Here is a 144,179-nt window from a genome sequence, read left to right as displayed (position 1 = left end):
GTTTTAGCTTAAAAATGTTGTGGTTCTACACTCTGTTGATATCAGACTGTTTGGTTATTCATTCACCTACCTGGCGTCACAAATAGGATCCCGATAAGACGTGATGTCAGAGAAATGCTCACTCATGAATGTGTAAAATTTGCAGTGGGTTAAAGGCATGTTTTATCATGTATGCATGAATGATCAAAGCAATTCAAAAAATTCACTGGTGTTTATCATTAAGACACCCACACCTTGGTCACCTAGTGATGAACTCCTACAGCAAGATGTCAAAAATCAAATAATTGCACAAAGGCACCAGATTTACAAAATGCCAGAGAGAACTTCCTCATATTCAAATCCAGAAAAAAAAAAATCCCAAAAAGTTCACAGAACAAGTTATAATTTGGCTGATGTTCTTATCTAAAATCGGTATTTATGTATTCTCCGTGAGAGCTGATGTTGTTGAGACCTTTAATATGTCAGCTGCTTAAGAAGCAGGACTGGTAACATAGGGGGGTGAGTATAATGTTGTCTGCATCTGTAAACATTTTTTCTGTATTAGGACCCAATGTTAAGCATGAAGATGTGTGTTTTCTCGATGTGTGTACCATTTTATAATTTGGTATTGTTGTATACTGTACTGACCCTGCACAATCAAGGTTTAATATAAGCAAAAAAAATACACATACATATACCATATACCCATCTAACCCAAGGTCTCCTCACTCTGTTTCCACCTTGCTGTTTCAATGCCAAACTACTACCTGTCTAGCTGTGCTTTCTCTCACTTCCTGTGGACAGAACATGTATTTGCATTTTAAGATGTGCTTATTCCATAAAAGATTCATGAGTCCAGACTGACTATTCACACAGATTTCAGGAGGACTTTGGCTCTCACACACAGTATTATAGTCCCAGACATTTTGTCCACATACTTTGTCTTTTAATAAGGGATGAGACCTAAATTGAAACCAGCGGATTCAGAGTTAGGGGCATAGAACTGTGGTAAAGAAAGAATATCTTTAGAATTGATCCAGAAAATGTTATACACCACTTTACCTTTTTTCTCCTCTATTGTGTAGAAGTGTATTATTTATGGGTACTCAAGGCAAGAGGAGAAAATACAACCCTATTCATTACCTGTAAAACTCAAAAAATGTCCCTGCCACGAAGCAGAAAAGTTACGAGACACCCCACAGTGTCGGAATGAACAGCAGACTGTTTTTCCCATGAAGCATTTTCACAGCACTGTATCTTATTTTATTGATTTACAATAAGACAAATCGTTAGACAACCAACATGACTTTTTGCTGCCTTCATGCCTCGTGTACTCAATAGGACAAACCTCTCATCAATCGAGAAGCTTGTCAAAAAATATCCTCATGTTCTCATTGAGTCTCACTTTACTAGATTATTTTCTAGAGATTATTTTTCCTCAACTCAGAAGATAACTTGTGCAGAGGGAAAAACAGGGAGGCATGAGCATTCTCTGAAGCACATGTCTGCAAACATGGCAGTGAACTTTAAAAGTAATTTATTCAGCAGACAGGAGCTGAGAAAGATTGATGTTCATATTTCATCCATCAATGGTTTTCATAATTCACCAGCTTGGTGGACGGGTGCTAGTCAGAGCTTGTCAAGTAAGCTATGGCAAGTACATTCTCAATTCAGCTGGCTTATTGATAATCAAATCTTGTCAGTGAGCATGTCTTGGGGTACATTATGATCAGAGCAAACGTTGGCGTCTAAGGACAGCTGAGGGAAAATGGCAGTGATGCCAACAATGCACTCAGTGACTCTTCTACAGTCTGATAGAAAACCTGAGCTCTCAAACTCCACAAGCTTTGACTGCCATGATGTCACAGCCTAGCAAAATGTCACTAATGATCAGTCCAAAGTGTAATTGAATATATAAATAAGTCAGTTAAATTATCCAATTTAATTACAAAATATCAAATTTCCCTCCAACATCTCCTATTTTAGCAGATGCTTATATGATTATGCGTTCTGAATGTTGTAAGGCGTTCTGATTCGTCATTGGCTAATAGTTGTACCTTAGTGGGCTGGACACAATGAAACACACAATCCATGTGGGTGTGTGATAGGACCTAAAGGTCAGTATGGACCACTGCATCTTCGGTAATGGTGGTAAACTATTTTAAGGTTCATCACAACTGAGTTTAGAATATGAGTTGTGATGCTTCACTTTAACAAACAATGAATGATAAACTGCACCTGGTTAATGGTAAATTTACTGTATATGAGATTATTTCGATGTATGTATGTTGTCTGGCTTCCATTATTTAGATCCCTATTATTTAGATTTTTGTATTGACTGGTTCAAGTAATGTATACATCAGCAACTGATGGCAAACTCAATATATGTACATACAAGTTCACGAGGACTAACTGAATGGACCAAAAAATTACTGACAGACCTCAAGTTGCTTGTGGGCTCCTGATATTGTTTGGTCAAGTCAAATGTATCAGTTATACAGTGCAATAGTGTATCTTGACATTTACTTTAAGCAGCTATATTGATATTTTACATATTAACATGTGGAAATAATGGGATAATATGAAGGGGGTCACACAAAGTAATGAACCTACAGACAATTATCAGCTGAATTTGCAGCTCCCTCTGCAAAAAGCTGATCTGCACACTACCTGTTCACCATCAAACAGCAAGCAGACAGTTAGAGGCTAACATAGTGGAGCATTTTAACAGGTATAGAATCAGATATTTCCCTCAGGAATTGGTGGAGATCAAAACAGGGGTAAAAGAGCGTGAATATTGAACTTGTGTTCATGCCTGCTTCAATGCTCTTCAGCATCTGGATGTATAAATAATCCACCGTTGGCTTAAGTTAGACATCGACATCAACTTGACATACAATTTTGCACATGGTTTTGCAGTCATAGTTCTTAGATGGCGACTCCCACCAACCCTGACATTTCGTCTACCACCACTGGCATGTTGACATTTTTGGGTCTGGATGAAATATTTCCACTATTGGATGGATTGTCATTGAATTTTGACGGACAGACATTTATGCCCTCCCCAGGATTACATGTAAATACCTGCAAAATAAATGACATGTCCATCAGCCTCAGCCTCAAATACTGCTAAGCTAATATGGTGAATGTAGTAAACATTATACAGTAAACATTGCTGCTAAACATTAGCATTTGGCATTGTTAACACACTGATGTGCATTTATTGTGCCAAAGCACAGCCTGTGTGGCTGTAGATGCTCAGTCCTGTTTTATTAACACAACCTTTTTGATGTATTCTGTAATAAAACGAATCTCAGCACATTTAGATATGCGTTTCTCAGTGTTATCAACAAGATGAAAATGAGAAATATTGCATGAAAACGGAAAAATGTTGTGTGGAAATTGAAGCTGAAATAAGAAAACACAAAACGTGATAACTCTACATGCCACATCAATTATTGAAATCACTTTTATTACCTATTTACTTATTTATGTATTCAATTCTACTTTTTGACTAATCAGCCTGCCTCGGGACCCCAGACGACCTACAGTGACCACTCATCCCTGTTATCACTTGAAGGTATAATTTTGGCTGAGATATCACTCAAAGTCAGAAATCAGCAATTTCAGGTGAATTATAAAACAATTATAATTCAGAAAACTAATCAAACTGGTTGTTTTCATGCTTTTTAATTTGCATCATTTAATACGCTCTTATTGAGATTCTGCAGACAGTCTTAACCTGTCAGCCATAAATAATTATATAAAAAACAATAATCAAAATGCAAGGAAGCTCAGGCCTGTCAGTTAATATTTAATGAGCAATATGCAGTTTGCGAAGAGGAAAATTGAATTACTGATGGAATTGTTTTTCCCCCTCTCTTAATTTCATAAAGGGCAAAGAAAGCAGTCAGTAAACTGCAGCAGGAGACAAGTGATCCTCAGCTAAACCCAGATGTTGTGGAAATGAAAAACTTTGCAGGGAAAGTTGTACTTTTTCATGCGACCCTGAGACAATCAGAGGTCAGCATCCAAATGCGAGCTGTCATTAATTTGGCACTGCCAACGCCAGCAATCTGGGTTTGAATTTCATCGGCAACAACAGCCTGTTTGTTACAACCAGCAGGTTTCCAGCTACCTGGGGATTCTCACTCATAAAGCCTCCTCAACGCAATTCTCCTTGACGTTACATGACTAATTGCTTCTGAAATGTTCTGCCTAGACGCTTGTTTTGATTTGTAACAGAGCAGATAAATTCTCTCTCCTCTGTAGGCTCAGACAGTGCACTACCTCTAGATGACCACGGCTGACGGCTTATCATGGCCCACAAGTTTTGTTTTCCTCATTGTTCACAGTTTTGACAGGGATGAATGTCTCAATAAGGCACAGAAGACAAATGATGACAAATCCAGAACATTGAATATTATGGAAACTGCCAAGTATTCTTCGGATTTCCTACTGAGGCCTTTTTATTTTTTGGTTACAGGCTTCATTTTATCTCTTGCTATATGTGTTTCTCTCTTTCTCTCTCTCTCTCTCTCTCATCAATAGATAGATAGATAGATAGATAGATAAAAAGTTGAGTCAAAATGTTGCGAACCACTGGTTTATTCTTTGCTTTTTATGAGCTTTTCATATATTTTTAACTGTACAGTCTTATAATGTAAATGCAAAGTAATTTAAGTAACTAAAACTGTTGGATAAATGTGCAGTAACCTTACCCTTAATGTAGTGGAGTAGATTTAAATACTCATCTTTAAAGGACCTGAAAATTTGTAAGAGTACAAATAATGTACAAATACATTCCATCACCAGCTTTACCTGCAATTATCTGTTTCCTGACTGGCATTTGAAAACAAAGTTTTCAAAAGGCAACTTTATCAAACTATCCTGTTGTTGAACACCAAAAGGGTCACAACCTACATGTTTGTTTACCAAATGAAAAAGAAGCTTTAACAGCCTTAATCTTCCGCAGGCTGAATGTAATAACAATGCAGTTTAGGCTGAAGGCATGATGGGTTCCAGCTGCTGCGTGATGGTGCTCCTTATGGACACAGAGCCTCTGTTATAATGCACCCAAGACCATTATGCATCAGACCTGTGAAAGAGGCCTACAGCAACTTCTCAAAGCTTAATTTGCACATTAATTCTTGCTGACAAGCGTACAGATAGCAAGCGTGAAATAGCTCAGAAAATTAACCTGGTGAATTTCTTAATAGGCCACTAAAAATATTACAAATTAATAGAACATTGCTGCTGTGTATTTGTACCTTTCGGGCATCCCAAACACTTTAGGACCGAGAGAATATCTGTGCAGGATTTGGGTGATTTTACTATGTGGGTAAATGCAGAAATGGGCCTACCTGTGTGTTTCTGTGACACGTTGGAGGATCACTTAAATTTGAAAAGTGAAAACTTGGCATAGAAGCTGTCTGTCTGACACATTTCATAGTTTAATTTAACCATGACCTCGACTAACCCTTAACCAAGTAGTTTTATCTTAATAATTGCAGAGGCAGATCAGAAAATGGAAGTATGTGTCATTTTTGTAACTGTAATTAGTGTGTTTAAGTGTTTTTGAAGACAACAAAAACAACCTGTTTGGTGGTTGAGGTGAAATGACTTGTTGAGTCTGATGGAACTAAAGTAATTAATTTTTTCTATTAATTTCCTTTGGTTTTTGATGCTCTTGTGGGCTAAACATTTCCCCATGTATCTGTGCTAAACACAGAGATGAAACTGATGTATTGTATCATTTGAGCCTGGTTTGTGCCAGTCACAGAAATTTTCCTTTAAACAAAGTTAAAAAGGAAGACTTACTCGGCAAATTGTTGCTTAATACTGGTGGTGCAGGTGGATTGACAGTGAGACTTTGTTTTCATAAAGGAAATTCTTGAATTGTGCATTTATTTGCCCCCATGCATTCAGGTTATAGATGGTTTCTAATAGATGGTTTCATTTCTGACTCAGCTACAAGTTTGAAAAATAAGTGAGTTCATTAAGCTCCAACAAATCTCTCATGGAATCTTCTTCCTTTTTTTAATTTACTTTTTTGAAATCTCAGTTCATCGATGTACAGTTATTTATAATGTTGTTGCTTAACAAATTAAACCTAAATGTAATTATAAAGGGTTTCACTGGATTCACATTTGAACTAACACGACAGACCCTCAGCGGCTCAGTCGCTTGTACTTTTGAGTCTTTGTCTGTTTTCATAGCTTAAACCAATGAAACACCGACCTGTAACCTGCAGCTGTATAATGTAATTACTGCTTCATAATTAAAGTGTAATGTGGTGTGTTTTCCCTTTTCTTTTTAAACTGCCACTAATTTATACACTGAGGCACAGATTGTAGAAAGAGCCATTGTATTAGCCATGCTCATTACGCCCACACATAGCTCATTCATAATTAAGCTGCATATCTTAATAGGCGCAGTTGAATTGTCTCACTTTACTTTGTGGATTTGTTATGGGAGGGGGGTGGAGGTTGAGTGGGTCTTCCTTCATATTTCAACAATATTTGCATGTTTGATGACTTTTAATAGCATGAACATGGATGAAGAATTAAGCTTTTAACAAAATGTCAAAAAATAAAGGACAAAGGCTGGAAGATTTCCAAAAAATGTGCGTGTCACAACATGACAAATCATTTTAATTATTCAAAATAAGAGTTGTCATGAAATCTTCCATCTGTGGGTTGAACATAGACTGCTGTTAAATAAATCAAGGTGTTGTCCTGCCTGGTGCTCTTGGTGCTGTGCAGCGCTCTAAAACAAAACCTCCATTGTAAATATGATATGTTTGAGACCTCCCCCTTTATTATCCACTGCTTAAAAATGTATCTTGTTTGTGCATCTACCTGCAAAGTCACACTAAGCGGGCTCTTCCTCAGCCTGACAGCTGAAGAATCATCAAAGCAGCAGTAGCCCTGTACATGAATACTATGAATGAAGTTGGGAATGGAGTAATAGTGTAGGAGGAGTGGAACAGCCTCTGGGCCTCATCCCGGCATTCATCTCTCTGCTATCAGTCTGAGGAAGTTGCCCTTCAAAGCTCTCTGTGGGTGAAGCTGAGAAGACATGCCGATAGATAAAGTAGGCAGCTCTATTGCGCCTGTCATCCGGCGCCCATCACCACGCGCTTCCTGTAGCAGCGATAAAGATGGATGAGGTTGCCACAGAAGAGCCCAGCCAGCCAAATCACAAGTCAAGAGTGACGCTGATGGAGAGCTTGTTGAAGAAGATAGGAGCGCCGTCTGTCTTATGTAGGTGTGCCTACTCCCCCTGTTCTCCATATGCCTCAGCAGATTGACATCAGTGCTTTGTTTGCAGCAGCTGTTTGATGCAAACGGGTTTAAATGTTGTGTGTGCTGGCAAATTGGCACTGTACACACCACTCAAAGTTGTCCCTTTTTGAAGATTTGTAGGTGCCAAAGGGTCATCTGTGCAAATAAGGTGAATCTACACAATCTCAATACCAGAAATGAGATGTACCTTTCTGCTGCAACTCCAATTTGAGGTGTAATTTCACAAACATCTTGCCTATTGTAGCTGTAACCAACCAGAGAATGTTCCTGGGTCGTTTTGAAAAAATGGTTTTGTTCCTTCAGACAGACATTGGTTTCAACTCATTTTGCGACAATATAATTCAAGTTACAGAGACAAAGCATCTGTGTGAAAATGGTAATCCTTCACAATGAATATCATGTCCGCTAATGTGTACTAAAACGTTACTGTGATACAACTGTGTTACAAGTTGCTGGTGTTGCAAATTTAATAAAAAGAAAAGAATATGGAGAAAAAAACATTTAATTTAATATTTTCTACGTATTGAAGATATTGGCATATGAGACTTGCGGCTCCACCCCAGTAGAATGGAGGTAAGTGGAATTTCATTTGTGGTGCTAAATGCACTGAAAAATTACACCTAAAAAAGCTCAGCTGAAATATTTTTCAATGATTAATGCTGACCTTTTAAACTTAAAATAGTTAATTTTATATGGCAAACCTGTCAGCCAACAGTTGCTTCTTTATGTATCCAATGGTTACAGAGCAACATCATCATTCATTTGGAGTCATATTTGTATTCACCTGATGAATGTAACTCCTTTTTTTTGGTCTCTCCCAACTCCAGTAAAATATCTGGCTAAATGCTCCACTATCTTCACCAGCTGGTCTCTAATTGTGTCTTTCTGCTGCTTTGTGCCGAGCATGGAGTGTACAGTGGGTTTTTAGAGCTTTATCTCTGAAAAGGCTGCAACAAAAACTGATGCTATGTGAGTGGTGAGAGTGAACAGTGAAGCTGCCGCTAAACAACGAGCTGAAACTCACTAAAGCTCTGTAAAGTCAAAGGGAGATGAATATTTAGGTGATAATTCTAGGGTTCAGTTTTGGAAAAAAGTGGTTTGACCAGAAAGTGATAAGAACACAATCTTCCACCTGTTAATTAAACATAGGTACATGTAACTAGTTACTCCCCAACACTGCTGAGATTTACAACTGGCAGTAATGTACTACTTAATCACAGTTAGATATTTAATATGAACTCCTTTAAAATCGCAATCACTTTATTTCCATGCTGCTTTTTTCATAAAAATAACATGGGCCTGAATTATACAACAAGCTAGTTTTAACCCAAAGCACCAACTGGACACAGACACAGGTTGGTTCTTTGAAATGGGCATTTATTGCTTGGACAGCTCTTATTTCTCTGATGTATCCATACCTCAGTCACACTGTCACCATCACGCCATAACGCATTGAGACCTATATTTGTGAATGAATAGAATAGAATAGAACAGAATAGAATAGAATAGAATAGAATAGAATAGAATAGCCTTTATTGTCATTGCAGTACAATGAAATTAGGGGCGCTGCTCCACTTGGTTCGAGAATTTTTTTTTTACAAAAATAGAATAAGAATAGAACAAGAAAAATATAATAAATGCAATACAACAATATACACAGTATATATGAATATATATGTACAAAATTCGACATGTCCGTAGAGAGGCTTCCGTGATGTCTGTATATCACATTTATGTACAGTATATTGCACTGGGTGATACATAGGTTATTGCACATTTAACAGAGTTGTTGCACATGGAAGAAACTGTTGTTTCTTTTTGCAGTTCAGTGTGGTGACAGCTCTTGGGAAGAAACTGTCCCTGAATCTGTTTGTCCTTGTTTTGAGGGACCTGTAGCGCCTGCCGGAGGGCAACAGGTCAAACAGATGGTGACCGGGGTGGGATGTGTCTTTGATGATGTTGCTAGCTCTGTTGTGGTAGCAATGTCCTCCAGGCTGGGCAGAGAGCAGCCGGTGATCTTTTGGGCGGTGTTGATCACCCTCTGCAGAGCTCTCCTGTCTGCTGCCGTGCAGGATGCTCCCCACGGTGGCTCGGTAGAAAGCTACCAGCGGTCTTCTTCACCACCGCCGTGATGTTAGCAGACCAGGAGAGGTCGTCTGCAATGTGCACCCCCAGGAACCTGAACGAGTGGACCTGTTCCATCTTCGTTAACAGTCTACAGTTGACATGAACACCAACATGGAGGAGTGAAACTGAACTCAAACTGCTAACGGTTACCATGACGTTATGTGTTATATATTTCTTATTAACAAACAAGTGAAATTATTCCTCTCACTTCACATCCACAATGACCCGAGCAGCTGTTTACTCTGAAATGAGGAGTAGAGTATGCTAATTGGATTTAGATGATTTATCCTGTTCGAAAGATAGATTTTATTTAAATGTTTTGTAGAAAATACAAATTGATCAACAATACTATGATAAAGTTGCCTTGGTGACAATGACCTTGTATATGTGGATGTCTGTTTGTATACAACATACCCCAGCCTAATAATGAGAATGCAACACTATTGATAAGCTGCTTTCTGTCCACAGAGCATCTGGACCGACCTTGTATTGTGGAGCAAACTAAATAAGACTGAATGATAATGATGTTTTTACTGGCCCCAGTGCCCACATTAGTTTCTATGAGCAGGTACTCACACAGGCAGGCCTGCGTTTACCTTCACTTTGTTAGCATTGTGCTAGTCATCTAACTGCTGTCTTGGAAGCTGTTTGTTCTCCTCACATAATGCACTGTCTGAGATACACTGTGGCACTCTGGAGCAGCAGAATTACAGACCAAGACATTGCTAATGTTTTTCTCCTGTGCAGACATGCATACAGTAGTATGCACATCCATTTAAGCACATGGTGACTTGATTTAAACCTGTTCAGATCAGATAGTAGTTCATCTGTTTGATCTTAATCTGTGATAACAAACAAAAACTGGATACTGAATATTTTAAGGTGATGAACATGTTAAGGCCACAGTTGTACAATGTATGGCACTGCTGCCTTTAAACAGGGCTGTGTTTGCTGTGTGTACATGACTGACCCACTGGTACAAGAGGAAACAATTCTGTTTGAGTTCACAAGGCAGAGTAATAGATGCTTTTTGCTTTTGTTATCTTGTTGTTCTTCTATATGGCTCAATGGGTTTCTCACTAGTTTAACACACTTGGATGGTAAGCAGGGCTCATCTGGTGGAGGGATTGAAGCCCTCCACCTGTTTGCTTTGACTTGTTTTGATGCTATGAAATGCTATGTACTTCACAGATTGCAGGAGGGAAATAAGTACCCCAAGGATAGATTTAATAAAAACATCCATGCTTTAATATATCAATGGGTACAGGGTTGCAGTACCAACCTTTGTTACTTCAGGTGTGTATTAAAAAGTGGAGCTATCAGGACTGTAGGAGCTGTATCAACTCTCACAAAGAGACCAATCATGTAGTACAGAGTTCTGCTGAATCCAAAGTAACAATGATTCTACCCCTCTTTATGGTTGTGCACCTTTATCAGCAGCAAAGAAGGCTCAGTGTTCAAGTCTGCAGCCTCTGAGTTCAAAATGAACATGAAAACCGAGATCAAATCCCCACTGCGATAAACACATAGGTGCTTTTTGCTTTGATTCTGGTATATTCCTGTCTGTTTGATAAACTAGTAGTGCAGGAGGACAGAATGGATATACTGGAGATGTGGAGTCATTTACCATGAATATATCAATATATCATGCATGTATGAGTCAAACCAACAACTTTTCTGTTTAACTAACCGGATTCTGAATGAGTTACCAGGGATCTTTGATCTTCTGTACATCAGCTGTCACACAGAGAATCATTTTATGTGAAGTTAAGTCCTTTAACAACAAGACCATAGCCTCTGTAACTCAAAGTTAAAATGGAGAGATCAAATTACTGCTGAACAAAACACAGAAATGCTTTTTCAAGTTCAAGTTCAAAAGACTTTATTGTCTTCCACAACATACACACAGTGCACGTATGAACGAGATTTCGTTGCATCTGTTCTCCAAAACAACATTTTCTTTAAATAAGAAATATAAAAATTATAAGAAGTATATCAATAAAATTTACATTTGCAGATAAATTATTGCACTTTAAAATCTGTACATAAACATTAGATTGTCGTGGGGCCTGAGTTCAGGAGTTTTATGGCATGGCCCGAGGCCAGCAGGGAGAGCAGGCCATGTTGGGGATGGGAGTTGTCCTTTATAATGTTGGTGGCCCTGGTGAGACAGCGACTGAGCCCGATGTCCTCAATGGAAAGAAGTGGCCCCCTCTATGATCTTTCCTCAGGTCCTTCCAGTCTGCAGCTGAACAGCTGCCGCACCAGACGGAGATGTAGTTGGTCATGACGCTCTCTATGGTGCTCCTGTAGAAGGTTTTGAGGATGGGAGGGCGGAGGTGGGCTCTTCTCATCCTGCACAAAAAGTGAAGGCGCTGTTGTGACTTCTTCACCAGGGCTGCTGTGTTTTGTGCCCAGGAGAGGCGGTTTTTGATTTGGTTTTATTGTAAAAATGTCTATATAGTAAAGGATCCATATACGAATGAGAATTCAGACAAAACTTGAACCAACAACTTTCTGACACTAAACCCTTATTTTCTGCTGGAGCCGTCAAGGTTTTCTGAGCTAACTCAGCTCTCACACAAAATAATTATATGGAAGTCAGACAGGAACATTATCTGCATCTGAACACTCATACACACATTAATTTAGCCTTAGGTATCGAAACTCTGCTGATTTTTTGTATGATATTCCTATAATTACATTGTCTGATCACTTTTAATAAACAAACTTTCAACTTCTCCAGCTCTGATCATTTAGTGTTTCTCCACAGCCAATCACACGATCCAGATGTTGTTGTTCAAAGTTCCATTTGTGTTGTCATGGTGACTGCAGCTGTATAAACTTACAGTGGATGGAGAAGGCAGTGCAGGGTGGAACTCTGCGCCTGTCCTGGTTCTGCCAGCTGACTGTGACAAGGAGCCACATTAATCAACCCCGTCCAGTAGACAAGGGGAGAGTCCAAAATTAACATGTCACCAAATTTAGCCCATTTCCCCCTCCGCAGGAATACCCTGTCCCAAATATCCCTCTCTGTCTCTGCAAAGAAGTGAAGAAATCCTTCCGTAATGTTAAAGGTTATGGTAATGTAAAAAATAAATTGTGTCTTGCAATAGAATTGTTTAACATAAAATATATTAGCATGTACTATTTTAGGAAGGTCACATTAGTCTACTATGAAAGGCTAATTAAACAGACATTAATCTAGTATAGCTCCTAGTTTGACTGGCTGATTGCTGCAGGCACAAGGCCCAGACACCTCTGCAGAAAAAAAACTCTTTTCACACAGGCAGACAGACAATGGAACTCACTGTATTGATTAGGTATTGATTCATGGTTCAAGACATGGAAAGATCTTCGCCCTGAGCACCATACTTTTTTTTGGGAGAGCACTGCAGCAAATCAGATAACATTGTTAGAGAGTGAGATGGAAGGATTACCCAGTTACGATGCAGCAGGGAGGGATTTTGCACTGGCGATGCTGTGATTTGGCTCTCATCTGCAGGCCCATGCTCTCATCCCACTGGCCGACACAAGATGTAATTTTGTCACGCCAGATTGAGCACCTCTCTGTCGACCCTATGGGCGGCCGGCACTCTGTTAGTTATGGTGACAGAGAGTGCAGCCATTCATCAGCCCAGGCGATTTCTTAAATGAGGACATATTGGCAGGTGCCCAAGCAGCATGAGACGGGATGAGGGCTTCACGTCGGCTGCAGCCAAGAGTGCTGAGGTGACAGCGGACATCTTCTCTGGCTTTAATGGGGGAAAGAGGCTCCCAATTGGTGGCCAAAGACATGAAGTTGGGAAATGTATGTTAGCTGAAATTTGCATTCACTGCATTGTCGCAATACTGCACGCTGAACGCATTTCAATTAGATACAAAAACAAGGCTCCGGAAAAGAGACACTGTACAAATACAAATGATAAACAAGGACCGTCATGTAGAAATATTTCATAGGCTGTCTGTTCAAATATGATAACAGGACATTTTTTCTGTATAAATCAATAAAGTTGCCCTGTTATCAATTATAATTCTTTTTGCTAAGGATGCAGTATAGCTGCAGTCAGACAAGCCCGCCTAGGCCACATAATGAAAGATGGGACAAGCTTACTGATTAATTTATAACAAAAGAGTCAACAAAGGAAAGAGCATTGTATATCACCTGGTGCAGACAAGATAAGCATGGGTTCTAAATTATATTTGTTGTGATACAAACATAGATGGATTACCTCTGTTCCCTAACAGTAAATTAAAATGCAGTATATTCACCTCAGCAGGCGCCTCCCACTGCTGCAAAACGTTTTTTTTTTTTTTTAATTTATTTGCTTATTTCTTTCTTTCTTTCTTTTTTCATCGCGGCAGGCAGCAGAATGGAATAATAAATCGCCCTCTTTGGTGGTTGGTTAAGACTCATTAAAAATCTCTATAAAGCTTTGGAACCAACCGAGACTGTGTACCATGTGAATAGCCTGCAAAATAAATATTATGTCTCAGCCATATTTTCTTGCAGGGATTTACATTAATAAGATAGTGGGTGTGCGGTAATCAGCTAATGGCAAGCCTGGCCAAGAAGGGCTAATAGCGGTGAGCTTTTCCTACAATTAGCAGGTGATTGCAGGCAACAGCTGAGACTTTGGATTTCTTAGGTGGAGGTTCAAGACTTTTGCTTAATGAGAACTGTTTTTGAGGATTGCTTTGTTTAAAATGGAATGCTTTCCCCAATTTGTAAGAAAGTGCAGCCCAAGACAGAGTTTGCAAACAGTACACCAGTGATCTCTGACATCTGTATTTCTCAGCAACAAAAACTCTATCGCAGCTAGAAACAACCGTCCTTCCTACAGCAAACAATCAGCCAACAAAGACTGGACTAAGTGCACCATGATCTCAAGTTTGTTTCAAGACTGTTAATTTCCAGACCTGTCACATAATTCTGGCCCATCCAGCCCTTTTAATACAGCAGTTAAACAAAGAAGAGAGACTGTGAGCAGAGGACCTGACCTCTATTGGGCTCCATGTAAGCCCTCGCAATAGAACAGCGTGTAAAAATAGCAGCCTCCTGGCTGCTGCGTTTCTCCAATATCTCTGCACTTACATGTTGTAGCTGGTGAGTGACGGAGAAGAAACAAATGTGAGATGGATTGAATGAATGAATTTATCTCCAGACAACCATGTTTCCCTAAGGATGAATCCTAATAAAGTTTTGGTGACCAAGATTGGGAGGGTTAGTTTTGAAATGTAATGAATACAGTTTACTAGTTACCCTGTTAAAAAATGTGAAAATATATGTAACTATTTTAATTACTTCATCAAAGTAATGTTACTTCACAACAGTTCTCAGCACTGGTTATTCAAAAGTTTTTTTTTATTTAAAAGTTCTTCAGTATAACTTGAATTAAAATTGTTGAACTTCCAGGACTGAAAGTGTTCTTGTCTGATGACCGGCATGGCAGACTTGGGTTACTTAGAGCAATGTGCACTGATTTGCAACTCTAAAATATTTGAGTGCATAGTGCCAAATGAATGGAGCTTGTCTAGACATAGAGCCATTTCCTTGTAAGCCATCCTCCCCTTAATGGTGTTGCTCTCAAATTTGTCCCAATGTCTTTACTGACCCACGTTGTACAGAAATATGCTGAAAGAAGGCATCCCTGCATGGTGAAAAGATTCTCAGTAAATGCAACTGAACACAATTACATTTATTCTGTAATTTGATTACATGTAACCAGTTACTCCCCAACACTGTTGGTGATCCTCTGACTTTTCCACTCGCACCATCATGACATTTTAGTGAAATTACCATCATCAAGTCAAAATACATTTTCTTTTCATAACTCTCCTCTTCACCACCATATGCTATCTTGCTGATAGAAGCCATATGGAACTTTTGTTTATGTATGCCTTCAAGCCTCTAGGCTAACGTGATCTTCTATGTGTGTGCTTATTTGCTTATAATGAGCCCCAGTGGCTACGCTGCCTGTAACACCTACACTTCTTGGTCAACAAGGATAAAGCAAAGCACATATAAATCAAACCAGGGCCTTCAAGTGTGCGAACAAGAACAGATCATCTTAAAAGAGTAAATAAATAAGAATGCATCTGTTTGGGTAGGACCTCCCCTCCTTTTTGTTAATCAAAGGATGTAGCAGCAGGCTAAGTTCATTACCTCCTGTCAGCAGGGAGGCAAACTAAAGCTAAGTTGAACATTTGAGAAGAAGGGAACCAAAGACCTTTTGGACCTGACCTCCTCACACCCCCACATTAATGCTGATCATGAAGTTTGCTTAAAAACCTTTGCAGGTATGTGGTCACGCTTTCGATTTAGTCATTAATACAATGAGCGCATAAGAGCGTGTCTTAATGTCACTCTGGGCCAACAGAGCTATAGATTATACAAATTTATTACCTGGGCATCTGTGTCACTTCTGCTCTGACTCAGTGATCTTTATTCCCCACAGTAATTGAGGGCAAGTCAGCGTCATCTAATGCCAGACCTCCAACTCACCAGAGTCAAAGCTGGAAGGGAATTAACCATTTAATAATTTATGTATGCAGAGCTAATGAATTTAAGTTCACACTAAAACTATGTTTTAGTCTGCATTATGTATTTCTATGTTATTCTGCAGCTCAGTCAAAAACGATACCATTAGTCAGAGTTGGGTTGCTGCAGAAGTTTTGACGACTGTTTTTGATGTTTCCAGTGATGAATGAAGAGACAAAGCAGGGTTAAGACATCAGGCCGACTGAGTCTTGCTCTTGCCCTCTCCTGAAGAGCCGTCTAGGACATTTCAAAGACTCTTTTTGTTTTGTTGTTATTTCCCATCTCTACACTCTTTTTTTGCAGTTCTTTATCTCCAGAGGGCCATAGAGAGGTGGCAGAGGTACAAGCTGCGGTGCCATACATCTGCCTCACATTAAAAGACAGGGAGACGTTGCCTTTCCTCCCCTAGCCCCTTTATGGTGGATTAATGATTTATTGCTCTGGCTTCTCTCTCTTCTCATCTTACTGGGGTGGGGGGTATAGAGAGGGGGGGGCAGTTTAACAAGCATGCTCATTTTCTCCCCCGGCCTTCAGATAGTCCTCACTCACAGAGAAATGTGCCATGGTGCCACTGTGTGCAGCACAGCTGTGACCCAGTTCAGAGACTTTTTCACCAGAACAGCCTCAGCGGGGAGCTGAGAAATCCAGCAAGAAAACCAAACCCGATGGGCACAGCTCCCACTGCACACCGCTCCAAAACCTCAGTCCTGCTCTTGTCTCTCTCTGTTGACAGGCCAACATGGAGAAGCTGCTGATATTCTTATCTGGTAGACAAAATAATGTAAAGATTTTATCAAAAAGGACTCTTAATTAGCACACACTGTAATGATGTTTGAGTTGGGTCATTAAAGGTTGCATGGGAATTACTAGCCCCAGATGTGAGACATGTTCCCTAAGCAAACTTCAGGAGAGAAATCTATTTTATTTTTTTTTTAAGCAGCAGGTTGCATCTTCAAAACAACCTTCGAGATTCCACCAATGCCCGTCTGCTCAGAATGATAGAGTGTTTGCCTCAGGGCAATAACATACATTAAAATACAAGATTTCAACAGAATGAACTATATGGTGCTGCAACAAGCCATAAGCAAAGGCAGCAGACTCAAATATGTCCAACAAAGATGAAGAGATGAATGATGTCTGCCCATTTAGCCAAGGGATTTCTGTTAGTTTCAACTGTTCAACTGTTACTGTTATTTTCCAGACCGTTCCCTCTGCCATATTAACTAATACTGCACATACTACATTTCTTCTCTGGGCACACATTTTACTTGTCATCTACTGTTGCTACAAACTCACATATCTATGTGCTAGTGTCAGATAAAAGCCAATTGTTCAGATAATGGCCTGCGGTGTAGATAGGGGAAAACAAGGGTCAATAAGCCTAATTTACATCTCCATCACACACATAAATTGATAAATCAAAACTTGTTCTTGATTTCACTCACAAGTGTAAATCACCAGCAGTGACTGAAATGTGGGTGATGTGTGTCAGTGTTCCAGCCAAACTGTATTTTGCGGGAATAAAAGCATAATACAGAAACAAAGCTTTAACAAGGAAAATGAGAACAGATCAGGAAACAAGCAGGCTTCATACTAAAATATGGATAGCTATACTATTTAAACAGAGGGAATTAGAAATAAAGGTCTGACTCTAATATAAGTCAGGCCTAAAGCCCTCCACAGCTGATGCAAATAAAGACACCAGTCAGTATTTGAGGAAATATGGTAACTCAGCTTTGTACAAGACCACTCATAATAAGTGAGTCTAAACAGCTTCAGTCATTGAAATAGTTCCACTCTCAATAAGCTGTGGTCTGTTTCCATGACATATATTATATGCATGTATACATATTTACAGTAAATATCCATATTTTACCACTAAAAACTGTTAACCTTGTCAACTCTTGAAGTGCCACAAAGGATCATTGTGGTTACCTCCAACTTTGGTCCCATTTGTCAGCAAGCTAGCAGGCAATCTGAAGGCTCATAGATGTCTGTATGGTGTAAAGTTAGGCCTCGGCCACAGGAACCAGACCAGAGGAAGTGATCTATGTGATTCGGTACAGGTGGTTTTATCATGTCATTTAGACAGCACTGTTTAATTGACCTAAAATCCTGATGTGTAAGACAAAGAAAAAAACGTTGCTCTTTGCTGGATTCCTAAATCCAAAATATGTACCTCTCCATTTCAGTCACAGTCCAAGATAATATTTTTTGTACCACTCTTCATCAAATTTGCTATGTAATTTATTTGGATGACTCAAAACATTTGTTTTAAAAATATTTCAGACCATGTTCTTGTGCATAATGTATGTATATGTAAAGATGAACTGGGTCTGTCTTGCTTTAAACTCTCACATTAAGTCATTATACTCATATTGCAGAATTATTACATTGTCTACTTTGGTGCCAATCGGACCCACATTTAAAACTTGTAACTTGCACATTTAAAGGATTGCACTACCCATGGGGTGTGCTCTCTGACTCCTTGCTAGCTCCCCTATCTTTATATGATATTTACTTTTAACTTTATTTTTTTATGTTTACTACTTGAGAGAAAAACTTCTCAGAGTGCACACAGACTTTTGCAGCCATTGTATTAAAGCTGCAGTAACCTTCAGGATGTTCTCGGTGATTATGGGTGCTTTGGTGCTGCACCAACATCATAGCCATAATCCCAAGGAAGAACTGGCTCCTGGCTATTTTTGCTGGAGGCAATAACAAACTCATAATCAATACAGTTTGAGTACACACCATTTATTTGCCTGCCAGGCGCTAAAGTATATGCATCTGCTACAGATATGGTGAATGTATCTCCGTCTGGCCTCTGCCACTAAACGTGCCAATTTACGCCTCAATATAATCTGTCTACAGTACCTTCACATATGCTTGCCATTTAAATTCTCTTTCATCACGCTATAACTGGTATTACTTGTAAGTGGCAACACTGCAATCATCTGCAGAGTAACAGGTGTCTCTTCAAAGGAATATAAGAGGAATAAGCAACATAACCTTCACATGAATTTGAAAACAGACTTTGTATAAAACATTTTTTATTTCTGTTTCTATGGTTATTACATTGGGGGTTTCATGTACTTGTGCACAAAAAATAGAATTCTGTCCATTTACAAATTTACTGATTATTATAAAATACTAAAGAAGGATTTTATAACAAGATATCATAGCCATCTTAATATTTTACTATCATAAGATCTAAATTAATTTGTTCTAAACGAACCACCTTCTATTCCTTTCCAAAGTGAGTCATTTTCATCTTCTGGATATTTCACTCTCTCTGTTTCTTCCTCTTTGCGCATACAGATGGGTTTTCCTTCACTAATTTATGGTCTGCAGTAGCAGAGTCTCTGAAATGGCTTTTTATTAACTCATTTTATTCACAACTCTGTCTATTCAATCTGAACAATAACCTTCAATCTTTACTGATTGCAACCACCATAGATCCAGGAAGCACCACAAGCAGTTAGACACGTTTTTATCCAAGTGTCCATTTTAACCACATGACCTAAAGAACCAAAACAACAATTAGAGAAGAGTCAGAGAAAAAAAAAACTCTAATTCTTTTCTTCTTCTCTTTCCCATTAATCACCTCCCGACCTCTTGGGTTGTTTGGTTTATTTTATCTGGACCAACGCAACATGTTTATTAATGAACCAAGAGTTGTAAGGATGAATTCATATGCCCTGACAGGTAACTAATTCACTCATTTTTGGCATGTTTCTGAATCATCATGTGCGCTGGACTGATAGCTACTGGGAGCTCACTTTTTCACTCACTGTTAAAGAAGGAACTGCAGAAATAAGTGGAGTAGACTCAGACCCACTGTCCACACCAGAATATGATGCGACATCTTTCACAACAGCCTAAACAGGCCAAACACACCAGAGCTCGTGTGTAGCTAATGAAACAGTTTTGGTATGGAGGCACCCTCAGCTTTATCCTGTGGTTGGGAGCCATTAATAATGAAGCAAAGTGTTTTTGCCAACCCTATCTGAGTTTTTTTGGTCTGTTAGCTGTGCTGAAACAAGCTGGTCAAACACAGAGGAAAAAATATGATCAACATATTGATAGACCTGTTTATGAGATTGTCACACGGAGCCAGCCCACCTGGGAACGATGCCATGAGCGCCGGATGTCCTGGTTAGGATTCTTGTTCAGTCGCTGCTCTTGGCTGCTGATCGTGTTGCCTGTGGCATTTTGATTGAATGTTTTCTATTCACACGCAGAACTCCTCTTAATGGCCCTTTTCATGTGACAGTGATCTATATGCAGGTAATTACAATTGGCTATGATGGATAGCGCTGTCCAATTGACCATGATTATCCTGAGATTTAACATGTTTCAGAAATCCCAAATGTCAAAAGCTATTACAAGGTCACAGGAAGAGTTGCTTCTGCATGATATACGGCTAACCAGAGTACGTGAGCTTCTCTTTATGTTAAAAATACTTTAGAATCCAGATCATGTGTTTGTGTAGAACAATGCTTCACGTGCCATGAAATCTGACAGTGTGCACCTTTTTATAAACCATGTGTGCTGTCGTTGTGATGATTAAATCTCTTAACATGGCTGTCACACTGTGGAGTGTGAAAATACACTCATTTGATGTTTAGTCAGACAGGTTTCACAGGCTTATCTGACTGACTGAAGCCTGCCAGAGGTGTAGCAGATGCTTTATGGACATGATGACAAAGCCAGTGGAGTCTTCAGTCAGTGTCTGTCCATTTCCTCCATTTTGGTAACTTCACAGAGTATTGCAGAATGCCTTTTTTGCTAGTGATTTAATTGTCTTGTCTGCATACACCTCTGTTGTGTGTTCTTTCGATTTAACCTCAGTCCCTTTTAGACCCTCAAGAGACATTTATCATGACTGTCATTGCAAGTAACAATTTGTTCTTAATTGACCTCCATTGTTAAATAAAGGTAATGTAGAATGTGAAAAAATTAAAAAATGGTCAAGGTTGTTTTCTGAAAGCTTGGCTGGGCCTGCGCCAGCCAGGCAGGAGGAAGCCAAAGAGTTTCCTGAACTAAGAGGACATCCGCCACAAAGACAAGGCCTTAAAGTCTAATTGGCCTGATTAGTGGGACTCCTAAGCCAGCACTTCTGATTAAGTGGAGTGAAGGAGGTGATAAAGGCCGACTGGCAGGTGGCGCTGGACCATTAAGTGGACAAAATGAAGCAAAGTTCACTCCAGGCTGGATGGGGATCCCGTCTTATATTTTGTCCTCTGTGAGCAGTGAGACGTGACCATATCAGTCATCATCTTATGTCAGCGCCAGCTCAATGAATCTTCCCACTGCAGCAATTCATAGATTGACACATGCGCTAAGTGTGAGCAAAAGCAAGGGCAGAGGCAGGAACATTTCTGCTTCAAGAGTTTCGCATTTTTCTCCTCCTCGTCTCATTCTTTTTTATTCTTCTGTGTTTATGCTGCTGGACCCAAATATTTTCCCCACACCTTGTGCAATATGCACAATTCAATATTTGCACTTACTGTATATGTGTGTGTGTGTATAATAATAATAAGCTGATTAGATTCCATTTTCCTTTGGAGACACACAAACAAGTTATAATTCAGTTTAAAAACAATAACTGGGGAAAAGAAAAAGCAAAGACACTCATGTAGCTCTGCAGGGCATGTGTTATAACTGAGTTTACAAACCACACAAAGAGTGGCTTTTCTTCCACTTCTGGTGACATATAACCATTTTGTGTTCGTTAGATTTGACAGATGTGCCTCAACATGTTCAACATCTTGAAAGAAGACACTCTAGAAGCCTTGACATTCTGCACAGTACACACACTGATACAGTCTACACAACAAGGTGTGTAGACATGCACACATTTAAACACAAGGGGTATATTTCTGTTAAACGCTCATGCATGAGCACAGTGTAATTTCAGGACCTAAGTCTTGATAAGAAATGAGGTCATTTGCGCTGGGAAAGGAGAAGGCATTGTGCGGCTGGAAAAAAAGTGAATACTATAACCGCAGAGAAAACTTAATGCTAATCCTTACACCTAACTGCATAAACTGACATGCTTCAGCAGTTGATTCAATGGTGGACATCATGTAAAATCACAAGACTGACCGCAAAGACTGATGTGACCTCAGCAAATAATCCATATTTGCATTTGTTCTTTTTTTTAATTTTAGCTTATTTGTTGAACATTGAATTCAATGTGTCAAACAGTATACAGAGCTGATACGAGATGACTAAGCTCCAATCTTGCCATTCCCACAGAGACAGCAGAGATGGGGGGGTGTGACGTTAAACTTTCTCACAGAAACAGGTGGATGTGGAGGTGGGACACGTATATCTGTTAAACAGAGTCAGAAAACACATATAACGAAAATGTAGTGTGATATTTGGAGTTTAAGCTCTGAAACTGTCCCTCCCTGCGAGAGTACACCAAGCTCAGTGCGGCAGAGAATGGGGACTGATGACAGCAAACTGAATCACAGCCGACTCGGATAGAATGGGGGCTTTTAAAACATGGAAGCTGGGAGTAACAATGATAAATAAATCTCACAAAATGTACGTTAACACCTGCAGCAATATTTCCAATAGCTTGGTAAAGTCGAGCAGTAATCTCCAGCATCTCAGTGTAGAGTAAAACCTCTGAGATGAGTTTCTTCAGTACTAAGCTCCTTGTTCCTTCACAATATTCTTTTACAAAGTCCTGAAGTGATAACATCGGCATGAGTATAACAGAGCAACAGCAGTTTAAATATACCACCTTATAGCGAAGAGTGTGTTATCTATACCGCATGTTACTTCAAGTGTAGTATGAATATGTTTGTACTGTTGTGCTAGTTGGCTTATCGTGTGATTCATGACTTGTTAATTGCTGACATCTGTGTACAAAGTAATTCTAACAATTTCTACCATTAACTTTTTGAAATGATTGGTGTCAGTATAATCAGGACTGGTATCAGCATCACGACTGCTGTTCAAGAAGACACATGTATTGGCAGTGAATTAAAACAAAACTACATTACCACACAAACTTGGAGGAATGAGACTCAATTTTAATTGAAGTTTTTGTTAATGTAAATATTTTAAAAGTTAGTCTTAATACTAATCCATTTTTCTTTCCTTTTTCTCATGACTGAACTGAAAAAAGCCCACAATCATTCTCTGCACAGTTGCTCTTTGAATGTCCTGTATTAAAGACAATAGTTAGAAAGAGATAGTGGGTATGAGGACATATTCAAACTGGCACGCCTGCCATCTTTACATGCCTGCATCTAACCTTACATCATGGCGAGACTATATCACAAAAAACAAGGTACACAGCTCCACAGTTTGTTTTGCAGGCTGAGTCTGATTACAATATCTCTGACTGAGGTCGAGGCAATGACTCCAGTCTCGTTTAGACTGAGCATCAGCCCTTCTTCTCTTGTTAACAAACACTGTCCACTAACCATGTGAGGAGGAAGAGGGCTGAAGAGATTCCTCCTCTCATAATAAACGTCAAGTCCTTATTGTCTCTAGGTTATTAAAAGTAAATGTTATATTGCCATTTTAATCACTTTTTGTTTGACCGCTTGTATCCGAGGAAATTTTCTTTGGACTTCTGGTTTGGTTACATGCAAAGCTCATGTTGCCAGAGCACAGGTCATGTATAGTGTCTCTGAATGGTTCTGTGGCCTGCCTCTACTCTGCATTATTAGGTTTTCATGCTAACTTATAGATTCAGTCTCTGAGGAGATTAGAACAACCTGCCATAAAATCCAGATTCACTGCACACATACCGAGAGGAAATGTCCAACTCAACAATGTGGGCAGTGGATTTTCCATTTCCTATTTTCTACCTCTGAACTGCAAATGCAAGTGAAAGATTATAGTTTAATTGGAAATATGTCATTTTTTTACCACCAAGAATGTGTGTGTTTATGAAACCCTCAGCATCTATTCCATCCTTAATAAACCACCGCTTCCTCTCAGTCTCTACCCAGTGACAGTTTCCAAAGCTGTGACATTTATATCCAAATGGTAATTGATTCAGTGGAAGCTGTTAGTATGCAGCTACAATTTAACAACTCTCCTCTTGGGGGAGGAGGAAGGATCAAGCCCTGGGAAGGAGATACAAGATATTTATTTATTTATTTTGCTGCTGTTGTTGTTGTTTTCTGTGTTTTAGGTAGCCCCCCTCTTGAGATGGAGGAGAAGATTAGAAAAAGAGAGGTGGCTTGTTTTCCACGTTTTGCTTCCTGACTCGACACACACACAGTTCGTGCGGTGGGATGCTGCTGAGGCTGTTATTGATTGGATGCCACTGACAGAATGGACTTTGTCACAGGCAGTACTCTCCACTCAGGCTGCAGGCTGTGTTTACTGGTGCGTCTTACCCGTGAAGTCGAGGCACCAACACCACCACGGACAACAACAACAACAACATGAGGGACCCGCTAGCTGCAGTAATCCTCCCCAGATACTGTCAGGCCTGCTGAACAGAAATAATGGCATCACATCCAGCGCGCTGACTGCATGCACGCCGAGCAAAATTCCCAGAGTTGTCACTCATGATTATTGCTCGTGAGCTCTGGCCATGGACCGTTACAATTATGACACACTTAAGGAGAACAAATGAAGCGATGATTGGCCATATAATGTGACCTCTAGCAACCGCCAACAGGGTTCATTGTGTGTCCTTACTGCGCAGTTTTCCTTCAACAGCTGCTAACACGGATGAAGGTAATCACTTCTCATGAAAGGCTCTATTAACAAAACACAGCACAAAACCAGAGCAGAAAAAGAGCAATCGCTGCTCCCAAGGATTATTCCGTTCATTAAAGCAATCCAGACTTCTCTTGAAAACAAACAATCGGCACAGTGTTCAATTTGAAGTTGGGCTGGAGCAGAGGTGAAATGAGTTTAGCAAGTAAACAAGACAAATGTACTGTGTTTTGCAGTTTACACCCTCTAATCTAGTCACTCCCCTGATCATTAGTGTTGCACAAGTGATGAAAAGGAGGAAATCATCGGCTCTCTCAGTAGTATGGCCTCTGTTTCCTGCGGCATCTTTCATTACACTCAATTTTCCCTGGGAATCATGCAAACCAGCATGATAAGGATGCACGGTCGTGACAAGAGGGTTTTCCTTTACAAATAATCTTTTTTATATTAATGTAGAGAGTAGCAAGGAGATGTATATCAGTTTCTCTTAAAGCATGGAGTGTTCACTCTTAAAACTGCACTTGATCCACCCACAAACTCTGACGGCCAGATGTCTTCTCATAAATACTTGTTTGTTCGTCACAAAACACCTGTGATGGTGTGATGCACACAGACACACACACACACACACACACACACAGTCTGCTTCTCGACTTTCTGTTTTGATATTTACTTTGCAATCACTGATCCCCTCTGAGTAAATCTCTGCAGTTTTTCACTCCTTCCCTCCTGCACTTTGGTTCTGTACCTCAAGTTCATACCCTGCTTTTATGCAACGTCTCAAAAATACATTTAAATGAACAAACATGCTGAAAGCTTTAATTTCCCATGACCCTACTTTGCATTCTTTAGGAATTCATTAAGTATTCTTCAAGGTGCGACTCATTCAGTTGCTTAGGTCCAAATTAAAAGTCTAAGTGTATCTATAATCCTCTTCTATGCATCACGGAGCACTGAGGTGTGTCGAATAGAAACAAATTACAGGAATCAACACACCAACAGGTCTCTCTGGCTGCTCAGCTTTGCCGATGAAAAGAAAGGGATTGGATTCTGAAACTTTTGTTTTATTTTCATGGCTGCTGCTGATGCCCTGTTATCTCAGACAGATTATCCTCAGAGAAGTTTATTCACACGTGCAAGCATTTGTGACTTTTAATTCAGTCTGGGTCCACATCATAACAGAGCAATTTAACCTCTAGCCCGCCACTGGTTCACCCACAGAATGCTATCACTATGTAGGACATCGACACACTTCTGGTATAGCTAATAAATATATTGATAGATTAGACATCTGTCGTTTGGTCATTTTCCTGAAACAAAAATAACCCATGCAGAAGGACTGAGAGAGGTAGTGAAACCTTTGATAATCCATTCAATAGGAAAATATCAGTGCCTAATAACATGTACTTAAACACTTATTCCAATTGTTTGTCTGTGGTTGGAATAAATGTATTCTTTCTGTGCATCTTTGCCCCATGTGGAGGTAATGGGGTCGTCTAATTCCTCTGTTGTATTTCTGGCAGATTAGATGCTTCACATTGGGTGGTATCACTTTGCTTGTGTCAAAAACGTATTCTGATTAAATGCGTGGGGAATACAAACGCACATGGTACTGGATTACTTTATTTAGCATCCATGCAAGCTGGAATCTTTGATCAGCAGGATTTCAATATTCAATATCATGATAAATGTCGTCCATGTAACTGCAGCTCTTGAGAGGGTGGAGGTGCACTATTCTTGGCAATGACGTCACACATTTTCACACTGCCTCCCTTGGAAGACGTTCACCGTGTCACGTTCAAACCCTGGCTCATTTCTCACCTCAGCAACTGATCAGTTACCGCTTAAATTGGGTGTCAACAACCGACTGTTAGTTTCAGAAAGTTAAGGTATGGAGGGAGGGGGTTTCTGTAGCTATTCCAGTGTCTGCCAAGCAGTTGGGCTGGCTTTATGCTGGGAGCTTAACTCCATTACCAACAGCTCCTTCAGACTTTAATCCTTTGAATCCTCTGATAAAGGACAGAATCTTGTATTTACAATTTATAACATTCTCATAATCTCACACATCTATGTTCTTTGCTCCCTTTCACTGTTGTCTTTCTATATTCTTTGTTGGGTTCATGTAAACAGATACAATAGGCAGCCCGTGGCCTCTCATGCCTCTGTAGCTCTGAGAGTGTGTTGCTTTGTACTTGTAATTTAGATGCCTTCTTCCAAATGGACCATTGTTTTCTTATGTATGCGACGTACTACGCATGGCTACATACTTGTTGCACTTTGTTTGCAGTCTTTTCTTTAAGTGGCTGTCGTCTGGTTTTCGCTTGCATTGCATAAATTGTTAATTTACCTGGCATTAAGTACACGGAGAAAACCTCAACATCAGTCCTCTCAAATTGACGTATTCCCAGCAGGATGTGAGGAGCACTCAACATGCAAAAAGTGGCAACAAGATTTTCATCATTTGAATAATATTTTGTAAATAATTCATCAGATCATCAGGACCTCTTCAACATGGGAATAAAAGTCTTGGTGACAGGTGAGTTTGCAGAGCAGAAAAAGCGCCCACGCCCTGCCATCACTTAAAATATTATCTATTAACAGCAATGTTTTGTTCTGCCTCGAGAGAGTCTTGTAATTAATAAATAATAGTTTGCAAGTGAAATTGTCAATCAGAAACTTTTCTTTGTTCTCAAACTGCTCTCAAAGATGTTTTTAGCTTCCTTTATGTAACCCCAAAGTAACAGAAAAGACATTATGAAATAAAGAAACAAATGAAATTATTGTGTAAAATAAATAAATGAACCAACGATTTGTGAAATAATTGAGGAAATTATTTAAATTATTATTTGATTAGTATGAAATGCTACTATATTTCATTATTTTTGTTCTAATACCAGTTTCATTGGACATAGAAATATGCTCATTTAAAAGTCTGTTTTTATTTCTTAATGCCAGCAGTACTCGTTAGCTCCTGTTGGAAAGAGTAACCACAAAGAAAGACTGTCTGTCTTTTTGATCTTCACACAGTCGTGTGTCTTTCTCCAGTGAACTACTTAAGGAACGCAGTTGAGTTAAGTCTGATTTAACCAGCTAATGGTAGCTGCTGCCACTCATGCTGTCACATAAGTGACTAACAAACAATCAAGCTCACAACCCTGTCCAGTTAGCTAGCTAGCTAGGTAGCATGTAAAGCCCTGTTAAAAACAGTGAAAGGAAAAAAGATATATTTTTCAAGCTCTAATCCTGTGTCCCTATGTTAATTGATAGTTTTGCTTTTTCTTTTCTCTGACTGTAAGACGTAAATATATTTTAGGGGCAGCTACATAAATGTATTCAGTCAAATGTGATTTGGGCCTCACGAGCTCTGCCAATCAGAGTCTATAAACCGTACTTGACTGTTAGCCAGTGTGGGTAGCGAGCAAAGCAACATTATACCATACTGAACTATATTCAAGAATCCACACCCACTTTTTTACAATCTAATAAAATGTCAATATTTGATTCAACTCTCTCCAGTTTATTTGAATAGCCTCTAGCCAAAAAGTTAGCCTAGTCCAATCCAGTTAAATGAAAAAAGGAGCCCAAATGGGCAGAACACAGGCCAATGTGGTATGAAATTACTTAAAAAGAAGAATATGATTGCATGTAAGGTGGGAAGATGGTGACAACACCACTGTAATGAAAAGTGATCTTGTGAAATGTGACAATATGATACAAAAATAAGATTAATTTGTCTTATGAAATTAAAACAGACCTTTTAAAATAGAAATAGAAATTATCATGAAAGGCGAATTAAATTCTGTGAGAATCTGAAAATAAAAAAATGCTAATAATTAGTCTACTTTTAATTCTTTTGTAAATGTTTTCACAAATTCTTTACATTTGTATATTTTACACAATGTCTTAATGTGACTATTTATTTCATAATAACTTATTTATTCATTTGATATTGGCCACATTTTGGCTCCATACATTTATGTTCCCTAGTTTAACTCTTTGTCTGGTGCTCTGGTTGTAATATGTTGGTTTGTATGCTGATAACTTCAGAATGGTGGATATCTCTGCAGTCCTGTGTGCTTGATGTAAAGTAAAGATTATTATGGGACCACTTTAATTCAAGAGGCACAGTATGGAGGATTCAACTGCTACAAGGTCGACAGGATACGAGCCGTGTGGCCCCTTTAGTGATGCACAGTCATACCAAAGTGATGTTAAGATTCATTGTGCATCGAGTGTTAAGCTTTTGAAACATGTTGAGACCGCCTGGCTCATTAACAAAGGCGATGGAGCGGACCCTTGAACAGGGCCGGTGTCAAAGGAGAGCAATTCCCCTCTGCACCAGAACTGGGGCAGACATTTTGGTTGGTGCTCTGAGCTAAGCCAAATCAAGACCCACATAAAATCCCTGATTGAAAGACAAAATATAGACCAACTAGATACTAGAGAGAGAATGTGGGGCAAATATCCGTGATACTAATCAACGTGACAATTACAAGGCGAGTGCTTTCAAGAGCCTTCCCACAGTGGTGTAAAGAGCTATATTAATTCCCTGTGTGATTGTTTTGTGCTGTTGGCATGAAAAGCCAACTTTTCGACATTCATTATTTCATTCTTCTGTGGAAATATGGTCTCATTATTCTTCAGCCAATGTCGACCCCGTCGTTACCTGTCAGCTCTTTTTGCTGAGGCCAGCTTTGCGCACTTGGAGCTGTTTAACACTAATGGACAATTCCTCTTCCCTTTGTGCTCAACATGCCATCTGATGTGCCATTTTGACTGACAGAGGAATGGAGGGCCAATTTGCAAATGCTGACTTCCGGAGCATCCAGTGTGGAAAGACATTCATCAAAAGCTTGGTGCCCTTTTTCTTGTCTCCTTGTCATATTATCTGTACAGCACTGTCAGGGGCACCGGGGAGTTGATCACACTTTATTTCTAAGGTTTGCATGAGTAGATCGCATGATTGGTGTAAGATATGGGTGTGCAATTAAGGTTCACTTCCTCTCCTGTCTGGGATTAGAGGCATGAGATAAAGTACAACTGAAGTCCAGAAGTAAATGTATAAATCAGCCAAGAATCATTATTGAAATGGATTTTGAATTCATCTGAATGGTGCAAAGAGTGCAGACACTTGTATTTTAACGAGTTACTCAAAACTCTATACTCTTTACTGTGTCTACAGTGAATTATATCAGTTAGTGGTTCCCAACTTTTTTAGGAAACACTGAAGCACAAAGTTCATCACAACTCCTAATCATAACTCCTAAGCCAAAAAGATAGCTGTCAACAACTTTATGAAGAAGAAAAATATTAGTTTTATGCTGTTGTTGCTCGTGTCTGCGAGCCAAAGACAATTTTCCACCCTGGTGGACAATAAAGATATCTATTCTATTCACTGCGGTCATCACTGATAACTCCATCATGGTCATCATTGACGTCGTGGTTGTCATCATCACTGTTAACATCATGACCATCATCTTTGACATCGTGGTCATTGTCACCACTGTTTAAAAGTAATAAAAGTCTGTATTACAGGCTTCTTAAGTCGTCATAGCACATTCTGGCACACTGACAAGTTATTTTCAACTCAAGGTCAAGTTACAAGCGTTTCCTGGTCTTTCAACCACATCATCAGCAAATGGAACCCATCTGACGGCAATGTGTGAAACTTCAATGTTCGTATGTGCGGGGCCTGTAAACTCTGTCTGACATCAGATATGATAATATAGTATTTCCTGTAGATTTATATATATCCTTGTTTATCAAAGTAATGGCAAACCCCTTATCTGTCAACTTATTTGAGGACAAGCCAAATTGTGGTTCAGGTCCCAAAGCTTCCAAAGATACCAAAAATACGGCAGGCTGAATTTGAGGCTAATGGGTCCAAAATTATGCACAAGACATCTAGAAAATGTTGGAATCATGTTAATTGGAATGGTGTCACCATAAAGGCTTTCGCTAAGTGAAAGCACCAAGTAGCTTCAACAAAAAGTGGAATGAGCAAACCTGGATACACACTGTTGCCCATAAAGTTGGAATAAAACGTTTTTTACCTCTTCTCATGAAATGAGGCTCGGTTAGCATGAAAGCGACATAAAAAAAACATCTTGTGGCCATTTCAGTCCCCAGTTGAACAGATTGCTGTGTAGTAATGTCGGACGTAAGGAGACATTTTTCCACCAGCATCACAACACCACAGGATTTCTTAATGTTGGCAATAATATTTATATCTATATACACCGTTGCCCATAAAGTTGGAATAAAATGTGTTTTACCTCTTCTCATGAAATGATTGTGACAATGTGATTTATTCTTGATAAATAAAGTGTATATCTTCTCAACTTTATTGATCAAACTCTTCCAAACATATCACTGTGAAACTTAAACCACAATGAACCTTTGCAAACTGTGGATTCAGGCTTTAACTAAATTGGGGGTATTGAACAATTATTCCAACTTTATGGGCAACAGTGTATATCACACTCCCAGACAGCATGGAATTGGAAATTAGATGGTTTTAACAACTGTAAAGCAAGTGAAGGGGAAATGATGTATGTACTACAGTATATACACTCTCACACACAGATTTAACTGTAACCTGAATTGTAAATTACATCTTAATGAATATGGCAGAGGACACTAAACCTCAACTAACCTCTCTAAAATGTTGTCATTTCTTATTCTACAGATTTAACCAGATAATTTACACAATTAAAGACCTAACTGGCAATTTCATGCAGTTGTTGGAATTTGCTTCGGGGAGCTCACAAAAAACAACCTTGAGAGATCACATGACTACACTGAGACATAAAACAAGTGTTGTGTGTCTTGGATTACTTGTGATAGAACCTAACAAGTCATGTATAGTGATGAAGAATACTTTGAGAAAGACTGTGGCTCTGTGGCTATTTAGGATCAGTGTAGTTAAGTGTTGCAGGGGGCTCCAATAGATATAATCACCTTGCCCCACTGGGGGATACATGAAACCTCTCTGCTATAAAGGTAATAACAGCAGACCTTGGTCAAACAGCATTCACCTTGATCAAATAACACCAAAGCTTGCTAAGACAAATAAATCTTGGCAGTGGTTTGAGTCTGCACACCAGATGGATGAGCTTTGACACGCCGGATAATAACTGAGTGAATGTGGAAAGTGGAGTTCAGGCAATGACAGCAAAGTATTTGAAAGTCAATTTAATATGATTTCCTTTCGCTGTCAAATCACCTGTCTGTGAACCTGTCTGTGTTTTAATGTGGTAGTTTTTCACCATCTGGTACAACCTGATTTCACCAGATTAAAACCCATTTAGGAATACATCACAATGAAAACGACTATACTTTATTGATATGGCCTTCCACCACCAGTCTTTCTCCTTGTAATGCCTTTGTGGAGATGGAGTTGCATCGATGAATTCATTGACCAATAAATTAATTGAACAACATTCTTGATGCTGATGAATCAAGTGGATGTGTTTAATGTGCGTTTATAAGAAACCCTGTCTGTGGAAACGTGTGATGGTAAAGATCCCTGAATCCTTGATTCCCTGAAGATGGAGGTGACATAAAATCATAGGTGGTTGATTTTTTTATTGTCAGCTTGAATTCTGCAGTCAAACTCAAGATTTGGAGAATAATTGTAAGAGTCAAGTGAAGTTTTTAGATGAAAGTTCAATATAAAGTTGAGTTTCAGAAAAAGTCAAACCCCTGAGGTATAAATTAGAATGAAGTTGAATTTTATTTTGCTTTTATTTTGTTTTACTTATTTTTTCTTTATTTTGCTTTACTTTACTTACTTTTTGAATAAAGGTTCGCAGGAAAAGTTAAAGAATTCAAAATCAATAAAATCGAATAAAAAGGTGATAAATCTTAGATGTGTGGATTCTGAGACAAACATTTAAATTTTTAGGAAAAGAAACGTGTGTGAATTTAGAAAATAAAGTTGGTATTTGTAGATAAACGTTTCAGAGAGCATACAATGTGGTAATATCACAGTCAAATCTACTTTATATAACCCTTTACATACATCCAGTCAGAGCTGGTTTTGCTTTAAAAGTCCGAATAAACATTTCCCAAATCCTCTCCACCTCGCCCCTGCACTCACATGCCATTTGATTTATGATTCTTAAGTAAACCAGCTCGGGCATGTTTTCACATTTGCCTGAACACGCGCGCACACACGCACCGTGCACACTGCAACACGGGACGTGACTGGTGACTTGTGAGTGGGTGCAGCTTGTGTGTGCACTGAGGCGTGAATGTACACCAACAGCAGCGCCTCGCCTCTTACACATAATTTCTAATACTGTTATCTTTCTGGGGGTTTTTTCTCCACCTACGCGAGTTATCGAGCGAAGCCCGGAGGCATCTGACCAAAGCAGGAGGTGGGGGTGTGGACGATTGATAATTAACTGAGGTACCTGAATCGGTGACGTGGTTGGGGTGGGGATGGGGGGTACGAGGGAGAGGGAGAGAGAGAGAGAGAGAGAGAGAGAGAGAGAGAGAGATGGTGGTGGAGGGAGGCGGGCCGGAGAGGAGAGAGAGGTCTTGCCTCTTGTCTTGCTGAGGCTCTTTGATTCAGTGGCAGTGGCTGAGACAACCCCGTTACCGGCCACCGTTACGGTAAGTCCACATCCTCTCCCTCTCTCTCTCTCTCTCTCTCTCTCTCTCTCTTTAAAACTGAGTCTTCAATTTAAATCTGTCACTCGAGAGAAAGATAGAAGTTAATGCTTCGTATCCACTCAGGAAGTCGGATGGAAGAAAGTTCATGCGTAAAATGAAGGCGAAGGAGGCGAAAAAAACGCTCAACAAGGGCACATTTTTATCTCTGTTCAACTCAGGAACACGGATTGTGTCCTTTTTCTAGCTAAATAACTTGTGTTTCAAGTGAAATTAAAACAGGAGGAAGGTTGAGCCCGTCTACTTTTAGGCGCTGAAGCGCTCCAGAGAGCCCAGAGGAAACTTGGGCGCTGTCCGCGGTGCTGAAAGTGCGCGCTGCGTTATAATCGCTCCAGTTATTGCCACTTATCCAAATTCTTCTTTCTAGAACGCAGGCGGCTTGGTAAAGTTTTTCGCGGATACATAAAGTCATATTTTCTCCGACTAAATTCCTCTGCACACGCTTCTCTCCTCCACAGTGCAGCTACGGGCTCCGATCACACTCAAGATCAACAGCTCATGGTGGAGAGAAGCCAGAGCTCCCTGGAGGACATCGTGCCGAAATCAGAGAGGGCATCTGGCCAAAGCGAACTTTTGTTTGAAGAACGGGCTCTCAGCTGCGTGACAACAGAGTCAGAAGATGAGTTGTTTGCCTGATGAGCGCAACATCTGCCAGTCAAAGTCCGTCAGTGAGAGCTTGGCACGTAAAGGAGTATCTGCGATGAAGAAACCCGCAAGAGGCTCCACTCGGTAAGAAGTGGAAGAGTGACACTCAGAGAGCCAGAACAGACAGAAGAGAGTGGAGGCCAAAGAACAAACACCAGCGCGTCCTCAAATGATGGGGATAAAGCACCTTCTGCTTCTTTTGATTTACTTAGACCCGCTGAATGTCCTGTGCGCCGCCACCACCAATAAAAAGAGCAAAACCCCGCCGAGGAGGAACTCAAAGGTGAAGGAGGTCAACGGCAGCACTACTGCGGTCCCGCTGGCCGCGGCCGTCCCGGGGAAGTTCACCCAGGTCGAGGCGCCCTCGGTCCAGCACGACACCTGCCTGGGCTACTACGACGTGAGCGGGCAGTACGACAAAGAGTTCTCCTGCAACAACACCGACCACCGCTTCTGTTGTGGCAGCTGCTTCCTGCGCTTCTGCTGCGCGGACCGCGGGAAGCGGCTGGAGCAGAAGAGCTGCACCAACTACAACACGCCGGACTGGATCAAAACCCAGCCCCCCTCCCCGGCGCCAACAGGTGATACGTACGACCCGGAGCTGGACCAGACCAACACCACGGTGTACATCACATGCGGGGTCGTAGCGCTCGTCATCGCCATTGGGATTTCTGCTAAAGTTGCCTATGATAAAGCCACCAAACCTCCTCAGGAAATGAATGTGCACAGGTAAGGTTACAATTTTTCATAGATGATGAGCCCTGAAACAGCTAGAAAAACACTATACAGAGTGTCCCTTTACATGATTTCACACTAAAAGGTGTGTCAGCCTGTGGACACACAGGATTTGTGGCTACAGCCACCCATACATTCCTGGAGCTGTGTTTCATGTGTGCTCACTGGTTACCGGCTTTTCATTTTAGTGTGTAAATGTGTTGAATTAATGTACCGTTTCCCCCCAAACTGATGATATATGCTGTGTTATGTGACAGTATGAAGTATTTTCAACTCTTTGGCTCAAAATGAGACTTGAACACGTCTGTAAAAACATAACCGTCATTCCCCCACAACAGCCTTACAGTGAAAATCCATCCTGACTTACACCAGCCAACATACTCACAGCCTCAATATCACAGGTTCAAACAAGCTCATGACCTTTAACACATGCCATTACTCTCCTCCCCAGAGCCTCCCTGTCAAAAAATGTCAAGATTGTATACCTTTCCATGGCACACATTCTGTGTCAGTCCCAGGACGGGGAGAGGGTGGTATTTTGTGTCCGTTCACCCCCAGAGGGATGAAGTAAATGCCACTGAAAGCCATTATGAGTGATCACGTTCACCCTGAGGGGAGTGGTCTCCTTTACAATGACAATATCTTTAAATCCTTAAGGCACCGATAGTGATCACTGAATTGCTCGGTTAGCATGAAAGCGACATAAAAAAAACATCCCGTGGCCATTTCAGTCCCCAGCTGAACAGATTGCTGTGTAGTAATGTCGGACGTAAGGAGACATTTTTCCACCAGCATCACAACACCACAGGATTTCTTAATGTTGGCAATAATATTTATATCTATATATATATTTTATGTGTGTGTGTAATCTTTGTCATACTAGTAACTGTTGTTGCATTTGTGTGCAGAAACAAACCTTCCAAAGATCCCCAACAGAGTCACACGACATCTCCTTTGGTGCCACAAATGATGGGCCCAGTTTGCCATTTAAAAGACTGCTGCTCTGCATGTTAGTGTAGAGAATGTCATATGCTACACATGGTGACGTCAGCTGAGTGGTTTTCAGCAAGTGCATCCAGATAACTTTCGTAAAAATGATTTCTCATAAACGTTTCACACTCATGACAATTTAAGTTAACATTCTGGAAAAGTTCACATAACGTGAGTTTTTTTATTTTTTTTAATAAATAATAATTCTCTTCAGGACTGTGTTGCTGTGGTTTGATCAGACTTGATCAATCATCTGGTCACATAAGAAATCAACTCCATAACTGTGAAATGATTTTGATTCAAATGGTGCTGAATTCTGATTGGTGCAGAGCTGCAACAGAGTCCCGCCCACTTCAAATAAGCAGGATAAGCTGATTGAGAAAATATCTCATCAGGACCTTTAAAGGTGGATGAATCCTAGATGATTCATTCGTGGTCTTGATTTGGTAGTTCTAGCTTTGCAAATATGAGCATTTGATGCTTTTCTTTGTCTTTCGTTATAGTAAACCGAATATCTTTGGGTTTTTGGACCCAAAGTAAGAAATTCAAAGAGGTCTGCTTGCTCTGTAGGAGTCTCTTATAGGCATTACTACCATTTTCTCACATCTTATAGAGCAAACGATTAATTTATAATAAAAATAACCTTTGGTTGCCTCTACCTATATTGCTTCTGGCTAAAAGTCAGGGTTAGTGTACCGTGTGGTAACCTGAAGCAAGGTAGGATTTTGTTTTTTTACTATTGTTTTTTTTAATTTATGAGGGACTGGCTCAGTGGTTGAAAGCATGTTTTCACCCTGTTCACTTGAGTTTCCTCCCACAGTTCAAAGGCATGCTTGCCAGGTGAGGGGGAACCCTGAAATTGAATGTCTGTCTTTCTATAGTATACAAGACTGGAATGTCTAGTCTGTCTTTTGTGTGATGCATGCTGGGATACTCCCCATTCCCAATGGCAGAGGTACTGAAAATGTATGGAATAGATTATAATTTGTTATTAACTGGGGTTAGGTCTAAGTCAAATTGTATGTGTTTCCACCAACTGATGAGGAAAATTGCTTAGTCGTTGCTCTTCTAAGAGTCACTTGAGTCACCTGCCATTAACCAGAGTCCATTTTAGACGGAGCAGAGGAGGACATCTTGCATTGATTTAATGATATGAAGATAATTGAGCATTGTTATGCCTTGGTCATTAAACTTTGGTGCCTGCTGCTTTGGAAATGTCGTGGGAGATTACTCAGCTTTCTTGCTCAGAGGAACACCATGACATGTTCTTGATAGAAAATAAAAATGTATAAATTCCAACAACTGAAAGGAGCTCTGTCAGTAGATCAGCTATAGATTGAATTAAATCTCCAGTGATCGCTTTAAGTGTTCCTTCAAAAGTTGGCACAGCCAGCTTTTAATATCCATATGGACTCATAAGGCTTCATGATACAATGTTTTATTTGAACCATCAGGCACAAAAAGAACAGCAAACCTCATGATGCAGCACTTTTTTCGTCTCTGGTTTAAGAACTAAAGAGATGAAGTTTATGTCGTCGTACTGCGCTTCTATCCTGGCCATGGGGCGTTCTCTCAAGTGGATCTGCTTAATGCCACCACTTCAATGTGAGCAGTGGCTATAAGAGTTTAAAGAGAGCTCGATTAAATAAGGAGGCACGGCTTGCTGGGTGCTCAATAGTGTTTTTTTTTCTTTTTATGATTTGTTTATTTTCACCAACCATTTGGCACATAGGGCTGTCGTAATGATGTCTGCTGGAATAGACCTCAGAGGCTGGCAGCAGACATTCATGCTGACAGCCGTGACCAAAAAGAAGTAGTGGAACATGAGATTAGCTATATATTTGGCAAGGGTCTGCTCCTAAAAAGTGGGAGCTTCTCTGTTAATTTCCGGTGCTTCTCTAATGTAATTTAGACTCTTACCTCTGTGACTGAGGGAGGACTGTGAGCAGAATACTGAGCTGTTGGCAGACCTTTGCTGTTTGGTCTGTGACCTTCACCGAAACAGAAGAAATGTCGAGTGAGAGCTAAAGCAAGTGATTTGAACAGGCTGTATTGATCACTTTCTGCAGAGCAAACTGAAATGCAATTTATGCCAGCTAGGTAGTGAGAATAATGCTTTGTTCTCCGATTACTGGACTGAGAAACTAAGTTAAAAGGCAAGACAACTGTAAATGGGCGAAAATAGAAGCAGAATAAGCGAAAGTTCAATGTAAAATAGTCACATAACAAGCCCAAAGTTTGTATAAGACGTCTGCTCTTAAGATTTGGAGCCACTATTATCAGCCGATTCCAGCTCATCACAGAAACGCTGGTATCAGCAAATATGTTGAACAATAAAGAACAACAGATTGCTCTCAGTTTCCCTGTTCTCCCACAACAACTAAAAAGTTGACCTTATCTTCAGTCAATAAATTTCATGAAAAGAACAAAATCCAAAATGTGTGAGTCTGTCTCTCTACTTTCCAATTCCCTGCCGTGTCAGTGGCCCTCAGGCTCAAGCCCACAGGCTTCTACTGAGAATGTGAATTTCTACAAACAAATGGGTCACAAATACACAGTTTCATTCTCAAATGGTATGTTTTTAAATTAATTATTTCATAAAACAGCAGGTGGTATTTACCACGTCAGAAAGAGGAAATTTCAGGACTATTTTCAGTGGCGCATTAATCCACATTTGATGCTCTAGTGACTATGTGGCTCAGCAGGGACAGTATATGTGGAATTCAGTGAAAATGACCCACAGCATGTGTGTTCATGATAATAAACATGCCAACCAGTGCAACCGCGTGGCACATTGATGTGATTTAATAGTTTTAGACAACAACAGAGCGCTATAGCACAGTGGAATAATGTACATCACGTTCTGGTCCCACATACAACATTTGTTAGAATACACTGTTGGTTTGTTTCTTTTCATGGGATTTGTTGACATATGGGATATCATCAACTTAATTCTAAAGGTACTCTCTGACTGAACCTTACATTGTCCTGCTCCTCCGTAAAACAGTTTAGCTATGGTGTTCCCCAATGGTCTATTCTAGGCCTCAGTTTACACATCTTCCCTTAGCTATCTTTATAAAGAAACCTCTTTGGTTCCAAGTTGATGATCTGTTTGCTGACTTTCAAGGCAATAAATGCTGCTGCTTATTCGTAGGTCAGGGTTCAAACAAATGGGTGACAAGGCCTTTGCAAAATCCTCCAGGCTCAGCCAAATTTAAGCAATCTTCATCAAAAAGGTTTTAGCTTAAAAATGTGAATTTGCTAATACATTGTTTTTAAACGCAAATACTAATATTGATATCAACCCCAAAAATACAGCATCAATCAGGCTTTATTAAGATAATTAAGACAGTTACAGCATTTCTGACAAATGCTTCTGAAATTTCCTAGTGACCTGATGACAGTCCAAAGTTTTCTGTACCTCTGAGGTTTTACGTCATTGGCCAAATGTTAGACTTTCTTAATAAAACATACATTAAAAGTTGGGTCCATTTCTGCAAACTACTGTAGCTCCTGCTGCACACGACATAGCAGCCAACTGGGACAATGCAAAATCAGGTCGCCTCTGTCTGCATAAAAGAAACGGCTAAAGTGTGCTCATCCTGGAAGGGAAATGCTATTAATATACTGTATATCTCCCAAAGTCACAGAGTTATGGAAAAGTGGACTGTGTGGCTGCTTTAGGTTGACATTGACACAGTTAGAATTGCCCTTTCATTTCCTTTAAGAAAACGCGGAGCTGGCACTCCATCAGAATGACATTGTGCCTCCAAAAGTCTGAAATGGTGTTGGTGAAATATTGCTTTTATTTTGTGGCTTCAAAGAACAGACACTGACTTAACTCTTAATAAATGGGCTTTGAGCTCGAGTCCAGCACACATAATAGTACTTGTCTACACCTTGTGTTCCGCACTATTGAAAATCAAACTCCCTAGTGACTCTAGGTGTAATTAGGATTTCCTTTCCGCATTGCTCCAGACCTCCATGATTCAAATTGGAGCTGTATGTAGATAAAATAGGAAGACCTTTAAGGTGATGGTGAGTAGAAAAGAGAAAATGTTGGCAGTTGTGAAAGAGAAGCATTTCAGTTTACACATTTCCTTCTCTTGTGTGATTTATTTTCAGAGCCCTGGCAGACATTCTGAGACAACAAGGACCAGTGCCAATATCTCAGTATGAACACGAAAACATTGCAGGGATTGATGGGTCGCCCAAAGACGAGACGCCGGTCAGAACCTCGAAGAATCATTACACACCTGTTCACGCCAAGGCATCAAACCATGGTAGGTAACACTGCTCTGCTTTTATACAGATCAATAGCCAAGACTGTGAAATACAGCATGTTGCAAAAACTTGCCGTATGTATAGATTTCACTACATGCCCTTTCAAAAACCCAATTCTATATTATTATGATGTTGTTAAGCTTAAATGTTGTAAAGAAAGAACTCTTTGCTCTCGTTAATCTGCCACAATATTCTTTGATTGACATCCACTGAAATAGATGGATGGGCCATAAATCTTAAGCTTTTCCCCTCAATCAAAGGAAACATATAAGGAAATATGTAGCGAATTAAATGCAAGGCCCTGGCTGAGTTCTCGTCTCCCTCATGCTGCGGTCCCATAAGCCTACTCAGCATTAGCTTTAAATTGAGATGCAAATTATCATCTTCTGCGGGAGACGCAAGCTTTTTGTCCAGAGATAATTCTGTCGTGCGATGCTGGTCCTCCTACTTTTATCCGGTCGGTCTCCAGATCCCTGCTCCAGAGATCAGCTCGTTTGCTAAGTGCCCTAGTATGGTGTCCCAGATTCAACAGTGTTATGTTTCAGTCTCGTGTCACCCTGCCTCCACCCTTCTCTCCACCACCTCCACCCAGCATGGAGGGAATGTGTCAGAGGAGAGCTGATGCAGACTGTTCTGAACTGCAGGATGGAAGCTGCTCTCTTCACTTTTTGCAGCAGAATGAGTATTTAACCGGTTTATGTGATTGAAATGTAACTGCCCAGCCGTTAGCAGGTGAAACTTAAAAGCTGTTGCATGGTCATAAACCCAGATGATCTTAAATGATCCATATCATGCATCAGCAGTGTTTAAAGAATCATTTCATATAAATTTTGTCCCTTTTCTACTTTCTATTAGTAACTCTTACAGCTCATGTTTTGACTCAACCTTTTTAATCAGCTGAGAGTATCTTCAATCTATCTACAAAAGAATAATCAAAGTGAAGGTCACTTCTATCATCACTCACTCGTTGTCCATAACTTTTAATACGGAATTAATTCAACACGCAATATAATATAATGATAATATTCATGAGATTCAAGACATTCAGAAAGTCGAGTAATCTGAGTTTATTAAGCAAAAGTTTGTTTGAAATAAGCAAAAGAAGGACCACTAGAGTCGGTCACCAGAGAAGTAAAAGCCACCAGTTCTGAACACCAAGATTGGATTGTCGGGAAAAATGAGCTACAGCGCCTCGGCCGAAAACCTCCATGACACCAAGTGCTCCAGGTTCACTATGTGATAACAAATTGGTGGTCACTTCATTACAAATTTGTGTGATAATCCTGCGTACACCACTAAAGCACATTATGAACTGTAACAATAGGAACCTTATGATAGGCACCTGCATAATTACTTGTTATTAAGGCCTGATCTTGTATGCTAGAAGGGCCCTGAGTTATAAGTTATCTAAAAGACTATTTTGCCAGAGTATATTGTGCTTACTAATGGAAAAAATGAGGGCATCAATGGGGGGGCTAAAGCTAATTTTTGCACCATGGCCAGCTTGTGTATTAATCTGGCTCTGAGCCCACCCTAAAGGAACTTCATTCACAGAAAACCCAAGAAAGAAGTGTGTCACCATACTGACAGTATTTTTTATTTCTTTGGCCAGTGTGACAGGAATGGAATGTGTCCGCATGAATTGTGCATTTGTTTTGTCATGCTGTAGCATTCATATCATCTGAACACTCTCCCTGAGATGTACAGTATGCAGTGGACCATGCATTCATTTTTCAATACCTAACATAGTGCACACTGTAGGCCACAGTGCGTCTGCTTGTAAGTGCAAACATGGAATAAAGATTATTCTTCTGTGTGATTCACAGAGCCCCACATTGTTATTTTGTTCATTATATGATAACGCCCACAGAAAAGATGTCTGAATTGTCCAACCCGTGTCATATCAGCCTCCTATTGTTGGCTGGGTGAACAGCACCAGGACGTCACATTGCTAGGGTGAATGCTTGTGAACAGAGAAGGCTTCAGAGAGTAGGGTGGAGGGTGTCCAAGCAGGGATGGAGGCACTCCGGGGAAGAAAATGAGTCAGATATTATGACAAATTTATGACAGCAGTGATGTGAATTTTTAAAAAAGAAGGAAAGGAGATATTGTGTCGATATTGTAAAATCTCACATTTATTAAGCAATTTCTGGGCATTACAAACCTTTAGCCCAAACTGTTGTTGGGCCACTCTTAGTTGCTTTCAGTGTTAGTACTAACGTTGTACACTTTGCACTAAAACATACTACTGCTGCAGTATATGAATCGGTGACTGCATCTGTGTGCACAGGAGTCTGTAATTGGGTATGCCATTTTTTGAGAGTGAAGACATTTTTGGATATTTCATTTGGTCTTCTTAGGAGAGCTAAAACTTGATTTTTACAGTTATAATTATTAGATATTTGAAGCTACAATATGCAGATAACCGCTCTGTTTTTATAGTTAAGTTCAGGTGAATTGATAAAAAACATTTTATTACATTTTATTTTAAAGGCCTTTTCTCTACATTATTGACATTATTAACTTGTTACGCTTTATTGAGTTGACTGCTTTCAACTGAGAAAAACAGACATGACTTTCACTGTTTACTTTGCCATTGTGGTCTTCAAAAAATAAAGGTTTTATATTTGAATAAAACATGTTTCCAGATAAAATTTCAAGTTAACATCCCTTTTTGAAAAGTGACCTAACTGGCAACAGTTCTTTTCTTATTCCTACAAATTCTCCTTTACACCAGTGTATGACCTCATGATGTTTCCCATTTAGGTCAAGGATAAGTGGTTGCAAAGAGAAAATGGTGCACCTCAGATTTATAAGATGGCCCTCATGGCGGCAGCGAACAAATACATTGATTCTTTGGTTTGAAACCATCTCCTGGGTCAGATCAGAGTTAATGGGTGGAAAAAATGAGGCAGATTTGAATAGACTCCTATAGAGCACTGGTTAAGCAACATAAAATAGAGTAAAATATACTGGAGCTGTCATACACAACATGTAGCTCATTTCCTCTTTTTAATCCTTTTAATCGTCCCTTCCTATATACTCTATAAGTGATTACAAAAAACTGCTAAATACAATTAAGCCAAAGAGAGCAATTTTATGGCATTTTTATCAAAAAGGAAAGTATTAGCACGAGGGGCAAAAATAAAAAAGAGGCTGCTGTCACGTAGCAGTGGTTGTTTTCTGGATCTGAACTCAAAACATCAGCTGTATGTAATGTGAACTCATCCCACCCTACGTACTAGAAAAGATATTATACCTAGAAGTGATGCTGATGAAATGTATCTTGGTGTGGATAGCACTTCTACAGAACTGTCCTAGAGTGACCATTATCTGTTCAATTTCCCAGAGTTCTTTTCTTTTCTCTCATTTTGTGATCTAAAGTTTCTATAGTGCTGTGAAAATGGGCGACAAATGTCTTCTATACTTTGCAGACAGAGAATGGAATCATCTCTGAAGGACCATCTGCAACTGGGCTCATTTTGAGTTTTAAAACACTGAAGAAGTTGACTATAAAACAACATGAGACCAACTTTGAAATGATATTTTCAAAGATTTACACCAATGTTGCTGATGATATGGGTCTGGATGTCTCTTTGTGTCTGTTTTTATTCAACCAGAAGTTATTATAAGCATTTACACCCTGTAAAATACCTCCATCGTTTTAATGGACATTGAGAATTTCACAATACATAGCCAAAAGTCTGTGGATACCTTACAATAACACCCATATGTGAATGTTGAACATAAGCATTATTCTGCTGCCATGACAGCCTCCTCTCCTTTGGGAAAACTTTTCACCAGATTTAGCTGCAGGGATTTGCTCCCATTCAGCCACAGGAGCATTAGTAAGGTCCAACACTGTTGTTGGGAGATAAGACCTGGCTCACAGTCGGCGTTCCAGTTCATCCCAGAGGTGTTGGATTCTGTCCTGGAAATAGCCCTGCACATAATCTCTGTAAAACCACAACTTGTCATTTTATACATCTTACAAGGTTTTTATTTGGATTAAACAATAAAAAAATAAACTGTGTGTGTGGGACAAATGGGGACCAGCCACAACCAGTCAAATAAGTTAAGTTACATTTGGAAAGTGTTATGTTTGACCCATCCATGCACCCCGGCCTCCACCCTACACAGGTTTGATACAACCATTCCATCTGCTAGATCTTGTGTCAACAGCAATAGTCATTTAAGATTTGTGGTTAACAAATGGCCCCCTTTGACATTAACTCCTACTCCGCATGACTGGAGTGCAGAAATGTGCACACTTGAGTCACTAATTTGATGACTGTTTACTTTCCCCTAAAGGCCAATTCAAATAATACCTTGTTAACTTCATTTTATGGGAACATTGGAGTTTTTATCTCTGAAATAAAGCACTTTGCCCTTCACGTATGATGAAAACCTTTATTAACGTGGTTATTCTCTAAAAGATTTTTTTTTTGTTATGCAGTGTAGATAAGACAATTTAGAGGTACATTTCCAGGTATAATAAGGGGCTATAGGTTTGTACTGCCACATGGGAGCAATTTATATCACAGTCAGCATCTCCAGCAGCCCGATTTCAGCTCCATGGTGCTGTCCTTGGAGAACACAGAGGATATGAATCATCAGTATTTCACCCTAGGAGACATCACATAGATATACTCTACTGTATCATCTGCATAGATACAGCACTGTGCTGTTAAAATCACAAGGTGCAAGGAAACGTGCTAATTCCTTTATTTGCAAACGCGCTGATTTCTTTTGAAGGTCCCAAATAAACAGATATGGTCAGAGTGTGTAAGTAATCACTTCATAGTCGTCCTCTGGGTTTGATAAAAAGAAACAAATGAGCTGTGGTGCTGAGGTGTGAGTGCCAAACTTCGGTGTGATGAAGACCAGGCCTAATGGTCCCAGGTGTTTCTTCTCATTATGATAATTTGAAATGCTGTTCGATCTCGGCTTCCTGAGGCCCAGAGGTCTGAGTGATGTTATTGACTTTGAAGTGGTTCCTTGGAGAAAGAAGCATTTAACTGTTTGCTAGTTAAGGTAGAGAGGCTCTAACTAAGAGAGAGAGAGAGAGTGGGGAGCAAAGGAGGAGAGTTTTGCTAAACCAATTTTACAGATGTTGGATTTTTTTTTGTTCTATTTCCTCTTTTTGTCAACACTACATTCTTTTATTTCTTCTTAAGACTTCCCTGTGATTGACAGGACAATTAAACGTTGTCAGGGTTCTAGCAGGCACCTTGTCTTGCTCCTTTGTGTTCAGGCTGCACTCTCAATTACAGCACTGGTTCCGAGCAGAGGTAACAGTGATGTGGTACAAATTGCAATACAGAGTGATCTTTTAACAGACGGAAATCTAAAGGGATGTATGCCTGAGGTGTGCTGGCATCCTGAAGGAAGGAGGCTTAAATCTATTCTAAAATCAAGTGCATCAAGCCCCAATAATCTTGCCTCTAAGGATCCAAAAGCACTGCAATTGTATTTTCCAATTAAATTTAATATTTCACTTACTGTGGAGAAAGAGAAGGCGTGTTTGAAAAATGGATGATGTGAAAACTCTGAAACCTGTAGATTGCATCTCTGGCGTCCTTGAGCGATACATATTGACGAGCTGATGATCTCCACTTGAGAGTCAGTTTTGTCAGTTATGCCATTTTGGCCCTGTTTAGTATTCTTGTCATCTGTGGCTACTCCTTTATTAAAGACGGGTAAAGAGTGGGGAATTGAGCACAGATAGTCTTCATATTAAGGCTCAGTAACAGCAACATTTTGAAATGGTGAAATGTTGCAGTGAATTCATTTCAATCGAATGGCCATGATCAGTGTATTTGCTCATTGGAGCAAAGTAAATCCATGTTTGCACTGAGTTCATCTTTGTGCCATTGATCAATAGAAAACGATCCCGACAGCGTTGACCTTTGAGAGAACGGAGAGCTGAACGCAAAGCCTCTCCTGGAGCAAAGGAAAGTTAAAAATAAGACTTCTTCTTCTTTGTCCAGCCTATTTCTCTTAGCCTTATCAAAGCTCAATTCAACATCAGTATGAATTTTTGACCATTTCCTCATACTTCATAAGTTCAGCTCCTTAGAAATAGGGTTCCTCTTGTCTCAGCCCAATACTAAATTAAAGCATTCTTAAAGCATTTTTTCATTTCATCTGTCTCTGAACAGCTAACCCTAACCCTGTTGCTATGGGGAAGACGCCAGTCAGCGTCAGCGTGAATCAGAGCAAGAGCAAATTCTAAATGTTTCACCGTTGAACACAACGTGGCACCCTAGTTGCTGAATTGCTGTCTCTAGATCAGATTATGGATTAATTGTCTCATTACATACCAACTTTACAAGCTTGCTGACTAACAGTTAACAAAAAAGCAAGCACAAAGAGCTATTTTCCCCTCTTTCTCATCATTTATTCGAGACAGTCTTATGAGCAAAGGGTGTAAATAAATAGCCTAGTACAAAGAAAGCAAAAAGAATAGTGGTGCTAGGTTCGCCAGCTACAGTAATTCACTAACTAGCCCAAGGCTGCTAACTTTTCAATTTAGTTTGGAGTAAGAGCCTGCACATTTTCTGAACAGGCCTTCTGTGATATTACCCACTGCAGGGGTCAGGGTCACCACTCTTCAAAAAAACATTCAAAATCCACAATTTTAAAACACTTATAGACGAAAAGCCAAGTCAATAAACATGGTCAATGATAAGTAGGTATGGTTGATCAGCATATCCCCAGACATCAGAGCCTAAATCAGGACACCAAACCTGACCAGGGTATCTGGGGATCTTCCCTCTGATAGGAACTACTGATAGGACTACAAAGGGAATCATACACGATGCAGTATTGCAGCATAATGACTGAGATGGCCTGTTTAGCTTGCCTGCCTGACTTAAACTAGCCTAAATGATTAGCTGCAAAGGAGCTCTCATTTGCATTGTTGTTTAGATGTAAGTTAAACTGTCAGAACTATTCATCAAATCAATGCAAGATAATGAATTGTTCCTTTGTGAAAGTTGTATTTGCAAAGACTATCAACACACTGAGTTTGTCTTCCCCTCTTGACATTGGACAATCAAACTACTATATTGTACTATTTGAAACAGGATGAAATCCTTACAGATGTATGGCTCTTGAGTTTATGTACAGAGCTGAATTGTATGAACTGTACAGTGTGAAGCCCATTTTCTTTACAGGGTTTGCATGGCTGTATATAGAGGCCTCCTTATGGCCGAAGCTTTGCTTTAACCGTAGTGCGTTTTGTAACAGCGAGCAGGCAGACAACGACAGCACATGGACAGACAAGCTGGAGAAAATGAGGTGTGGCGTGAGAGCATGTGAAAAGTGTCAGTTGTGTGAGTTTTTCAAGAAAGTTAGCAATCCTGAACTGGTCTTCTGAGTGGTCTGCGTTAAGGTCTAGTACTCGTACATAGATTACATTTGTTGTGCCGCTTTCTGGTGTGACCACAAAGCCCCAGTGCCTTCAAATATTTTGCTGAAATATTCAAAAATTCTTATTGTCTCACTAGGGCACTATGGGAAAGAAAACTTGCGTGGAGGACAAGACATGCACAACTTCATCTCCTCTGGGTTTGTGACACTTGGACGTGGCCACTTGAAAGGTAAAGTCCAGCCTCATTATCTGTTTTTCACATCACAGTACCCTGAAAAGCAACTTCAGAATAATCACATTTCACTCACAAAGCTTCTGTGTCATGCTGTCATTCTCTCTCTGCCAAATGAGTGCGCGCAAGTCTGTGACTTTTGTTTCAATTCAAGTTGGATGTTACAATACATAATGGCTTGAAGTGACATCTTGCCAAGTCCACACACACATTCATTATCTATGATTAAATCCACACTTCCCAATGACAAAGTAACGCTTCCACACTTGGTAGGCAGCCAGTGCAAGTGCAGCATGGCACAGTAGTAGATTTCCCCACTATTGTCTTCATTTGGAGTTTGAATAAATCAGAAGCAGTGCTGGAGTGAGAATGAGCTGTAAACAAGAGGCCTGTTGTTGTGTTTTTACAGCGCAGCACTCCATAGACGAATCGTGGCAGGGTGATCTGGACATCCCCATCTCCTACGGTACGTTTCTCCAAAATGTTCTGCTTTCTGCCAGAGAGACGGCCACACAACCTGCTTTCTGCTCACACCTGATAAGAAGAATCACTCACACTTCACACACACACAGACCAGTCAAGTGCCCTTGGTCGATAATCACGGTGCAGTCATTGGGTGCAGAGTGCCGGAGTCGTATTATTTCTTTCTTTCAGTTGGTGATTTTGTCAGCCACAATATTCCCAGTGGTGACTGTTTGACAGTGTGTTTGAATGAATGTGATGGCCGTTCAGTCAAGGTTTATTTATATGACTTCTATGGACAGGTGTGGGCGTCAGACATTAATATTGCTGCTGTCATTAACAGTGTGAGTCTAGAGAGCTGTTTAAATATTTTTTAGGTGTCTGCAAGGTAAGTGAAAGTTTAATTTAGACTCTCAACTTGAAGCGTGTTGCTCTAATTTAGAGTGACCATCTGATTGGGTTGAATTTATTGAGTGATGCATGGTGCTTTTGCGGTTATCATTAATCATAGTATGAGTTTGGTGTTGATGATATTTGAGCTCCTATAGTTCCTGTTCAGCCACGGTGACGGTGCTGCTTATGCTCATCACGGTAGAGGGTGCAGAGGTCCTCAGTAGGTTTGGAGTTAGAAAGCATTTTGTTGTATCTGGATGTAGATTTAACACCTTATTTTTTATATCAAAATCCCTAATTCACAACAATTAAACTAAACATTTTATATGACGTAATTTGAATGGATGTTTTCGACTCAAATCCACGTGATGTAATGATCTGATTATTTCATTAGAGAAGAAAATTAAAGAAAAAATGTCACACAGCATGTATATGACTGATTCTGTCAACTCTCTGCTTTCTGAAATGTGTGAATTGTGTAACTTTTCCAAGACATGTGGTTTGTTGCACACAAGTTGCTATACTGTTGCTGCTGTAAGTGACATAAATATCCAGAGAATACTTCGCCAAAAAGTGTTTCTCTGTAATAATTTGTTGTGGCAGGAGGTGTATTTTATGGAACCGATGACTGTAACCTGACAGCTTTATTTTCAAGTTGTTCTGTTTTATAGAGTGACGGTCGCTATGAGTAGGTTTTGCAGTGGAAATGGTTTTACTGGATTACAAAATATGTCTGGTGTTACTGAATAGGAAAAGATTTCTAAGCCTTCTAAGTCTTCAGCTTATGTCATTTTGTCTCAACTATCAACAATCTCTCCAGGCACACATAACTAGTAGGAGTAAACACAAGCAGCTCAGCTCATTATTTGCAGGTGAGAAGACACTATTTACACTCTAAGATACATATAACCATTCAACAGCATGTCAGTTACTATTTTCCCACTGTGTTGGAAAGTTTTCTAAAGCACATACCACAAAAAATGAAGAATATTTAGATATGTTTATACAGTATTCTATTTGTCTCGATAGATCTCAAGAACTAAACTGGAAACAGAGACTTTTAATGAGGCAAATCTGAGGACACCTATCTTCTTAAATGTACCTGCTTTGCTGCCGGTAATGACTTAACTGACATTCATTGTTGGTGACAGGTTAAAATGACTCAACCCTGGAACCAAATGATGACGACACACTGATGAAGGAACGTCTGTGTATTTTGTTCCCCTGTGCTGAAGATTGAAACTGAAAAAAACCCCAACAAAAACAAAAAACACTGTTTGTGTTTGTTGGAATAATTCCAAGAGTTGAACAACTTTTTAAACACAGTTTAGCATTTGGAAAGGCAGCAAGGAAAGTATTCAAAAAAATTAATAACTTTTGACACAACACCTGGAAGCAAACTCTCAATAGCAGGTTTGACAACAGCCCATCATCTTTCATGAACTGTAGGATGAATCACACTATTATTATTATTATCCATTATTATTATTTCACTTGGCAATGGAGAGAAGCAGAGAGAGATTTTATATTTGGGTTATAACGAATATTTGTAAGAATTAGCAGTTGTAGAAAAGTACCCTTGTACACAGTGGTACAAGTAAAAGTCCTTACAATACTTTACGTAAGTAAAAGTACAACAGTATTAGCATCAAAATACACTACTGGTAAAAGGTTTTGGAACACCCCAATTTTTCCAGTTTTTTATCAAAATTATGCAGTTTAATGTCTCATTGTACTCTGAAATGAAAGCATAGAACAAATAAACAATTGAAGTTAAAAAATAAATCATGGAATCAATTTACAAACCATAATGCATTCTAAACTTTTGACTCATCAAAGTAGCCACCTTTGGCAGATATAACGGCTGAACACACTCGTGGCATTCTTTCTACAATGGAAATCAAATATTCTCCAGAAGGTTCTTCCCAACTCTGTTGCAGAAGTTCCCATAAATGTGTAGCACTAGTAGTTTGCTTTGCTTTCACTCTTCTGTCCAGTTCATCCCAAACCAGCTCGATGGGGTTTAAGTCTGGAGGCTGTGCTGGCCACTCCATGTTTTCAAGCTTACCATCTTGTTCTTTTTTCTCTAGGTAGGTCTGGGATAGCTTGGACTTGTGTTTTGGGTCATTATCTTGCTGTAGGATGAACCCCTGACCAACTAGGAGCATACCAGAGGGTACTGTATGGCGCTGCAGAATGCTGTGGTAGCCGTTTTGGTTCAGGGTGCCTCTCACTCTGTACAAGTCACCGACCCTGGATCCAGCAAAACAGCCCCAGACCATCATGTTTCGTCCTCCGTTCCTCAGTGTTACACACTGAGGAACCATCCTTTCGCCTACTCGACAGCATACAAAAATCCTGCATGATGAACCGAAGATTTCAAACTTTGATTCATCAGTCCACAACACCTTCTTCCAGTCTTCAGTAGTCCACTGGCGGTGTTTCTTTTTCTTATTCTGACGTCTTAGCAATAGCTTTCTTGCTGCAACTCCACCTGTCAAACCTGCAGCTCGAAGTCTTCTCTTCACAGTTAAAACTGAGACTTGCTCACTACGACCACTATTAAGCTGTGCTTGAAGCTGTTGTCCTGTGAGCCGCTTATCACGCAAGCTGATTCTCAGAAACTTGTCTTCTGATTCTGTTGTGGCTTTGGGTCTGCCAGACCTCTCCCTGTCAGAGTTTCCCCTAGTTTCTGAGAGCCTTTTGATGGTGAAGGAAACTGTGCTCACTGACACCTTGACTTTCTTTGCAATTTCTCTGTAGGAAAGACCAACATTTTCATGTGTTATGATGGTCTGTCTCTCTTCCATTGTTAAGTGCCTTTTCCTTGCCATTTTCATAGCAACAATACAATGCTCACGAGGGTATGGTACCACAGTGTGTTCCAACACTACTTTTATGCAGACAGAGAGGGTTGTAAGTAATCAAGAAAAGTTGGGAACTGGTAGCACCAACTTTCAAGGCTTGATCAATCTCCATTGCTGCAGAACAGCTTTAAGTTGTTAACCCATTTCTTGTTCCCGGAAAAAGGCCTTTTTGTATAATTCTGAAATGTACATTATTTTTCAGTTTTGGGTAACCTTACCTTTTTTTAACCTCAGGCAGTTCACCACTTACCTTTTCAAGCTATTCATTGGACTTGCTTGAATTTCAATAAAAAACTGGAAAAATTGGGGTGTTCTAAAACTTTTGACCGGAAGTGTATACTAGATAAAGATAAAAAAGATAAAAGTACTCAGAATGCAGAATGGCCCAGAATAATACATGACTGGATTGTAATTATTAATGTATTAATGTTTTCTACCACTTTGAGGTTGCACTGGGGCTAATTTAAAATACTTTATACTGCTTGGTAGTTAAATTTTTAATACTACAAACAAACCAAAGTCAATGTTGTGATTACAGCTTGTATTAATTATTTGATTTAGCAATGTAACCAAAGCTTTAAAATAAATGTAGGGGAGTAAAATGCACAATATTTCTTTCTGAAATATAAAGGAGTAGAAGTATAACGAAGCATAAAATGGAAATACTCAAATACCCCAAATATGTAAATAAGTACAGTGCTTGAGTAAATGCATATAGTTACTTTCCACCACTGAAGACTAGATGGCTGTTTCAACAGCTTGTGCCAAAGACTAATATTTTAAAAATGTGTCTGAGGCAGCGACCCTCCCCTGACTATACCTGTCACCCTCATGCTGCACCTATTAGGTGACACGCTTTAGCGGCCTAATGGCGGTAGCTGTCACTTCAAAACAGAAGTCCTGTCAGCCTCCAAAGTACGTGTCTTAGTTTAACAGCTGGCTGTCGGCAGGCTCCATACACCCCTGTCCTCCCCCCCCAGACCTCCTGTCAGGAGGAAGCAGACTGACAGATGTGCACCGTGTCGCCCCTGACTGCATCCTGTCGCCCCTCCTCCAGCACTGCTGTACAAACACCTCATACCTCAGTTCAGAAGTAGATAACATCAACAGCAAACACATCTGCACAGGTCACCTGACTCACCTGCCCACTGGGCTCAGAACTCCTGAAGTACTGGACTGCTGTTAAGTACCGTTCTGAGGGACAGCAAGTCACTGCAAGAAAGATTGCACTTATTAAATCCAACAATATAATGCTTCCTCTCACGATCCTATTGTTTTCCATTGTTGTCTTGCCTTCCACCCTCCAGTCTTTATTTATTCCCTTCTTTTCTATTATTTTTTTCCCTTCTGTCTTTCCTTCCTTTTTCCTCTTTCTACATTCTTAATGTTTTTCTTCTGTTCTTTCGGTCTTTCCTTCCTTGCTTCATCCCTTTCTTTATTTCTTCCCTCCCTCACTTTCTTCCTCCATTTGCCTCCTTTGCTTCTTCCCTTTATTTGCATCATCCCTTCTTCCTTATATGCTTTTCATCATTTATCCCCTCGTCTCTTGCTTCTATCCATCCTGCTTTCCTTGCTTTCTTTCTTCTGTTCTAAAACTGGAGATACAAGCTTTTTACATCCAACAGCAAAACCCAACTACACTCTTAATAATCAGCACTTTTACATTTGCTACAGGAGAACATTTTACTGCTGATACATACACACATGATCATTAAATATTTGAATTCATGATTTTAATTGCCTGCTCTTATTTGCCTTTCAAATGTTGGATGCTTTAGACAAACAAAATAATCACAATAAATCCTTGAAAATCCAGTGTGTTCCAAGAAAAACCACGTCTGACCATGAACGGCTATGACCCTGAACTTGTGTGTGTGTGTGTGTGTGTGTGTGTGTGTGTGTGTGTGTGTGTCTAGTATTGCATTGTTTGCGTGGGAGCGTCGTAGTGAGAGGAACAGTACAAACAGTACAGATTTGAATGTACGTCACAGCTAACAAGCTGCTAAACAAAGCTCCAAGTAACACTGTCATTAATATTCATGCATCAGTGATATAACACGACACCCCAAGCTTTGTGAGTGTGGATCTGAACAGAAGCATGAGCACCGCTGGTCTACCTGCTCAAGTATTTGACTCATGTGGTAAAGTGACTGCGTTAGGCCGCTGCCAAGGCAATGAGAAATGAATTTATGTCTTATATCAGTGGGTGTTGGGGGAGAATATTGTGTTCAGTGGCCCTGTCTGTCCGTGTCTTTTCCCTCTGATGGATTGTCTGTATTGATGCATCCATTTAACAACTCTGACCACGGTGAGTTTATACTGATGGAAGGCAAGCAGCTGTCACACTGTGGACATTCAAACTGAATTAGATTCCTAAACCTGAATGAGAAACCTTCCATTCACCAAAAGTGCTTGAGATGTTTTATGTTTGAGATTCATGTTTGCTTCCTGATGTGGCATTAAAGGAGAATTCTTTTTCTCTACAAACCCCTGCATGTTAGTTTTCTCCATTTAAGGGATAATCCACTATGCAAATTCTCAATATGTTCTGCCTTCCCTTATACTATCTTTGGCACCCAGTCCAAAGTCCACTGGTTCCTAATGAAGACGTATATCTTTAAAAACAGCCTACAAATATATAGAGATATACATATGGCAGCAGGGCAGTGTATCTGTCAGAATGAATTACAGATACTTTATTCATTAACTTTTGTCTATTAGTCAAGTGTAGTAGAGCACAGTACTATACATGGTCTAAAACTTGATATCAGAAACCTCCATCTACAGCTGTTATTTGGTATTAATCCATTACATGTTTAGTCTCTAAATAAAAGTAAGAATGCCAAATAAAAAATGTCTGCCCTCACACTTCTCACTCCTCACACTTACACAGGTTGTGTGTAACAGCTGACCTCCTAGAGTAATGCCACTAATTACTAACCTCTTTCAGAGGTGAAGATGGAAATATTGTGATGTTGTTGGATATTGACCAGTAATGCATTACTTGTTGGGTATTTGCTTTGGCAAATGTGTTCGCACATTAGTCGATGCATATGATTTGTGTGTTCAGTCTATCTGGACATGAAAAGTAAAAATTGTTGCTTTCTTTTAACCATTAGTACAGTATAATTAGTACATTACCATGAGTTTTCTGCAACCTTAAGCAAGTAGTTTTAGCTGACACAACAGAAGCGAACCATCAGGTTAGAAAATGCTTATATGAATAATTTTTGTACAGATCATATGGGTCGTTGAAAAGTGTGTAAATGTATTAGACTTTCACAGTCCCCAAGGAGACATTTTCAAGTCCCCTCTTTTAGACATAGAGGTGATATTAGACAGGTCTCACAACTCTCTACTACACCACCCTATATTTACAAATACTTTGCTTAGAGAGAACTTTGATGAGCTTGTATTGTATAAGCTCACACTGATCCCCACCTCAGGTTAATTAAACCCAGTAAGGTATTCAGTTTACAATCCTCACATTTGAGAAGTTGGTGTGAGAAAATGTTCAACTTTTTTTGCTTGAAAAATAACAACATTTAAGTGATAGAAAAGTAGCTCTACTTTTCAGTTTTTGAAAACACATCATATACCCCCAAAAATGTCAGCAGTTAAACAATCCTGTTGTGCACAGCATTTAGTGAACAGCTCCCAGATATCTTGTGTACAAACATTCACCCCATCCTCAGGGCTTATTCATCTCTCTCCTTGCCTTCTCCGCCTGTGGCATCCACTGATGTGCATCCTGCTTAATTACTTTTTCATGAGTTGCTCCCTGTTTTCGTCCTCAGGGAATTGTCCCCCCCCCCTCATCCCAATCCACTTAAGGTGACCTTGTCTTATTGGGACGCACTGCTGCAGTACTCCCACCTTCCCGTGCTGTAATCCCTCCAGGCCTACAGTGTGTCTGCGCATGGGTATGTGCATGGCTGTGAAGCCGTGTGTGAGTGCAAATGGAGGGGAGTTGTAGTGTGCCAAGTAGGTATCACTTGCCCAGTTTGCCTCCATTACCGAGTCCTTATATGTCTCCGTCTTCAAAGCTGTTAGTGGCTCTGAACTTGAGCAGGCGGTAACTGAAAACTCTAAACTTGAGAATCATAGATCAATAAATCATGTAATGTGACATCATGAGCGCGCTGCACACTCATGTTTACCAACCTGACTTTAATGCTTTATATTGATTCAAAAACATCGAACAATGGTGAGTCAAGCTTTTCCTGGATCGAGTGCTCACCCATCTCTGCTGCTTAAAATCCACTCTAAAGTTTCAGTGCATCACTGTTCGCCCCTCTTTATAATTGTGCCCGTGCTTGCGTGGGTTCTTTCTGGATACTCCAGCTTCCTCCCACAGTCCAAAGGCATGCATGTTAGGTAAATTGACTCTAAACTGCCCGTAGGTTTGAATATGAGTGACTGAATGAATGACTGTCTCTACGTCAGCCCTGTAATTGACTGGTGATCTGTCCAAAGTGGAACCTGCTTCTAGCCCAATGTCAGCTGGGATTGGCTCCAGCCCACAAGGACCCTCTAATGTCCCAGTGGTATTGATAATGGATGGATGATTTGGTACACCTTCTTGCTGCTGTTATTGTCTTACTTAAATTTCACTAAGTTCTCTTTTAGTCTTTGTGTTAGTTATTGACACTTGCACCAAGCACCAACTGAGATGTAACTGTTGCAAATGATAGATAAAACCACCTCTTTCCCTTATCAACTATGGCCATCACATTACATTAATCCCATCTGTGCATTATTAGACAGGTATTCTGTACCTTTCACTGGATAAAGTTGATTGGTTGGGTGGCTAACGAATGTAGATTGACTTAAAGTGACACCTAGACAGAAACAGCCTGACTAGCTAATGAAGTTAAGGTTGTAGTCAAGAGCTGTGTCCCATTTAACAGCCCAGTATCCCCCAGGAATGTATCCATTTTGCACATCAAGGTTTGATTTGCACACCTGTGCCATTTGGACAAGCTTTTGGAACCAAGCAACTGCTCCTTTAATCCCATTGGGACATATTTAGTCTTAAATTACAAGGAAACTCTGAAATGTTCCACAACCAGTAACCGTTCCTGAAATAAGTCTGAGACAAAGGTACAGAGCTTAGTAAGGCAGGAAAGTCTACAAGCTCTGCTGTGTTCTGGACAATGATGCAGGTGTCATCTTCAACACATTTAGCCTTGATGTACCATTGATACTTACAAACCACAGCTGTTTTCTAGCCGCATCCATACAGCACAACATATAAAGTACCAAAGAGAATGGCAGAGGATGGTCGAAGCATGAATGGAGTCAAAATTGTAGCTTTAAGTCTTCAGACGATCAAAGTAGTCACAGGACTGAGATTCAAAGACAAGGCATCAGATAAAGCTGTACCCCTGCGGCTTCCTTTCACAAAGCTGTGGACTCTTCATTCTGGTGATTTGTGTGACAGTGGAAGCCCGTTTGGCTGGACACACATAAATCTAGTAAAGCTGGGCATTTTGACCAACCTATATACCTCTCAGCACTCAGATGTCACTACAGAAGAAGTGTTTTTGCACCACAGGAGGGGGGACTGAAATATTTATAAAGTTGTCAAGGTTTTACAGCAAAGGCATTTGTGCAAGTTGTTCACCAAGATTAAAAAGGAGCAAGTCACAACAAGGTTAAATCAGACACTTATTGTATTTTGTGCCACTGCACAAAATTAATGTATATTTATTCCAAACAGTAATTGGTGTATTTGCATAAAAATGATGGGCGACTGCAGAATTACACTTTCATATAAAATCCGGTTTTAAGAGAAGAACTCATTTGTCTCCAAGCAAAACTTGCTCCTCAGTTAGCACCCTCTTTGTGAAGAAAATCTTCACAAAGAGCTTTCCACAATGTTTTGTTTCCTCTGACAAACACTACACTAAATGAATAAATGAATCATGATGGGTAGACGAATGAAACAATCAATCGTGTTGGATCAGGGGCTGAATCAGGATCAAGTATAATCGAAAGCTGTGAGTTCATGTTGATGTAGGGCTTAAAGCTAATACTGGAGCAAAATCACACTATTAATTAGAATAGTTTTTTTTTCCAATATCAGTTTATGAAAATACAACAAAATGCAAAAACAAGAAAATGATGTTGAGTCAAATAAACTGTGTTTCACTTTTACATTACTTGTGGAATTCACTTGTCGACTGGCCATGCCAGTTCACACTATTCTCTGTTCTGCTGCCTGTCTACATACATGGCTCTGACTGGTCTTTATCAGGTCATTTTAAGTCAGCGCAGCGTTTGCCGAAGTGGTAATTTCCGCTTCTTTCTCAATGAGCGTGATTCGGAACAGCAGGGAGACAGTCCCCTCACAGCGCACAGATCTGCAACCGCCAAAAGCACAATATGAATTGATTCCTCTCCTTATCTTGCCTGTCCATTAAACAGGAGGCTAATGAACCTGATTAGGTAGGTTACATGAAATTCCCACTATGAGAATCCCACAAGCCTTCCTACCACATGGTCAAGAGAGAATATTGAGATTCATACAATACATCCTGACACACACATGCACAAACACAGACACACACACACACACGCAGATAGCCTCTTAACACCTCCTCTGATACAGCCTCTCCTCATGCATTATGTAGTACATGTTTGTATGCAGAACTCACATCTGAAGAGCAGACAGGATGGAGCATCAACCTGCGCTATCTCACATTAAAGCACCACTTACCTTCTCCAAAAATTCCCTATCTCAAATTGGAAATTGGAAATACATAGTCCTTCTTTTCCATTTTCACATCAAGGCTTCCACCTATCTGTCTGTGTCTATTTGTGTCAGGCATTCCAGAATATCTTTGAATATTCCTGTGAATTCAAATATCACATCGGGTTTAGTTTTATTTTCATTTAGGGGAATAAGATTTGACTCTGGACTGAACTGGAGAAATCTTCCAATATTTGATGTGGAAATGTATTTGTTAAATGTCCACATTGATCTACAAGATTCTTGTGTGTATTTGACTGAAGATATGATTTGCTAACACTGTATCATCTTCTTCTTCAGATTTTGAAGCTGTTACTTTGGTGGTGTTGCATTAGATTGCATTTTATCCTTGACTGAACCAGCATCTCTCTGACACAGTGTGATAAAACACTAAAAAAAAGTATGGGCAAAGCAGGGTCAGTTTTTTTATATTGCAAAGTTCATACACAAGGTCTTTTCAAACACACATTTAAAGAAATTGAAAACCTTTTAAAGAAACTTAAAAAAAGATCATGTGAGCACATACATCAATTCAGAGGCAATCCAGGTGATAAAATGAAAATAAAGACAATAAATGCAAAGAATGAAAAACATATTAACAAAAATAAATAACGTTCTTTGCAAAGAACGGTATTACTGTAGGGCATTTGTATTGAATTCTATTACGTAGCTGTCTTATCATATCAGGTTCGGCTGTTTTTAAATGGCTGCAAACAAAACAGGGCTACAAAGCAAAAGTAATCATATATAACAATTGATCTAAAATAGCACCCCATCAGTTTTGTATTGCAATTCCATTGTAGGAGGTGTTTCAATAAGACTCAAATGCAGGACTTAACACAAATAGTAAAAGCAAAGTTTACTGTTTATTGTTCAAATATTATGGTTACAGAAAAGGCACTGACCAGCAGGGCATAAGTCCAAAAAGTCAGGAGAAAGGTCAGGCTGGAAAAAAGAAGAGTAGAAAGCCACAGGAACACTACAGCTGGGATGGCACATAGACAATCTGGCAATGGTTGAAGGGCAGGTAAATAACAGACTGCTTGGGCAAGGTGGCACACTGGCTTGACACTTTCTGCCTAACAGTGAATGTTGAAAAACCTGTCTCAGTGTGTTTCTCAATCAGAACACTCTCACTCACAGACACTTTCAAAGTGAGGATAAGTGACCATGACCTAAAGACAGTATCTTGGAATTATTTTTGCCTCAAGGTTGGATAAACATAAAAGCCAGGTGCTCCAGTCCGTATGCTTAAGTGTCCTTGAGCAAGACAATGAGCCCCAAATTGATCCTGAAGCTGTGCTTCGGTGTGTAAGTCTGTGTGTGTGTGTGTGTGTGTGTGTGTGAATGATTAGCTTCCTCTTGATGTCAGATTGGCAGTTGCCATTTGTGCATGAATAGTGTGAATGTAGAGATGAAGTGCTTTGAGTGATCGAAAAGGTGGTATACAAGTACAGTCCATTTACCATTTAACAGAGCAAAAAGGGTGTAAGGTTAGTGAACAAATTGCTGTTAAATTCACAAATTTGCAGTAGAAAAGGACAGACTGGAAATGATGCATGAGGTCATGTCACCCTAAAAGACTGGATCCTCCATTTCCCATAATGTAACTCTTTGTTAGAGCCTTGCTGCTCAGTAAATGCCCATCTCTTTAAACCTCCATACTACCAGTTTGCAACAAATTTCTTTTGTTAAAAATGAGTCACCTTCAACTGAGAAAACAGATTATCTTCGTCTTTTAAACTTTCCTGCAGAGAACTTTGTACAACCATTTTACAAGCTATATAGTTTTCCTTATGGCTAGTAAATTAATCTTAACATGAAAAATCTAAAGAGCACCAGTGTTCATTGAATAAATCTATCACAGGTGCATTTCAGCGATAGACATTTTTTCCTCATCTAACCCTTATGGGACAATGGACTGTATGCTGAGTCCAATAAGCCTTAGTTCACCTGCTCAGCCACAGCAAAGACAGCAAACTTGTGAACGCGTTAGGCTCCACTCTCACATCCTCCCCTCTGAAGGCCGTGGGCTGTGCCACCGTGAAATACTATTACCACCATAACAAAGTTGTGAATTGAATGCGGCAGCAATGAGAAAGCACTATGACATGTGAAATCCTGTTAGGATGCAGATTAGTGTTATCTGCGCCGCACCTGTCAATATCTATTATGGGTGGAGGGCAAGGACAGGGCAGAGCTGGACATGGAAATGCTTCTGTCAGCACTGTGGCCACCAATACATAAAAGAGGACAGCTCACATTGGTATGCAAAGAATTAGCTCTGTTACAGGACGCAGACCAGCCTGAGGCAGCATTGTTTCTATCATAAGGAAAGTATTCTCCCTTTACAATGAGGAGGGATTGTATTCAAACCGAGAGACTGCCAGAGTGATAGAATAATTCAAGAAAAAAAGCTGACAGCCAAGGCTGAAAAGAAACCTTGGTGTGGCATGAAGAAGCTAAGCGTTTATGTGAAGGACAATGTCCTCATTTGGTAAACTAATGGGGCTCAGTTTTAGAATAACTGCACAACCAGAAGACTCAGGTTATCTGACTGCTAATCTGAGTAAAGAAAGATTACATATCCTTTATGGGTTGAGAGGGTTCTATTCCTTGGATGAAATTAATAATTTTCAAACCCATTAGATTACCTGAAAAATCCATTGTCACAAAGCTTGAAACAGCACAAGAAAATCTGACATTTTGGACAAACGTGGTTTACAGGAGAGCAACACAATGTAACTTGTAAGTATACAAGTACACATACGTATGTGCTCACACAGCTACAATCAGAATAGACTCATATAATACATGACACAAAGGACTTGATAAAGGTACAATGAGCTCATCAGAGACACAGAAACCTGGCGTACAAACAAATCGGCACCCAGGTGGATAGAGATGCGATTTTTGCTTCACGTCAAACCTCCCACTCTCTCCCACTCCTCTCCACACAGCGCTGCAGCTGCTCAAGTGCCAGATTGCGAGCGGCTTTCACCCTGGGCACAAATGGCTGGTAACTGTACAACTGTAAATCAGAAATTACAACTGCAACTCATCTGCAGGTTGACTACACCACCGGAGTCTTCTCCTCTAAATGCTTCATTAATCATGTTTTCTGTGAACGGGAAAAGCAGAGCGCTCCTCCACCAGCAGCCGCCCACCTGTTTTCTGCGACCCTTCAGGCAGACCTGCAATCGCATGCACACACACACACACGCACCAGGCTTCATTCATAAATCTACCTCTTGGATAAGGCACAGATGTGAAAGAGTCCTTGTCTGTACTAATATGAAAAATTCCGCATCCACACAGCACAATGCTGTGACAGTAAGAGATCGGGGATTGCTACTACGCAAATCTGTGGAGTAAGACAAAAAGGGTAAGAGCCGAGAGTGAGTAGCAGTGATAGCCTCTGATTAGCACCTTCCCTTGTGTGTTGTCCTGGAAAAGTAACCAGCACACACTGCCCTACCTGACAGAGTGGCAAAGACAGGGCGAGGAAAAGAAAAAAGAAGTGTAAGCCGAAGGGGGGCAGGTTGAATTCTGTGGTTTGGGTATTCTTATGGGGCCCTTTCAGCCCCGTAATGTGAAACATCTATCAGAGATGGTTTAACAAGCTGTGTGGCCACTTTTCTTTAGCGCTCATTAAGAGTCAACACCAGCTGGGTGCCTGCAGGAATGCATGATGGTTCATTATAATATTTACCCATTTTGTTCTCATTCATCATTGGGCTTAACGCGTTTTGTACAGCGCCATCAGCATTAGGTATCATTATAGGTGCATACCACTGAGTTTGGTGCCCCATAGTACGAAACACTCCTTGATTAAGACAACTTATTGGGCTCCTCTGGGTGCTTTAGTTTCTTTCCACGCAAATGCAGGTAAGGTGAGACTAGACAAGAGTCCAATCCAATATACTGGGACAAAGAGACCTAATAGGATAAGCAGTATAGAATGGATAGATGGGGTTTTGAGGTCATATGTGCAGTGTATTCCTAGCCATTGGTAATGGTATGCAAAGCAGAAGTGGAACCAGGTCACCCTTGAAACAAAATCTCAAGTCGAAGATTTGCAGTAAAGAAGGTCTAAAGACTACTCGTTTAATTGTCATCGGTTGTTTCTACGGAATCTAAGCATGGCAATTACGCTATGGCTAGGTTTAAGTCATTAAGTAAGTTTCTGGAAGGTCACTGTCATGCAACACTGATTCAGACAGGACACAAACTCCGGTCTTTGGCACACTTCCTGCTTTGTTATGAAATGTTGGCACAAATTTTGTGTTGCAGAATCTGCCAAAATATAACCCACTGGAACATTTCCCTTTACAAAAACTGACTAATAGCAACATGTAACAGGTACATATTAAATGGATATATGACACATTTGAATTTTGTAAGTGACCGCTTTTTGCAAGCTGTGTTCAGTAACAATTATTTTCACAGTTAAGGAAGCTAATCAGTGTTGGCAGTTCAATCTGATGAGGTCCAGCTGATCACAAGTTGAGGTCTCTATTTTATGTTCTTTCTCCTTTCTTGTATGCAGATTACTGATCACACATTTGCAGATCTTTCTGTCAGAGTACAACTGCTGATTCAAGTAAGCAGTTGAAGTCCAAAGGGTGTTTGGACAGTTCTAATGAGGTTTTCTTCAAGAGATTTGTCTTTCAACGAGTCATTTATTGCACTTTTGATGATAATTTTCATGAGGCTAAATTTGTACCTCATTCTGCCAGACCACATATTCTAGTGTTAATAAAATCTGTGGCTTGTTAGGTTTGATGACGCTGAAGGAGACTGATGGAGTGATGGATATTCAGGCGAGGAGTTAGTCCCCAAAAATGACCTGTTGTAAAGAATACCAGGCACTAGTTTCTGCTCTCAAAGCCATCAGCCACACAATCCTATCTTACCCTTTAACCTACTGCAAATTGGGTAAAGTCTGTACAGAACTTCAGTCTGAAAACCAAATAGCTGTAGATGCTTGAATGTGTTCGGATTCATGACAATGACTGTAAAGTATTGCTTCAAATTGTGGTTTGTTTAAATGCATATATTTAAACTTTGCATGCAGAAAAAGCTGTAAAACATAACATTTAGTTTGATGATAGAATGCACTGGTACTCCTTTTTGCTGAAAGGTGTCTGCAAATTTAATCGATCATTACAGTAGTACCTGCCCTCCACCTGCGGATGGTTGTTTAGTCAGATGGTGATACCCCTTGTGGATTCTGGTGAAGTCTTTCTTGTGTGAATACATTGGTCTATAGAAATAAAATGGTAAAGTGAGGTTAGAGTATTGTGTTGCTTTGGAGTGCTGATATTCCAATTCATGTGTGAAAATGTTTGAAATGTTCATATAGTCAGTATTAGACGAGGTAAGTCACTGTCCAAAGAACACATTATACATTTTACTCAGTCATGAGGAGCTAAATATGGCTTCAGGTCATGTCTGAAAAGCTTACTATTTTATTTATTTGCGCTGCATTGCAGACTACATCCAGTTGATATGAGTGATCTGCAGACTGTCGATTCTCTCTGTAATGAGCTTTATTTTCACATGAATTCTAAAATTTTCTGTTGAACGAGATAGAAAACAGACATCTTTATCGAGCTGTAATGATGCATGTGGCTGTCTCATCTCTCCCTTATCGCCATGATGTGAGCTTTAATATGCTGCAGAGCCGTGGTCCTATCAGATCAGATGTGGCTCTGGGCGAGTGGAGCCTTCATGGGTGGAGGGGATTGGGGCGAGGAGGAGGGGCTGAGCAGCTGCGGATCTGGGTGCATCATATTCTTCCCATTTCTCTCTAGTTCCAGACAGCAGGCCCTGGCGAAATGACTGTGGGTGCCGCCAACTGTGAAATTAATTGAACTTGTGATCCGAAGGGTAGAGACCAGCATCCGGCCCGAGGAGGCGAGTGTGCATCCGTGCTTACATTAGCCCATGACAAAGGAACAGCCAAGCCCAGAGGCGCTGACGGATCCGTGGTCAGTTTCCTCGACAAGATGTCTCCGGACGTGGCTTTCACTTGACTTGTGTGACATTGCAGAGTGTGTGTAAGACGTGCTGTCATGCTGCTGGGTCTTGTTAGAGGCAATATTTTGGATAGATATCAGATTTGTTCACAGATCCATCTTGTCAAGCTGATGATGGGCCTGTAGATAATGACAGATTTTCTGGGCAAGGATTATGCCTAGTTAACCAAGATTCAGAGAGGGTTTTAAGGGATAATCCAGGTTATTACAATTTGGTCCTTTCTTATTTTTGTATAGTGGCTTTGGCCATCATCTCTGTCTGTAATGATGAAAAACAAATGCATTGACATTGATGGAAAGAAGTCAGAGGGAGCAAGAAATAGAAGGAGAAAGTTGTAAACAAACCTCCAGGTCAGACAAATATTTCTGGAGGAAAAATCAAAGCTGAATGGCAACACTATCTTTGTGATATAAATATTCATACAGTTTATGACAGACTTCCTGCCTTGACATTAACCTACCATACTTGGTGTAGATTGTTGCAGTTTTCCTGTACAATGGTTTCACAAAAAAGTGCTTTAGATAATCTGGATTGACAAAAAAAGACCAAAATTGTAATAAAGCAGAAATTTACTATTTGAAACAAAAACTTATATAAGCCTGCTCACATGGTTTAATGTAGTCTTAAAACCACAATATGCTTCAAAATAATGTGATCACTGGATCCTTCAACAGCCGCTAAAACCCCACCTTCTGATCAGATTTGGAGAGGCTCCGGCACAAGATTTCCCCTTTGCACTTAATGTACGACCCACCTTGCCAAAAGCACTCTGAAGGCCTTAGATTTATCCTCGTCTTCATTAATGTGATCCGATTTCCAGATGAAGATCAGAGTTAGTCCAGGTCTAAATCAAGGATTAAAATAAATCCTCCTAGGAGGCAGGTTTAGCTTCAGATTAATTCTGTCTGCCAGTGGAGTCAACATGAATTATTTGGACTATTTTAATGAAGATTACAAAAAACATGAGCCAGATCACACATTCAAGGAAAACATCATGGAAATCACTGCTGGAGTGCAGACTTGTTGGTTGCTGTTTCTTTCGGTTATTTCTCCTTTAATTCCAATAAATGGAGGGATTTTTTAGTGAGAGTACAACACACACACACACACACACACAGCACTGACAAGCACAGGTGGAGAATTAATCTTGTTTAACTTCAGTTCAGGACTCCAGGGTCAGAAAGTAAAAAATCATTATGATATTTTGAAGGCCACTTTTTAACTCAAAGATTAACAATTAAAACAGCTTTTAAGTCTGGATTAACTATTAAAGCGTGATTTAACTTACTCCCAATAGTTATCATTGGCAGAGGGGTAAAGTAAATCAATGGAACCATGACAAGAATGCAGGTAAAGCAACATCGTCAGTGCTCTAGACTGTTGGCATCCATCTCTGTCTGATGAATCAGTTGCATTTCTCGAATTTTCCTTTTGGCCTGTGACTAGAGGCTGAGCTGAACAGACTGGAGGCTTTCAGAGACAAGAGGAGAGTAGGCCATTTCTATCAGTGTTCTGCTTTAAGCAGTTTGTGTCCCTGAAGTTTCCTAGCTCTGCCGTCCCCAGCCCCGTGAATACAATGCAATCTGCGCTGCCCCACATTAGATAAGTATCCTCCAGTTCTCATCCAGGTCACATTGCACCGCAGAGTGCAGCAGGGCTTCCAAGACTCTGCTGCTGCTTCTCAGGTGGAGGAAACACTGTGTACGTGACTATGAGCCTGTTGGTCAAAGTGTTTCAGGTCAGCGGAATCATACAGCAGCTCCAAAGAGTTCTGAATCCATTCGTTTGTCTACTAAATAATCAGGCTCCTTCCTGATTACTGTAAATGCAGTAAAGTACATTTTACCAAGCTGACAAACAAATTTTGTAAGAATTATTTCTCTGATGACATTTCCATCCTGCCAATCATAAAAATCAAGGACATTTTGGTGTTGTGATATTCCAGAATCAACATCATACGTACGAAACTAATCATATCTTAAGATTCTCTCTAATATTCATACAATAAAGCAAAGTTGTATACAGTCAACTGGGGCAAGTCCAAGTCAAGTTTTGAATCACTTCCAAGTCAAAGCAAAGACTCAAGTCTTTGGGTAAGTCTTAAGCCCTGTCCAATATGGTCCAAGTCAAGTCTCAAGTCCTAGAGGAAAAGTCACAAATCATGTCCAAACTAGCCTTGGGTCATGTCCAACAAAGTCAAGTCTCAAGTTATTTATCCCATCCAACCAAGTCCAAGTCAAGTCTTCATATGAACTGTGCTGTTCAGTTTTTTTTTTTCAGGATCCTGAATGCTAACCATTAAAGTGGCATTTGAACATTTTGCTCTTAAAGCTGGGCAATATTGATTCACCTTGCTGAGACCAGGCTTAATTGAAATACAAGCTTAATGTAAATATACAAGCTGTGAGGCTCTGAATGCCTTGTGAAGCTCTGAATGCCTAACCCTAACCCTAACCCTAACCCTAACCCTAACTGTATGAAATATCCTTTTTGGGATTCCACCAGGTCAAATCAGATCAGAACAGTTAAGTCTCAAGCACTCAGTTTGTGGCTTGAAAGTCTGACTTGATTTCAAGTTTCCAGTTTTCAGCTCCATGACTGAGAAACCCAAACTCTAAGAAAACTTTTATCATTATCTATATTATATTTATCTGGTCAATGTTGATACAACACATAAAGGATAGAACTAGAATTTAAGTATTGTATCAAAACAAAGAGGCTATAAGTCTCATGAAGCTAAAAAATATTTAAAATAAATACTTTTTTATTTTTAAAGGAGAGAAACAACACATTTGTGGCACAAAGATTGAGGAACTTAATGCATTTCACAGAGGTTTTTGAGATTCATGTTAAAAGCCACACATCTTCCATAGTTTGTTATCCAAAGCTAATTTAAAATCCCAATATAGATGTTGCATTGATCAAAGTCTTATACACTCTGGATCCAATCCTGTCGATCCTGTCCTTTCTTCAGCTGTGATAGGACACCATGTTGCTGCTTGCTTTTCAAGAATAAACTTCAGCATGACATTCATTTATTTATAGAAGTCAAAGTACAGTGATATTTAATTAGAACTCTGAATATGCGGTTCAAATATCACAACCTTTAAGAAAACAGCCTCCTTTGTTAAAACGCCATGGCTGCCTGCTTACCTTAATCAATTAAAACGTGTAAGCTTTTAAGCTCATTCCGCTTGATATGTGTGATATGCATGATAATGACCTCATTACTGGAGGCGTCGGCATTGTGTTAGGGAGATTGGATGCAAAACACTCTTTTATCATTTGTAATTTATCCTTCAGAGGGGCTGAGGAGAAGAAACAAATGGTGAGAGGAGACTGGGAGGCTGCGACAGAGAAACCAGACACTGTGCGAAATTGAAACCAGCCTGAGTCATTCCAGGCATGAGCACACATCCAACCATATGTGGCATTAGTACTATCTGCCTATTGTGTATGAAAAGTCACTTTTTCAAACGCATGTCCTCCCTCTACATACAGAACATGTCATCCACTACCTTTTGTTGGCAGATTCAAGTGCCAAAAAGGAAAAATGACCTTTTCATAACAGAGATCAGGCCTTGGACGTACTCCTTTTCAACCTGCGCCAATTCCTCAGACTTGTTTTGTCAAGTTCTTGTTCTGCTATCAAGGTTTCAGTGCCAGGTTCATCTGTTACTGGAAAATATTCCTGTTTTTATTTGGTAATACGATGGCTCTCTGGTCTGAGCAGAGCCTTGAACAAGGTACAGCTGAGAGTGCTTGGCTTATTTTCCGTCCAGAAATGTCCATCCACATTCAGCGCAGTAATGGGAAAAAATATATTTTGTGAAGACAGTGCTCTGTGTCATACAATTATCACTTGCTATGGGTTGTAATGAGGATGCCTTGTGTTGGGAGGCATTTTGCAGTTAAGTAATTCATGCTTTTTGTAATTTTTTCCGTGCCAACAGACAGTCTGAATGTCAAACAGGGGTGTGAAAAGCACCGAGAACAGAGTGAATTTGAAAACAAATGCAGCTCAATCCAGTCTTCTGTTATCCTAAAGAGCCAGTTAGTTTGGCCAACGTGTCCTTTAAAACCAGATTAACTCACATTTTCACAGACATGGAGAAGTATAACATTGAATTATGTGATCATCTGAAGAAAGATTAGTTACTCCAAGGCTAAATGAAGGCGCAAAAGTAAACCTCCAAGAGGCAGGTTTAAATTCAGATTAATGTCATTGGAGACACATGGATTATTTGGACAGTTTAATTTAAGAGCAACACACATTATCATTTTGATGACCCAGACTGCTTTCACATGTCAAAAACACACCAGAAATGAGCCAAAGAAGACATTTCACAGCTGGAGCTCAGGTTTGCATTTATCCTCTTCAAGTGATTTTACATTCAGATGGAGGATTAACATTTAGATGCATCTTTTTGAAATCAGCCAATTACTGCATATTTCGGAAGACATTAAATGGCACGTGGATTATATCTGTATATAAGACAAAATGTTAATTCTGAGCATATCTGCAAAAGATATATTCACATAACATTTTTCTGTTTAGTTGATTAAGGTTGGGAAGACATTGTGACATTTCATTTTCCAGTTTTTACTCAACACATTCCACCAAGCAGTGTGCTTTATGTGATCCATTCCAGCTTCCATTGGCAGCCTGAGGACAGCGCTGTGTGCAGGTACTCACGCTAATGAGGACCAACACAGGTGTTTGAAATTAATCTCGTTTAAGGTAGCTCAGAACTCCTTTTGTCAAGACAAGTTTATTTATACAGCCCAGAGCCACACTTTTTTCCCAGGGGGGTTTTACTGTCTGTACAACATATGACACTTTGCAGCGTTAATCAGGGGAAATGTGAGAACCCTCAGGAAGAGCAACACAGGAGAGCTCGATCTTCCAAAATTATGCAGAGTAGAAATAGTATGAGAGTTAAAGTGCACAAAAGTCAACAAGCGAGTATTCCAAACTTAGATGTTTCAGAAAGACTATGAAGACCAAACATTATACAAATATGATTAACGTCATGACACAAATCATTGGCTCATATTTAAATTCCTCTAAAGGGGCTGCTGACAAATGGAACATAACATTTACTTCACTCCTCACTGTCAGCCTTTATTGACAGCCAACGGGAAATGTGGTATGAGACAGATTTTTGGCACATCCCTGTGGACTCTTTGTATGTTGGGGATACAGATGGAAGCTGAAGTATAACCTCAGTGCTGACGTGTTAACAGCTGCCTTTGAAGCTCATCTAGTTTTCCCACTGAGATTGTTAGCAAGCTGCCACTCCACACAGCAGCAGTAACTCTTCCTCAGAGGTGTTTCCACCTGAACACAGCCCTTTAATCAACAACAGACTGACCCAAGAGACGTTTGCCCAAAATCTGACAAGCTGTTTGGCACCAGAACCATCTCTATTTAATGGGAGGCAAGCTATATTAACAGCTCATGCTAGGACTAGAGCTGACAACATGTTGAGGATTAATGGGGGTGATTTTGGTGTTTTTGACACAACGTGAAGTGTTTTTAGTGCCGTAATTTTGACTTCAATCTGTATCTCAGTTGAACCAAAGTCATTTCATGTTCATATCCCTGTTCTCGAAGCAGCAGCCTATTCATTTTTCACAGAGCCCCAATCAAAATTCAGCTGTCAATCAAGCACTGACACTAGATGATATGCCATTGAACTTTACTGGCATTTCTAAAAGTGCAGAGCAAAAATATTACTTTATTTCTGTCTGCATAATATGTCATAAAACAGCTGCTCAAATATTTATGATATCTAGCCGTTATGCCTTTTACGAGTGTATTTCTGCACTTTCAGAAAGAAACCACGTGATCGATCAGTTGATCAGATTGACCAGTTGACAGATTTCTGATGCTTTTTCCTACATTAATTTATGTAGCAGTCTTTATATTATTCCATACCATAAATTATATCTCTCAACTGAGATTTGTGTGTGTGGAACGTTTCACGACTTATTAAATCTTTAATGCTTTGTTTGCTGCACACTGCTTTTTTAATGAAATGTATGTGTTCAATATTTGACAGAGTAGAAAACTGCCATGGGAACCTTTTTGGTGCCACCATCAAAACATGTCATCATATGAGTAATCTGCACATTCAAAGCATGAGCAAAATATTGCAGATTGTGTAAAAACCGCAAAATCATCCTAAAAACTGCTGAAGTGCAACCTGCAAAGAAAGGGGTTTAAACTGTTCTCCAGTAAAGTTGAAGCAGACACTTCTTCCACTGTTAAGTCCGTTTTTGTTGTGGTTAGAGAATCTAAATGTTACCCTGACCTGAGTGCCGACATGCTCGACTGCTGTGCACAGATGGCGTTCCCTCTCTTGACACCATCAGGCATCCTTGTTGGCTTTTAAGACACTTTGTCTGTGTGAAGGTGGAAAGTTCCGCCTGCTCTTTCTGCTGCAGCCTGACTTGTTGAATGCAGATGAACACTGTGGCACCTTTATTAACCTCAGCTATTAAATTCTCTTCAGTCATGAGGCAGGGGGAGGGATATTGGGCTGATGAGGGACAGCACATTTGTTAATGAGGTTTTTAAAAGAAGCATAAAGTCTTGTGTGATTTTTACCAACTTGAGCAGGTGATCAGTAAGAACTTCAGTGAAAAGGTAAAGTTCACACTGGAATAATAATACTGCTGCTGTTGCTTCTAGCACTGCCCACTGATGCTGAACACTGATCTGGACCGTAGGTGGTGCACAGCAAAGACAACCATGTTAACAAGTCGATTTTGTCTAAGATCCTTGCCTTAAAACAATGCAGTGTGATAATTGCAGCTAATGTTGTTATATTATAATTTGCTTTTTTCAGGTATTTTCTAAATGTCTGCATTGATATTCTTGGAATACAAGTCTGGTTAAGGCAGTTTCCTGCACTGTAACTGAGGGAATTAAAATTGATTCTTGTTTTGATTGTTGTTTTTAGATTGGAAGTGTTTGGAACGTGCTAATAGTTTTTTTTTATCCCAAAGAGAGTTTTTAAGCCGAAGCTTTTAAAGGCTAGAAACCTTTAGCACCTGACGAGGTAATGACTGAGCTGCTGATTGACTCTCTCCACCCCACAATCCTCCATTTGTCCAAGGTAGTGATAAAATGTTTACACAGACACCAGATGAGATTATTAAAAAAGCAGCACAATAATACATTAAGGCTTTGATCCTCACAATCTTCAAAGTAGGATTACTTTACGTAACAAAGGGCTCTCTGCGGGAGATGATGGAGGTTTTGTGTTCCCGGCAGCCATGTGAAGAGGAGTTTCTCCTGTTTAACACCGCCTGCAGCACTCCATCATCAGACATGTTATTTGACTGCTTGTGTTTGTGATTATTACATTGGAAATAGTAATATGTGTGTGTGTGTATATATATTTCTATGTTTTTAGTATGTTTGCCTGTTTGTTAGCTTGAAATGACTCATAGATAGAGGAGGCCTAACAGAGGACTGCTTTCCTGTCATACCTGTCACTTTGTGTAAAATACTCAACACTTGAGTGAAAAGTGCCTGTGAAATGCAGTGGAGTAGAAGCATGAAGTAGCATGGTATTGTGTAGCCACAAGAAAACCAGGGATGCTGCCTTTGCCAAGCATGCACCAAAACTATAGAGCCCTCTACCTGCTGATATCAGGGAGGCCGGCTCACTAAATGCTAAAAACATATTTCTTTTCGCCTGCTAATTCCATTTGCGTTTTGCTTTGCACCATGCACAACTGCACTTCTTATAATGTTGTATTATAGAAAATCACCTTTTACTTACGTTGCTTCTGTAAATGATTAATTTAGACTTTTTTTTATTCCTGTTTAAAATATTCCATTCTATCTTTTGCATTTCATGTATTCTGTTCTATTGTAATGATTTTTATTTGTTTTGCTTTTATGTCTGCTTTGTGTAAAGCCCCAGATGTAATTTGCCTGCATGTATGAAAGGTCTTTCTTACTAATGGGTCCTACTACCAGTGCAGCCCTCTACTTCCCACCAAGTGTCATCCATGTTAAAAATGCTGCTCACTACCCTAACTTTTATTCAGATTTCTTCAGTGGAAAGCATTTTAAGAGTATCCTCTATATACTGCAACCCCATCCAATGAGACGCAGCTCCGTAAAAGGACTATTGCAAAGATTTACCAAGATGTACCATCAGGTATGAGTGCAGTGTTTATGAACTTTTAATCAAAGTGTGAGATCAGTTTTATCATCCGACTAATGCCAGACCATCCTACACCAGCCTCTTCGAATCTTCACACAGCATCGCCATCCTCCTGCTGGACGTGCATTTCGAACAAAGCTACCTACATTTTAATGAAATATAAAGGAGATTCTCTCTGGTAGTCTAGATTTGTGACACTTAATTAATTCAATGAAAAAGATTTTTTCAGAGGTTTACTTAACCCACACACATTTCACTCCAAAAGATTTACAGTAGTCCTTCGTAGGAGATGTTTCCGTGGAGGGAAATGCAATTAGCCGAGCAGTCAGGAGGGATCTCGAATGAAAAGTCTCATTTTTGATGAGTTCATTAGATTTCTGGGGAATGCTTTGCGACAGCAGAGGAACCCTTTGGCAAACAACTGGAGTACATGTTGCTTAACAAAACAAAACTGGCACCCAGTGATTAAAATATATTTGAAGAGGGATTAGAGAAGGTTGACAGATGCTCGGCTGGGTTTTGCAGGATCAGCAGAACACTTCATTTTGTATTAGTCTCACATGCGTGCAGAAAGAAAATTGTCACTACATGCAGCTTTTAACTGGCTCCTTCATTTCATTCCTTTACTGTTTGAAGATAAAACACTTGCTACTGTAATGTCACTGATCATTCAGATTTTGTTTACAGATAGCTTTGATGTTCTTGCGTCATGATTTAAATGAATTATAATTATCTTCTAACTAGCAATATTTTTACTCACCAGCTCGCAGCAATTAAAATGTCAGAGGGAGGAAAAAACGCTCAAGAACACAGACAGTACGACGCCGAGCAGATCAGAGACAGAGTAAGAGGAAATGAAATTCACTCTGAGAGGCGGCATATTTAACACTTGACCTCATTATGGAGAGCGGGCACAGAGGTGTGGCTCTGCTTTCTTGGCCTCTGCACTGACGATGTTCATTTCAGAAAATTACATGATCTTTAGTTGGGATTCATGGCCTACTTTCTGCTGTGATATCCAAACTGTCAAGATCAGACTGAAATAATGACTCAAGTAGCTCGCAACCCTCCACCTTCTCCTATACGAAATCTTTTGTTTTTTTTCCAGTATTATATTCTTTCCAATATCCAAACGTAACCACAACGGCAGGTTCTCGTTCAGAATCATAAACAATGAACTCACGGATCATCATGAAGGATTTATGCTTTAAAAGAAACAAGTATCTTTCCTTTCTTTATGAAAAATAATCAGCCACAATTCATTTAACTGACACTCTGAAGCTTTTACTAACTCAAATTAGACTACTGTGAGTCTGAACATTCAGCATGGCCAGATGTACCTGTTAGGGGGCCCAGGGGCAAACATTTGCTTTCACACCAGTGGTAATAGTACGTGGGCCCAACGTGTCGGTGTATGCTCAGTAGCTTTTGTGAAACCACAACCAGATCTGCTGCTACGGTTTTTTAAGATAAAATGCCAGTGTCTCTCTATATATAGATATGCAAATAAAAAAAAAATGATTTGAACTTTAGCAAATTAATTGAAGTCATTTTAAAATCTATATTTTAATGGTGTACTTTTTATTTCCACTGTAATTGCACTATTTTTGAGCTTTTACTTCATAATTCCGTTCAGTGTGCACTGAATGACAATAAAGTTTAATGTCTAAAGTTGCTTGAATTTAAACTTTAAAACTGCATTTATTGATAATGTTTGTTGCGTTCTAGCAGAGCTGCAAACACATTTGACATAATCGCCTTATTAAGTTATTATGGCTAACCTGTCAGCAAACATTTGTCTGCATAACATTTGTCTGCATACACATTCAACAGCCAAATAGCGATGTTAGCATTCATTTGGAGCTGTGCTGCTTCTTTGTCTGCACTTTGTTGCCGGGCAGATAGTGTACGTAGTGAACAGTGGGTTTTTTCACTGACAAAAGCTGCCTCCCGCTGGGAAATACCTCTAAAATATCTATCAACATTATGTGTACCATACGTGCACAAATATAATTATGAATGAGTACTGGCAACAAAAGAACTGTAGCCCACAAAATCTAATCTTCAAATCTTCAGCTTTATGCTTAACGAGAAGGGTTAGCATGCTGATCTGTAGTGGTAACCATGGCAACGTATCTTTTGTAAATAGTTGCCCGCAGTGGGGTTGGACTGGAGGGAGGTTAGATATAATGCACACACATGGCGTGATATGGACATAAGCCTCGTACTCTCGTTGCATGCTAATATCCGCCACGGCTGGAGACGCTTAGCAGGCCTGAGGCGTTCTCCCTCAGTCTGTTGACAAGCTTTCTGTCAGGAGTGGCTGTCAGATTCTTATGAAGCTGAAGGATTCAAGGGTAAAGAAAAAGGTTGGGAGGTCAGAATGGTCCCCTTAACGCTGCTGGAGAAAATAAATGCTTTAGGCTCAGGTAGTTTTAGGTTGTTTGTGGCTGGATTTCTTTGGTCAGGGGGAAAAAAATCAAAGCATACAGTGTGAATCGCTGCACAAGCTGGTGTCCTCTGGGGAGAGTCTGGCCAGCTGAAGGAGCTTAGTGTATGAAAAACATTCTCATTACCTCAGGGTTAAAGGGGTTGAAGTTGTATTGGCTCTAGTACATTTGATCCAATACACCTCTAAATCTCACACTCAGTTGCCAGACTCATGATAAGTGACCAATTTTCCAAAAGTGCGCTGATCCGAATTTGAATGCCAAACCAGGCCTGTGCTTCTACTTGAAGATGCTTTTAACTGTCCATAATCCATCTGGTGGCACCATCCCTACAAATGTGAGTGAAAATCATAGTATTTCCAGAGATCTCAGATATGTCACGCTGAATATCAGGGGAAAGGTTTAATTAGTGTTAGATATCAAATATCAAACTCTATGTATATACCGTCACACAGCTTCAGTGAAGAATAAGTTTATACCCAGTAATACTGTCAGACAGTGAGGAGGGACAAGCTGTCTATCACAGGGGGGTGTCAGAGTCAATAATGTACTGTGGGTCTCATTTAAGACTCAACTTCACCCCCTAACACTCCAGCTGGAGTTAAACTGACTACAACTTTTTTTTTGCCTATATTTGTTAACATTTTGTCAAATTAGCACCTTTAAAAGAATGCTGGATTATCTATTAGTAGTTCCTGTTTTCAGTGTATCCATCTATGGACAGACAACCATCATTAGATTACTCTGATACTGAAGGAACCTGAAAATAGTGATGATTCTCAGTTCTGGAGTTTTAAAGCGTCTTTTTTCCTGATTTCTAAGTGGATTTATGAGTGTTTTTTCATGACAGATATTGGATATAATAATATACCAGGAATATGTAAGTCGAAAAATATGTTAATCAAGTCTGTGTTGAGATTTGATTGAGTTATGACTTTGCATCCTGTTGTTAAGCAGTCAAATCAGCGGCCAAACAACAATAACTAACCTCCCGTTGTTTTTAGAACACTGACAGGCACCCATCTCTTCACCTCACACATCATCCTCGCTTCACTTCGCTCTCTCTCTCGCCTCAGTTTGAAAATGTCCGCTCCATCTTATCAAGACTATGGAGAATTTCAGTGAAGTAAAGTAAGCATACATTTGCAGGTTTCCAATACTTTAAGACAGCTCAGTTTGCCCACACCCTGGTGATTAACAGGTGCACTGTCATGGTTTGACTGGAGCATGTCTCAGCATGGTGTAAAAACTGGATGGATGCTCTCTTCACTCAGAACTAAAGTCACCAAAATTTCAAAGCTGTAACAATGTACCCCCCCGCCCAAGTTTCAAGAAAATTAATTAATTAATTAGGGAAATTTAGAGGGAAAATAAAAAGTTTAAGAAGTTAATTGAAGACGGAGCTAATACACTTATAACACTATTTGTTTTCCACTGGCTGAACAAGAATGCAGTTTTGGCAACAGTTCAGTTACTAGGCGAGAACAATTCCATTTTAAGTCTCCAATTAGTTGAATTGATTCCAAGCTCAGTCACCAGAGACAACTGGCATAAATAGAAAAGGAGGTGATTTTGTCTGTAATATTTGGGTCAATCGTGCCTCAACTCAGATATAAAACTCAATTTGAGCACAAAGGGATCTTTTTGTTGTATTATTGCTTAGCCTTTATTCTTTTCTTCTTCTTTAAGTAGTATTAAAGCTTTACCAGTATGACATGCAGTAGAGCATCAAGGTGAAGTGATAGAAAATAGCTGCTTTTGCATTGTATAATGCAGACCATTACCTGGGCCTATCAGAGCCACAGAGACTATCATGACTCACATTAGATTAGACCAGGCTTCCTTCATTGTTCCCCAGGGCCACATAAATCTTGTGGCAGTCACCAAATATTGACTGTAATGGTGACAAATGTGGTCTGCATAGTACAACACTTTACAGCTTATATTGTGCTCTCCTGTATAAGGCCAGTTCATTACTGGAATTCATTATATGTGCAGGACAGACTGGGTAATGCTGCAAGAATTGAAAGGCACCAATTTGCTTTTAACAATATGCAAGGCTCCCCTAATCCCTCGCTATAGACCTCATCAGTGAAACGGATGGCTGTGAATATGGAGCCCATGAATCTTTAACCACCGCCGCTCCATTCGGTTGTTTTAAAACACCCCAGTTGTAGAAGCTGCTTCGCTGGCAGTGCTAAAATTCAAAGTGGAGTTAATCCACCAAGTGCAGTACCTGCTTAGTCATCTGAGTCACTGTGCAGCAGGTGAGATGACATTTCTGTTTTGATCACTTGCAGGCCTTCAACACACTTTTTTTATTACCAGAACCTCCAGTTAGCAGGATCCTGCGGCGTCTCATATTGGTTTATGTAACTCGTGTCCCCTCCTCCATGGACAGGTTCGGCATGCAGCGTGCTACACCCTGAGCCTCGTGTGCTGCCCTAGTTAAAGCGGTATTTTAAGAGTTCCCACACGGGTTCATTTGCCCTCATCTTCTTCTGAAGTTCAGCCTTTTTCCCTCTGAAGCATCCTTTAGTATCAGACCAGGAAACCCAAGAACGGACCCCAAGATAATTGTTACACCGTTGTTACAGTGAATAAAACTGTGCATGTTAAAAGTTAAATGACAGGGGTTTCTGGTGTACTGTAGTAACTCTGACCCAACAAGTCACTGTGGTGGAATCTGATGGTCACAAGTACGTTAACATTAAATAAAATAGGGATAGAGACGTAGCCTTCTTCTGTAAATGAGGAGATGTTTATTGGCGATAATAAGGATCTGAATACAATCTGATACAGCCTCCTTTTAGAAGGGAACAGCTTGCATAACCCTCAAGCCCATTCATCATCATCTTCATTCCAGCCAGGTCATGTTGCCCCCATGTCTGAAAACAGTCGAGTAAACACACTTTTCCCTTGTGAACCGCTATGGTTGAAAACAGGTAATAGTGTGATCACCAAGTCTACGCCCTTATCTGAGCCAAGCATGACTACAAAACGAACACAACAGGAAGACATTGTTGGTTAAGAAAAATGATTCAGGTGTTTTCTCATCTGCCACCTCTGTGGTTAAGGTTTGATTGAGTTCAGGCAACTGAAACTACATTTGAAGGTTTAGGGAAGTAATGCTTAAGTAGAGCTTAGAGTCTACAACCACGCTAGCAGCTCTGTCAGGCTGTACCTAGTCACACTGATGCTTTGAGATAAATGCTTAGACAGCATGCTAAAATGCTCAAAATGATGCTGATGTTAATCAGGTATCATTTTAACCAAGTTCACCATCTTAGTTCACCATATTAGCGTGCTAATATTTGCTAATATGCGCAACACACAAAGCACAGCTGATGCTCATCTGAATGTCATTAGTTTTGCAGGTATCTGGTCATAAAGAAAGTTTTTGACTGAATAACATTTTAATGGTGCTAAAAAGTTAAAAGGGAAAAATGTGAAGGAATAAGTAAAGTAGTCATTACACTTCAACCTCTGGGAGACAAGAGAAATTAAATGACCAAATTTCATGGCAATCCGTCGACTAGTTAAGACATTTAACTTAAAGCCCAAATAACTTAAAACACCTTATGGTAACACCGCATGAAATTGAAAATCATCGTCTGAGGACCATGAATGTATGAAGCAAATGTCATTGCACTGTGATATCTAATATAATCTAATAGTTGTCAAAATATTTCAGAGCAAAATGGTGGACTGACAAACTGCCGTCTGTTGAGCCAAGTCACAAACCTGGCTAAAACGACTTGGTTAAGGTTGTGGGAGGATCATGGTCATGGCTGATGGCAGGAGATGGAATGCAAACTCCTGTGGCTGTGGCCATTTATAGTTAAAATGCCTTGACTCATTCACATTTACTTGTAAACTATAACTGACAGTCATGCTTCATCTCAATTACTGTCACTGAAAGATCTGAAGAGAATAAATGTACTTCATAGTATTCGTATTAGACAGATTCAAGAAAATGCTTCATAATAAAAGATAAAAGAACATAACATAAAAGGACATAGGGGAATTATAAAACAAATAAAAAGACCAAAAGCAGAATAGATAAAAAAAAAGTATAATAAAGTTAATTGCCAACAAGAAATATACTTTACCTCTAATAATCATAATTCAAATTACAATAAGTGTTGACTACAAAAAACAACCTGAAAGAACAAAACTGCCAAGATTAATGTGGGTGGGTGGGTGTCCATAGTCTAAAGTCATATGCATGAGTTTATTACCTTCTGACTGCATATTCTTTATTTCTGAATTATCTAGGGGGTCATTTTATACCAATACTAGACAGCTGACAGGGAACGACAGGGTAGAGAGAGATGACAAAAATCATCCAACCAAGGCCTCCGATGGGAAGAGTAGCGGGGGCATCAAGGCTCATGGTCTTAACCCCCATATCTCTCTTTCTGGTTTGCTCTATTATATGCACCATGGTGTCTGAAGGTGTAATAAACAGACACCTATTCACACAACACATTTTATACTGTGCACTGTGTAAAAAGTGATACATCTAGTACTATAGAAGAAAGCAGTGAAACATTGATTTAATGACGTGACCCAGCAGTGGCTCACAATTAATTTTTTTTCTCACATCATCATTTTTATCTTTTGATGTGCTTCAGATGAATGCAATTTCAATAATGCTCCACTCAAACAGCACTGGAGTCATTTTAATGGCTTTTCTCCGAGTTTTGGAGAAATTTAATTAGCCGGATATTATTTGAAACCATCTTTCCCGCTGTGCTACGTTATTTGCACTTCTCTCTATGACCTAATGTAGCGACATATGCTCCTCTCGCTGACTAGCTTCTTTCAGACGATGATCTTCAGTCTGGCTTCATTCATCAAACACTGCACACCGGAAATGAATTATGAATTTGAAATGTTTGTGCTTGATTGTTTTAATCTGCCAAGGTGATGATAGGTTTCTGACTGTGTCAGCAGTAAAGGAGGTGCCTGCAGTTCATAATGGGGCCTCATTACTTCATGTACGCCTGATCAGCATTTCTGGGAAGTTGGTGGAGACCTTTTGTAATTAAATTTAAATCTTCTCCTCCTTCAATTATTTGAGGAGCTTCGAACATGATGATGTGTCAACCAGATCATTCTAAAGTTAATCTACAATCTCTATCAACCTCTACAATACTAATTACAACATCTCTGACAGAGCCAACTGATATAAATATTTTAACAGTGTAGAGGAATAAATTAGCTATTTACTGTGCAGCAGACATCCAGCAACACCAGAAAGTTAAGAAAATAATCACAAATAATACCTAATAGTTTTTCATAAGCTTTTTGTCGTTCAATCTTGAGATTCTGGGGCCTCGTTTCACCAAGTCTGCAGCATGCTGAGATTATTCCCTCTTGCTGATTTTTACCTGTATCTCTTATCAAACCTAACACCACATGCAAGACGTCAGTAGGATTTACTACAGTTTGTGAGCAACAATCATTTGTGTCACCATCTGCCACCATTTGCAAGCTGCCTACAAGCAGTGTTGACAAACCAAGTATATTTGCCTCACATGTCAGGACATCAAGATGAGCTCGGACATATTGACAGGGTACTGTAATACTTGTACATGCTGCTGGTCAGTTATCAGATTTCCTCCTCACAACAACTTGTGAAAGTGTATTAATATGCACTTGAGTAACCAAATTCCTGTGAGCTTTCTGCAGTAATCTGGGTTTGGTAATCGAAGGATGGTGTTACAGTGCACATGCATGAGAGAGGCTTCAGACAGGGAAAGTCTCATACAGCAGCTCTACAGCGCTACATGACCATTACACATAACCTTGAATAAGATTAGTAACTACGTCGTTTTTTGAAGTCTAGCTGAAGGTTCAGATGAAACAGTGGCTGATGTGTAAGTTCAAATGGAGCCTGTCCCCTCACAGTGCTGTCAAAGCTGAGAAATAAAAGAAAAGAAAGAAGAAATAAAAAAACTTCAAGAAAGCATCATCTTGCATCACATATATCATGAATAATTCAATTAATTTACAGAACATGGCCAGAAGTATCTGTACACTGAAAAATCTCACATGTGATTGCTGAATGTATAATGTAATGTGGACCTGGCTTTGTGCATGTAGAAACAGGAGAGGTCTGTTGCAAGAACACTATTGTCTTAAATATCATTGTAGGCTGTAGCATTATGATAACAGATAACAGCCCCAGGCCAAATGTATATGAACAGGGGGTTTTATGCATACCCATGGCAATATAGAGCTATATTTTTATTTCTGAAATCAAACACTGTCCTGCTCACTTACAACACTTCCCTTCATTACTAAGCAGTTGAAAATGTAAGATGCTGGTAAGGATTCATTAGTATCAGATATTCTTATTTATGGTCTATATGTTTTGTTCTGTGTTGCAGCACATTGGTACCTTGTGTCCCATTTTTAAAACACAAGCTGGCTTATCCTCAGCTACTCTTTGCTATCCTCGAAAGCTCCACTTTTGACATCATGTTTCCTTGTCAGAAGCAACAGCCGGCACAGACAGGAGCCTGAATCACTACATGCATTCCAGTCATGCAATGCCCACTAGGATTTCATCTCCAAGCAGTCACAACCCCTGCAAACCCACAGACTGATGTGTCTGGCACCCGAAATGAACAGAAACAGCAAGAGGTGGAAAAACGAGCCACTCAGAGGGCTTGTTAGTGCATCACTCTGTCTTGAGAGAAGTGCCTGAATGTTGTTTGTTCCCCTAGACGTAGAGGTGTGTTTTTTAACTCCCTTGTACCTGAATTCCTCCAGACTTCTCATCTCTGGCTCAAATTAGGTTCAGTTTTTATTTAGTTTTCATCTATCAGGTCGTAGAAGTGCAATTTCTTATATTTTTTAATAAATATAAAGTGCTGTCTGCATGATCGTCAGTGTAATAGCCATAGGCCCATATTTTCAGTGAACACAAAGAAATCTTGCCTCAGTTAATGCAATCTCCTTCAGACTGAATGATGTATTTTAGGTTCAAGTTAAAAAAAAACACGCCTCTTCCTGGGTCTAATTAAAAAGTGAGATGTGTTTGGTTAGAGGGGGAGAAAGGAGTGAGAGACATGAAAGCAAAGATCAAAATGTGACTGGTGGTGGCTCACTGACAGCAGGAGTCTTGAGATGGAAGACAAGAGCAGGAACTTAATTTACTTATCACCATGTGAGACACTTGAAGACACATCGCAGCTCATAGCAAATCAAACTCACAAATTGTTGTTTGATTTCTCCTCTTCATCTCCAACTGTAAATGAATGCTCTAAGGTCTCCAAGTGTACATATTCTACATACGGAGGACTGAGAACCATAAGTAGATTCTTGCTTTTTTGTGCAACTTTAGTTTACTTTTGTGTGACTGTAAGTTGCCTGCAGGTTCCATGGTCTCATGCAGAAATAGCAGGGGACATCAAGAGGGTTTTTGGGGCTTAAAGTTTACCAATGACTCATCACATCAGGTGTTTAAATGGAAGGAAAAAGCATCTTTTCAAAGGTGAGAGGAGTGAAGGTAGCAGGACTTTGTAATGGTATTACAAATGTCATTATAGCAGGAGGTGTAAATGTTATTCACTCTGGCAAACAAGCTTTCACAGAGGGATTTGGTGTTTTTGTCGATTACACTATGTTGGAGCTACTAAAAGTGGACACTTTATTGACAAACCATAGTTTAAGGCAAGCAAATACAGAACAGTCTGCATTAAGTAATGTCTAGGTAAATAGCTGGACTTTAAAGGGAGTTATGTCAAAATATTTTGCTGAAATAATAGGTCGATCTCATGTATGTATGTATATATGTTTGTATATGTAAAGGTCAATGCATTAATCCGCCACTGAAAATAGTCCTCCTATCAAATGCACAACTTCCTCCTATAGGAGGAACACTATTGTCATATTTGTGTGGCTATGCAGTAGGCCTACACACACTCTTTTTACACCTGATTTACATCTCCAATAGAAACCAGTGTTATTTGGTTGTCTAAGATCCAGTAGGGGAAGTATTGAGGTGGATTGTTGGTTTGAGTCTTTTCCTGTCAACGGAGGTAGTATTATAAGACACTGTGGCAGACCGCTCTGCGCACTGCTACAGTCTTTCACTGAGCTGACTTGAAGCAGCACACAGACTGCACTGATTTTCACTGGGATTGTCTAATTTGTCTACAAATAAAAAAAATGTATGCCATCTGGATTAGAAAGATGCTATAATTAGATGATAAGTAAACAGGTAGTGGCTTTAACTCATATTACAAAAGCATGTACTAAATAAGATTGTGGTTTTTCGAAACATGTCTGCGCAGTTCACAAGCCAAGATCTAACCTTTACAGAACAGCTTTGTTTCACTCTTTCTTGCTGTTCATCATCTTCACCCCCTTTGATGTTGCCTAGGTCAGAAAATGTCTTGCATCCCTTGGAGGGTTGCATCCATCCTTTACTCTCACCTGTATTTCTCATTCTCTTTGTTTGGCAGTGTGGGATTTCTTCACCTGTGCATATGACAGACCACCTTTTCTACCCTTATCTGTTCACTGACCCTCTTTTGTACAAACCAGACAGCTCTTCAAAAGCTGTGATACAAAAGCCCGACAATCACTTCACTGTTTCATACACATTCATTTTCTTTCAGTCCTCTCTTTCATCTCCTGCCTCTCACCTGCTCCTTATCTCCCTTTGTTTCCTTTGCTTCCTTTTTGATTCAACTATTCAGATTTTGGAAGGAAAGTATTTTCTTGATTCCTTACGTAGTCCCCAGAACATTTTCTCACTTGTATATAAGTGTAAATAAATCCTCATCACCTCACTGTTAGGCTACAGGAAACAACACATCAGTAGATCAGGCTTCATTTCTCTCATATTGTCAACACCCACCGGCCTCAGTTAATATCATACTTCAAGCAGAAGATTATGGATGAGAAAAGGAACCCCAAAATAGCATTTTTACAAAGCAGACTTTCCAAGTTAAAGCAAGAGAGTTACCTATTCAGAGTGTGCTTCCCTGCTGTTGTATAATTAGTAGTCACTCCTGGAGTCAGGACTGTGGGGGGTGCTTTGAACTCCAGGTAGACAACCAACAACTGTGGACACACAGTGAGTACAAAAAGACCTCCCTGAGAAACAAGTCAATTAACTTGCTTCATAAAAAGACTGCAGTGTAGTTTCTTGTCACTATGAAGTATGTGCAAACACTGAGCATGGTGGGGAAAAAAGGCATGTAGGTCCGGGTGTAATGGTGTCATAATGGGAATTTCATTGGAGGGAAACTCTGGGACATTGAGGAGCAAATAATCGAAGTGCTGCACACACCTGACTGCTTGTGTTATTTGATGCCCAGGGAGCAAATGACATGAAATTGCTACTATTATGGACGTGTGTTGATGCACGAAAATATAACAGCTGTGTATCCTGAAGAGTTGATGCGCGTCAGATGCCACTGGTGTGTCATACAGTAGAAAACAATGTTAGTCTTTATATGCTTGGTGTCTTCAATTAATTACGTCTGGTATATATTTCCTTCTTTGTGCCATGAAACTTATTATAAATTTAGCTTTTTAGATTTGAACCATTAAAGTTTAATAATTAAACTATTTCCAACAAGACCTCTATTCTGTCGATGCAGAAAGGAACAGATACAAGCTAAGTACTGATTTAATTCTTTGCTGTATGAGCTTTGTTCAACCTCTTCAAGACGCAGTAAAATGGTGGATTTTTGAAGAGTTGATGCATGTCAAGATGCCACCGGTGTGTTGGCTCACATACAGTAGAAAACAATGGGTGCAGGTGTTTCTTAAGCTCATATGTTCCCAGTGTCTGTTGCCCAATAAGTCTGCAATTAAATTGATTCACAACATTAATTATGAAGAGTGTTGCTCATGTTCAAAACACTCTGGGACACACTGTAGACATGGAATGTCCCATGAGAATAGAAACTAAATAAGACAGTAACTCACAGGCCTTGCATAGCTACTTACCTTGAATATTTAATTACTTGCCCTTTGAAAGGACTTGATCTCAACATTGTAAAACTACTTAGAAGGAAAATTATTTAACTGCTCCCATTTCATTCCTGTGGTCAGAGGCCTGTAAGACTCACATTATGACTTGCAGTTTACTTATAAAGTGAACTTGTGATCTAACTTTCCCCTAAAACATTTTAAACATGGCTCTAGTGTTGCTGTCAGTCTCCATTTGAATTCCTATAAATTTAAAATTCACAAGAGCCCAAAAAGATGGCATCAATCACAACAATCAACAATGAAAAGACAAAAACACACGCAACAGATGAGTGTGGCCATAATTTGGATTTGGATCGTGTGAGTCTTTATTGGAAGACAAAAGTATTTTCTATGTCACCAGCAATGAACCCTGTGGTGGAAAATAATTTCACTACAGGAAAACATATAAACAATGATAACAGCATGGGGTGAAGGACTGAGCCCTGGGGGACAGCAGGCGTCCATGGCCTGTCAGAACAGTAATACTGGAACCACAGTAGGGTAACATCCAACCCAGTTCATCAGAATTGAGGAGAAGGTCATTACTACTTAAACTGGGTCAGCTTCTGTGTGATGCTCTTGTTTTTAGATGTTTGGTCCCAATAAATGTTGCTGCAGCAGTCAGGCCCATAGCCTCTCTTCAAAAAAGTTACAGCCTTGGTTTAAAACCTTAAAACATAAAAAAAAAAAATGTGATCGATCAAATTGCGTTATATTGTCATGTTGCATAAGATCTTAGGGAGCAGGCCAGGATGAACATGTGTAAAAAATATTGCCACCAGAGAGTGTTGCTCACTTCCCTTACACTACACTTCCCAAAAGCCATTCCAGGTTTTTTAAAACGTTGGTGATCTTTCTGACCTTAAACATGTAGCTTTATGTGCTTAAAGAATCTCAGTCTTAGATGTTGTCACATAGGAAAATGATCATATGACTGTTTTTTCAAACCAACAGCTTCGGATGTTATCAGACCATTAAATGGCTCATGGTCAGTTGTTATCACTTCCATCAAAATGCTTCAGATGGGCCCAACTGCACGTACCAGTAGGCCAGAAGGTACATAACAATCTATGTTATCAACACGTTTGAAGCAACGGGCATAATGTAACATTTATCATCATGGCAACCAAACTGCGACCATTTCACAGAGTTAACCATGTGTTCATAATTGAGTTTAGGCACCAAAACTACTAGAAAAGAAATTGCTGAAAATAACGATGGTAAATATGGAAGTGAAAAATGACTCAGTGTTGACTCTTGGTCTCCTGGGTGAAAGACCAGGTTCTGAACCATCCAACACCCCTCTTCCTCCTTGGTACACAGACTTTATACTAAGTCACCTGACTTCCTCCTTTGCTTTACTCCTTTCATAATTACAACAGCTTCTAGCTGTCATCGTCTAATAAATGTAAATGTCAGTAGTCCTAGCTTACCGCTAGATAATAATCGCCTACTGAGCTAATTAGGAGGTCAAGTAGGGCCATGCTACCTCATATCTATGTTCTTAATGACCATTTAATGGCCCATCAGCAGTCGAACCTGCTGTTCAAACTGCCATATGTGTTGATGTGGAAGACACTGATGGACTATATTTTTTCTGTTGTTTAGACTTGTTGGAAATGACTTACTAAATGCAGTGTTTTCTAGTAAGTCAATAAAAGCAAAACCCACTTACAGTTCTTCAGCAATAATCCCTCAGAGCAGTACTCTGAGTAACCCTCTCCCCTAGAAAAAATATGTTGACCGTGTTGTTTTAACATCAACATACAGTCATAAGAAAATGTTCATAATCAAAGTATCTGGCAAGACACTGAACGTTTTGGTAAAATGTTCACTGACAAAATGTTTAGTTTGTTTTTCTTTCAAAATATCTCATAATGCAATGTCTGCCTTCAGTGACATAATCAAACTTTTTCAAAGCACTTGGCTGAGGTTACGGGAAGGTCATAGTTTCATACAGAATAGATCTTCATGAAGTGATATGAAACACAATACACATAAACACATAAAGCACAATGTGATATTAACATTTAACCAAAACCACAATCTTTCCCTAACCTCAACCAAAGTGCTTCAGTTGCCTAAATCTAACCACGGTCATAAATGAAGCACTTCTTTCACTCCAAATAACTTTACCTGTGAATGCAACCCAGATGACAATTTTGTCTACACGTCATAATTGGGGAAACAATTTAGAAATGCATAAATGTGATTTCTAGGAAATGGTGTCGCACCATGACATGTGGCACTTCTTGAAAGGTCATTGTGCCATCTGCAACATGTAGTGTGAGTGGAAGTTCCCCAGTGTGTCAGGATTATTGTAGTATGTCAAAGGATACAGAGGCTCAGTCTGACCCGGGGTCAAACCTCCTCTTGGCAAACACTTTGCACCTGCAGCCCACTGGCAAGCTGAAGACACATTACCAGTTCAAAAGAACCCAGAGGCTCTTTGGGCTTGAAGCCAAAGTTTTAATAAGCAGTCTGACCATGTACCTGTTGAGGCGCAACCTGACTGGAGGGCATGTTAGACACAAGGCTACACAGGGTGAGCAAATGTTCTTAACACCCTCACCAAGGGGCTTCAGGCAGGGCCAGTAAGAATTAAAAAGCACAGCAGGGAGAAGGAACCAAAAAACGTGATTATATCTTAAATTCACGAATACACAATCGAGACACTCTTGCTACTTGTTATGAAAATGGGATTTGTGTGATCTATTTAAAAAGGTCCTCCTGTTTTGAAACCATTTGGTTTTGTCTTGACATTTCCGAAAGTCCCACTGTGCTCAAATTTTAACGAGTGCTGGCATTATCACTAGAGTGCTCATTTGAGATTCTTATGAGGGCGGTCGATATTGTGGATGACAGCACCTAATCAATTAGGCCCGCGGCCTCTCAGACAGTTTGCGACGCCGCTGTTGCTCTATCTCCGCTACTGGAGAAAAACAGATCTCACTCCGTGTCTTTATGAAGTCGTATTAATCACAAGTCTCCTAATAAACACCATTAGATGAATGCAATAGCAGCGTCTCTCAACACGTACCGCCTCACAGTGTTCAGCCATCGTTAATTAGCATCATCATACCCAATTGTTTACTTGTCACGAATGATCATTTAATTAGGTAACTTCAGATGGAGGATCCAAATATTATGGATAGATTATAACAAGATCAGTGGCAAATGGCTCCTGCAGTGGCTTATGGAAGCTTAACTCTGTAGGACAAGTATCAATCACATTTATATGTAAATAGATGTAATTATCTGTTCTAATCATCACGCATTACTCATGAGGCAGGAAGTGAAGGGAGCTTGTTACTTTAATGCTGTGAAAGTGGCAGGAGTGTGAAGGAGACAAAGCCACTCAAAGGCATGCAGCACTGAGCCAAGAAATGCTCCACTGGCGGAAGCGGCTGTAAAATAACACCCACTTGCCCAAAAGCTTCCTGATAACAGATTCTCTGAGTAGTCACTAAATGGTGAGATACTGATGCTATTTCGTTTTTGTTTTCCTCCAGGAGCACCAAGGTTATGTCAGCCTGATTTGGCAAGAAAGATAGAACAGTCTCTTGCTAGGAATCCATATTAGTCACAGACACCCAGTCAGCAGCCCCTAATATTGTGTTAGCTCACCAGTATTTTCTCATCCATCACTAAATAAGTGAATGATGAATAAAATGTTTTGTAGGGTTAAAAGCCCTCTCCAACCAGGAATAACATGCTAGATATTGAAACATTTTTTTAAATTTATTTTGCCCTGAACAAGTCAGATTTAATGATTGCATCAAAAATGCTGGAATCAGCTTATAAAATAGCCTGCTCATGTTTTTAACTGGAGAGTCTAAGTACTGGATGAGACGGAGATTTTTCAGTGTGTATTCCAAAAACACCCCTTTATTTTCTTTCCCTGCAACTCCACACTCATTTATCGCATAAACTTTGGCCTGCAGGCTCTGGGGAGCTCTGGAATTTGTCTGCAGGACTTTTGTATTTCTGTTAAGGAGTCACAAGGTCAGTGTGAGGGGGAGGGGGGACAACAGGCCATGCCTTCTCTTGACTGGAAAAAGCATGTCAGGAGCGCATGATTCACCCAGGAGCTTCGACACACAATCCCTAATCGATAAAGGAGAAACAAAGATCCTCGGCCTCAGGGGCCTCTAGTGGGAAGTCATCATGTGTAATGCCAAGCTGGTCGCCACGGTTCTCCTGTCTCTGTTCTTTCTGGGAGAAGGGAGGGTGTCTGAACCACACAGACACACTGATCTGTCAGAATAATAGATGGGAACTGGAAGAATGGCAACAGACACACAGCTCTGAAACAAACGACCTTCTCCTCCAGTTCTGCTGTGTTGACGTGCACATCGGAAGCTAAACAAGGAGCATTTTTCAGTTATTTGTTATGGGTGAATTTCTAGTTCGCTGTGAATTCAGCATGACGCACGACTGCGCAATCGAGTCTGATCAAAGTGTGAACTCGTGTGAACTCAAATTAGCTGCGTCTCAACTGAAATGCTTTCCCGAATTAAAGTGAAAGATGTAAACATCTAGACTTAGGATTCTGTACAATGCTAAATGCCAACAAGCAGCTGAGCTCGCCTCATAATTGCAAAGTAATTAAAAGATCTGTTGTAATTTTCCAGTTTGTGGTGTCTTCACAAAGTCTTCCTTTATATTCCTTTTTATTTATCATTTCATCAGCCTGCTTATCAGTTGCTTTGTGCCAAACTACCAACATAATTACAGGAAAACACGGAGCGTAATTATGGAAAATAACTTACTGGATAATTTGTTTTTAGAATACTCTGGTGCCTTTCCAAACACGATAAGAAAGTCTTTAAATGCTTGGTGTCTTCAATTAATTACATCTGTTATATATTGCCTTGTGTTTGTGCCATGAATCTTATTATGAATTTTGCTTTTTAGCTTTGAACCATTAAAGTTTCATAATGAAACTACTTCCAACAAGATTTCATTCTTTGCTGTATGAGCTTTGTTCAACTTCAAGACGCAATAAAACAGTGGATTCTTTTTCTATATGTCACATATTTTAAGCAGAGTTTTTCAGTGGTTTAATGCACTTTAGGGTCGCAAGATTGTGGTGGAAAACTAAGAATTACAGCCATATACAGTACCTGAAGATGTCATTATCAAGCCATGTGCCACCATTAATGTGGGGCTGTGACAGCCTCCACCTCTCTGGTTTCAGACTTTTCACCAGATTTTGGAACCTGACTGCAGGAATTTACATTGGTGGGTGATTTAAAGCCAATCTTTTCACCAGACAAGAACATCAATATAATTTATTTATTTATTCATTTATTCTATATCCATGACATTTTTAAAAATCTTTCTTTGTATAATAAGCATGGCATTTACTGCATAGTTAAAGCCAGGGAAAGATCAAGGTTATGGCAAATAAACAATTCTAACCATAATGACATTGGCACTGCATGAGAAAAAACAGTTACCTCCCTCATTTCAATACATGCATGTTCCTGAAGCAACATGTCGACACAACCCCTTGACTTTATACAGTTTTTTGTTTGAACACAGCCTGGCTCACAGTCGGTGTTTGTGGTCATGACTTTGTGCACTGTGCTTGTCTCTTTCCCATTTCAACTTGGCAAAATGTTGCCTTATAATGTAACAGCTTTGCTCGTATATTGATCCCTCAGTCAGTTTGTGTTGTGTTTCAGAATCTGCTTAGTTCTTAGCAGCTTTTTGTCACAGTGCAGGTTTTTCTCTCAAGACTCAGACATCATTCCAGCCCCAGCTGTCAACTTGGATCTTTCAGTTTCTTCTGTTTTCAGCTTGTTACTTCATGGAGTCCTACATTCCACGGCAAGGATAACGGCAGCTTTGTGTGATGTTACTTCTGACATATCGGAGAAGACATCAGATAAATCTGTGCTTATCCTTGTTAGTAATTCACAGACTCCAAGAAGCTCCCTGAGACGATGTCGGTGAAGCTCGTGACACTTTGTGGGTAAGGCCGAGAGACTGTTTATGTGGACTAATGCTTTCTGTTGCACACATCTGAAAATGTGCCATCGTAAGAAAACGCTTTCCCAGCAGTAAAATAAGCAGGATAGAGTGACTGCCTGATTCACAGCTGCAGCTTGTGAGATGGAAAATTAACTGATTTGTTCTCAGCGGAGGATGTTTCTGGAAAAAAAACATTTTTCAAACCCTCAGTCTTTACAAGAAATGATGATTTCAGGAAGACATAGTTCACTTGTAGACAGAATCATGATCCATTCATGTGCAGAGAGAAATATGATAATTGAGTAGAGTGGACAAGGGACAAATGGTACCAAGAGGTGTCCCATTTAAGAAACAATTGCAGATGTGATGTCATCAAGATGTCATCAAGTCATCAATGATGAATACCAGCTAATAGATTCAAGTATTGGCGATTTCTCTTTGCTTTAGGAGTCATGCTCTTTGCTGCTTCATGCCTAAAACAAAACATTCACAAAAAGTTTCACTTGCACCTTGTTGTTGCTTGCATCAAATAATAATCATTAGGTTGGAAATTGTGTTTGAATCAGTGTTTTTATCCACTTGTGTTTATGCCCATTTGCAATTTGTGCACAAAAACCCAGAGAGAACAGTATCACAAAAAAATTTTTGGCATTTGGTGGAGAAGTTGATGTATTGATAAATGCAAAGCAAGGGAAAAGACTCACCGAAAGAATCATGACGTACAGAACTTTACAAACAGAAATGCCATATTTCCATCATGTTTCCACTGATGGCTTTCCATTGTTCAAGGATTGACTAAACTATTTTAATAGTCTCCCGGATGGAGAATCAGCTCCACTCAATGCATTCTAGTCCTAATAGTCACATGACGGCTGTGGATGAAAATGCACACAAATTTGTCTTGAATTTTTTCAGCCCTAACTGAGCAATAGACTTCTCAGCGACTCAACTTGTCCAACTTCTGACTATTTGAAAAGAAAAAAGCAAACGAAAAAAGAAAACATCGATGCTACTGTGCAAACAAGCATGTCTTCTTTCAGTGGTTTTTAAATTTCATTCAACCAGTATAACATTTGTCTGATAATCAGGCCGCATTGTGTCTCATTTCATTCAGTTGTTCAAAAAGTAGACAAGTTAATTTTTGTTACAGTCATTTCTCTTGAGGCCAGTTTTCTAGCACTGTTTTTCATGGATGTTTTCTGGCTCTGCCCTTCAGATCATTAGACTGTAAACTGATTTCATTCTAATGTAACTTCTTCAGATTTTATTTTAGTTGTAAATGTCTCTCTTGAGGTTTCCTGTAAAAGGTTGATTCGAGGTTAAAGTCCTGAAGACACTTGAAATGACGACAAGCTCTCAGGTTGCTCTCTGTCTTGATTTCCCTCTATGTCACTCACCCTCTCATCACACACATGCATATGCACAAGGGCAAAATGAGGTGATGTGTCCCACCAGGTCCACATGGTACTTCACACTCTGCCAGCATAATGACATAGCATGGGCTCTCTCCGTAGCCAGCGTCTGTCCGTCAGCTTCCCCAGAGCGAGGCGTTTAAAATGGATCTGGGTCACAGTGGGATCCCCTCTGTCCACCCGCTGGAACCTGGAAGCATTTGATTCATTTGTGACAGAGCCGCCTGCATTACTTCAGCCAATCCATGTGACACACTTAACTGTCAGTGAGAACTCCTGCATTATGTATTAACACTTAGCAGGTATGTTCTCTTCTATATACTCTGTGACAGCTGGATTCATGATGTCAGCCTCTCAGTGTGAATGATAAAACTGATATCTTGAAGAGGAGGAAAAATCCCTTGACATTTGCTCTACTTTGTCAGTCCGTTCTGGTATCCCTGCAGCAGCAACAGTTGAAACCTGCTATAAAGAAATCAGAGACTTTAACTCCAGATTTGAATTTTTCACATTCAATGTAGGGACTTCCATACTATACACTTATGTATATCAAAATATTCATCAGAGACAGATTCTTCATCTTTCTTCATAAATTGTGCATTTACCATTTAAAAGACTACAATCCCAACCCAGTATTACAGTAGCTCACAATATATCACCAAATTTTTTCAAACAATGCCAACATGATTACGTTCACGCACCAAAACTACGTGGTTAGGAAAAGATGATGGTTTATGAAAATCAAAAAAAGCCTGACATGTCTTGTTCCTCAGTGCCATAGAGCTCCATTGATGTCTAAATACTGCTCAAAACACATCAGTGAGCTGTACCTTCATTACCATAAACACACACTGTGGATTAGTTCACACAGAATGAATGCTTAATAGTCACGGTAGTGGCTCTGCCTCACTACCATGACTCTAACTAAAATGTCCAGAAAAAGGTGGAATAACTGGGGAGTCACTGGGAAGCCATAATGTTCAGGTTGCTACATGCTTTCTTATAATACCAACTTGTATATACAGTGTGTACATTTTTTTTGTTTTTAAGTGGTCATGTATTTTTTGTATCTGTGCTGTTTAACAGTGTGTTCGGTCAGAATATCTGCACATATCAAGTCAGGCAAGACAAACAATGAGAGACAATCCGATGCGGTTGCAACAGACTGTAGTTTATTGCATCAGCGTTGGACTCAGTTTCATTGACTAACCTGTCATCCCGTTTGGTTTGTTTATTTGGTGGAGGAGGATGTCTGAACAAATCAGATTCAGGTATCTGTAACTTTAGATTCACATGATGAACTTCCAGTCTGTCTTGTGGTGTAATATTTCCATCTTGGTAGTTAAGAACACACAGAGGAATATGAGATAAAGCATCAGACTGCTCTCAAGTAATTTCCAAACACTGAGCTCCCTCTAATCGCGTTGTGGGGTTCTTCAGTTGTTCACATCATTGCAGTTAACTTGAGGACACAGATGCATGTTGCTGCAGCATTTAAAGCATCACTTGCACTCACTTGACGTTCTCTACTGGCCAAACTAAATTGAAACAACAAACACTCTCTCAGAAATGGATTTATTTGGTGTGAATGCGTTCCCTCTGACTGCTTTGTGTTGTGTAGTTGCCCACTTTCTCGGCTGATTCGGCCGGGATACATGACCCAGTGCTGGGCCGCTGTGCTCAATTTAATGCCAGTGTTACTGCACAATACTAGCAATAAGAGCCAGGTATATCACCTCAAGGCGATAATTGGATGACACGAATGCAAACCCTGAAGAAAAAGAGTGATAAACTTTTGAACCTTGGTTAAATACTTGTGATGCATTTTAATGTGTGAAATTTATGAGGCAGTTGGTTTCTCTGGTGTGGAAAAAAACGGTTTCTGCAATTACACAGATAGTAAAAGGTTGTTATTTATTTGGTGCAAACTGCTTTCATTTCAAGTTCACGGCATGGTAATTTAGCTGAGCTTTCTGTCGCTGCTATAATTGGTCCCTTGATCAAACCTGTGTGATTGGAAAGCAGCTGCGGGGAGAACGGACCAAAGACTTGTTTTCTAATTATGGTACACAGCTACTTAAAACCATTTAACCCAAGTATTTACATTCCCTCTTTTCCTGAACTGAATATCAATTTCAGTTGAGATTAACAAGGAATTCCAACACCACATTCAAATCTGTGAGATGAATCTTTATACAGGCTTAGATCATAGTAAAAGTCAAATAACATTTGTCTGAAATGTCACATCCAGCCGCTGGGAAAGCATCATCACTGAAGGCACGGATCTTTAACACAAGCAAAACGTAATCCCCCCGTCGTCAGTTTAAAGCTTGCTAAAGACCTCATATATGTAGTTTTTAAGATATCAGAGCTGTTTCTTATTGTCTTTAGCACCTGTATAGGATGATAGATGAACATATTTAAATGCAAATAAGGTACAACATACCGCATATCCATGTTTTGTATGCTCTGCTGTTCAAAAACACCAGACATAATTGAATAAAGGCAATATTTTCACTCTGAAATTACTTGCACTCCCATTGCTGCTCAGTTATGGAGGTCTCAGATGATGTTGCTTTATTCTTCAACCGTTCAAAAAACACAAAATGATAGTAGTGCAATATCAAATGACTCATTTACAGCAAAGATGGATGACCATGACATGTAGCTGCTTCCGTGTTCCCGTATAAAGAGGCTGTAATCAATCATTTTGGCAAAGCAGTGGAACACGTCTGTCAAATGGAAGAAACACTCACAGTCCCACAAGTGAGCTGTGACAGTCCACTGCTCACTTGAGACACACTGAACAAATCAAAGCTCTCATATCTGGGGATACAGCAAACACTGACTGGCCGCGATGGAAAAGCCATCAGATACTCTGTGAGTTCAGCACAACAAGCACAGGTCTAGTCGGTCAAAAAAACGGTCAGTTTACCAAATCCCATAACACATTTTTCACACATTTGCCTGTGGTGACACAGTATCTAGATAATCCATGAGGGGTGAGGATCATCAAAACAAGACAAGGTTATTTATTCAGCAAATTACAGCACAGACAAATTGCCAATTGAATGTGTTTGCATAATGTAAAATGGACTGTAGACTATGCTAGCAGCTCCGTGCAGCTGCACTGAGTTAGCTACAGTAAGTATTACCAGCAACAATTCTGTTGCCTTTTTGTTAAAAGACAAAAAGCCAACTGAGAAATAAATAGAAGGTAGTTGAGGATGTGTGGAGGACACTGATGGCTGCTCAAGTGAAAGGCAGTGGAGAATTAAATACATTCATACTGGATTTAAAGGTATGCAGCTGTTTTCAACCTCTGTCTGAACGCTCCATTTTAGGAGAACAGAACAGTCTGTGTGCTTTGCTCTTACCTTTAACATCTTCGTGCCTCGGGTGCTGGCGGAAGTGAGGGGAAAAAAAGGTGAATGTAGGGGATTTCCGAAGGGGGGGGGGGGCAGTCGGCCTGCTGAACGGCTGGAGGACGTCAGATGTTCAACAGATCCCCTTTTGACATCATAAGGGGAGCCAAATCTATAGCGAGTGTTTTCACACACATTTAGTGAAAGATGGAGCAGGAGAAAAAGAGAGAGGAGGTCTTTTCTCATAGTGTGAGGGTTTCTAAATATGCCAATGACACATATTAATGTTGAAATGACATTCTAAAGTGGATTTTGCATAATATGGGACCTATAAAGGTCGTCAAAGCCTAAGCAGGTCTTGTGGAAGTTTGTTTCAACTCTAAATGCTGCTTCTCCATGTTACTTTGGATGTTGGAAACATTTAACAGACCATTAGCAGATGACCTGAGAGACCAAGAAGGTTCATATGCGAATAAGAGACAGATAAAAACATGTTTTGGTCCCTAACCACGGACAGATTTGTAGACCGGAGGAGAGACCTGAGAAGAAACCATTACAGTCATACAATCTACTGGAAAAGCATACAGAACTTTGCTACTGTTAAGAGACAGTGTTATCAACATTTTCAAACATCCAATGAGATTCTGTTCCGTATTTGAGTTGCAGAAGAAGTGGTATGGCTAGACACCACCAAGGTCAGAAGGGAAAATATGTCTTTTGGGTGATTTGAGGGAAGTGACCCTTTGACGTCAGGAGTAGCCTGATGACATGTCTGATTGTCTTCTTGTCACTTGAACCCACCATATTGAGGTGATTAAGTGGTACCTCTTTGTTCTTCTTGCAATAGGAAACCACCACCACGACTACCAGCACAGCCACCTGGACCTGACTGCGCTCACACCTAAACTGGGTAAGAGAACACAGCAATGCAACATCATATAGCCCCTAACTGGAGATGTAGCATTACATGTAGTAAGTCACTGAGTAAACCTATAATGAAAATGTACACCTGGAATGCATGCTGTATCTATTCAATCCCAAAATAAAGTCTACGTCTACGTAGCCTAGTCTGACTTCAAATAAGATAACTGCCCTAACTTGACTTTCCAAAATGAAATCCATTATCATCTGTCTCTTAATGAAAGTAAGCCAAACAATTGTGATGGACCATTTCCAATTTCAAAGACAAAAGTATATCTTTCACAGGGAAATTAAAATCTGGGGAACTGATAAAGAAGTCCTCAGAGAAAATGAAAAGCAAAAAGTGTGATAATCGAAGGATCAACTGTGCAGTTTGCTGAAGTTATTGAAAGCCCAATTACAGTTACTGCATCCAATTTATTTCTCTAAATGTGATTTTCTGTGAAAGGAGAGCAGCTTTTAGCATGGAATTACTGAATGCTCCTGCATCTGAATGGCAATGAAATGAAACACCGTGTAATTAAAGAGGGAATCGAGCTTTTATTCGATACAAAAAAATCCTCTTTATATTCTTAAAACTGACGAGGTTGATGTGTTGTGTCAGTGTTTTCAGGTTAATGCTAGAGATCGTCACTGAGTTATTATTCAAAGTTTTCCTGCATTAATGGAACCCTACAGTCCACATTCTGCCTGTGCTTGTCTGCCTCTTAAACAGCAAGGCATTCTCAGTGGGAAAATGGGTTTCAAAAGTACTTCCAGCACCAAATAAAACTCTTCAAACAGCGCTTTTGAAGTCTATTAAGCTTCTGACGAGGATTGTAGCCATTCTGCATAATTCAAGAGTTGCTGGTTTGGATTTTGTGTGAACACTTGGTGACATTCTTGCAATATTGGGTTTGAACAAGGGCGACCTCTTGTATAGGAGGTTTGGTTGGAACATACTGTGGACATTGATTGTTATTGATCCTTTCTTTCTCACTTGGTTATTTGTTAGCCCACAGACAAATGAGATACGGTAAGTAATACACATACACATGGTGTTTATGTGTATTATTTCTTCACCTTTTCCTCCACATATATCATGTAGAGATCAAAATTCTTTACCTGCACACTGGGGGTCATTTTTTCTTCTCCTTTTTCTTTCTCTTTTAAGCGCTTGTGTATTTTTTGCAGTCACAAAACTTCACGCAGCTGCATTACAATCCATGACCTTTAGTCCAATCTCAAAATCTTTTCTTCACACATTATTTCTCCTATTTCACTCCACCTAACCGGCTCTATTTTCCCCACAAACCCACACACACACACACATGCCAACACACACTTTTTCCAATCCACTGAATGTCTCCCCTCTACACCGTATGTTCCTTGGTGTTGTGTGTCCCTGTCCTCCTTGCTGCAGTAGTCACCCAGTCCTATTTTTAAATCCAGCACCAGAGTCCCTGCCCGTATCCCGGCCCTCCCCACCCGCTGCGCCTCCTGACCCATGACTGGGCGTCCCAAATACTGAAGCCACACGAGCTCTGAGCAGTGCAAGGAGCTGTAATGGTGCCACACGTATCACTGATACCCATAACAGAACTGTTAAAGGCATTTCACAATGCACCAAGTGTCACTGTTAGCTGTTTAGATGCAGTTAACACATTTCCAGCTGGCTAAGAATGTGTGAAGGCAAAAAATCACCGACTGGTACTTTTTATTGATGCTACAACTGATCAACATTCAGTAAACAATAACCTTGAAATGTGCAGGGGGAAGGTCTCCAGACTCCACTCAAAAATTAGAGAGTTTAGTCTGCCTTATGATAATAATTGTCAATAATAATTTCTTAATTGTTAGGATGTTTTTGTAAATTTACCATTGGACAAAATATATTCCAGCAACAGTTCATCCGAGCACATCATCTATTCTGTTATACGATTAGTCACAGGTCTATGGAACAGTGTACCTCCCAATTATTGTTGATGTGGCTCCATGTTTTTTGAATGTGCCTCACAGACACCTCCTGGTAGTTGTTGGTACACACAACTGACGTCCCTTACAGCATGTTTAGATACATGAATGTCTCTGTTCAGTAGGGTGCTCTAAATAACTGTAGGTTGCAGAAACTATGTGCACATCTGGTGTTAGGCATTGTGCAGGACTGTGCAAACAACATGGGCCAATCAAATGTCTTGTTGGGAGGCAGGTTTGAAAATGCAACACTGGATATGGATATAACTACAATTACTACAAGTAGGTTTTGACACCAGCACACAATTCCTTACGTCAAAACTGAAAAGCATATTCCAACCTTGAGTGAACTTTAGTTGTTAACAAGGTCAGCAGAAGGACACGGCACAGCATGAACAGACTGGGTGTGTTCTAGTTGGTGCTATTTAACTTGGCTACAACACAAAGTTTGTGCTAATTCTAAAGTTGTGTGGCTTAAATATACAAAGAGGGGAAAATGAGTAAAATAACAGAAAAACTGGATTTAAAATTTTACATTTGTATGTTAAATATTCAAATTAGTCACAGATATCTACAAAGTCACTCCCACTCAGCTAGCTACAGCTATTGTGTGTTCTATCAGTGCATTGGCTGCTTGTGCCAAATAAACACAGAATGCAAGAAGATTGTTGCGCTTAAATAAATGAGGCAAAACTTCACTTCACATTTGGTCTAAACGCATCTTTAGAAGTAAATGCAGATAATATAAAGTGGCTCCTCGCCTGCAGCCATGGCTTTTATACCCCAAGACGCTATTATTCCTTCTAGGGCAAATGTGTCAAGTTAAATCAAACTGTTATACATCTCAAAATGCAACCAGGCATTTTTAGCTGTTGTTTCTCAAAAGCTTGAGGACAGTACCTCCACCAAAGGGAATCACTAAAAGTATTTCTCACTCCACACTTCTCGCTACATCACACCTTGCCCTCTTTATCTGCCTCCGTTTCTCTCCTCCAGTAAAGACTCCCAGTGTATTACCATCTTTTTGACTGACTGTGCACTGACTGCACCACACCACTTCCTCCACTGTCCCCTGTAGAGAGACCCCAGCGGATGAACAACATCTTGACCTCGGCCACGGAGCCCTATGACCTGTCCCTCTCCAGATCCTTCCAGAACCTCAGCCATCTGCCACCCTCCTACGAGCTGGCTCTCAAGTCTGACTTAAGTAAATACTCCTCCTCCCTCCACAGATTAAGTAGGTGGTTCTTCATTTGTCCTTCATCGCCGTGTTCTGCCTGATGCACTAAAAACGACAGGGAATGACGTCACCCTTATGCCCTGTGCATTAAAGGGTCGCCACATTCACGATGTCTGGCCTGATGAAACATCTGAATGTCCATTGCAGAGACATGCATCATGATAAGTATCTCCAGATGTTTAGTGGCTCATCATGCAAATAACCCTCTCATTTTTTCACCTTTTTAGGGAAATAAACTTCTTGAAATGCATGACAGTGTGCTAGAGCCTCCATACTCATTCCCATCGACTCATCTATCGGCTCATCGACTGACATCTAATTGGCGTGTAATTTGGCTCCATCTGCAGCCCATGTCATGTTGCTAATGTCTCTTAATGACATATTAAGAGTTGTTTTTTTCAGCTGAATGGCTTCTATATGCCAACAAGGTGGCGCTTTAATGTCCCCGCAATGCTACAGTTCATTATGTTCGCTGTGACATTTTCAGCACGATGATGACGTGTATGCTGCCGTTTCAACCTCATGATCAGTGCATGCTCTCAGTCCTCTAGAGGTTGGTTGCATGTTTCCTGTGTTTAGCTAGATTTTTCTCTATTGGTTTAACTGTTATTAAACTAGGGAATCTCTTCAGATACATTTTCTTTTTTATAAAACAAACATAGCCAAAATACACTTTAACTTAAAACGTCCACATATAGCATCATCATAAAACAACCCATGTTGTTAGGTATTAAAAATGCACTTTTGCCCCAGAGGGTACTGAAGATTATCTATATGTAAAGTGGAAAGCATTTTATGGGGGTAGATAGGACATTTGTCAAGAATGGCCTTCAAGATAAAAAGATACATATGAATGTTACTCCATATTTTTAGTGAGGTCCATCTAGTTTACACACACACAGTGATGAGTCTGTGTTCCAACACTTAAAATAAAGGTTATGGGTGCTTTCATATCCATCTGTTTGGTGCAACCGAGACAACTCACACAACTCATTTGTGGTGTGAAAGCAAAGCACACTGACCACATGATATTAGATATCGTGTTCAAAAGCTAAACTGGTGAAATTATGAAGAAGACGAACTGTGTAGCACCAAATTGTTGTGAATGGTACCTTGCCTGGGGCAATTTGGAAATAATAATAATAATAATCAGAAATAATGAATAATTATCTAAGATAATTAATAATATATAATAATAATAATAATTCATTAATGGGACTTAGTGTAAAGTCCACCTCGATTAGGGCACCATATCTGTGTGTGTGTGTGTGTGTGTGTGTGTGTGTGAGGGGGTGTGTACATGTGACTACGCAAGAGAATGTAACATGGAGGACTACAAAAGGTGTTGACTCCCTACAAAATGGCCATCAGACCGCTGCTGTGTGGGTCAGAGGCAGACAAAGGAAAGCCATGTGCTGTAGCTGTTAGCTGAGCTTCATCTCTCAATCGAAACCTATTTGTAACACTGTATGTGTGATTGTGTAGGATAAAGGTGCCAGGTTAGGAAAGTATGGTTAGTTGCATGCAGGACCCTGTTTCTGTGTGAGCAAACTAACATCAACTTAAATTTATGGCTACACAGTAAACTACAAAACATCACAATAATCAAACTCAATGAACATTAAAGCAAAACCAATACATTAACAAGGTTAAACCATTGCGTAGCCATGTATATAGTTATGCTCTAGCAGAGTTATGCTCCAGCAGAGCCCAAGGTGAAAGAGTGCTGAACCCTCAGAGGTCCAGGTGAGAGATCAGAGAAAGCTGAGCTGGAACCTCAGGGATCCAGAGGAAGAGACTCTCAGGGGTGTGAAAGAGCTTTTGGAGGAGAGCTGGACTCTCCTCAGTCCAGGTGAGAGATCAGAGAGAGAGATCAGTGGGGGAGCTCTGGTTTTGTGGCCTGAGGTTGTAGGGTCATGTGTCCCACATTGGCCAATGGCGGCTGTAAAGCTGGGTCCAGGGGTGCGTTAAAGGACACCAAAACCAAGGTCCTGGAGTGGCCCTCACAGAGCCCAGATCTCAATCCTATCGAGAATCTGTGGTGGGTGCTCAAAGTGAATGTCCCTGCTCGGAAACAATGCAATTTGGACCAACTGGAACAATTTGCATTGGAAGAAAGGGCCAAAATCCCTCAAGAGACGTGCCAACCTTTTAAAGAACTACTCTAAGAGGTTGTTGTCAGTTGTGGCTCAGAAAGGGTACACTATTGACTATTAATGACCAGGGGGCTAATCATTTTGGCCGTGTCATTTTTGCCTTTTCTTGTTTCAACTCATTGCATCAATAAAATATCCTAATCAAATTTAGTGAACATTTTGTCGTTGTTATTTTGGAAAATAAACTATAAACACTTGTTCTTAATGGTCATTTCCATGGAGAAATCAAGGGTTTTGTCTGATTTCACAAGGGGGCCTAATAATTTTGGCCTTAACTGTATGTGTGAAAACTTAACGACTCTGGGAAACTGAGTTCAGAGAGGGAGCCCTTTGACAAAGACAAAGAAACATGTAGTCTCCACCATAAACATGAGTTACGATTGCAAGGGTTTCCCCCATCAGACAGTGACAAGTACTCCACAGTAACTATCAAACTAAAGTAATATTTTGTCCTTTTTATGTTCAGTTTCAACTGATTCATAATCATTCATAGACAAAATGTCAAGACACAGTTTCTAAAAATACTGCGAAAAACTATGTCAAGCTGTGTGTGACTTGAAAGAACATACTGCACATATGCACATAAAAACAACAAAACAGTCCAAACAATTAAATATTTTTAAGTCCATTTGACTTCTTCTTTTTCTATTCATATAGCGCCAATTCATAACAGTGTTATCTCAAGATGCTTTACATAAAGAGCAGGTCTAGACCAAACTCTTTAATTAGAGAGAGACCCAATGATTCAGGAATTCAAAATTAAGGATTCAAGAATCCCCACATGAGCAGCATCAGATATTATATTGAGCAACAGTGGAGGAAGAACTCCCCTTTAACGGGAAGAAACCTCGAGCAGAACCAGGCTCAATGTGGGCGGCTTCTGTAGGGGTCTGTGTTGGGTGGAGGTTGGAGAGAGAGAGAGAGAGAGAGAGAGAGAGAGAGACAGAGACAAAACAAACGGCAACCAATATACTAACAGCAAATATAGCACTGACAATAGGAATGTGACTAATAAATTAGCAATATCTTAGCATTGAAAAACATGACGTAATAATGGAGAGGAAGCGGAGGTTTTTAGTCTATTCTTAAATGTAGAGAGGGTGTCTGCCCCCCGAACCCAAACTGGAAGGAGGTTCCACAGGAGAGGAGCCTGATAGCTGAAAGCTCTGCCTCCTGAACTACTTTTGGAGACTTTGGGAACCACCAGTAGGCCTGCAGTCTGGGAGCACAGTGCTCTAGTGGGGTAGTACGGTACTATGAGCTCTGTAAGATATGATGGAGCCTGACCCTTAAGAGCCTTGTAGGTGAGGAGAAGGATTTTAAACTCTATTCTAGATTTTACTGGAGGCCAGTGAAGATAGTGTGAACACAACCACAAACCACAGCTAAATGACCACAACTTAAATAACTGAAGCTCATTAGTTAGACTGGGTCAAGCCTCCTCAGTTGTGAGTCCCATGCATGCATGCATATATAACAACCTAGACCAGATAAGATGATACAAATCAGACTTATTATACAATAAAATAAACACATTTCATTTAGGGAATTTAGGATATTTGACAACAGGCATATTATCTCACCTTCCTTTAGTACAAAATCTGTACGGTTCACAAGGTTATAAATATATAATAGCTTTATGGGCATTCAAGGCTAGATCAATTAGTAAAATGATAGTTTGTAAAAGGCAGCTTGGCGACAGTATAATAGAATGAATGAAGATGTAGTGGATGCACTTGGCCTGATAGTCTGTATATTAATACAGTAAAAATGTGTGTAACACAGATAGTATAACTCTGAATCAACAACACTGCTATTTCTTTAACAGAGTGATCTGTTTAGATCAAACTGATGCAGAGTTCTAGAGGATGTAGACTCAACGTGCTTCAACCAGCAACCTTTAAAGTACCAAGAAAAGAAATATTTTATAAAATCTCCCATTTTTGGTTGACTACTTATGATTCAGATCCTTCACTTGAGACAATCCATTTTTCATACGTTAGTTTTTGCAATGAACATTTTGAAATAGAGCAATGAGATGATCGGAGAGGGACGTCTTGGCTGCAGCTGGACAACTCTCATCTGAGCATGAAAATACCTTTTCAAATCGGTGAATTAATCAAATTGCACCTTTTTTCTCTCCTAACTTTCACCTTCAGACTTGCTTTTTATACACTCAAGTAAACAAACATTGAATATGTGCTGCTTAGTGTGCCATCATGCTCCCTATTTGTCAGTCGAGTGATTCAGGAAACACACAGTATGCTTTCTAGTGTGTTATGTTGTGAGTTATCACATTTAACAGATTTGTTCACAGTAAATCATTTCTAAAACCATTTCCTTTAGGTTCCAGATGCTATTCTGAATTTACACTGATTTATCAGTGAAAACAATGTAGACTCTGTTGTTCATATACAGAGTTCTTGTGCTGTACTGTATCTTCAAAGCATTATTTGCAAGAACAATAAGAAAAAGAAATATAATACGTAGCACATTGCAATGCAGTTGCACTGAACGCACAAATGCACCAGTCACTGTCCTTGACTGTTAAGAGAAGTAACATACTGAGAGGAAGCCATTTAAATGTGTCATTGGTTCCTTTATTGTGGCACGGGTGTGTGATAGAAAAGCATGCATCAGTGCAATCTACTTTCAGCACATTCGACATTCTTCTTTTATACATTTGCCTTTCTCTCCCTTATCAACTCGGGGCTTTGCTCTTATCTCACTGGAGTCTTGTACACACATAGAAAATCACAGAGATGAATCACGCTGAACTACAAAGAGGCTTTTCGAATTTGAGACAGGAGCCCTGCGGAATTTGTCAGAAGAGCAAGAGCATTCGTCCCTCGAAGAAAGACCTTCCACATGAAAAAAAAAATTAAATTGTGGGTTCAAGCATGAGAGAGGTCTTTGGAAAGAAGCCTAAAAGTAATATAATTAGTTGGTAATTTAATTAAACCATCTGGAGAGATGATGATGATTAAATTAAATTAGTTTGTTTTATTTGCAATTTTAAATGATCGCGTGTCTGTGCATGTGTGTGTGTCCTTCAGTGATGTCAGTGAGGCTGAGATTAAGAGGGACGCTGCTCTAAAGTAACCCACTCAGCTCCTCCATGGAGGCTGAAAAAAGGAGGAGAAACGAATCTTGTTTGTCGCTGTTGTAGTTCACATAATCACCCTAAAAGGGATCAAGAAACCTTTTAGAACAAACAATCAACCTTTAATGCTTAAAAATATTGCTTTAATTTCACTGCCTCTGCTCCAAACCGCTCTAAAGATCACTTTATAATTGATGTTGCACCAGTTTCACAAGTTTTAGTGCATTATATGATTGCACTCTTCTGTGATCAATAGCTGACACATAAATATACTGGCTGTACTGAATCTAATTTAGCAGAGTGGGAGCTGGGGTTTAATGAGCCGTTGTTAGCAATTTCATGTGTTTGTAGCTCCGTTCCATGTTTGAGACCCTTTAGCCTCTTGCAATCATGTTAATTGTACAGTGCTGTATTTATCAATGAGATTGAGAAATGTGAATCGCCATTCTTAAATCACTTGAGTCACTTAAAGTGTAAACAGTGTAACAAGTGTACACCCATAAAAAGCGGCCTTAAATCAAACGGTGGAACAGGCAGCACTAGGGGAAGAGGAAGTGCATTTGTAGTTGGGTATTTTCAGGTAGCAGTGAAACCCCCTACTCAAATGAACATCACAGTGAATTCTAAAATAGAGGAGGCTGGAGTGTTTCTTTACATCAGGCGTAGAGCGACACCTAATTCCCACTCATTTCATAGGTATATTTTATTATTGTTCTGTAAGAAGCCTCCATGTTTTCTGATCTGCTCCTGTTTTGATATGCCGATTGCTGCTAATGCAAATTCAGCACTTCCTCAATTTTTACATGTTATTATAATTTCAGAATATAACAGATTTAACTCTATCAGTACAACAGAGTCAGGTCATACCGACCACTCTTTGGCTCGGAGTTTCTTCTTTTAACAGAAATACCATTTTCATTCATTAACTTAAGTCAAAGTTGCCTTTGATGAATATCAACACTTTCTGCATAGATGTCTCACATTAAAAACCTTCCAGCAGCTCGACAAGCACAACTCCTCCCATTCCTGGAAAGCTTTTATTTTGAAGGAAACGAAGATTGCCCACGCTGTGATTTTGCAAGCTCAAAAAAATTTCATGAGGCAACATTTCTACCAACAAAGTCTTTATGAGGTTCACAAAAAACCCCAAAAGTGCGCAGACTGCCTCTTCTGTTCCATTATGTCACTTTCATCCTGCAGCTGGACCCAAATCTGCGTAGATGTGTTCACTCTTCTAAGCTTTTCATTTGTCACTTAATCACTCCGAAATATCAATGTAGAAGCAAGTAGAAATCATGAATGCAAACAGTGTTTCTCTTAACACTGCTCTGGTGTTCTTTTTCTAAGTATGACACAACCCTCCTACCCCATTGTTTTTACCTGGTCTTCCTTTGTTTGTGTCAGCCATGCCCCTCTCCATTATCCGTGACTCTATTATCCGTGTCTGTTTGAGAATTTATGATATGTGTCCTTTCTTATCATAGCAGGACATAATACATTCTTGGCACATTAACATTTGAATGTATTCACTGTAATCACTGCAGATCTCTTTCACAGTGACTGGACACTCAAGTTTGACCTATGAATAGAGCTATGAGCCACAGCTTGTCGATTGTCTGTATATTTGTAGCCTCTGGTTGAGTTTAGTTGACATTTTCTGCCATAATGTCACATCTAAACCAACCCTTCAGGGAAAAATGCTGGAGCACATTGCCACAGGCCAAAGTTGGGCCTCCTTCATTAAGAATGCACAGAGCAGTGGACATGAAACCCCTCATGGAGGGACAATAAGGTGACCTTCTGTATCCGGGCCTGACATCTCTCCCAGAGAGCCGAGCATCCAGACAAACAATTCCCAACATCCCTTTTCTCCACGACTCGGTGAAGCATGGTATGGTCCTAAAACGGCCATTCGACCTCTGTGTTCTGCAATAATTAACTACTGCAGAGGTAGCGACCCCTCAGCCACAACAGTTAATCAGAGAGCTTCGGCTGTAGCGTCCCCCGGTGTGCCAGCGCTGCCAAAAACAGGTAGATAAAAGTCTGCTCAGAGCTGATTGCTGCCTGTGGTTAATACAGCTGTAAATGACTTCACCATTAGGAGCATGTGTGCACCCAGCGGAGAGACCGGCCTGCTTTCTGGCAGAGGAATTAAACAACTGGTTGCCTGTTCAGGCACAAACGGCTCATGAACAATTGAGTATTGCGGCATGCTGATGAGCCCTCTCCACTCTGAAGGACAACAGCACTGATGAGAGTCTGATGTTGTCCTTTTCTTTTTGGAAAAGGACAAAACAATTCAAAACAGTTTGAATAGGATGCTCCAACTACTGTGTTTATTACCATTATCATGTCATCCCATAAACAGTAGCCAGAAGGTGTAGGACAGATATAATGGAGACTAATGAGTCAACATTTTCCTTCCTAATTGTTTTAACCACTCTTGCTCAGTGAGCATGTTTACATTTAAGCCTACTCTATCTTTCACTCAAGGATCACAGATGTTGCTTGCTCATAAAAACTTCATCTGGAGGTGTGGAGGGGGGGCTCTTACAATGCAGTGATTGTGATAAAATATAAAACAGTATGCGCAATGTTACCTTCCCAGAGTTGTACAATCTTATCTTTGGGTAGCGAGTGTCAAGGGCTTTCACAGTGTGAATCAAAGTTGCCAGTTGATCAGCTTGTGAGTAAAAATTTGATGTCGAGTCCACACTACATCTATAAGATAAAAGGCAGCTGGTGATTGTGGCCAACAAGGAGCTTCCTCCCAGCTGGGCATCAAGTCCTGAGGTTGGTCAGAGAACTTTTTTTCTGGAAGCTTTCAAGAATATATGTGCCACTAGATACTGGGAAACTTCTGACTTGATTTGTTCAGATACTGTTTCCTAGGACAGGGTAAAGTCTGAATATAACAATTCTGACCAAAAGCTCATGGTCAATTTCACAAAAGTGATTTGTAAGTGCTGCTTACGTGCAGATTTGAAACAGCGACTGGGGCTTTTAAATTTCCGATAAATCTTTTGCATGCTCATGCATGGTTTGCAAGAGCTATGTTTGTTTTGATGGGTGAATTGTATCAAAGCAGGAGAGGAAATCATCTCAGCCTACAAACTGCAACATGCATGTTGCAACTTTGGTAATATGAGCCCCTGGGGTCATAATTACGGAAAGACCTTAACAAAAAATACCTTTGTTTGAGTGAAACCTTTGTCTTCTTACTCCTCAGGTGATAAGGATATAGATGAGTACTACACGAGGAAACATCATCATACAGACTTTGGGGGCCGGGGGCCAACCCACATGGTGAAGCTGAACGCAGACCCCCAGCAGCACCAGCAGCGACAGCGTCCCCGCCGAGTCCAGAGGGCCATGTCACAGGACCATGTCCTGTCTCCTCCCAGGACGCCACGTCGCGGAGACTACGGCTTATCTTCATATGGCGTCATGGCGGGCGCTGCATACAGCAGCAGCCGTCACCTCTCAGAGGAACAGCTATTGTCAGCAGACCGTCTCCACTCCCAAGATCCTTTGCTGTCCCCAGCGATGAGGCGTGACAAGTTCCGGGAGAAGGCGATGGCACGGGCCATGTCTCACGCAGACATGCTACTGCCCATTACGCCTGTCATGGACCGCCACAAGATGACCAAGATGCACTCTCAACCCAGTGCCTCTAATGACTCCTATAACACTCTGACGGTCAACCACCCAGCGACCACATCTAAGAGGCAGGCGTTTGCCTCCCGACGAACACACACGGTGGACCACCTACAGTACATTCCTGGCCACCACCACACATACCGCACTGCCAGTAAGAACGAGGTAACTGTTTAGTCGCAGGGTGGTTAGCTGAAGGATTCCTGAGACACACCACAGACGTCAACAGAAATCCCCAAAAGTCAGCAAGTCTCCTAAGCAGAGGTATTCAGTCATCTAATTAAAATGACCTCCTTCATTCAAACTCTTCCTGCTTTTTAGTACAAGCTTCCTGTCTCATCCATATTTTGGGTAACTAGAATCAACCCTGACAAAGACACTTCTCTCTTAGAGCATCATAAGGGCTTTGCGCGTTGACACAAAGAGGGATCCTTCATGCGAGATGTTTGACAGCGTAAAGAAAATATTTTTTAAACTGGACATGGAACTGGAAGGGAATTGTATTAACTTTATAAATATATAAATATACTATATTTACTATTTGTATTTTCAGTCCTTGTTATAGCTTTAGAGATTCTCATTGACTGATGTAAGCACTTCAAGTGGTGCCTCTTAAAATTGTCCCATTTCAATGATGAAGTGGAATTGTGGGTTAAAAAGCACAATTAATGAATTCCCTTTTTTTGTTGTATTTATTTTATTCTTCTTTGGTAAATGGCCAGAACATATCAGCTTATTAGTGAAAACAGAGGCTATTTCTGTTGCATACAATAGATGATTGTAAATAGGCTATATTAGCAGCATTTAAACAAGAAAAGCTGGCCCTTTGGCATTATGTTATGTTTGTTTTCTCCCACCTGGAATCTCTGATGGATTCTCAATTAATAATTTTGATTTTAGATAAGGAAAAAATCCCACTTTAATATTATTTCCACAGATGTCTGCAAAATATGTGGATCTAATATGTATATGGGGAGTACTTTTTCTTTTTTTTTTTTACTGTGCTTGTAGCATAGAATGATTGTGTATGAAACAACCTTTTACCACTGTTGATTGGCAGCTTCCATCAGCTGACGTAAATCCACAGGTGAAAGTGGAGCCTGACGGTTGTTTGAATTAGCTTAATTTTAATTCACACATTTCCTGGCTTTGTCCATCCACAAGGATGACCCTCCCCCCAATCACCCACCCTGCTTGGGTATTGATTGGCCAGCTGCTTCCCTCCCTACATATCTGGTACTTGGTGTTGGAGCTGAGGAGCATTTAGCTCAAGTCCTAGTTTTGTGTTGATGTGTTGAGTGAAACAATCAGTACTAAAAACAATGTCATAATCGCTATTCAATCAAGCATTAAGTAAAACTGTGAACTGTTTGTCCAGGTGTTTCCATTGAAGCAATGCCTTATTGTATAGAATCCCATATGCTCTTAACTGAACAATCATGCTTTTGTCATGTCTCGTTGTCTTAGCTTTTTGTGCAATATTATTAAATAATTTACCAGCAGAACCAGCAGTAGAAACCTGTACGATGACAGATGATACAGTACATATACCTCAAAATGACTAAATTTAATTAAGGAGGCTCAAACTTTAAAAAGAAAACAATCATACCTTAGGGTACTTCTATTGGCAATTTGTTACACTAATCGTATCACCTGACTTAGCTTTGTTTAAGGTGTATGGGCTCATATGTATGTATACAATGCTTCAGTTTGCAGCTGTTCAGTCACATGAATTGGAGAGTAGAGGTCTTCATGGATTCACTTGGTTCCTAGTGATCAAAGCACAGCAGGACCAGACTTGGACGGGGTCCTGGACTTAAATTGAGTGTAAACAGATTGGGTAGGGTCCAACTATATTGCCCGGATCTTCGATCTTTTTGTTAACATGTCTAATACCTGCGTTGATCCAAATGGACTTGATCAATTATAAGCGATGGCTCTTTTCAACCACAACTGCAAGTTAATTTGTGAAGTGTCATGCTGCTCCCAGACAAAGTCACTGGGCCCTATTTAAATGAGGTATTGGTGTAGCGTATGGTCTAAAGTGCATGGAGCAAGTGTATTTGCGGCATGCCACTTTTGCAAGTTAAACAGCTCATAATATGGGCGCAATGTAAGGTACAAGGTGTAAAGTTGTGTTATATGAATTAAACCAATTCCCATTAAACCAAGTCCCATTTCCGTATCTGATGCATTGCTATTTAGATGGTTGATTCGGCAAGTCAGAGAAAGGAACACTTGCTTGGTACATGGACAGGGACTGCTGCATATCCCTGTGTGTGTAACAGACAGTGTGCCCACGTTGTGAACCCACCTATCTGTGATGTATGAGTGTTGTCTTTAATGATTTACTGTAAGGATTGGAGAGGCTGCTTTCAGTAATTGTAATATTCCCATGCATGCAGTAATGTCACAGCAGCGACTATCATGGGACATTTAAGCAGCAAAACTGTAATTATTTGATTTGACTGGACAGAGGAAACACTCCAGGGAAAACAGACTAAATGTTTAGCTTCTGAGATAACATATTTTAAATAGCTCCGATGTAGCTCAGGATTTATCAGGAGGACACCTGCTTTACTTCTAACAGTTTCACTGTATGAACCTGGACCATGCATGTATGTGACTTCCTGGATGTGCAGAAGAACACAGAAAATTAATTAACATTAGATATGAACTGATCATGTCAGCATGTCTAGAGATTCAAATAATCAGTGAAGTTATGCTGCTTTGCCTCATGCATAAATGGACCAACATGCTAATGGGTGCACAGGTTGGTAAGTATTTTTCCTAGTGACAGAGCATGGATGCTGGGCGTGATAATGACAACTGCATTAATCAGAAATGAGCAATAACACTTGCACTGCACTGTGGGCTTCTTTGCACTGGGTGTAAGATGGGGCTCATTGTTGTAAAAGCCACATTAAAGAGTCCGGATTAAAGTCCCAAGTGAAGAGAACTCAGTTCCAAGACCCACTTTTTTATAGTTCTAATTTTTTGGGTTTGAGTTGATTTTCCATTGGTCCATTCCTACTTGTGTTCAAACTTTTGGACCCATGAAGACCTCTACCAAAGAATAGGTTTATACTGTCAATTCCCAAAATGCCAAGAATTATGACATGATGGGTATCTCTTAATGATAACATTCATTAGATAGCAACTTGAACCTATTGTACAAGTAATCCACAAGAACCCATTTCTGTTTCTCTTATCAGATATTTGAGTTTTATGCTACTGTATATAAAGCCTTGAATACAATGTTATTTGTGATTGGAGCAGTCTTTTTTCAGTCACAGGAAAGCAACATCACATTACACATAAATCCATGATTATGTTGAAATATGTTCATGTTTTGTTGCCTATTTATTTAAGTTGACTTGAGAGGTTTTTATTTGTATTTATTTTACAATGAATTAATGATTGATGACCTTGTAGGGATGTGGAAAGCTGGCCAAATAAGTTTTTACTTTAACTTACTTTCAAATGTTTGTGCTGCTTTCCTTCTTTATGCCAGGTCTGCATTAAATGATGTCAATTAGAGATTGTCTTTTTTTCCCCAAATTGTCTTTATATACATATACACTACTCACAAAAAGTTAGGGATATTCAACTTTCAGGTGAAATATATGGAAAATGTAAAAAGTGAATGCTACAGTGATATTATATCATGAAAGTAGGACATTTAAGTAGAAGCATGCAATGGTAATTTCTTCATCTTAAACAGTTTATTGAAAGAAAATCTAACAACAGTGGTAGGTATACCACAACAAAACATTTTCAGTGTCTCAATAAATTGGGACGTGGCCAAAGGACGTCCACTCCTCTCCTTTCTGTGACTCTTCCAGTCTCTGTATCACTGTTCCAACCTCCTGATGACACTCTGTGACCCTCTAAGCTCAGTGAACACCTCCGTCTGAGGACTTCCTGTTTGAAGCCTCCAGTGTTGAGGTGCTGCTGATCAACTGTTAGGTGTCGTCTTGGTCTCATGATGTCAGAATGTGAACAGCAGGATGAGGAGGACTGTTTAAATACCAATTCTACCTGAAGCAGGAAATGTATTGGTGGATTCATGGATCAAACCTGTTGTGAATGTTGCTGTTAAGCTTCTTGTTAGAGAACAGCAGCTGGTGCAGAAAGTACTGAGACACTGAACAGTTGGACATGTGCATTCAAAGGTTTAGAGAAGGTCACATTAAGTTCACCTGGAAAGGTTAGAATGCATTTTAGGTTCATCCTGAAATTTCACCTGAAAGCCGAATGTCCCTAACTTTTTGTGAGTAGTGTGTGTGTGTATATATATATATATTTTTATTTTTTTTCCTTTTCTTGGAGTGCTTGCAATGGAGTACATTTGATAGCTGATGGTGAGGGGGCATTAAATGTTCAGTAGACTGCTTCAGACAGATATCTGTACCCTTCCACCTCGCGCAACTAATCTTCACAAGCGTCTGCTCCTTTCTTTTCACTTAATTAATAATGATGTCATCCCAAGAGCCTTTTTATCTATGTGCAATATTTCCTATTCATGCAGCGTAACTCTATAGCCACTTTTTAAAATGTTGTGAGGTTCATTTGCTGCCATAAAGGCTTTGTTGTCCTTTTCATTTAGGACTGTTGTCTTTCATAGTCAGGAGTCATTTTTTTATATAATACAGCTAAATGTGGTATGAATGAAAAAGGTGTCTGTGAAATTGCACAAATAACTGGAGACTAATTTAAAGGCTTCAAAACAAAATATGACTGTTCTTGTGCATTGTCTGTCTGTTTACAAACTATTAAAGCACATCATGTGTGTTGTATAGACCAATTTAATCACTTATCATGTTTTATATTCATTAAATCACAAATAGACAATAAGTTTATTGTGTTTTAAGCTATTACCACTAGAATTTGACACTCATATTTTTCATTATAAGTTCAGGAGCTGTAAAACAATAATGTTAACAGCATAAATAAAAGTAACATTGAAATAACATTGTTCTCAACACACACACACAGAGACAGCTAGTAACCCAGAAGAGGTCCTGTTGATTTTCTGAAAAACAAGCCAACTACAGACCTAGTCTTTGAGATAAGACCTCAGCTGACATGCACTGATTATCTTTGTTCCATTTACTTATGTCAAATGGCAGTGTGCTGTACAGTAGGACAATATATATATATATAATATATTAATATATTAAATAGCTTGAGAATACTGCTCACTCCCACAGTATATTTTTTGGCTATGTCAAAAAGATATTGTTGATGCTGGGAAAACACTAACACAGGACAGCTATAGGCAATACTCTTCATCTCAGATTGACTGACTAACATTGCTCCACTCTCATGCCATAAATGCTAAAGATGAACTCACATTTTCAAGGTGACATTTTATTTTCGAACCAATTAAATTTCAAATGGGAGTTCAGTTAAAATCATTGTTGGGGTTTGCACCGTTTCTGGGGCATTAAGTTTCAAATTGGCTATTAATAAAGTAGAGTCCACCTTAGGACACCATCTCTTCAAAAAGAAGAGAAACATACCAAACTATCAAGTTGGAATTATGATTAATAACTGGCATAATAGATACAACCAAAAGTACTATATTGATAACTGGTAAAGCTGAAGGATTTAGGAGCTCTTGGCAGAGTTGAGGTTGACATCATTCACTCTTCTACAACATTCAACAGGACAGCATCTGTATTCAAAAGCATTCAGAACAGAATAAAACAGCAAAACCTGGACACGAAATACGACAACTAAATGTACGTAACTAGTGAGATGAACCATCTAGAAAAAGGATGTGGTTCCCTGCTAGTTATCTGCTTACTTGTCTGCTTACTCGTAAAGTCAGCTGGCGGACTTTGTGTCGTACCTGCTGGCGCTAAATGAACTTGTTTCAGGCAAGACTAAGCATCACTCCCTTGTGGTCTGGTTTGTATAGGCCTCACATGCAGAGAGCCAGCAGCTTAGGGCCTCCTTGGTTGTCATCTACGACAAGGTCAGAGTAGAAGAGGAGTCCCAGGTCAGAGGTCCATGACAGAAGAGAGAGAGCAATGGACAGAACTCTGCTTTTATTTACCTAAGGATGTCTGGGGTCATGTGCCACATATTGATCAAGAGGTCCAGTTCGCACACAGGTGTGAAAATAAGGACTCTGGGAAACTGAGTTCACATAAAGAGCCCTTTGCTCATCAGGCAAAGAATTACGTAGTCTCTACCATTCTGAGATGGTGGAGTAGTTATCAAGCACAATGATGGTCCACCGTTGACTACAGCTGAGGTTTCTTTGTCCTTTTATAAATGAACTGTCAGCTGTGTAGATGGCTGTGTAAAATGGCTCCACTGGCTTCTAAAAGTCAATGCAAGTTCTGATTCAACATCAGTCTAAGGTTTATGGGAAATGGTGTTCATTAAAAGCCGCCAAAAATAGAAATACACAATAACAGATCAATCATATCTAAACATATGAAATTTTTTTTTTATGGTGATCATGTCTGTCTGGGTAGAATTGATCACTGTAAGCTAAACGTTACTATAACAATTTGCTTTCATGTGCGTTTTTGTTTTTTTTTCCTTCTCCAGCACCATCAGCTGTGGTGTTCGTCTTGTTTGAGTAGACTACACAAGGTCGCCTGAGGAACGCCAAGTTTTGCTGTTGCCTCTTGTTTGTCCTAAACTTTGAGGAGAAAATGACTCTCTTGTAATGGGAGTAAAGTAATTTTTAAAAAAAAGAAATAGAAATAGCATCTTTTTAACATTGTTTCATATGTTGTCATGTATGAAAAGACCCACAATGAACATTGTAACCAAACTACTTGAGTTAATTATCAAAACGGACCCAAACCTTTTGATACATATAAGCATTTGATCATTGTAACCATGAACACATTTAGTGTTTTCTGCTGTATTATTGTAGTTACAAATGTCAGGGAGATGAATGAGATTTCCTTACCTCTGGAACAGAGCACTGAAGTTCCAGTTTAATCTGAGCTCTCCATGATATTGAACGTTTATAATGAGTTCATGGGGCCATACAGTTTATGTATAGTCGCTTTGTCTCTTCCATCAAAGGTTTCTTTTTGCTTTTCATTGAAGAGAACACAGCTTTTGTTGTATTATTTTTCGGTCCCTTTTAAGTAGGTTTTAACTGTTCATTTAAAGTAAGGTACTTAATGATAAGCCACAGTTAATTCTTTAGAATTTTGGGGAAATTATGCCGAGGAGCACAGAACAAATAAGCAAAAATAACAGATGGAATAGCCAGGTTTTTAGCATTGGTGTCAGGTTTATGCAACCACAAACACAAAAAAAGCTGCTTTTCAGTTCCGACACTATCAAAAGACTGATGGAGTTAAAGCAATCCCAGAATGTGATTGAACAGCCATTTATTTAAAGGAGGTCTTTGAAACAGTTTTCCTTTATTCCAGTTTATCTTCTGATAGGTTAAAAGATGTGGACTAAGACCAAGCTCTGTTTTAATTTGGTTTGTTGTCTAAACTACACATAGCTCCATCCGTGAATATGTCTGTGAATGCAAATCGATGCTTGTGACCTTGTGGAGAAAGTTTTTCCTAAGTTTCCTTTGAGAGAAAGCTGTTTCGAGAGACTAGCTTTCATCAGACAGACTGTATGAAAGACATTGACGCACAAACAAACAGATGTGGCTCTTTAGTTTTTCTAGGTGCTCACCATGATCCACAGGCTAGGCTAGGCTACACCGTAGCTGACATGGACCTCCCCACAAACATAAGTACACGTGAGGGCTACAGTGACTACAGAGACCTCACACAGAGACAGTTAGAACTTAGATGGGTCAACTTGGGTTTCTTGCATTTTCTCCAATAAGTTTCTGTTCACACTAGATAAGTGTGACGACATACAAGTGAGGACATACAGGGAAATGAAAAATGGCTCAGTTATCTTCTACTTCTCAGTAACACACCGAGCAAAGCCTCCTCCACTGTGATGCAGTGAATAAAATGATGAATGTCAACAATTACCATGTGGAACATAATTAAAGCAAGATAAGGCCTGATTGTGTATGATACATCCGTCTAGTGCCGTGTGGGTGCCAACAACGTGTGAAATCCGACAAAGGACTATAAATCAAAACCTACACCCCAAGTATCCATAATGGAATTGACATTAACCCCTTGTATCAGCCATAAATCCAGCTTTAGAAGCAGCTCCTTACACTCATCTAAGACAGAAGGGACACTACCTCCGCTGTAGTGCCAGAGACGGCATTGGCTATTATTGCCATATAAAAATAAATGTTCGAGTCGATCTTTCAGGCAAAATGTTTAAAACTTTAAAACAGGTTTGTCACAAAAATCACAGTTTGTTTCCACCCCCACAGAAACATAAATCAAAAGCTACTTTTTAAAACAGCCCAAAAAACCGGCACTGGAGACGCCCCAACCTTGCCTCGAAAGCTAAAAGTTTTGTGGTTCATTATGCATCAGGTCTCTGACACCGCCAACAAAAAGCTTCGAGACTCCCATTACTTTTATGACACATGTATTAGTACCTACTGTTTCCATCACATACTGGGCCATCTGAAACCTTGAAATTCATAGAGGAGTGAGTGGGCAATACATTTCTCACAATAACAGAACAAAACCCTATGGTTACAATAGTGGGCCGATAGCAAATGGTAGTGGTTTCCACTTCCTTGAATACACACCCATTTGCATTTAGATGGAAAAAGGAACAAGGTTATTTGGACAACTGTGGACCAAATGGAGAAGCAATGGTGAGATGTTTGGCCATTAAACAATTTAATTCTGTTCTCCAACTGAATTAATTCAGTATGCTATTTGAATGATCCTGATTACCATAAATGACCGTGATCATCTATTTACTATCCAGAAAGGTAATGTTATGTATATTGTAACATGCACTATTTTAATCAGTGATTCAACCATCACAGGGGTCAGTCTGTGCCTCCAGGAAACCTACTGTGTGTATTCAAACCAAATGCCACTACAAACATGTAAAATATCCACATTTGGCCATAAATCTTCCAGCTCAGTCATTGTGTATCACTGATGTCTTGCTCTGAGCTCTGTTTCTGATAAGATGACCTTTCCTTTTTGTGTGAAAATAAAACATGCAGACCTCTGGGATGAAGCCTGAACTTTCCGTATTTATTTCACTTTTTTTTTATTACTCTTGAAATTTGTTAGCTGAGTTGACTGGCACAGAGAAGGGTTTCAAGAGGCTGCAGTTGACCTTATATATCACCGCCACCCTGATCCGATCAGAAGCCACCGCACCGTGAGGGACAAGTTTGGCGCCGATTGATTGATGTGCCAAACAAAGAATAGTGAGAAAAGATGGAAGCCAGGCAGAACAGAGCTGTAAACACAAACACAGTCTGACCAGCAGTGGTTGAAGAAGTACTCAGGTCACTTAAAGCTGCACTAATCAATACTGTTATATGAACAAAGAATGAAATGACTATGTGTAATGTGAATGGAGTCAAGTGTTGAAACCACAGAGAATTATCACCCAAATCTGCAGTTTCCATCAGCTTTCTGGAGTGTTTCAGCATCTTTAGGCTCATCGTTTTGGTTTTACAGCCCACTGATGTTCAGTCTGGGATCACTCTCACCAGTCTCATAGGTTCTCATAATCCACTATTTACAACCTGTTCAGCATAAAAGAGCACAGACACAGGTAAGGACTAACAGGTAACGAGCCAGATATTTCCCTCGGGCATTGGTGGAGACCAAAAACTGAGGAGAAGGAGAGTGAATGGATATCCATCAGGTGGACACATACATGGTTATAAATGAATGCAGGTGAGTGTGCTCGTAGCGTACATAGGCAACGGTTTGCTAAGCAGTTAGCTGTAACACCTTTATGACGTGATCAAATTTCAGTGTTGTGTTTAGAACCGGTTCCTCTGCTCCACGTTGCCAAAAGACACTTGCTTTGTGCAAATGCAATTATTGTTTTGCCAGTTGGATAATGTAATAATGTCCTTATTTATTGTCTGTAATTACTGGCTATCATAGCTTGCACCCACTAAAAACACACATTCCACAGACAACAATGACTTAAATTGAATAGTTTTCTGTGTATTGATGATGTATGTATCTATGTATTAAATTTTCTGAAATTTTTACTCATTTTCTCACATTTCATGCAATATTTTGATACTTTTGTCCCTATTCTCAGATTTCTTTCAATAAGCTCATATTTTGATAAAATAAGTTTCATTTTAAAACTAATAAGTTTTAATTTTATTAAATATTCTCTGATATGTATTCAGTGTTTCTGTGAATTCTTTCTAAACACCTGCTGGGTAAATTTAATCTGTACCAGTACATCATGTTTTGTAATGTAAACTGATCATGTGTTTTGAATGTGAAATCAGTGGTATCTATTAGTTTCAGTTCACTCAAAAGTGGAATTTAACCCTCTGAGATTAGTAGAATAAAAGGAAATTTTGTAATTACTTTCCACTGCTGACCAGTCACTGTTGGATGCTGCTGGTGGAATTTCAGCTGGCTGGTATTCTACCAGCCGCATTCAACCTGAGCAGAAAGTGGACGATTCATGTTATTTATGGTTCCCAGCCACAGCCCCTCACCTTGAGGGAGAATTGGATGGATGTGGGCATCATGTAAATGCAGAGAGTTAATAGAACAGGGTGCTTAAGGAGCCTGAGTGTGTAAACAACATGGCATTCACTGGTGACCATATCACCATCTGATGATGAATGCAGCTAATAGTACGAGGCAGTTCTCTTTGCACCTCACATTCTCCCACACACATACACACAAGTACATTGTTGTCATAGGCGGCTGGTATTGATCCCTCAGACATACTGCTTCACCACCGCTTAAATGAGAGCAGTCAATAGCAGAGCTGTCTCTGAGATGGCCCCAAGTGTTTGTGCAGTGGAATGGATAGTTGTTGAATGAGGAAAGAGGGAAATATTTTTTTTTAGAAAAAGAGGAAAACTGCAAAACTCAAATGCTGTGTCAGTTCTGCAAAATACACACAATCTGAATGATTTTTGGAGATATATATTTTTTGCTTTTGGTTTTATGAGCTCCTTGAGCTTTTATATGTTTTATGAGTATACCAGAAAAAAATGAAGGACAGTGACAATCAGTCAAGGTTTGTTTTGCCATTTTTGTGATCATGATAGAGATTGTTTGAGGTGTTTTTCTTTACCACTGGCAAAAGAAATGTTTTAACCATTTCTTGTGAATAAATCACACAGTGCACTTTGTTATTGTGGAAATAAAGCCACAGCCATAGGATTGGGCAGCCACTTGTAATTGTGATCACCCAAAGAGAAATCCTACTGTGGAGTGACCACAACAGGAGAATGGTAATATTATAGATGAAGACAATGGACACTGTTGTAACTCTGAGCTAAACCTATGTACATTCCTATATCTGGCTTTCTCTGTGTTGTCCAGCAGTTATATTTCAAGTGGAGTGGTTTCATTCAATGTAAAGCACTTCATTTTTCAACATTGTGTGAGTCAGCCTAACTGGCTATCAGACACTGGACGGTAGTTTTAAAACCAAGGCCTGGTGTGGTCAGATAATACATGATAAAAAATATATTCCTGTCTTCAATTAACCTGTATTATACTCTAATTTTTTAAAACAAAATGTAAAAAAGACACTGGTAGAGGCCAATGGTTCTGACCCAATGCCTGTGGCGAGTGAAGCCTATAATAGTAGCTTTAGAAAAGGGTGTCAAAAAGCTGACTGGCTCTTCGTATGCTTGGTGAAACCCATTCAGTCTTGTTTTTTGTTCCTATTTGATGACAACTTAATATTGTCTGATGATGTGTTGATCATTGTTAAATTAGTAGACTTTATTTCTTTAATTTCTTTTATGTCTTTTCTTGTTGTCTGACTATACGTGCTGTCCTCAAGTTCTTCACATTCATATTTACAACATTAAGTCCATTACCTTCTTTGTGCCAAAGGCATTTTACCAGTGAATCCTTGAGAAAACTTGATTTATTAAGAGTATATTCTTTTAAAAGTGTCTAACTGCTGAGGCCATGTTCTTACAACAATCAGTTCTCCCATATTTTTTATAACTCAGAGCCTTTACAAACTGAGATGTGAATGATTCTGAAGTGACTACCTGTAGGTAATAATCCATAACTTGAGTATAATTAGAGTAATTTTGTAATGAGGTTCAGCAAAGCACTGTCAGACCACAGATGATCATCTGTATACCCTGAATGTGTTCAGGCCTCATCGACTCGGTCAGTTTTATCCACTGATTGGAGTTACAGGCCCACTGAGCCACACAAAACATCAGGGACAAAAACCCTGTCCAGCAAATGATGATGATAATTACATCATAACCATAATCACAACAATTATGGGAGTTAATATTAAATCCCTCCTCAAATATCATGGAAATATTCTCATCACGGAAAACTGCATTCAAAGGAAGCATTATATTTACTACAGCAGCTGGAGTTTTATAACAAATCACAGCCAACGTTGTTGACTTCATCATTGTTTTATGTATCCACATATCCTGGTTTTATTGGAGGCCCTAACTATTACAAACTCTCTTTCTGGTAAGATATAGGAAATGATAAGTTTCTTTTATACAAGTTTATAGTTTTTAAATTTCAAATCTATGGTTGATTTGAGAACATACACCCTACTTGAACATTTTTATAAAAAAATGTTTGAAATGTTAGTGTGGTTTTTAAAGTGGAAACAAACGAGGCAGTGTTGTGTTTAATAGTATATTTAGTTTTATTGTAAATGTGTATTTTAATGGCGATAACCGGTGTAGATATGTATTGACAGCTGAGATGATGACGTCACCAAGTCCGTGACCAGAGTCTGGACTTCAGAGTCCGAACTTGGCCTACTTGGTATTGAGAAACGCCGTATGTGGCGTATATGGCACTGAAAACAACTACCTGCTATATTCCCAGCTGTAAAAAAAGGCCTACTTCTTCGCACATGCTCCCAACTTATTCTTACTCCCAACACATTAAGTACAGCAGCTCAGTCGGTGGCCCTACGCTACAAACTATGATGCAGTAATTTCCCCTCTTGGGTCAAAACTAGAAACAGTAGAAAAGTCCTCATAGGGAGGAGATTGGGTGGTTGGATGGGTTAAACAAAAAACTTTCACACAAGATGCTGCTGCTCTTTCCTCTTGTGAAACTTTAAGTCAGCACTGACTTCTTTATAACTTACGTATATAACTTAACCTACATAACTAATGTACTTATTTCATTGTATTGTTTATTTAATCTTTTCCTAAACCTAACCAAATAGTTTCAGTGCCTAAACCTAACCGTTCACAATGTTAATAAAATATTTATTATTATTACCAAGACAACGAAGATCATCTGTCTGTGGTCGCATGACTATTGTACTATTGTTACCATGACGATGAAGGTCACCCAACTTGGCTTTTTCCTGCACGTGTTAAACAAAAGAAATTACAAAATGTTTTGCAGCAAGGTTTATTTTTAAAAGTCTGATCAGACATTGCACATTTACGTATATTTAGGCTAGTCCTCTGATTAAGCTGCCTTATTTGAAGAGTTGCCTACGAGAATGTGTTGCTCCACATCCAGAGAAATCATTCTTCAGTTATATTCAGAGCGTCCTGCCAGGCTGATAAATTAATATCACGCCTGCATCTTCTTATTAACAAGGACCTCCATTAATCACAAAACATACACACAATCCAGTTTCCATCTGCTGCCAAGATAACAATAGTAGTGGTTTGCTTAATTCTCCACACAACTGGTTTGTTATTCTCTGTCATTCTCCACCTCCTTCCTACCTCTCTTAACCTTGAGGTTTTTTTTCATTTTCTGGTCAATGTCACTTTGAGTTTCTTTTTTTCGTCTACAAGCCATGAAGCTGAGCAGAGATCCCAGACTTCAGTCAAGTTCAGGCCACAGAGCGGATCAATGTGCAGCACAAAAGAGATCAGGCCCTCTCCAGAGACTGAGACTGGCTCATGTGTGCATTTGATCAAATGCCAGCACAAAATATATATAAATATATGGGATAATCCGAGAGAACACATCCCACACGTTGTGACAAAATGAAAGAGCTCAGGGTTTTATCAAAGTCAAGTCAAGTCAAATTTTATTTACATGGGCCAAAATCGCAATTTGGCTGTAGACGCCACATTCTGTCCTTAGACCCTCAATTTGGATCAGGAAAAACTCCCCCAAAAAATCTTTTACCAGGGAAAAAAATGGAAGAAACCTCGAGAAGAGCAGCAGCATAGGGATCCCTCTCCCAGGATGGACAGACATGCAATAGATGTCGCTCAGGTTAAACCAAAACTGTCAACATGGTGAATTTTCACTTACGCTTCTCTGAAGAGGCAGCAAGACTAAAATTAAATATGACTAGAAATTAAAGACGGTGGTTACAGGTTATTATCACCAAATATTTCGCTTTTTGTCACTTTTAGTTCGCTGTTTTGGTTTTACAACCAACAGCTTCACTGTTTGGTTCAGTCTCTGCACTCAAAACTTCGTTTCCAGACGTAGCAAACAGCCGTTTCTAACATCTAACATCCAACAGGCTCTAGTAATACTGTACACTACCTGCTCAGCACCAAACAGCAGACAGAAAAAGTTAGAGACCATCTGGGGAAGAAAGTGGAACATTTAATGGCTAAATAGCCAAAGATTTTCTCAGGAGATGGTGGGGACCAAACTAGAGCTAAAAGGAGAATGAATATCGAACTTAAATTCCTCAGGACACAAATACAACTCTGATGGGATGATGATGTTCTGAGTTTGGGGAGCGTGTAACTAGGCTGCTGTAAATAACTGCTTGCTAGCACCTTAGCCATCTTTATAGCCAACTTTACAAGTTGTGACAACATGTCGGGGCTGTGTGTCTGTCAGGTCTGCTTGTCCCAAAGTGGCTGAAAAATCAATTGGAGCAGCTACAACATATTCAAAGCTTGCATGAAATGGTACTGTGATGTCACATTTCAGGTTTAAGGTTTCCATATGCATGTAGTGTTATATAAATAAAGTACAATCTTTATGTTGACAATTTGCAGCTGAATTTTGACTTGCCACAGTAGGAAAAGCACTGACACCGTACTAGAACTGAAACTGAAGCAACTACAGGATATTCAGCCATCATTAGTTTTCATTTACAAACCAAAATGTTTTCTGTGCAAATAGTCAGATTTTTAATACAAATGTGATCATTTGTCATTTTATTACAGTGTAACTAAGGAAGGACATAATGGCCATGTTTACACTGGCTGTTACACATAAGTCTGGTTCCTGATGACAACTCAGGAACATGATGTGGGACCTCCTGTGTCCCCTTAGTGAGGAGAGGATTGAGGTGTGGTGTGAGGCTTCCTACTGTTTGAACATGATGAAACTAGGATGTTCACAAGCCGCCAACAAGATGCTGCTGATCTGACTGTATCCTGCTGAGAGCTATCTGTCAGAGGGAGCCACCAACAGAGACCAGCACTTGTTTACAGAGACATTTGCGTTTGTGCTCACACGTGTTTGCCTGTGCTCACTTGATACAAGTGTATCAGGGATATTCTCATACTATTCTGACAATAAGGAATACTCCTTATTATAGACTCCACTCCTGTGGTTAACGTTTTGGAAATAAGACTGTTGGGTTTAAAAACATTTATACATTTTGCAGGAAAGGAAATGCACTTTTCTAAAAGTTGCATGCCAGCTCAAACCGACCACTTACAGGCAGAGATATTTAATCTGGGCAACTAGGCTGAAGTCTCTCAGAGGAATTTACTGGAGGGTCACAAAGTAAGCACACAAAAGAAAAGAAAATACTCACCATGGTCCATAAATTTCTCAGCAGTAAAAAGCTCAGAAAGGCCTTCAGCAAACCGGCTGTTCAAGAGCTCACATCACAAATTCATCAATCAACAGCGCTAATGCCACACAGAGCACAACGTGAGGCCTGGATCTTTCAGTGGATCAGTCGGTCCCGTCAGAGTACAAAGGATTCAAGGATTTCATGATATCAACTTGTTTTGGGAATAGCTACCCAGTTGAATAGCAAAACCTGCCCAGCTGTTCATTGACATTTGTATATGTGGTGTAGTTGTGTACACTTCCATAGAGCCCGGTCGCTCTGCCACCCTCATAATATGAGGTAGATGAACAGCTTGTCTCATGAGGCGAACTGTCCTAGATTTAAAAGACACTATGACCTTGATTTCTACAGGAGAGAAACCTACAGAGCACTGATTTATTTCCTTAAGCCTAAAGGAAAGGCTGCACATTGTGTTTGAGCACTGTGATGTGGTGCAGCCTACTTTCGTATGGTAGCTGGTGAGGGAGGAGTGAGAACACCTCACACTGATCAATACTGAAGGTGCACATGTTGGATTCTTAAATGTATGTGTAAGATCTAATGAGGGAGCTAACTCTTTAGTGTGGATTCTAATGATTATCTGTGTTCGCTCCTGCAGATACAAAGTGACAGACTGAGTGTGTTGTGCAGAGCATGTGATTCACACACTCTGCTCTGACTGGACAGTCCTGCTGTGATGTAGCTGTACTGCCCACAAGGAAGTAGTTCAATTCTTGTTTTACAGTCTTTTTTTCAACGTGGCACACATTGTTAAAACTGTTGGTCGGCTCTCACAGAGTTGGCAGTTCGATCCCATGCTCCTCCTGTCCACATGTCAAAGTGTCCGTGGGCAAGACACTGAAAACAAAGTTGCCGGTGCCTTGCATTGCAGCTCTCTTGCCATCTGTGTGTGAGTGTATGTGTGCGAATGGGTGCGAAGTTCTTTGTCCGTTACATTAGTGTCAAAAGATGCAGCCTCCTCAGTCATTTCAATGAGACCGCTGCCTTGACACAGCAGGGGTGCTCTGGCAAGAATCCTGCAGAAAGTTGAACCAGGCTCAACTTCTCACTCCATTTGCCAGTCTAATAGCCTGTATGCAAGCATGCATTCATAGTAGATTACTGAGTTCTTCCTACAGTTGTTAAGATGGAGAATGAAATGATTGAAATGTGTTCTAAAGTTCTAGTGGGCATTGTTGAATTGAAAAGCCCAAGACTGTGGATCTATTAGTCAAACTAACCCCCCAGGATTGTTGTTCATCTTGTTAACCTTTAGCAACACACCCACACCATCACAGCCTCTTACCTTTCTAAAGTAAAATTGTGGCGGTGATATTATGACAACAGTTCTGATAAGGAAATGCAATTATTAGCCAGCTTAAAAATGTGCTTTAGATAATGGTGTTTTCAATTCAATTTCAATTCAATTCAATTCAATTTATGTGTATAGCCCAATATCACAACAGAGTGTCTCATAGTGCTTTACAAAGTTCACTGAAATAAACAAGTGGAAGCGAACAAACAGTCTAATAAAGAGTCCAGCAGTCGATGAGGCCAATGGATCAGTCCGGTGGATCAGTCCGAGGCATCACCTGCCCTTTATGACCCTCCTTCTTCGGGAAGGAAAAACTCAAAAACCCAGTGGGAAAAGAGAAACCTCCAGGAGCACCACAGTGAAGGAGAGATCCAGCTCCCAAGGACGGACAGGCTGGAGCCTTGGACAGACGCACATCCATTGGCTGATGTTTTAACTGTATCATAAAAACAGAACATGTAAGAATCACACAACCACTTGAGAAGTGGGGTCATTAGAATTTTGGGATACAAAAACCCGGTCACATACCATAAAAAATTCAAATCAATTCGGAGAGGGGCACAACCAGAACTGCTGAATGAAAAAGTGCCATATACGATTCCTGGGATGTGAAAACCAGGCTAACTGCTAACCTAATTAACATGGTTTCCCTCCTGTGATTTGCCAAATCAGAGAGTGCTAATTTCACCCAGCACTGCACAAGCCACCTAAAGCCCAAGAAAAGTGTGCCTTGTTATCAAGTAACTTCTGTGTGTTTATTGACATGCTTGATTTGATACAGTGATGCTTAGTGCTTGTGGTTAAAACGAAGCAAGATGGAGATAAGAGTTCATTTCAAAGTTGTGAAGTTTTCCAGTTTAATCTAGGAACTATCAGCATATAGGCCTTAAAAGCTTTTTCATTCAGAAATAATTTCTTTCTTGAGGTTTTAATTTTGAAATACGGTGCTTTCAGGTGGTGGCCACAATAACAGAAACATCTGTACAATATAATCCAGGTTGGTACAACAGCGTTGTGAATCTTACAGTTCTTAATTTTTCTTAATATTTTGATACAGTTTCAGATTTCTTCATTCAAGGTTGTAGTTTGTGTTGCTGGCTGTTGTATTATGTTACAGAAAATCCACCCACACTATACAGCCTAAAGTGTATATAAGCATAGTAAGTATAGTAAGTATGAAATTTTGTGATGTTCACATCCTTTGCTTTTGTTTTCTTTATTACATTACTTTAATAAAACTACAGAATCTTAGCATCATAATATGTGTAATATGTTTTATATTACATCTATTGATGCAATAATATGCTAATTGCTAAGATAATTACTTCATATACTGCTAGATAGCTTAATTTATAATAATCTATCATAATCTATTAGTTGATTGTATTTACTCGGGTCAATACTCAAAATTGTACTTCAGTAGTCTAGTAAATGTATTTAGTCACTTTCCAACACTGCCTGTAAAGATAAGTGGTATAATAGTATTGCAATATGTGATATATGATAACAATCATCTAGGAGAACATTCCCTACAAAATTAAAAATGAATGAAACAGCAGCTGAAGTACATTTTTAAGAGAATGGCTGCTAAATGGACCTTTTGGTGGGATAGTTTCCTCAAAAGCTGAATCCAAGGTGAAAAATTTGTTTCAGCCTTTATGCTGGCATGGACAAGAAGGCCTTAAAGTGCTTTGAAAAGATTTAAATCTTGAACATCTACAGTTCCATGACAAATGTGCATTCACCATCTGCTGATGAAGATTGTGTGATTTGATCAAAAGTACCAGAACAGCTACTGGATGGACTATCCCGACGCTGATGCCACTAAATGGATATCGTACTGCAAGAGATTGTATCAACATATTTTGCTATGTCGTTAATTTGTCCTTCACTTAATGACATTGAAAGCATTCTGATTATATGAACTCTTTATATAACTCAATGTTCTTTGTTTGTCAGGTTTTGTTCCCTTCTGCTTCTTTCTTTAGTTGTGTCATGTGTTCTCCTATATCAGCAGAGACGCCCCCAGTCAACTCCACTATCTTGTCTAATTCAGTGTATATGGGCGACTCCAGGCTTTCTAAACCTGATGATATCACAAGTTAGAGTCTTCCCCCTCTGGTTTCTGGCTTTCGGATAATCATTTACCGTCACATGTATTGATTCGAGCATACGAGAGCACAAGAATAACATCGAGAAATTCTTAAATCTGTGTCTCCCAAAGGATTTATGGGCCAGCTCTCACTGGAGCCTGATAAAAGACTGTTGACCTTAACCGGTGTGTACTGCAGAAGAAGAAACGGTGAGAAAATGAGCGGTCTCTTTTAGTGAATTCACTTTATCTGGCATTTCAAGTGTCCTGCAAACCACTGTGAGTAATCTGCTAAAGGAAAAAGAAAAAAACCTCATAAATGTTTTGATCTCAAATGGCAAAAAGATTGCCCCTTTAAGGTCAAACCTCTTTGTGTTTCCTACAAGTCTGGAGAGGCTGCAGGATAATTAAATGCGGCATGACAGTTTGAGGCAAACAAAAGCAGATTCGGGAGAAAAAGAGTACACTCATGAATAATTCAAAATGTTAGTCTTTCAGCAAACACTGCTTTATAATGAACTATGAGTGTAAGAAAATAATGCTGCCAAGAACGTGTTGATACTGACAATGTTTCAGTCAATTACAAAACACAAGCGGGAACCTGCAGAAAGGAGGTGACAAACACAATCAGATATACCGTCTGAGATTGTAACTTTGCATGATAAAGATTTTCAAACAAGCGACCAATCCTGGGAAAGAAAAATGGTTTGTTTTGAATCTTCAGACATTGAAGGGGCACTGTAATTATATTCCTGTTCCTCTTCTGAAATGAAGCAAGTAAGAAAAAAAAAAGGAAAATCAATGGCTGTCTCAAAAGAGAGGTGAAAATGAAGGGAAAAAACTCAATTGTATCCACGTAATCCGAGGAAGATAGTGTTCCTCTGTTTCTTTGTCGAAAAAAGTGCTGAATGAAATCTATAAACCTGAATGACGTCTTTAGAGCTCAAACAACACAGAGGAAGCAAGGCGCCCAACATCTAATGGAGTCTCTTGTTCATAAATGGTCACAGTGGTACCCACGCAGCTGGACGGCGTTCAACTTTATCTTTCAAATGCCACAAAGAGCCACCACACACTCTGGCTGGTTAAGAAATGGACTAACGTTGAGCAAGGCTCTCTTGTTTACCCTTTTAAACATCTGGACACACACGTTAGGATGAGGATAAGTCTGACAATATTCTATCAACAAATACCCAGAAAAGAAAAGACCAAGCCAACCATGAATGTATCCTACTAACTGTACTGTACTGTGTGTGTATCAAAGCCTAATGTATCTTGTACCTCTGTGCTATAGAGCTCCATCATTGTCCAAAAACTATTAACAATACATCAATGAGCCACACTGTTGCACTTGCTGGCATGTTCCTTCACAACCATGAACTCACACACTGTAGTCTATTTTGACTCAGTCCCACATGCTTCGCCTTGCGGCACCAAATGTGGATTAATCCGCCACTGAAAATAGTCCACGGCAAATGTATTAATTCCTGTTTAAGAATCATGTAGAAAAGCTACAGTGAGTAATAGAGTGAGTTAAAGATTTATCAGTGGGAACCAATGGGCCAAGGGCTGAGAGCCACAGACTGGGAGGAAGTCAGAAAGTACTGAGAGATGGGCTAACACCTTGTTGGGTTTGGTTTTTTTCATGGGATTTGTTAACAATAAGAATCATATAAGAAAAAGAATAAGAATAAGAAACAATCATATTGGGTTAACAAACAGGATTGGTGTTGCCTTAGTGCACAATGATATGAATCTACCTGCAGGGTTTGACAGTGATGTTGATCAGTACTAATGACTCATTTCTAAACTTCTGATCTTTTTAAATTCTGTTTTGGACAAAAAAAAAAGGAAATTTTCTTGGTTATTAGAGACCTATGAAGATGAAAATGTACTCATTCTTTGTTCTATTCCATATACATTTTGAAGCACCTTTTAATTAAGGCCAAGAATGAATGTTAAAGAGCCACCATAACTTTATATCCATGAAATATTACTCTACTAACATTTAATGCAAACCTCTGCTCACAAAAATGACTTAAATGTATCTCTTTATGTCCATGACAGGTGTTATAATTAGATTCTGACAGTCAATCCAGTGTGAAGAAAATGGGGGAATCAAAAGTTTATAGTGAATATGATGATAGTTTAAGATTTAACCTTTCTGGGAAACAAATTCAGAGTCAGCTGTGCTTGTGATGATGATCGTGTGCGGTGCAAGACACAAAGTGACTCATTGCCTCAGCACCATGAATTCCTCTTTGCTTTATCCCAGTGTTACCCTGCATATCAAGTAATTCAAAAATAACACCCAAATCAGCCAAACTGCGTAGAAGCAATTCATACTTTCCTCAGACTGACACACAAATGGACTGAGTTAAACAGGTGGTCTAACTTCATCTAACAGTGTGCCATCTCCACACGCGGGTAGAAATTAATGAAATCGCCACATAAAGGCACAGGAGGCCGGAGCAGGCCGTCATGTTGATTATTTGTGAGAGCTGGCCCCTGTGGTCGCACACCAATAAATGGTCATTTTATGTTATGGCTTAAAAACTGAGGGTGACCTGATCCCTGACATGTGAGAGGAAGCCTTTGTGACAAAAAGCAACATCATCATCAAACAAGAAAATTCATAGAAAAGGGAACAAATGATCAATACTGGTTATTAAAAACCGCTATTTCGTGATACTCTGTGAAACAGGAATCCTTTATGTCCTGTTTTTCTGTCCATCTCTGGTGCCAAGATGCTTTTCAAACCATACCTGTCTTTTTCTAGTAATTTTACACATTGTATTTATGAAATCGTTCCTTTTTTACAACACAAAAAACAAAAGCCAACAAACAGACATCACAGAATAGAACAACTGAGCCAGTCTTTGTTATTAATTTAAAGAACACAGTTTTACACACTGCACACTGATACAGTGCATGAGGTTGTAGTTGTAAGCTGCATCAGTGCTTTCAAAGTTTAGCTTTGATTTGAGGCTCCAGCTTTAATAACTATTGTTTATTTAAAGGAGCTCCATGTAATTGTTTTTACAATATAAATTACAGCCATCAAAAGAATGTGCATGAATGGGTTTCTCAAATGATCATAATTGAAATTAAGATCTTATTTTTTACTTTTCAAATAGAAATGTTGTAAACATTACCAGCAGGAAACAGTAACAACACAATAGGTTTAGATCTTAGTTGCAATGCATTATTCCTGTTACTCAGTTTGAAATTGTGACAGCAGCTTCTGATGCAAAAGCCCTCACAAAGACAACACAAACATGTGAACTCATCATCTGTCAGTTTCCATTGCTTGAAATGTCCAAACCTTAGATATGTTAGAGATGATCACTTTGCTTTGTTTCAAATGTCAAATCACATGTGCAATTATATTTTCACATGTGTGGGTTAACTTCTCATGCATTAAACATCTGAAAACCACTGAAGCCTGTATCTGGTGGTGAGGGGTACAGCGTTCCACTAAAAGGCTTTTCTGAAGTGCAGCAGAGACAACTGGTCAAGGGAGAAAATGTTGGGTCTTGAAAGGTGCTAAATAAATAAACTTACCAATTACCCTAACCTGCACCACACAAGCATGGAGAGAACATGCATAGTCCACACAGAGAGGCTCATACTGTCACCTTTTTCACCTTACTTGGGTTTGCAGGTGTGCACATGCACAGATGAGAAATGCTTTGTCACATGTGAAACAAGATTCCTAGTTGACGTGTGAAGTGTCAGCTTGACATTATGATGCAACAAATCACACATTACTTTTGTGTTGAATCGTCTCCTACACAATACATTTTGAGAAGCTGAAGCTGCAGAATCAGAGTACAGTAGAAGGAAACTTGCTAATTGCTGCTTGTACCAAGAGTCCTGAACTGTTTCCTCTGAGTAATCAAAAGTCTGCGAGGCGTCTGAGCTCCACAGGGAGCCTTTCCAGGTAACTCAGTACCATATTGACTCTGCAGGAAGCAACAAAGGGCTCCCATTTATCTTGGTTATGCCTGAACATCTGTACAGACGTGGTCAGAGCAAGTGTCACTGAACGACATCCTGGTGAGTCTGCATACACACAAAATATGGAGGTCTGGGAGGAGAAAAAGGGATGTAAAATACTCATCCATGCGATCTTCTTCTTATTCTTGATGGGCATGTGAATCAATATCATTGATTGGTTCCTGCTGCTCTAAAGGGAATTAGCATTTCAAAAGGTACTCCAGCTACAACTGTGAAATTAAACCTACCAGAGGGTTACTCCATCAAAGGTGAGACATGTCTGGGCCTTGACCCTGTGATCTCTGCGCTTCATCAATGACAGACTGTACCAAACACTATATGGCTTTAAAGCTTGGTCACCGTGGAAACCAGGGTATTATGGCGTACTGATTGTGAAATCTCGGTGGTGTATATGGGCAGGGATAGTGGTGCAGCTGCACTGGCTTTATCCCTTTGACCCTGGCTACGTTGCTCTTATTTCCCATGGTTCAGGAAGCCAGGCCCACTTGATATTTGAAATTAGATGTCAGAGTCTCTCTTGTGAAGCAGAGTCTGTATATTGCTTTAGTTCGTAACCTCGGCCAAAAAGCTCTCAACTCCGTTTCAGAGCTGACATCATTAGAGCGTTATTTCTTCTAAGAGGATCATACAGAGTAAGATGCAATACTGGGACTTTTCGAAGCAGCAAATTGTGGTCAATCACCTCAGGGTCTCTGAGACTTCACAGTTTTTGTTTATGGACTGGGATTTCTTTCTTTTTCTCTCAGTTTCCTTTAATCACTATATCCTGTGTAAAATACCAGCATTTCTGTGATGAGTGATCTGTCAAATAACCCTAGATTTAAACTAAACTTACCCCTTTACAGGAAACTGCCTTTCACACACTTAAAAAAGTGACAAGATCTTGGCATCTTGGCAGGATCTTGACATCTTCAAAATTTTATATTCACTGCACAGGTTCACCTGTCTGCAGCCATTTCATTTCTGACACACAACATCCAGCATCCATAGCCTTCCATTAATACTGTTAAATGTTCATTTAGACTTTATGGTGACAATCACTGAATTCCTCTTCAGTTCTGTGCAACTGTGGCTCAGTGCAGCACACAGAGGTCACCTTTTAATCAATCTATCTGTGACATCATTGTCCTTGGAGTACAGAGTAGTACAAAGCCTTTCTTTGGTGTTTTGGTGTTAATGCATGCAGCTTTACTGTTTTAGTTCACTCTCATGCTCTCATGGCATAATTTTCACCCGTAGCAGGCAACTGTTGTTTGCAAAAAAAAATTTGAAAAAGCATTTAGCCACTAAAGAGTCAGATATTTCCTTCAGGAGTTGGTGGAGTTAAAAACAGAGTGGATATTGGACTCTATTTATCAGGCGGAAAAACATCACCACACATGACTGATAATTCTGCTTTAAAATGGTTGTCTTTCCAAACATATCGACCTGAAAGGTTGAAAGGTCGCTGGTGTCTATACCTTATACCAGTGGGTATAAGGGGGTACTTTTGCAGTTACCACGTGGTACATGGAAAGATCAAAGCTCAACTATTTTGGAAGAACGAAGTTATGATCCAGCCTCAGCAGGCAGCTGTATTCAGGGGAAAAGCTAAAAGAATGAAGCTAGCTACCCATCAGGGACAATGTTAGTGACCAGTGACTAGCAGCTAAAGAGCCAAATATTTCCTTCAGGAGTCGGTGAAGGAAAGAAAAAGGGCTCAAAGGAGAGTGAATAGTGGACTATGGTTGGCCAGGTGGCCACACACAGATGCTTTTGGGATTTAAAAAAAAAACACATAAACATAAACAAAAAAAAAACATAACTAAAGTAACTAAAACAAAGTCATAAAGTCTATAAATCATTCTTAATCCAAATCCATCCAGGCTGAAGCGGTAGGTTTGAAGTTTATGTTTGATTTGACTCTCAGATCCTCAGACAGTCGCAGCAGCGTGGAACAACTGCCTCACCAAATGTTTTAGTTTTCAGCTCAGTTCAGGTAATATAATATAATATATATATATAATATAAGTGAGAATCCTATATGTCCTGCAGTATGCATGTTTTAAGCACGATCTATACTACTTGTACTCTCTTCGACATTGTTCAGGCTGTATATATTAACAGAAGGGCCAGAAAAACACTTTCATATAGGCCAAATTAGGCTAATTCCCCGTAGGTACACCACATTTTACACAACCTTTTATATATTTCTGTCCAGGACTGAGTGCATACAACAAGACTTCTACAGTTGCTGTGAAGAAGACCAACAGCTAGCTGGCCTTCCACACATAAAGTGCTCTTTGATGAGTACGGAGTTCAATATTAAAGCCTCAATAGAAATGTGGAGGTTGTTATTTTTAGAAAGTAGTGTTTTATCATCCAGTGATCTGCTGGCTACACATGGTCAGATATGCAGAAATCAATCTGAACACGTCAAAAGCAAAAATACAAAAAGGTGTTGGGTTTCTACTCAAAAAAAAAAAATGCATGTACCTTGAATTCAAGTTTTTCTCTGCTGTGTTTTTGTCAAAATGCTGCGCACCATATCTTCAGTGTTTTTTCTTTCTATTTCCAAATGGGACAAATACATGACTCATCACAGACTCATTATTAGATAACATTTCAGAAAAATCATCAAATTATTCATTTCAAGTGTGAAAATCGCCCTTTGAGCGTAATTCTTCCGGCCAGTGTGGTTCACCCGCTGAGACTTGCTGTAACATGCATGGACAGACACTGCCATCAAAGGCAGTGTCCTCTTAATTCTGGCTGATTTCTCACCTAAAGCAGCATGTTCATGCAGCCTCTTAGAGTTCCTTTAAGGTTCCTTTTTTAGGTTTGCATTATGATTGATATCTGGCTGCATCCATTCAGTGATTCAAAAAGACACAATCCAGTGGGTCAGATATGGAGGGAAATGTTGATGCACTTTGTTGCAATGGGCATCTTAAAGGCCACCTTAGAGGTGGTTGTAACATCAACATGTCTGAATTAATTAATGAGATACTACTAGGAATAGTTCAAGATTTTCTAGTGGACTTTTATGATGACAATCATGAGCCATATCAATGAAAATGCTTTTTTCTATATTCAAATATAGTCAGGTCAACATCTAGCATTAGTCTTATCTGTGTATCCACTGACCGCTTTCACCTTCCCTACATTAGAAAAAAATACCGCAGACACTGTGAACCACCAGATCAACAGGAGTGTGGCACATTCTGTGTTATTTGCCCAATTATCAGACTGGAGAACAAATCTGTCAGAAATGAGATGTGACTGAGCTATTGATCTGTTTATATAATCCACATCCTTTCCCACAGCATCTATTAGCTCTGCCTGCCTTGCTCTGTCTTTGACATGCCACAGCAGGAGGGGAACAATGCAGACCATTGACGTCATGAAGGCCCAAGGACCATCGGGGGCCAGGATCATCAGCGGACCGTAGATACCTTTCCTCTTAGAGCTGTGTATTATGTGCTCTATTTTTAACACAGTGTAGTGAATAACCTAGACAGCCATGTACATTAACACATACAGATGTTGTGGTCTAAATGCATGGGGTGAAAGCATTATTCTCTCTCTGGAAACAAGCAGAGAATGGAAAAATACACCCACGCACCTTGAATACATATTTGATTCATTTGGAGAAAAGCTTCTTCCACTCAGGAAAATCACTGACCCAGACATGTTAAAATCAGCACCGTTCTGTCTCTCATACTTCATGACAGGCATGCTATCATCCAACGTCATTTCATTTCAAAGCTATGTAATATGTACAGATCATATTAGTGTTATTACACAGTCTGCTCCCTTGTTAGTCACATTTACATTGGGAAATGTTCATTTAAATTCATTAATAGTAGGAAAAAAAACAAGTGATGGCTTTTTTACATGTAATCTCCCTCTGTCACACCATCTAGTGTGTTGGATTTTAACAGGATCTCTTGGCAGAAATGGAATGTAATTATGTTTTCAGTAGTATTTAATTAGCTAAGAATGAGCCATTTATATCTGCATAGAGTTGGTGCTCTTTCACCATGCTGCACCACCATGTTTCTACAGTGGCCTAGAATGGATACACTTTTTACATTTTTACGTTGAAGTGGCAGCGTGAATTTGGAGGTGGAATTGTACGTAAACCAAAGAAGAAAGAGGAGGAATTTCTGCTGTCTTTTTTAGCACAAGAAAAAGGGAGGATGAATTCTTGTCAGCCACCGTAGCCTGTCCTCCACACTTGGAAAGAGAGGGAAGGGGGACAATGCAGCTAATTGTGGATAGTCCTTACTGATCGGCAAGCAGACTAAGTGGGACTAAGAAAAAAAAGATAAAGTGAGTGAAGTTTGAGATATTGCACCATCACATTTCAACGGGTGTCTTCATTAAAGTGAATTAGTGATGAATCACCCTCATGCATGAATCATACATCAATAATAACCTAATGTTATGCATGGTCCATGATGATTAAGATACTGTAAAATATGTTAAAGGACACCCAAAAATTCATAAATGATGTTTTCAGGGGAGCCAAGCCCCCCCCCCCGGCTCTCCTGTAGTTCACACCCTGCCTTTAATACTAATGTGCTTATTTGACCTGATCTGTTACAGCTACAACAAAGTGCGTCAACTCTGTAATTTTGTTTTTTAACCTCACACCTCTGTGATCTGCATGTCAATTTTCTGTTGTAATAATCATGGGAACTGACCAATGTGTTGGTGTTTGGGTTTATAACAAAGTGATATTATCACAGACGTGACGTGTGGCTTCAAATTCATACAGTACATCTACATCCAAAACAGAGTCACAGATACAAATAAAATATCTGCGATGGATGTGATCTTCACATAAGACCTCATAGCAGTATTTTATGGGACCTCAATGGCTGCTCTTTGCTACAGTAATGAAGAAACTGCCTACTTTGTGCTCCAGTATGCTGGTGTATGAGACAGGATAATGTTTATCTCTACTATTGTCCTGACAATGTCAACTTCCTCCAAAAGCCAAAATATACCGGCTCTACCATGCTGTGCTGGAGACTTCCTTTGGAGCCGGAGTCTGCGCAGTAGTGATGAAGCACTGTCATGGTTTTGATTGTCACTCTGCTCATTTATGCAGTTTGCTGTTCAGTTCCTGCCTGTCTGTGAGCTCTTGATCCTGATGTAGTCTTTTGACCCAGCTTGTGTACCTCAGATTCTGCCTCAGCCTGTTGTTCTTTGTTTGCCTGCCTGGATTTTTTGTATCCTTGAACTCTTCTAAGTAAAGACTGCTTGCCCTTTTACCCTTGTCTCCCGGGTCGTGCTTTTGGGTTCTATGGTCTATGGTCTCCCCCTTTAAATAGTGTCAGATAACTAACTAAAATCCATTCATCCATCCATTGTCTATACCGCTTACCCGTAAGGATCACAAGGGGGGCAGGAGCCAATCCTAGCTAACGCTGGATGAGAGACGGGGTACGTCTTTGACTCATCACCAGAAAAATAAAAAACCAGCATGATGGGGGTTTCATAAAATAATAGAATCCATCTTTAGGAAAAAATTATTTGTGTGTACTTTTCTTTGTTCATTTGGCCCATCATTTTATTATGATGATTATGGGATTGTGACCTGCACTGCAGCCAGCCACCGAAGAGCGATGAAGACGATTTAGCTTTGCGGTGCTGTCATGTCATCCTTCTTTATATTGACTATTTATTGAAGATTTTTATGGCTGAGCCACAGCACAGGGTTTAACAGGACAATTCAGCATCACTTATTGGGGATAATAACATGCTATCACATCTGTTTGTCCCACTTTTAAGTCACTTTAAGTTATAATGAATGCTAACAGAGCTTGGTGCAACACAGTGTTCTGCTGCAAAATTAGAATGAATCAGAAAAACCAGCAGATTTCTGATTATTCTGAAAGGCCAAATCTCTTGTGTGCATATTAATAGAGTCAACAACGCCACACAGTTAGCCTTAGAGTCAGCTCTAAGCTCTACAGCTCTATGGTTTGAAACTAAAATCTTAATTTAACTTTGCTGTTTGTGCACACATGATAGAAAAACTAAAGAGGAAGAGGTAACGTTTGGATATCTTGAAAGAAAGAAGATGCCTCTAATTTAATGATCATCAAATCAGAAAGCACAGTACGTTGATAAGAAAAGTAGAGGTTGGCAAGCTAAAACTGGAAACACCCACACGGTACATACTATACTTCAGGACAAGCATTATGCAGTAAACAGCACAGATCACTGATATCGAGCGGTAAAAATATCAGTGGTGTTTTCCCTTTTAGACGTTGTTTTGTGGCTAAAAGAGAAGTACGAATATCACAGATCTTTCTGCATTTCCATGGGTGACAGAACCTTTATGCTACAGTTGTTTGCATACCTTCCCCTCTAGGATTACTCAACAAAAAGCTGTAAATATGCAAAGCAGATTAATTACTTTCCCAAGGTCACATGAATAGAAAAGGGCTCCGTGTGTTAATAAATCAGCAGTGTGTTACCCCAAATGTGATTTGTCTGCAGATGGCTGAGTATGTGCAGATGAGTTGCTGCACAGGTTTTATTGATATTTGCTCAGGAGTTAACGAGGCTCTGTGCAAGGCTTCATTTGGCCAAAAAGTATTTTTCTTTAATCCACAGCCTCAAAAAAAATGCAAGGGTTGGAGTTGTTAGAGCATCTTAGTTCTGGTGGCTTTAACCGGAGGGTGTACGCACTGCACCTCAGAGTCCACAGTTCATTTGAATCCAGTCCTAAAAGCCCTGCCAAACCAACAACCTCAGCGTGCTGACTCAAGACAAGGTTTATTAGCTCTAATCCCTGGCAACCCTCTGTGTTTGTATTATCAAATAGGATTAGACTGATACCTGTGTGTCGCGTTACCAATAAACTGCCTCAACTTTTAACTTTTAAACACCAACAAATCAAATATTCCACATGTGATATGACAGGTTCTTCTTTGACTACAGGTGCTTCAGTCTGGAAAGCTGTAACTACATTTTCACTGGCATTTTTACATTTTAACAGTGTTATTGACAGCAAATTCTCTGGTCTTGTCTTGGCCTAATATACTATTTCCTGAAAAGATAATCGCCCAGTGATTAATGAGGTGAGTCTTCCTGCTTTCCAAACCATTTACATTTCAGAGTCATTGTGGTTGTGCCTGTATTCTATATCTGTCTGAAAGATCAACAATGAGAAGCTTCAAAGATGCTAGTATTAGTATCAGTCTTCAATTCATGGCAGCAATAACAATTCATTTCATCATTATCAATTAATCAACCAACTATCTGATTCATCTTTTGCTCAGTTAAAATAGTGCCAGTCACCATAAAGCCCAGTTTTATGTCATGAATTTGTTTAACAAACAGCCCAAGACTTGAAAACGTTCTATTTATTATAAGGTAAAATAGGTAATAGAATCTAATCCTTATAACTCAGTGGCTGGAGCATGGAAATATTTTCTGACTTAAACGATTACATTTCTGTCAATAAATCGACTCCTTGTATTTCAAATCCCCACATCAATCAAACCTTGATCGAGTGAATGGGATATAATCCACTTAAATGGACCATTAAAGAGAACTAGGCACATCATAATCACGAGATACTGTAGCACATTACATGGAATGGCTGATTAATTTCTCATGTGTGGCTGCAAAATAAAAAGCTTTGATCCATAAGGCACGTCAGAATGAAGTGGAGCCTAAGGTAATTAGAAAATATACTAAATTAAATATTGAATAACTAATCCTGCCATGAAATATTTCACCAATAGTTAAAGATACAGCTAAATCTAATTCAATCGTTTGCCCACACGTTAAAGCACATGTCAGTACTGCCCTCTGTTGGATTACATGTGTCATTGCATGTACTGGCAGGTTTCACCACATCAGTTACACCACAGGATGGGACAGTGGTGCACTTTAAACAGAGGTAATCTAAGTAATCTAATGAGATCATGAAGGATCTTTAGTGTTTACTGAGTACAAGAAGCAGTGCTGAAGAGCCATTTTCAAGCTTAGGAGCTCTCTGCAGAGTGTAATCGTGTTAAAGAGTGGGATCATGTTCAGATCAATGGCCACACGCTGACACTCGTGTCCTCCCAAAAGAGCACACAGAATAGCAAAAACACAAATGTAATATCAGGGCTGTTTAATGGAAGCAGCAGTGTCATATTGCAGCAACATCCCTCTTGTGCTCCCCGTGTGAATCGGAGGCAGAAAATTTTAGAGGGTGATGAACAAGATGACAAAAAAATATCCTAAATTTGACAAAAATTCTATATGATTTCCTCCATTTTCTGTAGGTTAATTACACATATCTCATTGATCTCATGTTCGACAAACAAAACTACAACTTGCAGATAATTGCTCCAGGGTACTTTGGGATCAATATGTACCAACATATCAGGCTGTATTGGAAAGTCTCTGTATGGGTGATTGCCTGCTACATCAATCTGGCTATAACAGAGAGCCATTTCCTAGTCGCTGCCCTGCCCTGCTCCTCTTTGTTCGGAAAGACTGACAGCCAATTGCGGCAGATATCTCCCTCTCATTCTCCAGTCCTGGGAAGTTTCAGACATTTTAAACAAAAGGCAAGACCCGAGCTGCTGGAAGAAGTTTTTGAAATCATTTTCCAGACCAATGGAGGCGTTGGCCTGAGTGCTTTGGGGTCTATGGGTATCCTCTGGGGACTGGAAGGCAAGCTCCTCGCTCTGGATGCAGCATCAGGACTGACCGCCTGCCATGGTAGATGATGGTAAGTGGTTGGTGGTCACAGGATTCTCTTGTGGAGGTGGAGATAGCGCAGGAGGGTGGGCAGATGATGGTTCAGTGGGGATCTGTAGCACTGCATTTTACTGGTTTCTCTGGTTGGACAGTGAGCGGAAATTTCTGTCAGCTTCTCTTTCTCGTTTCTGGATGTTTTCTGATGGTAAAGAGATTTAAACTTATCTTTGATTCTTCAAACATACAGACAAAGAAGCTTGATCCAGATTTAAAGGTGGGAGTTTCTTACATTGTTTGCTTCTTATTTCCCTGCTCTTTAACCAGTTTTCCACTGGAAATAGAGGTAGTGTATGTTGGAGCTACATGCTTCAGGAAAACTAACATATGTAGCCCTGACATTATTAAAGAGGACATGTGTTGTTCCATGAAGCTGATTTGGGGGGAAAAAAATCACCATTTTAACAGTTAATGACAGCTAATTGTGCAATAATTGTCTCTATGATTAGAGTGCTCACCACTAGCTTCCTGATGACAGTTATCTGCGCTTTTGTGCTTTATGCACATCATGTATCATGTTACTCCTGGTAAAATGTACTGTATTATGCATTAGTCCTAACTTTCTGTGTGACAAACAGAGACATATCCTCCCTCCTAGGCTGATTCTTATCCCGCATTACTTCCACACAGTCATGCCAGGCAGCCCAGAGAACATCCCCCTGGGAGAGTGCACCCTCTCCCAGTCCAGGGACGAGCTGACGGCCCCGAGCCGCACAGAGAGCACCGTGTTCAGTCTGTCCCGCAGCGACTCCCTCTGGACCACAGAGACCTCTCAAAGCAAGTGTGAAGTCTTCTGGTTCCCTATCCACCTCATGTCCACTGGAGGCAGCTTCCTGGCATGCGGCATCATCATCAGCGGTCTGTACTTCGCCGGCCACTGCAAGAAGGTCACCAACATCCTGGGACCAGCCCTGCTGTCCATTGGGCTGATGGTTTTTGTGGTGGGTGTGGTCCTTATCCCCATCACCAAGGAGAACAGGAAGCAGTCAACTATGAAGAAGCCCCTGAGTTACTACAGGCCTCCGATGTTCAATCTGTGATGATGCGGGCGCTGAAATGTCGTGTTTGGAAACTTTAACTTGAAGAGCACAACGGATTGTAATGATGCTTTTCAGCATGGGAGCCTCTGTGGATGCTAATTACTATAAGACTCTGCGTGGTGACATTTATGTTTATTCCTCTGATTTACCAGGATTGAAAACACTAAGCGCTTATCTCAGTCTCACGTGTGCATGGCAACATTTGCATCAATAACCGCTGCCAAAAACAGGGTGAGAGCACAAGGACAACAATGTGCTTTATAAAATGCAGTTATTTACACACAATATAGCAAGAAGGATACTAGAAAGCAAACTGTCCTCATGAATATTTATGAAGCAAAAGTGGTCAAGGGGGATTCCCTCATGTCGTGTGGTACAGTATATGCCAATTCATGAATAATTAAAGGTTGTGAGAGCCTGTGATTGTCAGTTCCCGGCTTACTTTGTCTTGGTGTGTCCACTGAACTGAGTCACTGAAGGAGGCGTTGAATGTGAATGCGTTCATCCTCAAATATATGTAAAGTGAAACAATTTGACTACCGTGACCTGAAAGCACATTTTCATAGGGTTTAAGTTGTACGTGGCAGCAGATTTTAATTAACCCCTTCAGACCCTGTATCCATCATAATGGACATAAAATATTCATTGGCCATTAGAAATGCAGTAAAAAATGGACTTTGGCCAAGCAACTATTGATTGTATTCAAAGCAGCTATAATCAGTATGGAATCGATCACTTGTATCTCAGATTTAAAGAAGCTTTGTTGGCATGAGTTTTAAAGTTAAACGCACCTTATTGCTAAATTACATATTGTTAAATAATTATGATAATAGATAATCACTGTTGTCAAACCTACCAAGAATGATCAGGAGTTACCATTGTCCTTCCACTCATTGTTTTGGTTCTCCAGGCCACAGCTTTACTGTTTTGGTTCACTGTCGCCGCTCCCATTGACATTGTTTTTTTGGCCACAGTAGATGTTTTCAGAGATCAAATCAGAGCTAAAAGGAAAGTTAATGACGTCAGGTCAATGCAGATGTTGCTCCACATCTGCTAGATTTGTAGAGAGTGAACTGTGATCAGTTTAAAAGGTGATAACGTGTCAGTGTCTGTGTTTGCAGTGTTTGTCTCCGCTGCTCCCCAGTAGGGAAAAACTTCTGACATACAAAAGTGCTGATGTGTCAAGGTGAGGTGTGACACAAGACCAGCAATATTCATTTGTGTGTGTGCAGGTTTCACTTTCGTGAACTGTGTGTAATCTTAAGATGCTAAACTTATCATAATCAAAGTAAATTGGCGTTTATTTTTTCGATGAAGCGATAATCTTTTACATTTTTTGAGGTTAGCATAATCAGTCCTAAATGCATGAAATACAGATTTCTTGTGGATATTGAAAGTTAATTCCATGACTATAGAAACAGAAGCTTTATCAGCAAGAGTTTTAATATTCAATTCATTTTTAACCACTTTAAGAAATCTTATAGAAGTGAAATAATAATAGGGTTATAGTGTTTAAATTCAAGATTCAAGATTCAAGAAAACTTTATTTGTCCCCAGGGGGCAATTTAAGGCACATGTGAGCAGCAAAGAGGCATGTAAAAAACAAGGCACAAAATAAGAACAATAAAGGCAGGTAAAAATAGAGCCGCATAATAAGAATAAAATAATGTAAATAAAATAAAACCCAAATAAAGTGGTTTAGAACATATCTTCGCTATCAAACAGCAGCCTTTTGTACATGCATCATACTCAGAGAGGCTGACTCATGGAGTATGTGTACCTGAATATTAATTTGAAAGTCAAATTCTATGTTCAAGTCCTGTGAGCCCTGGATCATTTGCATCGTGACAACCACACTGCATTATGGTGGACTTTGAATCTGGCTTTCTGGCCGGTTCACTGGTGTCTTTAGAGAAGTGGCAGCACAGGAAAGGAAGCTGCCAGTGTGTGTAAGAGGAGTGATCAGCCCGGAGAACACCTTGTTTATCTGCACTTTAAGGTGGGGCGTGTCTCTGCAGGTGCGCTGCCTCCGCTCAGGTGCACAGGGTGAAGCATCCTCCCGTTATACATCCTGTAGGAGCTGGGATGTGTCCACCATGGACCTGCTCAGGTGTGTAGGTGGCTGCGTGCCTTCATTTTTGGGCGCCGTCGTGCTTGATGTTATCGGCTTGGTCCTCCTTTTCGTCGGTATATTCGCCAACCTCCGCATCGACGGCCGCTTCTATGGCGACTTCTTGATCTTCACGGGCTCCCTGGTCGTCTTCTTCAGCCTGGGCTGCTGGCTCATGTGGTACGTGGGGAACGTGCAGGTGTCGGAGGACGACGGCGGGACGAAGAGGAGCAGGATCGTGCAGTTGGCCAGGAAATTATCCGAGAGGTTAAGCCAGAAAATAAAAGGGGAGGAACGCGTGAAATGTGTCGTGGATGAGGAGCGCAGCCAGGTGGGATCACCTCCTCACACAGCCGGCCGGGTGACATGGGGCAGGGCCACGGCCTACCACAACGAGGGGTATGATGGCTGTCTGGACTCCCCTGATGTGGAGAAGAAAGTGGAGAGAGAGAAAGAAGATAAGGAAGAGATCCCC

The 144,179-nt window shown here is 39.8% G+C and overlaps 2 protein-coding genes across 6 annotated transcripts; both read left to right on the top strand.

Moving 5' to 3' along the window:
• The first annotated feature begins 34,147 nt into the window (after positions 1–34,147).
• On the top strand, positions 34,148–108,713 carry LOC139217232 (protein shisa-6). 5 transcript variants are annotated; one of them, XM_070848545.1, is made up of 9 exons: positions 34,148–34,707; positions 39,829–39,986; positions 40,717–40,719; positions 47,499–47,591; positions 48,004–48,060; positions 96,354–96,416; positions 97,422–97,442; positions 99,459–99,587; positions 108,109–108,713. In XM_070848545.1, the coding sequence occupies exons 1-9, from the start codon at positions 34,148–34,150 to the stop codon at positions 108,711–108,713; spliced, it is 1,689 nt and encodes a 562-aa protein (XP_070704646.1). The 5 variants fall into 5 exon arrangements, with proteins under 5 accessions (XP_070704646.1, XP_070704644.1, XP_070704645.1 ...); XM_070848543.1 differs by lacking the exon at positions 40,717–40,719 and having other exon boundaries at positions 99,459–99,617; XM_070848544.1 differs by lacking the exon at positions 40,717–40,719 and having other exon boundaries at positions 34,151–34,707.
• A 32,473-nt stretch (positions 108,714–141,186) lies between these two features.
• On the top strand, positions 141,187–141,596 carry LOC139217378 (phosphoinositide-interacting protein-like). Its single transcript, XM_070848720.1, has one exon. The coding sequence runs from the start codon at positions 141,187–141,189 to the stop codon at positions 141,592–141,594; it is 408 nt and encodes a 135-aa protein (XP_070704821.1). The 3' UTR covers positions 141,595–141,596.
• The last annotated feature ends 2,583 nt before the right edge of the window (positions 141,597–144,179 follow it).

Source organism: Pempheris klunzingeri, chromosome 17 (genome assembly GCF_042242105.1).
Source record: "Pempheris klunzingeri isolate RE-2024b chromosome 17, fPemKlu1.hap1, whole genome shotgun sequence".
Classification (NCBI taxonomy): domain Eukaryota; kingdom Metazoa; phylum Chordata; class Actinopteri; order Acropomatiformes; family Pempheridae; genus Pempheris; species Pempheris klunzingeri.
This window is presented reverse-complemented; position numbering and strand designations above follow the sequence as displayed.

Coding starts and splice junctions, on each gene's coding strand:
- LOC139217232 (XM_070848543.1), top strand. CDS start 34,148: ATGATGGGGATAAAGCACCTTCTGCTTCTTTTGATTTACTTAGACCCG. Junction 34,708..39,828: donor CAGGAAATGAATGTGCACAG/GTAAGGTTACAA, acceptor ATTTATTTTCAG/AGCCCTGGCAGACATTCTGA. Junction 48,061..96,353: donor GGACATCCCCATCTCCTACG/GTACGTTTCTCC, acceptor TTCTTGCAATAG/GAAACCACCACCACGACTAC.
- LOC139217378 (XM_070848720.1), top strand. CDS start 141,187: ATGCCAGGCAGCCCAGAGAACATCCCCCTGGGAGAGTGCACCCTCTCC.